The following is a 144,179-nucleotide window of genomic DNA, read 5'->3' on the forward strand; positions in this document are numbered from 1 at the left end:
AATGGCACATTTTGTATGTGGGGGATATGTGTTCTGCAGTTAGAAACACATCAGCGTGCATTTTACACACCAAGCAATTATCTCGGCACTAACAAGCACTAACTTGTAGCAACTCTTTTTCTTCTTTGTAGGATGATACTAAAAGTACCATAACAGTTTTTGTCAAGTTGAGATATTTTCCTATTCTTTCATTCATACATACACAGTATTACATATTTAAAAGTTTGGAGGAGGAGGAGATAATGACAGGAAAAAAAAATCATTAATAAAAAATTAACCATCTTACAGTTCAGAGTTTTGGCTGTCTATTTTAAGAATCTCCCCAGAGCAGGATTTCACTTGTAACAGAGATGCCTAAAATTGAGGTGCCTGCAGCTGAGCTAAGCTTCTGAGCTCCCTGTGTAATCGCTAGAGCTCAAATCAGCACAGCCTGCCCAGGTCCCAGAGTTGGTTCAGCTGAGCTGGGTGTGGGATTCAGGGTGCCCAGTGGCAACCCAGAGCTACATGCAGAGTCTTTCTTTCCCTTCAGTTCATGCCTGTCAGGCAATGTCTTCTACATATCTAAAGCCCAGGTGGCTGCCTCAGAAGTCTTTATTTTCCTCTGAATATACATAAATCCTTTCTGCATGGGGAATGCAAACCCTTTTCAGATACTGATCAGTAACCCAGCAGTGAAGAATTTGTGAATAACTGTGGTTACTAATCTGAGTTACGTTTCGGAGATAACCAGCCTTTAATTCCACAGGTTTTAGACTAACATGCACAGTTGTGGCTTGGGTGTTTTATTTGGTTGGGTTTTGTTTTTAATAGGATTATTGAGCATCAGTGAGGGAGGGATATGGCAGCCCCCTTCTATGTGAGATGGGGTGAGCTACGAGCTTCCCCACTGTATTTTGTTTTCTCTGACAAGAATTTTTCAAAAAATATCTGTAATTTCTTGCTGAACCTCTAAATAAGTGGACGCATAGCCATTGCCCATGTGTGGAGGTGATTTTCCAGCATATGTCACTAAATCTCCTGGCTCATCATTTAGGTCTTTGATCACTAGTGATGTAAAGTAATAATATCAGATTAGAACTGAAGCAGAGGTGTTTCCAAGTGCAGTTGTAGTCTGGCTGTATCTCTTTGGAGTCTTTCTGTGACAATATTTGCAAAGTACTGTGAAATCAGGTTTAGGTTTTATTGTTTTAATTTTTTTTTGTAACTGTCCTCAAGGTAGATTTTTCCTGTGTATTTTTTTTTTAAAAAAAACCTCAATATACTAATAAAATATTAACAGTTTTATAATACACCTGATCTTACTTTAAATGCTCTTATTAAGATACATGTTTTGATGCAATCATTAGCAAAAATAATCTTGCTTCATTTTATTCCTTTCTACAGGTATATAAATCTACTCAGGGCAGGGGCTATGTGATTTTCCTACGGTGGCAGCATAAATGTGGAGAAATTTGGATTTAAAAAAAAAAAACCCAAACAAAACTCTCTTTACCCCAGTCCCATATTTCAACTTCTTGAGCAGATATTGTAAATATTAAATATGTAAATAACTGGGGGGGGGAAAAACTTCATGTTTTTATAGAGCTGTCTTAGTGTGCGAGATCAGTGACTTCACATTCAAGTCAGAGTCCAAATTTACTTAGTCCTGGGCCAGAGTAAATATTCCCTGGCTGTCTCTCCCTACAGTTCTATGCGTATGCAATAGAGATTCACCTCTTAATTAACTACCTGCCTTTCATTCTTTGATTTTCCTTTTATTGGCCAAATTTCATGGTCTGGATGCTTTGTTCCTATGGAAACAGATGTCTTCAAACAAGCTGGGCATGCTGAGTTGCTGTGGCAACACAGGTAAGAAATTCTAGTGGGTGCAGAAAGGTGTCAAGCCTGTGCCAGTTCCAGCGTCTGGCATCTGCTGCGAGCCGGTGCTGGGTGCCCCAGAAGGGAGTGGAGTTCCCAAGGGTGCAGATGATGGTATTAAACCTTAAAATATCAGAATATTCCTCCCAGCTTGTATCCTTCTGCATTCAGCCATGAAGAGTGCGCTCGCCTGGTGCGTTTTGTAGCTTCCCAATGGATTTATTGATTCTGTTATTGATGATTGGGCTTGTAGAGGTCAAACAGGAATGTCTGGGGTTTGATGCCAATTTGTAAATGTTTCTAATTGACATGTATGTGCTGGCAATCCTGTCTATGTATATCTGCAGGTAGAAAACAAGGTCCTGTTGGAAGTGTCTTCTATTTGAAATAAAGAACTCATTTAAAACGCACTGAGAGAAGGTGAGGAAGATGAAGTCATTGTGAATTTAAAAGCAAGTAAACCAAGAAGTTTGAGTCACTTGCAGAAGAGACACAGCTATCTCTCTATCCACCTGGCAGAAGATGGGTGGGGAAGAGACTCTGTGGCAGAATAATAACTTCATGCTGCTCAAATTGACTACAGATTTAGTCAGGCAAGAGAAGCTTTTGCTAATGTATATTTATAGTCAGGTATGTTAGTTAAAGCACAGTACGATATGAACTTCCTCCTCACTAAGTCAGAAGAAATGCCTGGCTCATTCCCAATAAAGATGCAAAAAAGTTGCTAAAGTGATTGACCAGCTCAGGATGGGGAGAAGGAGGTTGTCTTGCTCCCCCTTCTGGCCTTGTTGATCTCCGCTTTGAACTGCGTCCCTCTCGATCAAACGGAGGTCGGTGCAGAAGAACACAAAGCACAACCTTGAGCATCAGCTCCAAAAAAGGTGAAGGGGAGACAAAGCATTTTAGAGAGGAGTCATCTGCTTCAGTTAAAGTTGTGAAAACTACACCCTGAAGAGTGATCATCGCAAGGAAAAGCGTGCGGGAGAAGCCAAGATGGGGCTGCTCCCATGCATGCTCCAAGATGGTGATAAGGGAGATGCGAGTGACAGGTCTAAACGTCAGCTGTTTGAGAGATGAAAGGAAAGGAATTATGGCCAGGAAGGTTACAAGCTAGGGAGTTCTGTGCACTATAAAATGAAAAAAAAAAGCTTTTACAGTGTTGAATGTTCCATGCAGTTGTTAATGCTCTAAATGATGAAAGGTCTCCACAGATGCTCTTAGACCACTGGCAGGAGAGAGAAAGGAGGGTACATAAAATGTAACTGCGTTAAATTTTGGGGGCAAGACTTCTAAAAATTAAGAACCTGAAGGCAGGTAGCCAAGTGCAGGACCAGAAGAGCTAACTCTGAGGCATGAAGAGCAGCTGAGCGCCTCAGTGCCCACCAGCTTGAGCAATTGCCCTGTGTGTCTTAATGAAGAGCTATCTCCTACCTCTGCAGCAGGCTGAACCACTGTTCAAAAGGGCATCCAACGCCGCTGGTAGCTCAGACTGTTTGGAGCAGCAGGGTTTGCTCCTAAATGCCCCAGTCACTGAGAGTTTTGAGTAAAGGGGTCTTCATTTACCCTCTGCCCTTAGCCATTCAACAAGATGAATGAATAAAAGCAGAGTAGATTCTATACGGCAGCATGTTTAAGTCCAAAAAAGTGTTTAAATAACCATCTTAAATCCGTCTACTGTCCCTTCAAGATTCTACACCATTCCTCCTAGGAAAAATAAGTCCATTAACAGGACTTGTCAAGTACACTTGCTAAATTAACAATGTCTTTTTTTGGTGCAGAAAATCCTGTGAAATTATATTCCTGTAAAGAATACTGAATACTAGAATCTTAAATAATAGATTTCCTGGTTAGTAGGACTTATATGCAGAGATTCCTCTGCATATTTTACAACTAGTGAAATAAGTTTAATAATTTAATATCTTCCCTGTTGTTCTTTTCACAAACTAGAAAACTTGCCAGCAAAGCTTCAGAGTTTACATGCTAAACTACTGCTACGTCCTCTTCTTGAGAAGCAGCCAGGGACATGTTTTACAAATTATACTGTTTACCTAATATGAAGTGACAAAATCTGTGGATTTTCAGTAGTAGATATTCTTGAATCCTTGCATATACAGGATGGAATTCCCTTAACTGGCTAAAGCCAACTGGGGTAGGCATGAGTTGCTGACAGCGTTTTACATGCTGCGCAGGAGAGGCAGCAAACTGGACCGGCTGGGCAGTCCACCATGGCTTCGGGGTTTTATCAATCCCCTTTCAGGGGGAAATCGTTTACTTTGTTTCTCCTCTTTTTGCAGGGCAGTAGCACTAGGTTTGAAAGCATTTAGGATCTTCTCTGAGCTTTAGCTTGGATCGAAACAGTTTGTTTATATTTGAGACATAGCCTCTCAAAAACTCCACTCAGGAGGACCTTTGATCGGGCCTTTGCAATGGTCCTGCAGAACCACAAATGGTCAGTGAACAGGGACAAGGAAGGGAATTCTGTATCAAATAACATACCAGTTTCTGCTTATACAGGCTGTTTGGGTGAATTGTTTTTCAGACTTGCTGTTTATACATCACTTTGTCCGGTGAGACTAATCTCTAGCTTAGCTTACCTCATCAGTACTGTTGTCTCAAAATGTCTCTCTGCACCTACTCCCTCCAATTTAAAGCCTCCAGCCACCTCATATACATGAATGTAGCTTATGTGCTCCACGGCACTAATGACTTGTGTGCATGTCTCTGTCCCCTGTGACTAACACGGCGCTCGCTGTTCCCCTTGACAGCGCTCTCCTCTGCCCCATGCTTTCCTTTTCCTCTTAAGCTGAGTAACTGATGAACAGAATCAGCTAAACTCAGATCAACTCTCTCAAATTTCAGCAAGAACTCTCCTCTTTCTGTTTCAGGCATAAAGCTGGTGTGCCCTCATTATTTTTTCCTATTTCCAGTTTGTCTAAGAGAAGAAATAGCATCTCCCAGCAAACCACATCTTGCTAAGATTAAAAAAACAACCCACAACCCTTTAGCACATGTTGAGGATGTACGAACATGGTGTCTTCCTTATTTAAGGGAGAGATTTGCCAATCTCTCTCTTGATACAGTGTTGTAACGAAGATGTAACTTATCTTGGTGAACACTTAAATCCATATAGTGTTTTCCCTTGCATTCTCTCAGTAAAATAAGAGTAAGTTTGTAATAAAATGTGTTAGTGTATCTATGGCCACTAAAGAGCTTTTCCCAGCCCAGAAAATTAATTGCTTTGGAAAACAATTTCTTAAACATTCATAACTAATGAAGATCTGGTAACAAAACTTGTAAGTAGAGGCCGAACTTTGATGTAGTCTCTTCGTGATTATTACTATGACTACTTCAAAGTGACTGCAAAGAAAAATGGAGTGCGGCTCCTTTCCCTTTTCATTCTTTGTCAGAAGCGAAGACAGCCCATGGTTCCTGTGCGTAATTGCTTATTTTTCAATTAGAAATTCTAATTTTGTCCATTCTTCAAGGTAGCAGAAAAATTAATAATTTTAATACTGGAAGCTAAGGATGATTAAAAGTAACTGAACTCCTTGAAATGCTCAAGTTTTCATCGGTTGTTAACCTCTTAATGACTCCTAGTTCTACAAAGACACCTGTTTGAGTTTCACCAGCTCCTCAGTTACCCCTGAGAGAACTTACAGTGAACTCTACTTTGATATCCCAATATCTTAATCTATTAAAAAGCCAAGTTATGTATCAGAGCAAGACAGTGCAGTACCCTGATCTGACAGGCAAGCTGTATGCACCAGAGCCTGGCTTTGATTCCCAATATTAGTTTCTGTAGTCCGACTCTGAAACCAGGGTTATGCCATGAACCTGGAAAATCCATGTAGCCTTGCCTCTGCATACGGCAGAGATCCCTTGGACAACATGGGACATGAGTTTCTTGCCATTCGCAGATTATTTTTTTTCCTTTTGCAGGCTTGGCTAGACAGAGGTCCAGTAATTAGTGAATATCTCTGCTCTCCAGAACATATGTAGATACAGTAGTATAAGCGAGAGTTCCTTTGGATTTGAGGAAATTAAGAAATAATTATGAAAAATGATTTGCTACCCTAATCCTGTAACAACTGGATAGTTACCATAGTAATGGAAGTGTTCAGCATAAGAGAGCAAATAGCTGGAACGTGCCACGGGTGGTTTGGAACAACACTTAGCTCAGATTCCCCTCACTGGTAATAAAGCCAACAGAAGGATGTCCTGTTTAATAAAACAGGACACTGACAAGACCAGTGTATGTCTCAGGTGGGCAAAGTCCTGCAGAAAGAGGCACAGAATACAATTTTTTTCTGTATTCTATGCACAGTTGTATCGCTAATGGCATGCAGTGGTTTTGGCAGTCCAGCCGGCTTCCTAAGTGAAAGCGTGTTTGCTTTTATTTACTCTTCCAAACTGACTGGTGTCGTGGCAGTGTTTGCAAATAAATTTTAAGTACTCAAGAGAGTACGAGTGTGAGACAAGTTCAGAATTTATATCCTTTTAAGCTATGTACAGTGAAATGCAGAGACAGTGAATTTTTACTCAATAAATAATGATTATATACATTTTTTAATGCAGTGGAATCTCCTCTTTCTAAAAGCTATTAAGAGTTAATCTAATTCTAAGCATGGCAACAATGCTTGTGAATTGTATATTGGGATGCTCACACAACTTGAACACTAGAAAAAGGAGCTGACAGACCAAGACCCAGAGAAGTGGGGTTATCTGGGAGTATTTCTTAATGTGTGCTGCTTGACGGGTGAACATGTGCCTCGTGCAAGACAAATCCATCACTCAGGCGCAGGGCTTTCTCCTTTCCTGTTATACAGTGGAGGTGGCTGATCCTGCAGCTGCAGAAAGTCTCCTCATAGGCTGAGGCTCTATGCACATTCAGCTCAATGCACATTGAGTCCAGGAAGCAAGGGTTATCCCTGCTCTGATGGGGTCTTCTGACCTTGCTGGTCTTTTGTGAAGCCACAACATCAGCAGGACGTTCCTCTTTCATCCTCAATCCTGACCTTCTGCTTATATCTCAGATTTAAAGCTAGGTTGAGAACTCGGTTTAATGAAGATGCTTCAGTCTTTTCCTACTTTCCTCATCAAATCGGCTACTTCTTCCTCACAAAATGGAAAACTGCTGGCCACCCCTTGCCCAGCAGGTACTGGGGAGCTTTGCCAGGAAGCCAAGAATGTAAGAGCCCTCTGACAGTATACAGGGTACAATTGGCTTAGCCTACTTCTGTGTCCACTAGTTACGCAGGGTGGGACCTGCATCCTGTCAATGAACTCACACAAACATCTTGGGAACCAAGACCCAGACAAAGATTTTAGTAAAAAGAAGATGGGTAGTCTCTTGAGAAGAGGGTCCTCAAAGACTGCAATTTTGTAGAGAAGGCCTTTCCCCTGGGCTTGTTAAAGACTGCTTCCATTAGCCCAAAGAACATAGTTAATGCTGTTGCTCTGCAAAGCTGCCTGGCCTGTTTCTGCTGGAAATAAACATTACTCAAGGCTTTTGTAGAGCAGCTGTTGTACTCATTGCTCTATACAATGGAAAATAAAACTGGCCCATGCTGCTTCTTTGGCACTGTTTTCAGAAAGGGATGGTCCTGACCAAGTATGGATGCAGCCTATGTGTTGTATACCTCAGCAGATGCTTTGGCTTCAGACTCTTGGAAAAGCAAACAGCTACAATTGGCTTCGCTTACTTCAATGTCCATGAGTCATCCATCCCTTTGGAACTGACCATAAGGTTTAGCAAGTGAACTCTTCTTTCCAACCCAGGTTTGTGTGTTGCAAAGTGGTGAAAACAGTTTTAGCAATGGTGGCACCAGCAACTAGAATGTGAACTCCTAGGCACTGGAAAAAACTACTTCTAGTACTTGTGAAACTGCTTAGTTTGAAAAACGTTCCTTCTCTGGGGTAAGAAACCAGTAGCCACTAGTGAGCAGGGCAGCATCCTTAAATGTGGGAGATCCTCAGTCCCTTCTGCTTGTGGAGGAACAGGATTGGCACATCCTGCTTCTCAAAGCAGTCCTGGCCACTGAGCTGTAGGGCAGCAGTGACCTTAAAATCGTCCAAGTGTGGCTTCTGTCCTGGGCCCGTGCTGGCTTAGACGTGGAGACCTCTGTTCAGGTGAGGCACCATGGCCGTGACTCCTTAGGGGACGTGGTGTTCCCTCATTTTGTGCCTTTTTGAGAGGGGTTGGCTTCATGTGCATTTATGGGATCATCAGCTGGCTCGTTTCCTGCTGAGCACACTGATTTTGATGAATCCCTTTTGGAGAAACACAATTTACTGTATAGATGTCTGTGCTGGGACTGAATGTACTACCCAGCCTAGGTGGTAGTTAAAACTAGAATGAAACAACAATGAGAGCTGCAGTGGCCTCATCTGAAGTTACTAGGGCTCTTCGGTGTCTGTCACTTATGAAAAAGTGGGCTTGAAAATAGTGCCCACTGTCTTATTACTAGCTTGGGATGATTTGCTGTGTTGGTGGAGGTGAAGAGCAGCAAACACTTCATTCCTTCTCTCTTCCTCCTCCACTTCAACCTTCACTGAAGACAAATGGCAGCATAATAGAGAAATACATGGGTTGAGGAAAACATGAACTTGGCACAACCCTCAATCTCAGAGTGCCTCAGAGTATTGCTTGACAAAATGCCAAGCTAAATAACCAGAGAAAAGAGCTGAGCTAACTGTAAATGTTTTAAACGGCGGGTGTTATTTTGCTGACATGTTCACAAGGGTGTTTAGAGATGGGAATGTGATGCTCTACAAAGTGTTTGAAAAATAAAATTAAACTGGTATGAAATTCTGTAATGTGCCTGCAGAAATCCAGGGGTGATGCCAAGGCACAAAACGCTACCTTCTTTTTTACCTTGGGTTTCAATGAGTCCAAGGTCAGGCCCTGAATGCATATTCTCCCGCAGTAAATGTATGTCTTCTCCATTGCCTCCTCCCATTGGACAAAAATATATTTGGCATGACAGAATTTAATCAAATTGCTAATTTGTTTCAGATCTCCCCTGCTTCTTTTGTAAGAATGGTGGGGGTTTTTTCAAGTCTAGATTGCCGCTGAAAACAAACCTCAAAACTGTTTTTTTAATAAAAACTACCTCATCTGTGAAAATAATCTCTTCTGTATTGCTGAGCTATAATTACTGCAGACACTGTCATAATGGCATAATTTAAGTCCTTTATCTCACAGAAGAAAAGTAACTAACCATTACAAGAATTCTCATTATTTAGGAAGTGCAGACTTCTTAAAATTGATTCAGTTCTTTAGTGGTGAGTGACTTCTCTCATCCCAAGGAGCGCTGCAAAGTGTACACATCCTCGTTTGGGGGAACCCCTGGGAGACGTGGGTGTGGGGCCTCTGTTTCAGCTTTTGTTGCAGGTAAGTGCAGGGATCTGAATGTATTTGCAGAAAACAGGCTCTGTGCACATCATCTTCTAAAGCGGAGTCTCTGCTAGTGCTCTGAGATCATCGTAAACCATGTTTTTCTGCTGGAGTGGTCTAGGGCAATAGCTGCTGGTGAGGTGTGTTTGGGCTCAGAGATGGAAGATTTGTTTCTGTAAAATGTTCCGTCTTCCCTTCAAATCTGTTCTTGGATATTTTGTTTGATTGCTGCTGTCAAGAAACTCTGATCTGTTCAAAGGGCCTAGAAGTCTGAGGTGAGCATCTTGTGTGTCCCACCTGCCCACCACTGGTTGTTGGCCTCCATGTCTCTGCAAGGGGCTAGATCCAAAACACCTTTATTCTGCCTTGCAGCTACACCTGCTGAAAAGTCATCTCATATTTATTCCAATTACTCTATGTGTCTCTTTAACACTCCTCACCCTCAGTAAGGTACTTAACATAACAGAGCAAATGTGTCAAGACCATGTTTATGCCGCTCTTTGCTTCTACAACCTACTGTTGAAGAGTTGAAGAGAAATTTCCATGTTCCCTTCCCAGCTGTAATTTTAACAACCTTCTCCAGAGTGAAAAGAGTAAGTACAGAACAGACCAGTCTGGACAAGGAGATGGGATGCAGGCAAGAAAAGGCTGAAGTAGTGACAATGTGCCAGGACACACACAACCTTTTTATCAGCTGGTTTTAACATCTTCAAGACTTTTCTTATTTATTGCCAGTTGTATCCTGTAGTTATTTCTGATAGCTAACACTGGTAAATCTGCCATTGCTATATGTTAGGCAGTACCCAGACACTGTCCATTAACTTGGTTGATAAATGATCATATTCAGCAAGCAGATGAGTGGACGACTGCTGTTTGCTGTTAAATTGGATAGAAAAGCTTTGTGTATGAATCCACCAGCTGAAAAGCCCAAACTGTAAGATTTAAATATCTGTTGGTTAAACTTGGCATTGATGGATAGACAAAAAAGATGCTTTTGCTGTAATAAAGCAATGATTTAACAAAACTGCATCTTCTTATTCTTTACATCACAATTTAAGAAAAAATTTCCCTCCCTTTGGGATGGAAAAATTCTAAGCTGTACAACATGCCTTGTTCCTTTTTAAGTGTTATGATATGCCTAATAGCAGGGGGGAAAAAAACCTCCAAGCTCGTGCAGAAGTAAATCTAATATTACTCTCACCTTCTGGGAGGGTAAGATTTGAACTTAAACACTTCATCAGTTGCATAGCAATGTAATCTGCTTGCTATCACACAGTGTGTGAGCCTGAGTTTTTCATTCAGCTTCTGATTACAAGTGCCTCAAAACTGGGACAATCCTCATTGTTAAGCATGTTGTAGGAAATGCAATTTCACCTGCTCCGTGCATCTCTTATTTTTTCAGTAACTGCCACTGTTGATCTGACTTCAAACAATATCATCAATGAACAGAAAGGTCTTCTATCTTTATATATAGCTGGGGGTGAGAGAAAGGTGAGAGGCATGATTCATCTTCCTTAACTATCCAGAAGCTCAGTCCAGGGTGTTCAGCTCACCGCTGCTTATAGTCAAGGGGAGAAGGATGGGAAAGGGCACCTACAGAGCATGTTTCACCTAATCACAGACAGACACATTTCCACTAGGCAATGAATCCCATCTTTCCTTCCCCTTTTCCTGTAGGGCAGGCACACCTAGATCAACTGCTCAACCAGTTGCCTAAATGCAGCATTTAGATTAACCCCTTCCAGAATACAGAAATATTAATGCTTCCTGAGATCATACCAGTGTTTCAAAACCTTAGATAACTCTATGCTTCAAAAAATAAGTTTTATATTTACAGTAACTTCATTTTTTTTTTGTTATTTTCTGTTCTTGTTAGGACACGATGGGGAAACAGAGGTCAGAGGTACAGAGTATGGAGCGTGGTGAACTGAATACACCTGGCATGGGAGCTCTTCTGGAAGACTAGTGTTAAACACCATCTTTCCAACACAGACCTCTCAAAGTAACATTCATCTCACATAGTGTACTGGGTCTGGCTTGGATTTGTGACCAAAACAGTGTTGATAACACACTAACATTTTAGCTATTGCTGAACAGTGTTTGCACAGCATCAAGACCTTCTTGGTTTCTCACTCTGCATATCCTCCCCAGCAGTGAATAGATTGGGGGTGGGGAGGGGACATAACCTGGCAGAAGACCTGAACTAACCAAAGAGATATTTCATGCCATATAACATCATGCTCAGCAACAAAATGGACAGGAAGGGGTTTAGGGAGATGAGCCATCTTTTTTTTCTCATGGCTGGGCATTGGTCCACCCATGGGAGGTGGCAAGTGATTGCCTTTGCATCATTTGTTTTCTTTTCTTTCTCTCTTCTTCCACTTCTCCTTCCCTTATTAAACAATTTTTATCTTGACTCACAAGTTGTCTTGCTTTTACTTTTCCTTTCCTCTTCCCCTGCCCCACCGGGGGTGGGAGGGGGAAGCGAACAAGCGTTTGTGTGGTGCTTAGCTGCCTACCAGGGTTAACCTACAATACAACATTACTGCATTGAAAACACAGCCTCCACTTCAAATCAAGCTGTAAGTTTCTGAAGCCCTGGTTGTACATGCCTTTACAAGAATTGAAATAAGTAGAAAGAAGCAGCTAACAATGTTGATCCCAAGTTGCAAGCCCTCCATCACTATGTCTTTGCTGCCCATACTGAGCATTTTTCAGCTAGCACCAGCTGAGCTGTAAGTACACAGAGCACGAGTTTATATCCCCAAAGCTGTGTCTGCCTGGCACTGAAGCTGACTCGTTAGCCACGTCTCTTACTAAGGCTCATTATTCCTAACACAGAGCCACAACAGCATGGCTGCAATGTTTTCATGTCCCAAAGGTAACTCATTCCACACCTAACATAGTGTATGTTCTCCACTGCATCAGATGGTATAGTAATCCTTCGTATGTATATAGCAAATCTTTGAAGCCATTGAAGCCAATCAATCAACCCTTATAAGATGGATCCTACCAGTGCAAACACTAAGCAGCAGTCTTTGTGAAAGTCATAGAGCTTCTGAAAATAAACAGGCATGAGCATCCAGGCACATATGCATGGGTGTGGGTCCTATCCACAGCTGTAAACATTGACTTACAAAGCCCTGGTCTTCTAGTGCTAGCTGCTTTGGGATGACCAGTCTAGTCATGTTAATATGTAGGCCAGAGTCATGCAGGAGTGAGAAAGAATGGTCTCAAGTACCAGCTGATTTCAGCTCCTGGCATAGCCATGGACTGCTTGGGCAAGACCCCTTGAATCTGTGCTTCAGCTCCACACCATTTGCTCCAGTGGTGTGGCAGTGGGAGGGTGCCACAGAAAAGCTTAGTATCAGCTCAAATAACCATACGCTTTGTGGCTACAAATAATTTTCTCCTGTGCTTTGAAGCTGAGTTGCCCAAATTGCATGCTGAATGAAGGAGGATAGAGAGCTCTTTATCTCTTTTCCCTAGTTCAATGATAAATTTCCCCCCTATGGTTTCATTTTTAAATTAAGGCAATTTTAATCCATCACTCCCTCTGCATCTTTATTTCATTTCCAGCCTCTTGGCATTTTCCTTTCACTCTTCTTCAAAATTTGTCATGATTTTTACTGTCTGATTAAATTTATTTAGGGCTCCACCTATCACTTGTTATTGTCTGACTCACTTGCTCTCTTCACTTGCCTATTATTTAATACTTAGTACACATTGTACTTCCCAGCTTTAGCAATCGTTTCTCCATGTTTCTTGGCTGTTGTCCAGTATTTTGCTTATGAATAGTTTTCATGACATATATGCTTCTCAGTGTCATCCATCAGTGCTGGAAACCTTCGAGACAGCTTCTCAGCCAAGAAACAGACTTTGTGCCACCATTCCCGCAATTTTCAGTACTAGCTAGTACTGTCATGGCTAGTTCAGACACCACGTTTGTTTCTTTTCTGATACCAAATGTAAGGTTTGAAAAGACCGTTCCCAAAGACATTTATGTATCTCAAAAGACACAAAGTAAGGAAAATAAGAATCAGGTCTCACTGCAAGAGCATTTTGGTGGATTCTGTAACTGGCTGAACCCCTGCTGAATACAGACAAAGTCTGGAGACATCTTGAGAACTGTGAAAAGTCTCTGCTCCTGCAATACAACACATGGAGCTTCACCTATATCTTCTTAGTGGTAGATACATTACCTTGTGGACTGCATGTGAACTACTCATGTAAGCTATATCTGTGTTAGTTCCTAAGAGGTACTAGCTCATCTTCACTGGTAATACTATTATAGCCAAATAACTTCTAGTTAACATAGTGAGCAGACAGAATATGGTCTTTTTGCATGCAAAAAGTATGCAGACACGTGTTTAACTGGCCTAATCTCCCCATGCATACTGGTTTTGGCTGGGACTGAGTTAATTTTCTTCATAGCAGCACGTATGATTCTATGTTTTGGATTTGTGCTAGAAACAGTGTTGATAATACAGAGATGCTTTCGTCATTGCTGAGCAGCACTTACAGAGCCAAGGCCTTTTCCGCTTCTCACACCACCCCACCAGTGAGTAGGCTGGAGGTGCACAAGGAGCCGGGAGAGGGGACAGCCAGGACAGCTGACCCCAACTGACCAGAGGGATGTTCCATCTCATATGATGTCACACTCAGCAATATAAGCTGGGGAAAGAAGGAGGAAAGGGGAAACATTCAGAGTTGTGATGTTTGTCTTCCCAAGTAACCATTACATGTGATGGAGCCCTGCTTTCCTGGAGATGACTGAACATCTGCCAGCCCATGGGAAGTGGTGAATGAATTCCTTGTTTTGCCTCACTTGTGTTTGCAGCTTTTGCTTTCCCTGTTAAATTGTCTTTATTTCAACCCACGGGTTTTCTCACTTTTACCTTTTCCATTCTCTCCCCGATCCCCCTGGGAGGGAGTGAGCGAGCAGCTGTGTGGGACTCAGCTGCCTATCAGGTCTAACCCAAAACATGTTGGCAGTGAAATTTCAAGTGAGCATTTCACAGACTAGCCAAAGTTTTCATGGTCCAAAGAAACTCTAAAGTCAGCTTGAGGCTCTTTCAGATTTGGAGTGTAAATGTCGGTCATCAGGCTCGGCTTGCAGCAAGGGCACCGTTTTGTGTTGTTGTTTAGACAAGAGAAAGTAAGTGTGGCCTCTCTGCCCCCAAAATTTGAGAGGTGTTCTTAACCATGAGGTTGTGCTGGTATCTACAGCCTTATGTTTTCCCAACACATCATGCTTTTGTGCCCTTGTTGCTTCTGTAACAATGGTAAGAAAATGAAGTTTAAATATTATATTCCCTTATTTGACTTCTTTTTTTCCTGGAAGGTCACAGAACTACTTGATACCAGCTGAAACCAATCAGTGTAGCACAGTGAGAGGATACATCCATCAACAATTCACCAGAGTTTACTTTCTCACTGCTAATGATGGAGGATTTTTTCATACTCACAAGGTAAGATGTGGGAACAGACTTTCTAGTGCATTTTTATACTTCCCCCTTGGGATTGATATCTGCGGTGTCTTTCCCTTGACATGCTTCAGGACAAGGCCTGCTCCATTATATGGACTTGTATTATACTTGATACAATGAAACTTCAAAATCTGGAGCTACTGCCAAGACCTATGGCTGGGGAAAAAAAAAAAAAAGGAAACAAAGAACTGAAGTTCTTTTTAACTTTATTTGGAGTACCTTAGCACTCTTTTCTTGTATGTTGAGCTTTTTTTCTGGATGTTATACTCCACAAGCTCAGAGGACATTGGTCACTTTTCATTTTCATAATGGCTTTATTAAAAGATGATAACTTGCTTACCAGGACCTTGAGTTATAAGAAAGATATAGGGATATTATCAGTTTTGTTTTCATTCCCTCCCATGTAATCCAATTCTTGTTGAATATATGCAAAAGTGGCAAGAAGTTAGCAATAAGCTCTTGCTGGAGAGAAGCACCTCAGCATTAATTATGTCTCTCATGAGGAGACTTCAGGCGTATTGCTTCCACCCACACTAATCATAAAACCAGTACTGTGAATTGTTTCACAATTATATCCCTGTCAAGCTGATGCCAATTTATGACTGTTATGTTCTTTTTAAATACTAAAATCTTATTTTTTGATGAATGCAGATAAAGCCTTTTACTTTTGTTACAAGATGTATACTATGATTCCATAAAGCTGCCTATTATTTATATTATTGAGCTGTTTGAACTTCACTCCCTTCACAAAGACCAGCCTAGCATGAGAACTAGAGTATCAGGCCTATTCTCACCCGAGGGCCTTTTCATATTTGACAGTTTAAATGTACCTGGTATTCAACTTTAGCGCAGCTTTCTAAACCATATGCTTGACTGTAGTGTGTTTTTGTGGCGGTGGTTTTTGTTTTACTCTTTCTTGGGAATGGTCATCATGTGTTTGTCCGGAGTACATAGGTGGCTGAATGGTGCTCAAACCTGGTGGCACGCACCTCTGTCCCTCACTTTGCTGTCCCATTCGGTTCCATCTGAGAACAAGTTGCCAATGGGGATCTCAGGAACAGTGCTGACCTGGAAACACAGTGTTGCTTGTATTAGGTTTGGCAGAGTCAATGGACTGAGTTTTTGACCTAAGTGAGCTGAAGAGAGGTGTTTTTTCTCTACCAAAGACAGACCTTGGATGGATCAAAAAACTTATTAAGTACAGATTTATAAATTCCATACGTGTATAGCCTCTGACGCAAGAGATTGGAGCAAGGCTTCATGCTACTTATTGAGGTTTTCAATGCTGCAGAGCACAACTTTTCCACACTGTGAAATAATCTTTGAACTGTTGGATGATCCAAGTGCCAGACCCTCAGTGAAGGCCTGCAGGTTAGCAAGTTCAGCCTTTTCAATTTACTAGCAAGCCTTCTATCATGGGGGCAGCCTCCTTCAAAGGAGCAGGAATGAACACTCCTCACTTAGTTGGTGGTAAAAAGTTCTAACCTCCCGTCCTTGTGCTGGTCAGCAGGATTCCTGTATCCATCATCCTTGTTCTCCATGCTATCTGCTGAGATTGGCCCCTGGAGCACTTTAGTTCTCATCATGCAGAATATAAAACAGTGTGTGGTCTTCTTTCTGACACAGTAGGCAGCTTAAACATACTCTGCTGAACTCAAGAGTCAGATTTGAAGCTGGCCAGAAGTCTGAGGCCTCCAGATGAAAGGTACTTTGCTATTCAAACAGCACTTACTTAAATATTAATAGCTATTTCTAAGCCCTATCCTAGTCCAAGCAGAAAGATTATTTCTTTGAAGAAACATGACTCACAAAGATTAGAGGCTAAAAAACCTGATTGTAGTGGGAAGTATATCTAGTTTTATCAAAGGAAACTTTCCAGAGATGAAGGTGGCTAAAAGCCAGTATGCAGGCTTCAGTGAGCTGTGGTTTTATACCAATTGAGGATTGAAAATGAATTTTTTAAAACAGCAAACCCATTAAAGAACAAAATTTTCTTTGGAGGTTAAATGAGAGATGAGTTCTATAGCTATATTTTGTATTTTATGTGCCTAACAGAAATGCAAACTGTTATAACTTTAAGAGTCTCTATTGATCACCTGGAGGGAAGGAGGCAATTCCTTCCCACCAAGGATCTTTTCTTTCACTACAGATGGTGATTCACTCTTGATTGCATATTTCTTCCATACACCCACCAGTATTGGTGCTATGTGACAACTACGCATGTATCATAAACAGGGTTTGTTTTCATAATATAGCAAGCTGTATTTAAGGGGGTCCCCAAAAATGTGATGTCTTATCCTAGAGGAACATCCTCTAAATGAATGAATGTTGTTGTTACAGTGACCGTTCAGTATCTGTACTGGTTATGTTGGACATTTGCTGTTTTTGTAGATGTGGGTGTGTTGGTCTCTGAATTTGGAAGAAACCAAATTGCCACTGTGCAATCAGCACAGAACAAACACCTCCTCACTGTCACACTGTCAGCATTTTCAGAGAAGTGCTCTCTTCACCTCTCTCATGACCCTCAAGGTATTTACCTTAGCCAGAAGTTTAGCAAGTGTAGCTCACAATCGTACTGCATACTGAAAACCATCAACTGAAAAGAAAGCTGGTTTTGTGGTATATACTGCTTCCATCTACTTCCCACCCTTGGTTTACCCCTTACAGATCTACTCTGTAAGGAGTAAACTACTTCTCTCTCTTTTTTTTGAGCTACCAACCTTACAGCCTTATGTCTTTCTAAAACCCATCTCTGCTTTACAGGTATTAGCCACCTTTTCTTTCAAACCACTTAACAGATTAACATAAATCAAGTTACAATCTCATTCAAATTGTACTTAGCTTTGAGGACGTACCTTCTCCTTCAGACCAGAAGGGCTGTGTGCATGTTAGCTTGCCTAATTAAATTGGTTTATCTACAAAAGAAACTGTCTCTTACAGCAAATGATGCCTCACAGAAAGTATTGTAATAATTTTTTTACGGTGAGTTGCGTGATGGTTCAATGACGCTATTTCTCAAGAGTTGCAGCCCTGGTTGATTAAGATCCTCGCTATGGCAGTGAACAAGTGATTGTGAATCTTTGAAGAGCAAACACATTTCTGGCAGAGAGTGATACCCACTGTAGGTTATGTGCTCTCCTGTACTAAGGAAGGAAAATACTACAAATTCTAGGCTAAACTGAAGCTTCACAACCTGCTCTAAGGGTTAAGCATAAGACAACAGCCTTTGTATAGGACCAGAGAATGAACATCTGAACATCATCTCTCTTATGTCTAAGGGAATGAGGAACTATTTTCATGTCTTGCCTTTGCAGTCTCTGCCTGTCTGAGCACATGCCTATTCATCCCCCCAGGAGAGAATGCACCACTCTCAGGTCCACTTTAGCTACAAGAGGGAGAAGATGGACTGAGCAGGGCAGTGGGTGAAGTAAAGCCTATCACAATCTAAACTTCTGTGTCAATTCCTGCAAGGCATGCCAATATTAATATGCCAAGCAGGTCTTCCCATCAAAGTGAAGAATACAGATCTGTGAAAAGAGAACAGAAGAGCTGCAGAGAGCTGCCCTTGCTAGGAAGTCTGGGGACACTTCCAGTGAAAGATTTCCTTTCCTCCGGCCTCAGAGCATCCAGTTCCTTACAGACAACTTCAGGGACACTTGAATTTCAGTGCAAGGGTCTGTAAGCACTTGTGAGCCTGGTGTCTGAAGGCAGAACTGAACTTAGGGTCCCTCCTTCCCTTTCCGTAGAGTCCCTGGAAAGACACAACTGCCTCGGCTTCCACTGCAGAACCGCTCCTCTGTGCAGCACAGCAGAACTCGTGTAGTAAAAGCTAATTAGGTTTACCTGTTCCTCAGCCTGTAAAAGAAAGTATATGTAACCTGGAAGAGCTATTGCTTAGGGCAGTTAGGCATACTGGTGATTTCCACCAGTTGCTGTGGCTTATCAAATATAAAGAATGAACACAGCATTCTGATAAGGCTTTGAACTACATGCTGTAGCTTATCAAATTTCAGTGACATGGAGCACATTTCTGTGTTGTTTCTTACTGATGCTGGGCTCGGCAGGCACTGCAGATTATTTTGCTGAAGTATGACAGAATCGTAACCTGTAAAATGAACTAGGATGTAATGTCTGTGACTCATGAGTAGTTTTCTTGGAATAAAGCTGTTTCATATCCATCATAACATTTAGAAAACAATACCTGGAATTTATTAGAATGAAGTTTGCCTAACCCTCTTCCCTTGCTTTGCATACAAGAATGAACTGGAAACCTTAGAGGGTTTCTTTTCCCCTCTACTCCTCCCAGAAACAGGAGCTGTTCCAGGAACAAGAAAAGATGCTCCATAAGTTAGGGTGAAATATGCTAGCTGAAAAGATTTTATTCTGTGATCAAAATACCAAGAAAAAGGGATGCTGTGCTAATGCATTAACAAAAGGGCTAGGCGAGAGGACTAGATAGCTTGCCACAGGTGGGCAAAAGAACATAAAGACTGTCACAGGATTAATCTAATAAATTAAAGCACAGACTACAAGGACTGTGGGGAATTTCTTCTTTCTTTTCAGAAGTTAAAATTGACTGAGTGGTAACTGCAAGTGTTAGGGGTTGGGACAATTGCCCAAGAATCTGATTACTGGTATTTGCTGGCTGACAGAGCGAGCTGCTTGTTTTAACCACTGACAGTAAAAAGAGGTGTGGGTTTATTTGAAGCCTAAGTATCACTTAGTATTTTTAAGGGAACTAGGGTATATCTAATAATTATAAATCAGTTTTTAAATTAGATTACAAGTTTGCCTCATAAAAATAACTGCAAGTTACATGTAATATCTGCACTGTGTTCAGATAAGAAGATTAATCACATTAAAATGCCAATAAGCACATATCAGATGGGGTCAGTGCTGGTTCAGATTTCAAACAGCTAACAACAGCAAGTTGGCAGAGGCATGAACTTACTTGGATTTTTTTCTCTTATTATTAAAGGTATTTCAGAACATTCAGTCTGTACAGAGAGGAACACAGACTGAAAAGAAATACATAAAGAAAAAAGAGTATATGCTACAAATTTGTGATTCTGAAGAAGTTTTAAAGGACAAAACTGTCAGTAAAGGACATAACTGCTGTTATGAAGGAGTTATGTCGGCTCTATGCCTTACTTAAAAGGGAATGCTCAGGATCAGTAGAGTGGTGATATTTACCTCTCATGTGGCTGATGCTGGAATAATGGCTAAGTTTGATCTTTATTGAAAAATTGAAATGGGTTACCAAAAGGAAAAAAAAAAAAATCAGTCTAAGGGATGGAGTGTTCAAGACTATGAACCTTATCCAAAGAATGTTAATTATAATGACACGATTACCATAAGAATAGACCAGGAAACAACTTCCTTTTTAACACAGAAAGGGTACTAAGAGCTTCAAACTCCAACTGGAAACAAGACAGCATTTTCAGTAGTTGAGTGTAAGAGCACTGAAAGATGCTCCAGTGGAGGAAGGTGAATTCTTCTACTGCTACTGCGAGTGAGGAGGGTCTCTTAGAAGCTATTCCACTTGTACAATGTGGAGTTTCCCCATAGTTCCTGCAACCCTCTATTGCCTTCCACAACACAGATTTAAACCACCACAGATCCGGAAGAACTGCAAAGCTCTTAACTCTGTAAGAATGTTCCTTTTCAAGACTGATTTTTTTGCCAATTCTAACTGAGCTACAGTGAAGAGGGTTTTGGTTTGGGTTTTGTTTTGTTTGTCTTTGTTATGGATTTCTAGATGGCTGCTAAAGACCAGGCAGCTACTGACTATACATGAATCTAAAGATTTGGCAAGTGAGGACTGGTACAATTAATTTCTGCAGAATTTGTGCTTTAATTGTAAATGCGGTCTCTTAACTGTGTGCCATTAAACCCTGGGCTGATGCTGCAGCTGCTGAGCCGTAAGAGGGCAGCTGCTGCAGATGAAGCTCCATCCTCCTTGTGGTCAGCCGCAATGTGTGTGCCTGCGCTGCCTCACCTCTTCCCTCAGCTGAATTCCTTTGCCTTTTAAAAATTCCCACTGCTGTCTCTATTAGCAGGAAGAGACACTAATGATGTGCATGAAGAGATTGAAAATGAAATGACAGGAGGAATGGAAAAAAGATCGTGCAGCACCCTTATCTACACTTGGAGTTTGTGCACCTGCAATTCCACATCTCATCAGGAAAGAACACTACATTTCTTCCACTGCAGTCTCAGCCACAATGCTATTACTGAATAGTTATTACTTCTGCATTTTCACTAATAATAATTGCTAGAAACAAAATTAAGAATCTTGAGAAAATGCTACAAATCTGTTTCTTCAGTCTAGCTGTGGTTTTGTTTTGTTTGGCCTCTTCTGCATTTGGTATAAAAGCTCTAAAATCTTTCCTTAAAGGACAAAGCACAGGAGATGTGGTGGAAGTAGGGTATTGGCTACATGAGGCTTCTTTCTTTTAGAGGGAATTTGAATGCTAATTTTTTTTTAAGGCTAAGAAAGATGAACAAAAGCCTGAGTCATTCTGCCTTTTCAACAGCAGTGCCATTAGCAGGAGATGGTAGGTTCCCGACTTGCCGTTGTGCTTATTCACTTTTCAGATCATAATAATGACGATGCATAAGCGTCAGTTCTATATTTTTGAGATAAAGATGACAGCACTGATAGATTCTATGACTGTTGCTGGAGAGAGACAGCACTGTCCAAGATCACAATCCTGCCTAGAAAGAAATAGGTGAAAAACAGTGGTTTCACAGATGCCCTTACTTGCACACAACCTGCATTCGAGTGCAAGAAGACAAATGGACGTGAACCACATAGAGAGGCTGATGCTAAAGAGTAAATACCAGAGAACTAGCAAGGATCCACTACAACAGTTGAGGGTGGGTATTGCAGCAGGCCGGTGGCTTTGTTGGATAGGTGTGTGAGACTTGTTTCCTAGTACTGGATTGCAAAATTAAGTCATCTCATTCATTACAGCACTTGATTGCCATGAAGATGATTAAAAGCCACGAAGATGGTGAAGGGACTGGAGAATGTGAGGTATGAGAAGAGACTAAGGGAGCTGTGATTGCTTAGCCTAGAGAAGGCTCAGGATGCTCTCACCAATAACCGATGGTGGGAATAAAGAAGGTGGACTGAGATTCTTGTCAGTGGTGTCCAGTGACAGGAAAAGAGGCAATGGGCACAAATTAAAGTAATGTAACTTCCATTAAATGTGAGAAAAATGGGGTTTTTTGCAGTGAGGGTGATCAAACACCAGGACAGGTTGCCCAGAGAGGTTGTGGAGTCTCCCTCCTTTGAGATATTGAAGACCCAACTCTTGTCCTGAGCAACATGCTCTAGCTGACCCCGCTTCAGGAGGTCTAAATGACCTCCAGATGTCCTACCAACCCTCCATGATTCTGTCATTTGCATTGCTTTGACAATTGCAAGCAACAGAGTGAGGTACTAATTTCACATATTCTTAAAGGTCTCTGTTTTAACAAACTGCAGTTCATATGGATGGAAATGGTGCAAGAGGCCATACAATTCCTGTGGTTTTAAAGCACTGCCCTTCACCTCCTGGCAGCAGAGACAGCACCTCACCTGGAGCAGGCCTGGCTGCCCAGGGCCCCACTTGCAATGACTCCCCACGGGGGGCCGTAGGCCTACCCATGTGCAAACACACTTGCCCCTCCACTTCCAGCAGGACCAGGCCACCCTTCTCGGCTCTCCTCACCCTCCAAAACTGACGTTCCCCCTTGAGATGCTTGTGCTCCTGCGAGGCAAGCGACACACGGCAGCTACTCCCAACTGGTGCTCTTCCCGTCAGATGCCGTGCAGCTCCCTACTCTCCTCCCCTCAGCGCCCGCGGACGGGCACACGGGCCCGGGTCGGGGACCAAGACCTGTCTCCAGCCGGGCCGCCTCACGGCGACGAGCCCTGCACGCCCCGCTGCCCGCACCTGCGGCCGCCCGCGAGAGCGCTCCCGCCCGCGCTACCCATTGGCCCGGCCGCGTCACGTGGCCGTGCCATGCCGCCCGGGCGGGCTGGGGCGCCGCGGCTGCTGCTGATTCATTGGCTGTAGCGGGTCGCGGTCCCGCTCGGCTCCGTTAGGCTCGGCTCGCGCGCGGCGCGGCCGTTGCCGCTGCCCGGTCAGTCAGTCAGGTAGGAGGGTGGGAGCGGGCGTCACCTCCCGCTGGCTTCATCCCGCCCGGCTCCTTCTCCTCAGCGCTGAATCGTCGCGGGGCGAGGGCATCCCTGAGGGCTGCGCCTTTCGTCTGGGACGAAGTGGCGCTTCGGGGGCTGGAGGCGCGCACGGAGGCGCGGGGGGACGTGCCTGGTGCGGGTAAGCGCGGTGAGGAAACGGCTCTGCGGCGGGGGGTGACCGAGCGGAGGGCGGGATGGATGGCGCTGCCCTGCCCTGCCCGCTCCGCCGTAGGGCCCGCTGCCGCGGCTGGCGGTGCGCGGGTGGGTCGGTGCTCCCGGCTGGGCGGCGCGGGGTGCCGCTGCCCCAAGTGTTTGTACTTCAGCCTGCGTTAGCAGGCGGCTGAGTGGTTTCAACTTGCTCAAGCCTTAAGGTCTGAAGTACTCCTCCAATTTTTATTTTATTTAAAATAATAAAAAAGCTTGCGGTGGTACTATTCATTTGGGTGATGTGGAAAATGCCACCTGCAGAAAGCTTGTGTCGCGTTTCTGAATTCGTAACGGAGTGATTCCATCTGATGTTAGGAAATCTGTGTATTCAAAAGCAAAACAGGTAGAAAGCCCATAGCTTGCTTGGAATACATGGAAATTCTTTTCAGTCCCCCCCACGTTGTATGTTGTGTTCTGTTCTGACTACTGAGCATTTGAATGAGCTTAAAAATTTAACATAAAATGTTTGCAAAAAAAAAAAGGCAAGGTAAGTTTGTGGTGTGTTTGTGGTGGTTTTTTCTTTCTTTTTTTTTTTCTAGATGACATCTCCCTTTGTGCTTTCAGACTGAAAAGGATGAAAGTCTCTCCTCCATGCAGCCTTAGATTACTTCTATTCTCAGTCTTGCCCTCTTCCCTTTCCCCTATGTGCTCTTCCCTAGTCTTCTGCTGATTCTCATACTCTCCCCCCCCCCCCTTCCTTCTCCCTTAACAATCTCTTTCTTAACAGTCCTCTTAGCAGTCTCTTCCTCTGGTGAGCAGCCTCTGTTGATATTGACTGGTGTGGCAGGCAGTTCAGGTCCCTCTCCTGAGCTGTCAGCCCTTGTCTTTGTCACTTCAGTGACAAGCCAGCAAAACTTCCTTCTGAGCAGTCTCTGTTCCCTGACATTTGCCTTGCTCCTTCTGATGTATCAACCTTGTTCAGCACCTAATGCTGGATGGCGATGTGAAGTGTAAGCACGCTATTAGTTTACTACTTCTCCTGTGACAGGTGTAGCTGGTAGAGGGATGGGACAGCAGTGGCAATGCTGTCTTAAACTGCCTTGGCAAGGCTGGTCGGGTTTTGTTTCTGAGAACGTTGAGGCACTTCTATTTCCAGGTGTGTTTCACAGCCTACTGTTCTGTTTTAGAGCTGCTCCCTCTGCTCCTGTCTGTTACTCTCATTTGAGCTCCCCAGAGGCTGTATACACAGGGATGCAGATTTACGTAACTGATGTGGAAATAAATAGATGTTTTGATTTCTGCTTGGAGATAATCAGGTAATAGTCTCTAATACTGCTTGTTTTTTCTTGTCCATTTGTGGTTTCCTATTCAGGTTCCTAATCAGGGAGTCACGACAATTTTTTACCACAGGAGTAAATACCTGGAAAGATGCCAGGGGAATGGCAACTCTCCATTGACTGAGGACAGCCTAGCTCCATTCTTGCTAAAAATAACGAGACATTCTGGGTGTATCAATCACAAGCAAAAATATATAAAATAAATCAAGCTATTGCGAGAGAATACTTTTTTTTTTTGAAGGAAAAAAAATCCAGAATATTAAGAGCTGGACAAAGTCATTTACTGCCTATTCTTTTGCTGGTTGCCCACGTACACTGTGGTGGAAGAGGTTTTAAGGTGAAGCACAGATGATGCTCTTGATGCTTGTTCAACAATTTAAATAAAATTTCCAGTCTTTGAACCAATAATACGATCTATTACTGGCAAAATTTTAGTACAAATAAGTGAAGGTTTTATTCTGCATACTCACTGCAATGGGCCTTGGTTGTACTGTTTTAATAATGTTTCCTTGGTCTCTAGTTGCTTGTTTACAGCCTGGTGTAGCACAGAGATGTGGCAGGGATTAAGAGTGGGAGAATTCAGATGTGCGCTTGTGAGTTGCGTACTGCCGTCTGATTTACCTGAAAAGAAAGTTGTATTTGAGGCACTACAGTAAATTGTTTGCTTCTTCAGCAGCACTGGAGGGAAGAATTAGATCTAAAGACAGAAAAAACCCGAACAACCAAACCCAGTTCTGGCTTGGAAAAATCCCAAACTGGTTTGACTTTTAATAAACAGCTCCATTTCAGTGCCTGTCTGAAATTCTCACAGAATGATTGAGGCAAAATTTCTGCATCATATTGTAGGCTAACTACAAAAGTTCAGAAAACACTTGTCATTCAAGTGTGGAAGTTTTCAAGAAAAGCTGTATTTTTTATTTTATTTTGTTTTGTTAGTTCTTGAGGAAACATAATATGTAACTGACTTTTCAAATTGAAAAGCTCAGGTGTTATTTGTGTCTGAGAGATTATGGCTTTACAGACCCCATGTGGGTGAGAGCGTAAACTGAAGATTTTTTCACCATAGCACAGTCAAACCACAGCTGTGAGACAGCCAAGTGTGGGAGTAGTTCTGAAAAAATGGTCAATCGTACCTGGGGTTTTTTTTCATCTCTGCCAGTTTATCTTCCACTGGCTTCAGCGTAGACAAAGAACAAAACTATTTCTGTGGGGAGCACAACTAAGAAGTGACGAGGTGCTATGAGAAGTGTGCTGTGGCCTCTACTTCAGACCAGATGGACATTATGTGAAGATTAGAGTCTTATTTTGTCATGGGAGAGGGGAAATGTACTCAGCTTCCACTTCAAAGCACTTTGGTGGGTTTTTTTCACTGATACAAAGTGAAAACAGAGCTATGAAATGAGGCCTGAATGCACTCAGCCATTTTCTGGGCTGTGCAACCCTATGAACAGCTGCTCTGTGTTTAAACCCAGGGGCCAGCACGTTGCCATGGGGCACTCTGCAGGTTTGGTAGGGGTGGCCTGTGCAGCAGCAGCACCTCTGCTGCATGGTGCAGGGCGTCTTCAGGCCCAGGTCACTGACACGAAGGGAGGCCAGGTAATTTTGGCTGTTTATCAGTGCTGAGTTTCCCAGAAACAATCACATAACAGTACTTCCTTCTTTCAGCCTTGCCCCTGTTACAAATAGTCAGTTTAGGTGTGGTTATCTGAAATACTCCCAGGTGCCTCTGTTCTTAGATTCAGTTATTCTTTTGACTGCACTGAGCACTATGCTTCCAGTGTTTCTTCATGACTTGCAGACTAGCCAGTTTGAGTAAATCTAGTTGAGTAACTCTATGCATAGGGTTACGTGCATTGACATAAATTCTCTTCACAGTGACATTTTTTTTTTTGTTTCAAATTTCACATCATCTTTTAGTTATTAAAAAAAAGAAAAATTAAAATGTTTGTTCTGCCCTGCTATGGAGGCTGCTTTTTTAATAGGTTCTTATGTGATAACACAAATTGAAGGTATTTTAAAAACAACTCTTATAGTTAACTTATCTTCTGATGGAGCCATTCCAGTTGACCTGCAGTGGGCTGATCAGTAAGAGTGTGGAGGGGGAGAAGCTTCCCTTTCTCTCTACTCAGAATAAAGCATTGGATTGACAGACATCAGGATTAGCAAGGAATCCAAAACATCCCCATCTCAGCACTGAGCTTTCTGTGAGAATAAAACTGATAGAGACATTTAATAAAATTAAAAAAAGGACTACTTTAAAGCAGGAAAATTCAGGAAAACAGTGCAGCCCAAAAGCAGAGACATTCAGAGCAGGCCAGTTGCAAACTTGCTTTATGGTTTACTCTTACCTCATTAGTGGATGTGCCAGAGTTCTTTCACTTCAGAGTTTTCTATAATAAATCTGCCTGGGACCTGTAACTGTGATGTTTACTGAAAGGTTAAAGGTTAAAAATTCATATTGTGAAAGGTTAAAATTGGCAGTATTATAAATAGCTGAGGGAAAGGCAGCCTTTCTTTTGTAAAGTGTTGAATACGCTTACATATACCATTGATGTCAGCATTTGTAACGTTGTAGGACTTAAAAGGTCCCAGTACTTTAGTGCTTACTGATAGGGCTTCTTCTAGTCTGGTTGGTCTTCAGGGAACTTGGCTTTTGAAGCTGCCGTATTTGCACATCTAAGAGGAGATTGACTTTTGGCGGGGAGAGGAAAATGGGCTCAGCAATACCCAGAGCTCTCTTCTGACCACAGCCTTGCTGTGTCTGCAGCTGTGTCCATGAGCCATGCTGAGAACTAGGTTCAGCAGAAGTTCAGCTGAGGCATATCAGGCCAAGTGCTGGGTCCTACATTTGGGTCACAACAACCCCCCCACAACGCTACAGGCTTGGGGAAGAGTGGTTGGAAAGTGCCCAGCGGAAAAGGACCTGGGGTTGCTGGTTGACAGCCAGCTGAACATGAGCTGGCAGTGTGCCCAGGTAGCCAAGAAGGCCAACAGCATCCTGGCTTGTATCAGGAATAGTGTGGCCAGCAGCAGTAGGGATGTGATTGTGCCCCTGTACTTGGCACTGGTGAGGCCACATCTTGAGTACTGTGTTCAGTTTTGTACCACTCAGTACAAGAAGGACACTGAGCTGCTGAAGTGTTTCCAGAGAAGGGCAACGAAGCTGGTGAAGGGTCTGGAGAACAAGTCTTATGAGGAGCGGCTGAGGGAACTGGGGTTGTTTAGTCTGGAGGAAAGGAGGCTCAACAGAGGCCTTATTGCTCTCTACAGCTACCTGAAAGGAGGTTGTATTGAGGTGGGTGTTGGTTTCTTCTCCCAAGTAACTAGCAATGGGATGAGAGGAAATGGCCTCAAATTGCTCCAGGGGAGGTTTAGATTGGATATTAAGAGAAATTTCTTCACCAGAGGAGTGGTCAAGCATTGGAACAGGCTGCCCGGAGAGGTGGTGGAGTCACCATCCCTGGAGGCGTTCAAAATATGTGTAGACGTGGCACATTGGGACATGGTTTAGAAGGCATGGTGGTGTTGGGTTGACAGTTGGACTTGATGATCTTAGAGGTCTTTTCCAACCTTAATGATTCTATGATGTCTGGGAAAAGGCTGCTGAAAGGATAATCTTCCCTTCATTAAAAATGCTCAAATTTAAGCCTGTTATTTTCTCTTTAGAAAAATAGACTTTGCTTAAAAGAAAGGTTTAGTCTTGTTTTCTACTGTGACTATAACAACTGTCAAGGGGTTTGGTTTTTATTGTTTTTGTGTAGAGATGTATTATTTGGGTGGAAGAGTGAATTCTTGTAATATATCGGGTTTTTTGCCATGCTGAATGTCAAAATGAAATGTTTTCTGAGCTCAACTGAAGCTCAGCTTTGTACATTGAAGATGGATGATGGATTGATTGTGTAATTCTGCCCTAGCTACAGGAAATAAATGGAATTATGGCTAACAATCTTTATTATTTGTAGATAATACTGTCTCTTAAGACTGTATATTCTGACTGCAGTTTTTAAAGCTTTTGATACTGGAGCTAAGCTAAGCTGTTTGCTTCAGTGTGTTTTGGGAGCAAATCCCAGTAGCTCTATACTGAGTGTTCCATGTCCCTTTGCTGTCAGTGCAGGACTGAAACTTTAAGAACTGAAGGAATACGTAGCTTCTGTGATGCAACGTTAGGTATAATTCAGCTGTCTTCTCAGACAAGGCTTACGAGTGAGCTTATATAGTATTTGCTCTGTTTTCAGATCCATACAGTTGTCTGAACTCATAGTATGGTATGATTTCATAATAGTTTCAGCCTAACTTCCAGGTGGCCCCTACTGAGTTGAACTACTAAGTGGGCATTAATGTTTGCATATATCATTATTATCTTTAGGAAAATATTTGGCAAACGGTTTTGGTCTTTTATTTGTTAATAAAAGACACAATGTCATTGTTTCTAAACTAAGTACAACCAGTACTTAAACGATTAGCATGCAAATTGTATATAGTTGTGTGGAGACCTCCTTTTACACTGCAGCGCACGCACGGCACAAGATATGAAGCATTAGTACATGGAAAATAAGACATTTTCATAAGAATGTATGTGTGTGGTGTATAAATAGTTTATTGTTGGAGTCTAGTTTACATTGCACAGTTATAAGGATAATAAAATGTGTGTTATATGATGTGTAACACAGTAGTATAAGGCACAGATGTCTGTAACTTTGTCCTTTCTTATCCTTAGTTCCCAGGATAAACAGTGACTAAACAAACACTTTTCCTTACCATTGTTATAAAGTCCTTTTGTGATGAATGCAACATCATTCTTGTTATTTTAGTGCAACAGCTCATGCAGATGATGCTGTTTGAGCATCAATCACAAACATAACCACTGTTAACATTGGTACTTTCTTTTCTCTCCCAGAAAAGTCCCAGGTATCATGCACTCAAATTTGACATGTATGATTGATTTTTTTTTTTAATTGTACAGTCAGTTTTCAGGTATCTTTATATTTTTATTGCTAAATTTCACTTGTTTTGTATAGCTTTCTTCTCTCTTATTGTAGGTGGGAAGATTGAGTATTCCCCTGAAAAGACCACAAGTTTAATCTGAAATCCTTCCCATCCAGGATCTCGAGAATTAGCAAGAAGCAAGGACCATTTGGTTAAGTATTTCCTGCAGACTTCTTTCTCATCAGTGCTTGGGAGTGGCACGGCTTTTTCAAAGCAATAGCCATGTAGCAGGGTTGTAGAGAGACGGGGTTTGTATTACCTTTCAGCTAATGCAGTGCAGGGTAAATAAGTTTGTGCTTGGTTTTTTCACTGACTTCTTTTCTTCTGACTTCCTCTCTTAGCCCTTGGGATGGGGTAAGAAAAGGAATATGGTGGTGGCTGGTTCCCTAGCCCCCTGCCTCCCCTGCAGAATATTGTTGCTGATATGGGGACTTCGAGGATATGGGAACAGCTTGAGTTGTTAACTTCTCATAGCCAACAACTTCTGGGTTAATTGTACTGCCTAGCTGATTCATCAGGGTGTAGTGCTAAGCTTTCTTAGGCTAGGACTTCTCACAGTTTGAAATTCTGCTACTTTTTTTTACTGCCTGGCTTTTGGAATCTCCACAGTTTGTAAGGGGCCAACAGTTTGTTCATTTAGTCTATGAAGACTATAAAGTGCTTAGACTCTATGATAGTAAGCAGAATGGAAGTATGTAGAAAATAAATGTAGGTTTTGATTGAAAATTTATCAAGTTGCTTGTATCTACCATATTGGTAGGATTTTTTGCTCCAGAAATGAACAGTACGTTGACCAGTCCATGTGGTTTTATTCTTGTGCATGCAGGTCAAGTTTGGAGGTAGTTGTTGCTGGTTATATACAAGGCTGGTTCCAGATGTGCACAAACCTAGATTTGCATTTGTGGCCCCAGTGGTGGTGTAAGCCATGAAGTTGTACTTCATATATGGCGTGTGTCCAATTTTACCTTTACAGTGACTCGGTTTGAAAGGTAAGTGGCTGTGAGCATTGTGCACTGTACCGATGATGTCCAGGTTGAAGCAAATAGTCCAACTGCAGCACAGTTTGATGCCCTGCTGCTGCAGTTCAAAGATGCAGATTTTGTGCAAATGTAGCCCAATGGTCAAACTGGCTTGTACCAGTGGCAGGCAAACTATGACCTTACAAACTTTCACACAGTTTACACACGAGTTCTTATGAAGGTATAATTCAACTCCAGGAGTTGTAGTTGTATCTGTGTATCTGTTGACATCCTTTATCTGCAGAGACCAACCCAATGCTCCAGAAGAAGGCCATGAGCACTTGCCCCTTTTTAGTTTCCAGGACACTGACCTGCCTGAATCTCCTGGCTGGCAGCACTGAACACAGCCCTGCTTTGGGATTTCTTGAGTGATCAAAGTAAAGCTTTTTGTTGTTCACTTACTCCTGAAAGAAATGAGCCAGAGTGAGGAATGGCTGGCTGCATCCATACACATCAAAGTCAACAGAGGGGCTTTCATGTTTGCCTTAAGCAACTCCTGTGCCCCTTCCCCACCCCCCCAAAAAGACCCCCTCCGCAAGGTCAATTAGAGGACCTCCCTGTCATGCCTCAGAGCTGTGGGATGAATCACTGCTGTCCACTCATGGCAGGAAGAGCGCTTGAGTGCATCTCCTAGGGGAATTCCTTCCCAGAAGCCCTTATCCGGCACCTGCAGTCCCTCCACAACCTGCTGCAGCCTGGAGGGTGCACGTGACAGGCTGCTAGCAGGCCAGCTCACCCTACTTTGCTCTTCCTCGGGAGATGCAAGGTCTTAATGCTCAGTATTTTCCCTGTGCTGGTCCTTGTTTCACCATAGTAGGCTGACCTTTTAAGTAGAAAAGGTTTGCTAGATCATTTAGAGGCATATTTTATATTTCCCACAAATCCTGAGGAAAAGGTTTAGCCTGGGAGCTGGTGACCCATGTTTCAGTTAGCACCTCTCTCTCTGACAGTGGCTTGTCTACAATAGAAGTAGGCCTAGAAATGCTTGTAGACGGTAGTGAAACACTGCAGCTTCTAGTCCTAACCTAAGACTGAAACAGGACAGATTCTTTTTTGTCCTAGAAGTAGCTATTCTCCACATAAATCATAAATGGACTCTAGTGAGTAGATCGGGAGAGAGATCTGCATGTGGCCCAATTAACCTAATCTGCCTGCACTTGAGGTGGAAGAAGAAACATTGGTGATGCTATATGAGAAATATTTAAATTAAAGACTCCTTGATAAGGCTATAAAAGAGAAAAGCATTTCTTAAACAGAAATGTGCTAATAACAGTTGGCAAGAGATTAATCATCAATAAAACATTGAGGAGAAGGAAAAGATGGTGGGAACCTTGTGCAGCACCATGTAGTCTCTTAGGGCTCATTCACAAAATGAAACACAAAGTCTTGTAAGGGACAACTGACAGAGCTGAGATGGGAGCAAACTAGGACAGGAATCTTAGGTTTCTCTCTGTACTGTTTGCTTCATCCAGAGGCAGCAGTTAATTTAGTTGATTAAAAGCAAGAAAAAATTTCTAAAGCTTAATTAGATATTCTCTCTGATTCCAGGAAGTAAGAAGATTTTCTAGTCATTGGGAAAGCAAAGGAGGAACTTCACTGTTAACACGGTCACTTGAAGTTAGACTTACATCTTTCAGTCATGTTCTTTAAGGGTTGGAAGTAGAGAATGGGAAACATTCTCAGCCATGAGCTGGATTGTCTACTGTCTTTCTTCCTCCTCTTCTGTGCTTCAGGCTATTTAATCTCCCTTCTGAGTGGCTAAAGGAAGGTGAGGGCAATGTGAAGCTCCTTATTCTGATTCAAGCAAACTGGGTTTGGTCGTTTCTCCCTCCCCATTGGCAAATTGCTCATTGTGAAAACTAAGTTGGTTTAAGTTGAGAAATAGATCCATTTCTTGTTTAAAGGATTTATCATTTGTTAGTCAAGTTTTGGTATGTGTTTAAGGTTCTGAACATTGTAACTGGGTATGAAGTTTACTTTTTCAAGCATACTTCGCTATTCATTTAAAATTGTTTTGAGGCATTCCTGCTGGCACTTGCTAATGGTTGCAGAAAGAACTTTTTTATAAATTTGAAAAGCTGTCCATATTCCCTGGGTGAATTTGTGTTCCTCATTTTGTGCCTGATTCTTGTTCTTTATGTATGGCCCTCCTAGCACTTGAACCACGTGCTTTACTTGCACAGCCTTGTTCAATCCTTAGGAAGGACTGAAGGCTCAGTTATTTTGCGTGACATGGCTATTTAAGGCCCTTCAAGAAACTTTATCTGGATTTGACTTTGTGCCCACAGAACAACTAATTGCCATAGTTTTATGAACTGCATGAAGTCTCCGCCCTGCTGGGTTTTAATTGAATGCAAAATTACCCAAAGCTCAATTTGCTTTTACAATAAGTATTTTGTAATGTGTTTCAAGTTGGATGTCCTGACTCCAGCTGCTGCAGCAGATGTTTTACGCAGAGATGCGCTCTCTTTTGGTGTGCATAAAACTGTCTAATACTCTGAAAAAATTACTCTGCAAAATGTAAATCCCTAGTGCATTGTTGTGGTAATGACAGAAATATCTGTCAGGACAATTTTAGTGATGCTTAATGTTGCATTGCAGTTTTTTTGTTAATCTGTGGGAAAAATCACTCCTGTTTTATTTTTCCTTCCATAGTGGCATATTGAAGCTGTTTATTAGCACAGAGAAGTTTAGGTTGGAAGGGACCTCTGGTGGTCATCTGGTCCAACCTCCTGCTCAAAGCATGTTCAACTAGATCAGGTAAATTTTTACTTGTATCTACTTTAAATTTCCTGTTTCCCAATTTGTGTCTCTTATCTCTTGTCCTCTTACTCTGTACCTCTGAGAAGAGTCTGGTTCCGTCATCTCTGCACCCTCTGACTGTAACTGTAGACAGCACTGAGGTCTCCCCAGGGCCTTTTCTTCTCCAGGCTGAACAAACCCAGTTGCCTTAGGCTCTCATGCTTCAGCTCCCTGACAGTCTTGGTGGCCTTCCACTGGACTTGCCTCAGCATGTCTGTGGTGGGTTGACTTTGGCTGGACACCAGGTGCCCACCAAAGCTTCTCTATCACTTCCCTCCTCAGCAGGACAGGGGGGGAGAAAATAAGATGGGGGAAAGAAACCTTGTGGGTCAAGATAAAGGGAGTTTAATAAAGCAAAAGCAAAGGTTGTGCGTGGAAGCAAAGAAAACCAAAAGACTTATTCTCTACTTCCCATCAGCAGATGATGTCTGGCCACTTCCACTGAAGCAGGGCTTCAGTATGTGTAGCAGTTGCTCTGGAAGACAAATGTAAATAACGACCCCACTTCCCTTCCTCCTTTCTCTTAGCTTTTATTGCTGTGGTGTGGAATATCGCTTTGGTCAGTTCAGGTCAGCTGTCCTGTCTGTGTCCCCTCCCAAGATCTTGCCCACCTCCAGCCTGCTGGTGGTGGGGGAGAAATGTGGGAGAGACAGCCTTGATGCTGTGCCAGCACTACTCAGCAGTAGCCAAAACACTGGTAGCCAGCAAGGTGTCGATAACACACCAATGCATGGCACTATGAGGGCTGCAGTGGGGAAAATTAACTCCATCTCAGCCAGACCCAATAGACTGTCCTTGTCTTTCTGGTATTTGGGATACCAAAACTGGATACAGTACCCCAGATAGGATCTTAGCAGTGATAGGTATAGAAGAGTAAACATTTCTCTTGATCTGCTGGCTACACTGTTGTTAATTCACTCCAGTACATGCTTGGCCGCCCTTGCCACAGGGCATGTTGCCAACTCATGTTCAGCTTGTTGTCCATCGCAGGTCCTTCTCCACACAGCTGCTTCCCAGCAGTCATCCCCCAGCCTGTACTACTGCATGGCGTTACTCCCTCTCAGATGCAGGACTTAGCATTTGCAGTGGTGATCCTCATGAGTTTCCTGTTAGTCCGTTTCTCCAGCTTGTCCCAGTCCCTCTGAGTAGCGATCTGCCCTCCAGCCTCTTGAGTGTCCCCTGCACAATCCGTGAACTTCCTACAAGCTCACTCCATTTCATCGTAGTATCAGTCCCTGACGGGTACTGCTGATAACCAGCTGCCAGCTGGACTTCGTATGGATAATGTAACCCTTTGAGCCTGGTAGTCTGACCAGTTCTCCACCCAGATTTTCATGGCAGCATTCATCCTAAGCTGCTGAGGCTGGTGGTCTTTGTTACTTGCTATTTTGAGCTATAAAAACTATATTCAGTTTGAGGAGCCTGGTTTTGATGCTTTGTACGCTTACAGGCATCTCTGTGGAGGTGAGCATAGGTTCTCCTCTTTCCACTGAAGAGAAGCGCTATGTTAACTGGTGGTGGGCAAGCCAAGACTGGGGAAGGAATGGGAGGGGATGTGATATCCTTGTCTGATGAGGCAGTGATACTGGATTTTAAAGGAACAGGTGAGAGAGAGCCTTTGTAAGCATAAGTGGCTGCTCTTGGGAACAGTGATGTGGAAGAGATCCCATAAATAAGAAAGGATCCTCTATAAAGCAAAAGATGTGCTAGAAGTACGTAGTCTCTATTAACGCATTTTGTATCCACAGGTATATATTGAGGTGCAAGATGTCTGCCCTGAGGCTGATTTCTAACAGAACCTCCCAGCAGGCCTTGTCTAACTCTGATTACACCTGGGAGTACGAGTACTATGAGTATGGACCAGTGTCGTTTGAAGGCCTGAAGGCTCATAAGTGTAAGTTCAGCAGAGTCATACTTTATTGCAGCTGAGCTTCCCCATCTTAATGTTCCTGCTCTTCATTTGTAACTGATTACTGTACAAAAATATCTCTCTCCTAATCTTTTGAATGCTCAGCAATTAGAGGCATTACTCTATTTATTAGAGTATAATAATTGTTTATTATTCTGTGTCTTTTTGTTGACTTTTTTTTTGTGCTTGAGAGAACCGTGGATTTCTTGGCTGTGGTAGAAATTTGTCAATACTGAGGAATATCAGGCTATCAGGAACAGTTTATAACGACAAATACAGCCACTGCTGCTTCTGGTGATTACTTGGTATCATCTGTGTTGCTTTGTTCTTGTTCCTGTTAATGCTAAAAAGGCAGTGGTGGGCAGCCTTACTGCTTTTGTTTTTCTTCATAGAAAATAATTTTAAAGCTTTTAAAAGATTTAAAACAAAAAAAGAAATTTCTACTTCTTAAGAAACTTTTATCATTGGGACTCTTCATAGGAGGAGTGTGCTAAATTTGGCATTCTGCTAATACTGGAACTGTTTTACAGTAGAAGTAACAAGTGGAGGACAAGGACCAGAAAGATGAAGAATATGGGTAGGAATTCAGAGGAAATTTATTTAGGACAAGCCAGTACAGCTGGACTAACATTTATCTGAAATCTAGACAATGGCTTTGGCTTTTATGAATTTTTATTTTTTTTCTTAGGGGGAGATGGTTGTGGGGGGGAACAAAAAAAAAAAAGGGAAAAAAATTAACAAGCACTTTGCCTAAGAGAAGCAAACCATCTTGTTTCTTTGTTTCTGAGCTGGATACACTTGAGAGGGTTTGAGCACCAGTCTTCAAAGTATTGGGGAAGGGTCTCCATCCAGTGCTAGAGCACTGGTCCAGGGTGGGATACATACTTTCTGCCTTGTTTGTCATGATGACGGTTCAGACTGGGAAATTGGAGTGCCTGCAGTGGCCGAGAGCAACCCAGAAAGGCTGATCTCCCTTGGCTCTGCACAGTCAGGAGGTTTGGGGAGGCTCTGTAAAGGACAGAAGAAACTTGTTGAAGTTGTTATTAACACATTTAAAAAAAACAGAGCAGAACTTGCTTTTTAGCCTGAATTGTACTTTACCTTTTTTTCCCCCCCAAAAAAAAGTCTGCTGATTACTGTCTGTATTTTTACAAATGTTAGGTACTTGAAAAATGTAGGTTAGCTTTTGTCATGTTTCTAATTTATATTCTATTCTTCCACTTAATCAGAGGCCAAACCTGATTACAAAGACTACTGATTACAAAGATTAGCTGCAGTGTTATGTACATGCCTCCTATTTAGCTCAGTGTGTCAAAGAGTGTAACAGGAGGAAAAAAATATGATAGTTACCTCTGGATTGCAGAAGGTATAGCAGCATAACAGATCTTGGATTGCTATCGAAGTGATTGCTGTGCTAAGTGTGGCAGCTTCACTGTCTGGCTGTGCTGTTCATAGAGTAGGAGTGTTCTGGACAACTCTTACTAGAGAATGGGACAGAAGTAACAACTGCTTTTGAGGTGGAGCTTGATGTACTTATGAAAGAGGTCAATAGTAGTATTGAATCAGTGACCTAGGAAGTCCCTTCTGGGATTTTTTCATTGTTTTGTTTTTTGGGTTTTTTAACCTGATAGATTGGAGTTGGGTCTGTTTATTTTGGTGTTACTGCATGCGTTCTCAGAGGGCTGAGTTTAATCTAATAAAGGAACAATCTATGTCTGTGTGTATGACATGGTATGTTGTTGGTATATTTCTTGTTCTAGCTATTTCCAGCTGAGTTGAAACTGTTGAGGAATGTGGAGGCAATGAGGTCAGACATTTAACTTCACTGAAATCCTAAATTGGGTAGGAAGGAGGAAAGGAGATTACACTGGCGTTGGATTAGGAGGGAGACCTCGAGTATTGACAAAGAAGGGGTGTTGATGAATACCTGTAACTTACGTTGGAGAGCTTAAAGGGGTGTGGACTCCAGTTCACGTGTTGCAGGGTGGCAGTGACACTTGGCTAGCTGTAAAACATCACAGGCCCTTCTTAAAACTAGAGGTGTGTGATTTTTTTTTTTAGTTGTTTGATACATAAGGTATTTCACCCAAAATGAGGACACTTTTTTTGAACCATAATGTTAGATGAATTCAACAAGAGAAAGTTGGAGGCCACTTTCAGATTGATGTTGATTTAATTCATTGTAGGCAAGGGGAGGGTCATAATAATTTAATGTACATACAAAGGAATTCAGAAGCCTGTTTTCTGAAAGCAGAGAGAAATCTATGCAAAGTGACCTGTGAAAAAACATATTGACAAAGCAATCTCATACACAATAATACATTTCTTAAAAAAAAAAAAAAAAAGTGGGGAGAAGATGAGCTGTTCAAATGCCACAGTGACTTCTCAAATATATGACTGCAAAAAAAAGCTGTAAAAAAAGTATGTTCTGCCTGAGGAGAAGTGAAGGCAGGAACTAGAAATCAGAAAATCCAGAAAAGTAGGCACCAGATGTTTTGTAAATTAAAGCTTTAGAAAGTAAATAGACGAAGATAGCCAGCAGATATCTGTGACTGGCAGAGAAAAGAACAAAATCCTTTTTTGTGCATTTGTGTCCTGGTTTTCAGCTGGGATAGAGTTAACTTTCACAAGAAGCTGGGAGGGGACACAGCCAGGACAGCAGACCCAAACTAGCCAAAGGGATATTCCCTACCATATGACATCATGCTCAGTATATAAGGGCTGGAGTTGTCCAGGGAGGAGTTGCTGCTTGGGGACAGGCTAGGCATTGCGTTCCAGGTGGTGAGCAGATTGCATTGTGTATCATCCACTTTGTGTATTCTTTTATAAATACTGTTGTTTTTCTCTCCCTTTGCTGTCTCAGTAAACTGTTCTTATCCCAAACCAGGAGGTTTACCTTTGTCTTCTGGTTCTTCTCCCCAAGTGGCCACGTGGTGCTTGGCTGCTGGCTGGGGCTAAACTGTAACACTTTGGAACAGAAGAAAGCTCAGTAATATTAGAGAGGTAAAATAAGTAGAAATGATCAGGGGAGTCAGGACTGCTGCCAGGATGTTATGAGTCTGTGTTAGGAAGGAAAGGAAGGCTGATACTGTGTGGTGGGTTGACCCTGGCTGGGGGCCAGGTGCCCACCAGAGCCGCTCTCTCACTCCCCTCGTTCACCAAACAGGGGAGAAAAGGTATAATGAAAAGCTTATGGGTTGAGATAAGGATAGGGAGAGATCATTCACTAATTACCATCATGAGCAAAACAGACCAAACTTAGAGAGGGAATTAATCTAATTTATTACTAAGCAAAACAGAGTAGAGGAATGAGAAATAAAATCAACTCTTAAAACACCTCCCCCCACCCCTCCCATCTTCCCGGGCTCAGCGTCACTCCCGGCTTCAACCTCCGCCCCCCTCAGTGGCACAGGGGGACGGGGAAATGGGGGTTACGGTCAGTTCATCTCACGGTGTTTCTGCCGCTTCTTCATCCTCAGGGGGAGGACTCCTCTCATTGTTCCCCTGCTCCAGCATGGAGTCCATCTCACGGGAGACAGTCCTTCACAAACTTCTCCAACATGAGTCTCTCCCATGGGCTGCAGTTCTTCACGAACTGCTCCAGCGTGGGTCTCTTCCACGGGGTGCAGACCTTCAGGAGCAGACTGCTCCAGCATGGGTCCCCCACGGGGTCACAAGTCCTGCCAGCAAACCTGCTCTGGCGTGGGCTCCTCTCTCCATGGTCCACAGGTCTGGCCAGGAGCTTGCTCCAGCGTGGGCTTCCCACGGGGTCACAGCCTCCTTCGGGTGCCTCCACCTGCTCTGGTGTGGGGTCCTCCACAGGCTGCAGGTGGAATCTCTACACCCCCTCATCCTTCCTCCATGGACTGCAGGGGGACAGCCTGCTTCACCATGGCCTTCACCACGGGCTGCAGGGGGATCTCTGCTCTGGTGCCTGGAGCACCTCCTGCCCCTCCTTCTGCACTTACCTTGGTGTTTGCAGAGTTTCTTACATCTTCTCACTCCTCTCTCCGGCTGCAAAAGCTCTAACTGTTTTTTTTCCTTCTTAAATATGTTATCACAGAGGTGCTGATTGGCTTGGCCTTGGCCAGCGGCAGGTCTGTCTTGGAGCCGGCTGGCATTGGCTCTGTCAGACACAGGGGAAGCTTCTAGCAGCTTCTCACAGAAGCCACCCCTGTAGCCCCCCTGCTACCAAAACCTTGCCACGCAAACCCAACACATACTGCAACTTGAGAAACTCATGGGATACTTTCCCAATCTATTTGTAACTTGAGACAGTATTATAAATGTAGTCCTATGTACCGTATTTTTTGAATAAATGTTGTGTACTGTTTATTTTGAATAAATGTTTAGAGGTTAGTAGGTTTGAATGATTTGCAGTTAAATGAGTGAGACCTAAAAGAAATACTGAAGAGAACCCAGGCCACCTGCTTTAATTTTAAACAAATCCAAAGAGTGTAATTGATACAGCAGAAGGTTGGAAGTGCATCAGGAGCCACAATAAAACAAGGAAAATGTACCTTTAGGTGCAGTACACTTAGGAATTCTGTTGGGGGGGGGAACATCAAACAAACAACAAGACAGGCTTGTTATTCAGCACACAAAAAATGCTGATATTTTTTTTTTTTTGGTGGGGAGTAGTAGCTTATCAGAATCTTTATTTTTTAATTTTTTTTATTTTTTCCTTTTTTTCCCTTAGTTGGTGAGTTATATTTTGCAGCTGGATCAATATAATCTATGTGCATGTGTTTTAGACATCTTACTTGATCAGACTTTACATTCTGGTTATCAATGCTGTTGCATATCATTGAAGCATGTCTGACTAATTGGTAGGTACTAGTAGCTGTAAATGGTTAATTGGTATTTTTTTTAATAGGAGTATTTCTTTCTAGATGAAATTCTAAGGTACTATAAAGTCCGGCAGGATGATAGATAATTATGAGCTATTGTGTATTAGACAGGCCAAACACAAAATGCATCTTGAACCACTGAATACAGGCTATAATTATAGAATGATTCTGAAAATAATTTAGGGCTCATAATGCATGGAATTACACAAACTCATACCAGTATGCTTTAAGAAAAAAGGAGTATTACAAACTCCTCCTCCCTCCCCCCATCATGGACACCTATACTTGAACCACCCTCTAGTTATTTTACAAAGGGTGTTGAGAGGGGGAAATGTGGCAGAGATGGAATAAACATTGCAGTGGGAGACTTGAAACTTAACCTCCTTGGCTTAACAGAAAAAGCAATAAAGGAGTGACTTAATTGTGATAAAGTATTTTCACAGGGAGAAGACCTCAAGCTGCAGCAGGCACTTTGACTTCGCAGAGAAAGAGCAAATGTTTTGAATTTATTTCCAGTTTCCAGATCTTCCTTTTAGCATGGAAGATATTTCACAGTGGGAGTGTGATTAACTGTTGGGGTCAAGCACCAGGCAGGATAGCTGATTCCTTGTTTTCTGGTGTCTTTAGTTAGTCCTGTAGGAGATTGAACAGGTGGGCTAAAGTTCTGTGCTGTGCCTGCTGCACTAGGTCAGACAGATCATCCTTGTTGGCTGTAAAGCTACATGATCTCTGAGGTTCAGTAGTAGCTGTGTAATGAGAGGTTAAGGGTAGATGGGATACCTGTCCTGACCAAGACTTCCCTCTTGCATGTTTGTATGTTAATTTTTTTTGAACTTTTACAGTGAAAGTTTTGAATATTTGCATAAGCAAAAAAATAACTAACTGAAATGACAGGTGAAAAAGTACCTGTATACTGTGGGTCCTGGACCAGGTCATGCTTATCAATTGATTGTTGTCTGGAAATATGTTTGTCCCACTTGGACCTCTCTTAATCAAGTTCCTGGAAGCTTTGAGCACTGAGAGAAAGCTAGATCTTTCTAAACCTATTGTGTCAAAGAAATCCATCAAACCCCAGAAACTGAATGGTCTGGGGCAGAAATCATTTAAAATAGCAGGAGTTCAGTTCTACAGGTACAGAGGTTTTTGCTGAAAATCAAATAATCCTCTCTTCTGAGTTCTAGCACTGAAGTTGTTTTTAAAGCAATGCTTTAAATGGGACAGGCATCACAAAGGGAGCTGCTCTTGCTTTACTGACCAAGAGAATTCAGTGTTTTCCCTCTTTCAGCTTGTTTCTGGTTTGTCCAGACATCAGTAAAATTTGGGCTAGAAGTAAGAGCTTCAATGACATCTTTCTGTTTAAAAATAGATAACGATAAATCTGATCATCCTTCTTCTTTGCCACCCAGGAATAAGATGCAAAGTCTTTTGGGATTTGCAGTCATGCTGCATGTGGAAGGAAACTTTCTGCAAGTGCAGGTGAAATACTGATGTTGTTTTCTTTTTTTTTTTTTTTACTAGATTCCATTGTGATTGGATTTTGGGTTGGTCTTGCAGTTTTTGTCATCTTCATGTTTTTTGTCCTGACCCTGCTGACGAAGACAGGAGCACCACATCAAGAGTGAGTCTGAAAACTGGAATAACAAATCCAACCTGCTAAGTGGCATGTCTATTCTTTTGCAGCCCCCAAACAAGCAGCAACAGTGCTGACATTGCACTGGCTCAGTACCATCTTGTTCTAGTCTGTTCTTATGAAAGGGTGCAGTCTATCTTTGTTTCAAATAATCTTCGTTCCAAGCACTTCTAGGAGACCAATTCTGTAGAATTGTTATGAATGTGTTCCCTATTTAGCTAATAATCAGTAGGCATGCAGTAAGAGAAGGGAATAGCTGTATGTATGCATTTTCATGCTAAAAGGAAGTTGGTGGGTAGGCTGCCAAACAGGTGGCTTTAGATTACTGTTCTGCAAATAAATGGGGTCATTCTAGGTAGGATCACGTTATGATGGAGTGGAACAGAGAAATGTGAATACTGACAGAATATATACAAATAAAACGTAGCACAGATGTTAAACTAATGAAGTTGAATTCTGGTGGGTTTCCACATGTTTGTGTGTTCAATCCAAAAGGTAGCTATCGGTAGTACTTACAAAATCTTCCCTTAACCCTGTAGGTCCCCTAGTCTGACTGTCTCAGTTTCTGCTGAGAAATTTCAGTAGATGCTGAAGTACAGATCAACTCCACATTTGTTTAGCACCAAGGACCCCTGAAAGTCACAAACTAACCTTTTTTTCTTCTTTCTGGCTGATAAGTATGTGCAGACCATGCCTTGCCTCAGTCGTTTATCTGCATTTGCACAGCACGTAGGCTGTCAGTGTCCCTTCCTCTGAGAAAGTTTAAACCCACATCTCCTCTCAGGCTTGCATGCCACAAAGTAGATATAAAAAGCCTCTCTGGAGAGTGAGATCATTTGCAGGTAGGTAGCAATGATGAGAAGCTGATTGTGAAAGGCAATTGTTAGTGCTTATCACTTCCTAAAGCAGCCTGCCTATCTCTGCCTGCTGAAGGCCCTTTGCTATTTAGTCATATGTAGACTGGCTCTGAAACTTCATGTAATAGCACATCTCTAGAGACATGGACATATTAGAGAGGATCTATGTATATCGTGGGCCTCTTCTGTGCTCCTAAATTTTTGCTTCTGTGAGAAGGAAGTAGAGGCAGAAGAATTCACCTTCCCAGAACTGACTTGCTGGTATTTTTGCCTCCCTTACAAACTGTCATAAAGTAGCCAGACCTTACTCCCAAATATATTTAAAGTCCTTGTAAGTGTTTGCATGCTGCTTCTTTTCCCTGGAAATCTTGTTTCTTAGCTGAGCATCTCAGTCTGTATCCCACGTGAATAGTTTGAGAGGGGAAGAAGTGATGAAGTCAAATATACAACAAAGGATTTAATACGGATATTTGTCTAAAGTTTGTACACTTGTAAAAATGTACTTCAAGTAGCAGAGCTTGATATCTCCCACTGTTTTTCTGCTTTCTTAATCACTTCTCTTGGAACAGGTTGCCTAGAGAGTTTGTGAAACCTCCGTCTTAGGTTATCTGGATGTAGAATTTGACCAGATCTGAATTCAGAGTTGGCCCTGCCTTCATCAGGGCATCAGGCTAGAGACCTCCAGAAGTCTCTTCTAATCTAAATCTTAATATAATTTTTCTTCAGTTGCTGAGGAGAGCCCAGTTATTCCTTTCAGTATTTGTTTTAAACTTCCTTTGCAGCTTTGGGAGCTGTGTGCTTGAATGCTTGCCCACTTACTATGTGTGCTGAGTTGGCACCTTTATCAAATCTCAGAGAAATAGTGCTCAAATTTGTTAACCAAATGTGTATGGTACTGCAAATAGATCATCCAGGAATAAGTTAAGGCCAGTGAATATTGTTGTTTCCTCTTATTTTTGACACATGTATATAAAAACCTGGAGAACAGAAATACCTACCTGTAAAACCAGTGCAGACTGTGGTTTTAGTTTGCCTGCATCTTCTGTCTTTATACCGAACTGGATTCTTCATGACTTACCACTTCATTAGTGGACTGTCTTGCAGCCCTCCTTTAGAAATAGATGTTAATGGGGTTCCTAGGTCTTGGGAGAAAGCCAGCCTGATTGATGAACGTGTCTCTGACTTCAGTAAGTCCATTTGACTGTTCTTTAAAGTACCATTAACGTGAGAGATAAGTGTAACTGGGTTCAGATGGATGGATCCAAAGTAGAATACTCTGATTTTTCTAGTAGTATGCTTTTCTTGGCTCAATATAAAGGGGTATGATAGCATGTACTTTTGAAATTGTACAAGATGTTCAGAATTGAGTACGTTCTCAGACCAGAAGGGTCAGCATGTGGACGGGGAGAGGTAGAGATATAATTAGTTATGGAAATGATGCCTGTTGCACTTTCCTTTTGATTGCTTGCATATCAGTATGTGTAGAACATTAGCTTGTGTGAAAAAAAAAAAAAAAAAATATTGTTGACAATCTTTCAGAATTTCTGCCTGAAAAGTACTCTCTCTTGTTCATCACTCAGGAGAAAATAATATGCTGTGTTTGTTTCTGCATTTAAAAACATCCTTAAAAATGCATTTTTGCAACTAATGCATGTGTTCACGTAACCTATCTGTACAAAATGTTGGCTGATATAATCTCAAAGCTTCACCAGCAAGGGCTCTAGCCACACTGCCCAAGTCGCAGAAGGCAAAGGGAGGGACTGGGAGAATGCAGAACCGCCCACTGTAGGAGAAGATCAGTTTCAAGACCATCTAAGGAACCTGAAGGTGCAAAAGTCCATGGGACTTGATGAGATGCATCCACAGGTCCTGAGGGAACTGGCAGATGAAGTTGCTAAGTCACTGTACATCGTATTTGAGAAGTCGTGGCAGTCCAGTGAAGTTTCCACTGACTGGAAAAGGGGAAACATGCCTCCCTGCCCCCCATTTTTAAAAAGGGGAAGAAGGAGGACCTGGGGAACTACAGACTGGTCAGTCTCACATCTGTGTCTGGCAAGACTATGGAGTAGATCCTCCTGGAGACTATGCTCAGGCACATGGAAAATAAGGAGGTGATTGGTGACAGCCAACACAGCTTCACTAAGGGCAAATTGTACTGAATAAATTTGGTGGCCTTCTATGACGGGGTTACAGTGTTGGTGGATAAGGGAAGAGTGACTGATGTCATTTACCTGTGCAAAGCATTTGACACTGTCCCGCACGACATCCTTGTCTCTAAATTGGAGAAACATGGATTTGATGGATGGACCACTCAGTGGATAAGGAATTGGCTGGATGGTCGCACTCAGAGTTGTGGTCAACGGCTCAATGTCCAAGTGGAGAACAGTGATGAGTGGTGTTCCTTGGGTCAGTATTGGGACCGGTACTGTTTAACATCTTTGCTGGCGACATGGACAGTGGTATCGAGTGCACCCTCAGCAAGTTTGCTGATGACACCAAACTGTGTGGTGCGGTTTACACGCTGGAGGGAAGGGATGCCATCCAGAGGGACCTTGACTGGCTGGAGAGGTGGGCCTGTGCGAACCGCATGAAGTTCAACAAGGCCAAGTGCAAGGTCCTGCAGGTGGGTCGGTGCAATCCCAAGCACAACTACAGGCTGGGCGGACAATGGATTGAGAGCAGCCCTGAGGAGAAGGACTTGGGGGTATTGATTGATGAGAAGCTCAACATGAGCCGGCAGTGTGCGCTTGCAGCCCAGAAAGCCAACTGTGTCCTGGGCTGCATGAAAAGACGTGTGACCAGCAGGTCAAGCGACCTGATTCTGCCCCTCTCCTCTGCTCTCGTGAGACCCCACCTGGAGTACTGTGTCTGGCTCTGGGGGCCCCAACATAAGAAGGACATGGAGCTGTTAGAGCGAGTCCAGAGGAGGGCCACGAAGCTGATTGGAGTGCTGGAGCACCTCTCCTATGAGGACAGGCTGAGAGAGTTGGGGTTGTTCAGCCTGAAGAAGAGAAGGCTCAAGGGAGACCTTATAGCAGCCTTCCAGTACCTGAAGGGGACCTACAGGAAGGGACTGTTTACAAGGGCATGTCAGGATAGGACAAGGGGTAATGGCCTTAGGCTGAAGGAGGGTCGATTTAGATTAGACGTTAGGAAGAAATTCTTCACTGTGAGGGTGATGAGGCACTGGAACAGGTTGCCCAGAGAGGTTGTGGATGCCCCTGCCTGGAAGTGTTCAAGGCCAGGTTGTATGGGGCTTTGGGCGACCTGGTCTAGTGGAGGGTGTCCCTGCCCACAGCAGGGGGGTTGGAACTAGATGATCTTTGAGGTCCCTTCCAACCCAAACCATTCTATGATTCTGTTTAGGCAAGTTGTTCAGCTAGTTGCAATAAAGGTGAAATGACTGATTTTTTTTCTTTCTTTTTTTTTTTTAATCTTTAAGCAATCACTTGGTTTTGGTTAAGGATTCTGGGATGAAATACATTCAGTGAAATGCAGATCCACCGAGACAAAAACTTATTCTACAGATATATGTATGTGTTTGCTGAAGACTTATTCAGGAAGGTTTCTCAGGTTCAGGGTAGCACTTCTGGATTGGTACTAAGGATCTGTGTAGATCCCCCCAAGTTCCTTTTGGGATGCCAAACCCTGCTATTTTGGAGGACTGGCTACTTATTCTTTTCCAGGGTTTGCCACATACCCCAGGTCACTTCAGGGAGTGTCAAGAGACAGGGTGTTTAAGCTATAGAGCATTCTCAAGTGTCAGTCCCTGTTAGAAGGGTGTACTAGGCAAAATGGTTTGTATCCTGACAGTGCACTCAAGTCCAGTGGGCAGAGTCTAGAGCTCAGTACTGAATCCACCAGACCAGAACCCAGCTTCGTAGGCTGGAAGATTCCCAGAAAAGGAAGCTTGGGTTACTTCATTGGCAACTGCTTGTTTGAGTGGTTTTCAGTATGTGTGATGCTCAAGGTGTCTGGCATTCACCTTCTGCTCTCTTACTGGCAGCTTCTGGGACTCAGAGGGTCCTGTTGGCTCAAATATTGCAAAAGGGATTTGATTGTCCAGGTGGCTTCCACAGTATCTCAGAAACTGGAATTTCTGATGCTGCTTTTCTTGAGTGTTCTGAAAAGATATACACTGAGGTATACTTGCATACTGTAATGAGCAAGACCATGTGATTTTCTAGTCTATTTTTTAAAAAAAAATCTTTCTCAAAATACAGAAGGATAGTGTTTGTGAATTTTAGAATCCAAAAATATGACTCTGTATTAGATCATGTGTTCCCTGCTCGTGAGCACATTCTATTGTATGTCCTCAACATCCTGGGTCATTATAGAATTTCTTTGCATCTTCCAGTCTTCCATTTAGATTAGGCTGCTGTTGTCAGTCTTGTGTGCCCCTCTGTACATTCAGTGGCTTATTTGCCACTTCTGCTGTCTGTGCCACAATACTACATAGAAACTCTTGGTGACAGATTTGCAAAACCATGTATGCAACTTAAATTCGGAGTGGTGCTTTCTATTGCACTGTAAATACATAGAGGTCAGTTGTCAGTTCTGGAGGCTACCACAGTATTATTCCAGTCTGTTTGCCTCCTGGTGTGTACAGAGAAGATTATTACTTATTACTGGTCTGTCTTGTATCAGTTTAAACATCATGCTTCTACACGTTTCACATCAAAATGCAGAATGAGCCAATACAGTTTTGACAAACTAGACAACTGATTTGAAGGCTAGTGTAACTGGTTTTGTTAGGACAGAATTCTCATATCATGTAATGGAAATAAATTAGCATTTAAGAAGCAGAGATCTTTAAGATTAACTATGACTGAAAGACTAATGGTAGGTATCCTCTGAACTTGAAGGTTTTAGGGGTAAATTTCTGAAGGTGCCATCTGAGGCTTTCAAAAGCATGTAGGCATCTACCTCTTACTACAGGCTCGAGGGAATTAAATTGTTTCTCTGAAAATCTCTAAGTGCTGTGTGCACCTTTAGGAGTCCAACTGTCTGGCTCCAGTGTAATTTGCTGCATGTTCACATGTAAATAGTATGATTTATTCATTCTTACTTAACAAAATTTATATTCAGAGAATGTTTAGATATTTCACTACTCATCCTCTAAATACCTCTACTGCTTTTCAGATGCAAATAACTTGCATGTTGTGACGAGAGCATATAAATTCAGCCTGACAAAGAATGTGTTACTACCAGCAAAAATTCTATCCAGCTTGAGCTTTTCTCACCCCTAGCTGTTCATGGCTCCTGCACAAATCCATGCAGATCGGAGCTGGTTTGAGCTAACACTTCTAGAAAACTCCAAGAAAGATGTTAAGATATCCTTCCTGGGCTATGTGTCTGAATTGTTAAGACCACCAGTCTTTATAGCAGTCTTTAGTTCCAGCTCTCCCGATTTGGAAATGTGAATATCGTTGACTGAAGTCAGTGGAAAAGATGGTTTGATGTCCGTACAAGCAAGAGCTCAAATTATGCCTTTAGTGACAGCAGTGCTGTCTATATCTTGGTAAGATTTTTGTCTATCAAAAATTTTTCTCAGTATTCTATAAGCCATTTTTAAAAACTTGTTACTGCTTGATATCAAGAGGAAATACTGAAGTATTCCTAAGCTCATTCAGTGAGCTGATTATTAAAGTATATTGATTATTAGAAATGCCATTTAAGAGTGCTGGCATTGCTAACTTGTTCCCATGGAAAATTATCATGAAAAATCAAGCCTTAAAATAGCTTCAGCAGAAAAATAATTAGTAGTGCTGGCTTTTAAACTCTGTTGTAGTTAAACTGTAGGGTTTCCTTTCTTCCTGATCATAATGGTTGCTGAAACCAAATGTACTGTTAAGAACTCAAATAGTTCTACTTTTGTGTTTATTGCATTTTTCTTTTTCTTCCTTAGCAATGCAGAACCCTCTGAAAAAAGATTTCGCATGAATAGCTTTGTGGCAGATTTTGGAAGACCTCTAGAGTCGGAGAGGGTCTTTTCTCGTCAAATGGCTGAAGAATCCCGGTCACTTTTTCATTTCTGTATTAATGAAGTGGAACATTTGGACAAAGCAAAACAAAGTCAGAAGGGTCCAGGTCTGGAGAGTAATATCCACTTCCAGGAAGTTCCTGGGAGTGGTGGAATGTTTGAGGAGGACCTGAATTGTCTTACAAAATTTAACATTCCGAACTTTGTGAACACTGAGCAGAACTCTTCACTAGGTGAGGATGATCTCCTCATCTCAGAGCCACCAATCATTTTAGAAAGCAAATTGGTCATGCAATCTTCCCATCGGATCCTTGACTGAAAAGTCTTACTTTAAGGTAAACATTCCCGTTGTTGTCCAGTTTGAAGCCTTTCTTGGCCTTCTGGTATCTTGATAGAAGGTATTTCAGACCTGTGCTTTTTATTGTATGTAAGACTGGCTGTGCTGACAGAACTCAAGTTTAGACAAGAAGTAAAATACTGGATGCTTTATTCTGATGCCTTCTGTGGTCTAAACCTTTTGCTCAGCATTATTTTTGCTTCCTGTTTTTTTGTTTTGATTTGTTCTTTGTTTTTTAAATGTCCAGCTTCTGAAGGATACCATAATAATTTGTGGGGACTGTGAAGGCTGGCACTGGGAGGTCTATGAAAACTCCTCAGCCAAGAAAAGTGTAAACCTCAAATTAAGACTGAAGCAAAGAATAAACAGGCAGCCCTGTGGATGTTCTGCAGCTCCTGCCACTCCCAAAAAGGACACCTGAAACTAAGCAGCACAATGGATATCTGCTTGGCATGAACTTTAGCTTCTGATTCCTAACTGCTATTTGGTGCAGGTTAAACCAAACTTACAAAACTTCTAGAGGGAATATCTTGCATGTTAAATTGATTGGTTACAGTGTTTACAAAATACTACCACCACCTGCTGCTGACTAAAAGCAAATTGGTGCCTGTAATTACCGTACTTCAGAGTGATACTCTGACAGCTGCCCAGTGATCAGCTGGAATTAGTATTCTACACACAAACAGTAATTTGATTTTATTTTTTTTTAATTGCTGATGTAAACTTCCAGTCTGGTAAGTGCAGGATTCAGTAAGTCAATCACAGGATATCAGATAAAAACTATTCTTCTTTTGCCAACAGAGTTACTATATGCAAGTGGTGGTGGTATGCTAAGCTGGTGTTATGCTTTGCTTATAGGCTGAACCTTCTTATGCTTTTTGGCTCTGTTAACGGCCCTTTTTTGACCAGCGGGCCAGTGAAGGACTAGCAGGCTCTGAGTTGAGAGGATCAGCTCCAAAAGCATAGCTGAGCTGCACTTGCTCTGTCTTCTTTTTGTACTCGGGATGGTGTTGCAACCACAGCTGTTCTCCCAGGAAAAGGTTTGTTAAGGAATTGAATAGGTGTAATTTTAACCTTTAATTTTTTTAAGAGAAGGAATAAGCTTCTGAACCTTAGCCAATACTTAAATTATGTTTCAGCTTTCTTCAAGAGATGGGTAACTAATGACCAAATTTTAGAGCAAGCACACAGGATGCAGAGGAACCAGGTTCAAATCCTTTGCTGGATTTGGAGTAAGAGTGCTCTGCAGGAAGTTCTTAACTGAAATGAAACTAATGGATTCCAGATCCTGTGCCTAACTGGGTTTTCTTGAAACTAACCTGCTTTGTATGCAGGTTTGTGTCACAGTAAAAATGTAGCAATGGCCTGCTGATAACATTCTTCAGACACCTAAATGCAGATGAATTCATTCTTCCTTCACCTGGCAACTAGAAAAAAAAGCGAATGGGTTGTGTGTTTAAAGAACACAAGGAGTGGGGGAAACCTCGTTTTCATCTCCTGTACCCTTATTATAAACCACTTATACCTCCATTTCCTGTTTTCAAATGTAATTCCTGCACTACTTCCTGGTGTTTAAACTAATGGGATTATACTTAAAGCAAAGCAGACTGTTTAAAACTAGCAGATTATTGTTGAAAATAGTTCCCAAGAGAAGACAGGAGTGAACCCTGTTATAAATGAGCATAGCTGTATGGGTTGCAACGTAGGTCTCCAGTATTCTTCTTCAGGTGCAGAAAAGGTTGCCTTTTACAGTAAGTACTTAACCACAACTATGAATGCTGTAGCTGTGGACTTTCCTTTTCTCTTCGCAAATCAAGAAATTTGGGAAATCTGCCTTCTGAATGTGGCAACTGCTTCCTGCTGAGGCACCTCAAACAACTGTTAGCTATCTGATGGCTAAGTGTTTTCTGAACTGAAGCTCAATACTGCTCTTGCTAACAAGCTCTGGGACTTACACTAAATGTGGCTTTTATAGCCTATTTCTGGATGAGAAAGTTGCCTTCAGTGATGTTTGATCCATTCTTTTTCAATTTTTTTCCTCTGCTATGCTTGAAAATAGAAATGCTGCTTAAATGAGGGGAATATTTATGTAGAATCCATCTCCTGCAATTGAGAAATGAAGCTTAAAGCAGTTAAAACTAGGTTTCAAAATAATGCAGGTCTGGTTTTAGAAGAAGAAAAGCTTGATCTTCCCAGTGGGTTAACCTAAGCTTTTCTTCTGCCACCTTAAATCTTTGCGGCTGTTGTTTGAGTCTGCTTTTGGGAGAAAGTATTCACGTGTATGGATGCTGGTGACACTTAACGCCTAGATGAAAGGTATTTAATCAAATGATCAAGGGATAGTACCAAATTCACTTACAATACATTTTAATTGTATTGTTAGTGTCCTCCTGAAGCATGTATTAATCCTGTAAAGGTATTTAAGCATTTGGTTCCTGCTTCTGTTCTTTCCTGATAGTTCTACTTTTTCCATCTTATCTCCCTTCTATCTCTAAAGCCCTTCATGCTGGTTTTTACAGCAAAGTAGCCTTGCAGTCAGTCCCCACGGCACAGCTCCCACATGACTTCAGAAGCACTGTGGCAACAATACAGTCTGATCCAGATTTGCAAAGGCAAACACAGAAACTTTCTGTGGTCTTCAAAAGCAGTTATTTTAAAGCTGTTCGTTCTTTTTCCTTTTTAAGAACTAATAGACGCAATGTTTTGCCTGAGGGGAAAAAAGGGATTGGTATAATAACCAGCTTTGTGTAACATGTTTAGAAAAATTCAGCTTTTCCCAGAAAACCAGTATGACTTGGTTTGCTATGAAGTGAATAGAAAGTGTTTTGACCAGGGTAATCCTTCAAAATGAATACTCGCAATTTAATGGTGTTTGAAAATGGAATTCACAGAATCACAGAACAGTAGGGGTTGGAAGGGACCTCTAGAGATCATCTAGTCCAACCCCCCTGCTAAAGCAGGATCACCTACAGCAGGTTACACAGGATCGTGTCCAGGTGGGTTTTGAATATCTCCAGAGAAGGAGACAGATCTCTTCTCAGTCTTCTCTTTTCTAGACTAAACAGACTCAGCTCTCTCTGCTTTTCCTCTTAAGAGAGATGTTCCAGTCCCCTCATCATCCTCATAGCCATCTGCTGGACTCTCTCCAGTAGTTCCCTGTCTTGAACTGGAGAGCCCAGAACCAGGCACAATATTTCAGATGTGGCCTTACCACGGCAGAGCAGAGGGGGAGGATAACAACCTCCCTTGACCTGCTGGCCACGCTCTTCTTAATGCACCCCAGGATACCATTGGCTTTCTTGGCCACGAAGGCACACTGCTGGCTCATGGAGAGCTTGCTGTCCCCCAGGCCTCCCAGGTCCTTCTCTGCAGTGCTGCTTCCCAGCAGGTCAACCCCTAACCTGTACTGGTGCTTGGGGTTATTCCTCCCTAGGTGCAGGACCCTACACTTGCATTTGTTGAATTCCACTTGGTTCCTTTCCACTCAACTCCCCAGCCTGTCCAGATCTCACTGAATGACAGTGCAGCCTTCTCATGTGTCAGCCACTCCTCCCAATCTAGCATCATCAGCAAATTTGCTGAGGGTACGCTCTGTCCCCTCATCCAGGTTACTGATGAACATGTTGAACAAGATCGGACCTAGTAATGATCCCTGGGACCCACTGCTAGCTACAGGCCTCCAACTAGACTCCGTGACGCCTATCACAGCTCTCTAGGCCCTGTCAGTTACTGCAAGTTTTCTTACTGCTTGGGCTGTTTCAGAGCCTGTTCTCAAAACTCATTATAAATGCAGCACTTGTGGTAGTTTTAACTTCATGGAGAGTTCCCCTATGATAACTACATATGTTTCTTTGCATAAACATGGTATTGTATTCTGTAAGAACTTACTAGGTCAAGGTATGCATTCCAGTTTTCAAAGGTGAATATTTGTGAAATGTTCTTCTGTGTAAACAAGTTTTAGCTATGTACTTTTTTAAAAAAAAAAACAAAACCAAAAAACCTACAATGTAAAATCAGAAAATGCCTGCTCATAGAGAAAAGGGAAAATCACAAGCTTCTTCACTAAAATGCAGTGATGTACAGTCTCTGAGGCTAAAAGATGAAGTGATGTGTATCTGTTGTACAATTTAGTATTTATGTACCTGAGTTGTAGATCTTGAATACTTTAATATGTTTTTTGCCACTCTGTGATTAAAAGAACCCTGCAAAACCCTTCACAAAGGAGGAATTCAAGCGTGCTTTTCCCCTTCTACCCTGCCCTATCCTCCTGGCAGTGAAAGATAACAAAGTACATCAACTGGAGATACTACAAAGCTGGACTGAACTTACTTAGTAGCCTCAGGTATTGTCAGGCAGCAAGGACAGCAGAGCCAGAGCCTTTCACCATATGTTCACCAACAAGAGCAAGAGTTGGAGGCCTGTGCTTTCTTAATTTTGGACATGAGGTTTGTAGTTAGCTGGATGAAAGGCTAAACATTACCATTCAAAGTTAGCAGAGGACTTTCTGTTCAAGAGTCAGGGCAGCACTTGATGCATGGGCCCCCCTTCCCTGTGGAACTGGATTTGCACAGGTAGTGCCAGTATACAGATCTGGTTTCCTTCTTTTTTCCCAGAATAGGTTAAATACTGGATAGAGTGGCAGACTTCAAAATGTATTATGTACTAGCAAATAAAGTCTTCATCCATGATAACCTATTTAATTTGTTACACGAACAATTTTGACAAGTATTTCAGAAAACTTGAAGTACACCACACTGCTTATGTCTCTGCCACAAATGCCACGTGAGATCTGATATTCTTCTGCACACCCTGTTTTTCTCCCTTGAAGCAAATGTCTTCTCTAATCTAGGTCACTGAGTCACTCAGCCAGCTGCTCACTTGAGTTCCTGAAAGCTTCAAATGTGACAATTCAAATTATTATACTCCAGCTGCTTTGCTGTAAACAAATGAATTCCAGATAAACATAAGGCAATGATTGAAAGAAATTATGTTTAAGATTCTTTTATTCCATTCATTATAATGCCCCCTGGAAATGCATGATAAAATAGCATAGCATAAGAAAAGGAAAAACATATGAAAAAACCTATTACTCTGACAGATCCCACTGAAATCTGCAGTGGAATACAGTAAAAGTTAATGACTTGTTTTGTCAGCCTTTGCTCCCTTTCAGGGTATTTCCCCTTTTCTGTACTGTTAAGACTGCTGGCGAGGCAAGGGAAAAACCTTTAGCACAGAAGTTAAACCTTGGACATCTGATCTCCAAAAAAGAACACCATTACTACAGCCCTTTGCGAGCAGAGATGGTCTGTTACCTTGTGGAGTGCCCACTTCATGGTAAATACCTAAACACTGAAGACAATGCTTCTGTGAGCGTACCACTACATCAATACCTGTGAGAACAGAGTAGAAACCGTATTATAGCTTAGAGTAACAGTAAATAATACTGTCCCTGCTCAGTAAAATAGACTCAGAGAGAGAGAGACTTTAATTTGAAACATAAATTCAAGCTATGTGAGATACCAGCATTTGCTGAGAACTCAAATATAAGAATTTTAAAAGGTGTTTGAATGAACTGCATGAACAGTAAGGCAAGCCTCCTCTTGATGACCTAAGGATTCTATGTTTGAGAGCGAGTTTCCAGCCAGCAGAAACACTTCCCCTAGGCCTCCCTGTCCTAGGCAGTGCCCTAGTGTACCTAGGACATCCAGGTCCTGGCCTCTCTGGGAGCACAAGGGCTGCTGTAATTTTTTTTTTTTAAAAAAATCTCACTTCAGGTCACACACTTTAATACAGTGTTACACATATAGCAAATTGTACAGGAAATAAATGGTAAGTTGAAATTATTCACTTTTATCCTTTTCATTTGCAAGACAGTCCAAAATCAAGAAAATGCAGCATATTTATACATATCTGATATACAAAGCATTATTGTATTTACATGTTTTATGACTACAGAGTAATACTTCATTATTAGGGCACAAAACATCCATACTAAAAATACTGAAAATATCTGAATATGAAACAATGAAGCTTACTATATTAATTCCCAACTGACCATCTTTTTTTACATCTCTCTATATAAACGTATACACTTTCACTTTGTGTGTACACTTCAAAAAAAGAAAAAAAAAGAAAAAAACAGGATAATCCTTGCACTGTTGGTTACTGTCTGTGCCTATATGGTATAGTTTGTTATACCACTTTGTCTTTAGGTGTGCTCAATCACATGCTTGTGTAAGCCAAAATGTGTGTTTACCGCTAGTCCCTGAAGAAGCACGATACGTAAATCATATACACAGATCTGAAGAATTTCCCATTTGACTGAAATGCTAGCTTCAACCAGACTACAGGGACCTGAAGAATACATTCTAGCTTTTATCTTTGCCCTAAATAAGTATAGTTGATTGATCTGTAACCTCCGTGTATGTGCTGTGGAATTCTCAAGGAGTTGCAATGCTGAGCCTTCAAACTAATGATTTACTGATTTTATTGTTTGAAAAACCTGTCATTACAGCTGCCAAATAGCTATGTACCTTGAATTTTCTTTACTATAACTTGACTGACTTCTTTTTCTCTCCTCTTAGCAGCAGGTTTTTCATAGGATGAGTGTAATGGCCATCTGCATCTTCCCTCCCCTATCTCCTCAGGAGCAGGGCACCCCTCTGGGTTCAGTGGTTCCTGGGGCTACATTTTCTAGATTGCTGGTTCTTTTCTCTCCACCTGGTCCATCTTGTTTGAAAGAAGGGACCAAAAGCTCAGCACACTAAGTTACACATTAGCAGTGCAGTAGGAATTGCTCCTGTGCTGTCTAGTATGTTACAGGCTCTACACTTAGGTGTATAACTCCACCAGGGCATAAGAGGAGAGGGAAAAGGCAACGGTCTCTCCAACATTCATCTTGTTTGTTACCTGCTGTGATGCCTGTCACTTCAGCAGAAAGTTCTATCCACATTCTGTACTTGGGTGGTAGATTATTCCTGCTTAAGCATACTAGTTTCCTTTGTCACCCCTGAAGACTATAGGGTTTTTTGTTTATTTCCTGGCTCCTTTTCCAATTTACTCATTATTTTAACTCTAAATTTGCCCACCAACATATCCCTGCAGTTGAGCTTTAGTACATCATCTTCATATTTGATTGGCCTCTTTATTCTGTAAAGACCACCTGTGAAGATGGTTCTCTGGCAGATCCAGAACAGCCCCTTGTAAACATCTTATTCAGTACAGCCTTCCCTTTTAAAAGGGATGCCAAGAACTACTCTCGCACTGTCTTTTACAGGCTTTTCTTCATATCTGCCCCATAACAATTCAGCTAGGCCACTCTGCCATCGTTCTTACCAGCACAGTTCGAAATATTTGCAAAGTAAACAGAGGGTAGTTTGAATTTGAGCCTCGCCAGAGAATGTCTGCTCTGCTCCAGCCCTCCAACCATGCACAAGGTTGAAAGGGGTCTTAAAGGTAAGGGAAGGTACATTTTATGAATTGGAGGGAGAGAAGCAAAATGTTGGAAAATAGAGGATTTTCATACCCTACCGAATGAAAAAGAATAACGCTGTGTACTAAAAATGCAAGTTCAAACAGCATATTACTCAAATCGTTCACAAAGGAATCACTGTAAGACAAGTCATAAAGAAAAATTAAAAATATTCAGGCATGTTCTACAGTGTCTGAAAAAGCATCACGTGGAATCTCTCAATGCTAGTTGAGTTTATGGAATAACCTCAATATTCCTAAAATTTTTAAAAAATTGCATGTAACTTTTTCCTAATGAAATATAAGACATACAATATGATTGAGGTGTTGCTCAGTGCAAATCTACCTTTGGACAAGTACGACTCCATGTAAGATCAGAATATAATATATACGAGTGTTACATTAATGATTTTCAATAATATTTTCCATATATAACTTTGAATATTAAAATTCTGCTTCTCTAATCAACTCCTACCTAATCCTGTCTTCCAACAGCTGTCTGTCATGCTGAATCCACTGCCATTAGGTGCAGGAATAACAACCCCTTGTTTCTGCAGTTCACGTAAAACATCTAATATTGAATCCAATTCCACTCGAAATTTCTCCAGTTCTTGATTTTTCCGTTGTGCCAGTCTTCGCCACTTCTCAACCTCTTGGGTTTGCCGCACTTCAGTAACATGTTGTGTTAATTGGGTTGCCTGCAAATTAGAAGGCCAGCATTGTGACTTCCTAGTCAAATACTCGGCCGACGCTGCCCCTTTGCAAAAATATGCCACTACGTTAGATTTGATGCTCAGTCTCAAAGCACAATGCTCACGTTAAGTGGAAACAATTTGTTCTGAACATCACAAAAATCATTCTGATAGCAATAAATTCCTTTAAATATTTGCACTGATGACAGAAGGGTAGGATCCATTACTGACTAATTAGCCTCAAGAGAATTTAACTTACCCTCTCCAAAGCAGCAATTAAAAGTTTGAATATTTAAGATAAAGCTGAGCATATAACATAAACCCCTCTGTAATCAAAATGAACCTTTTGAATTGCCATTTAAATGTGTTAATTAAAAGAATGCTCTGCAAGAGAAACAAACCAAATCTGAATGACATGTTCTGGGCTACTACTGTACTTTTAAAAACTGCAAGTTCTATGAATGACCAGAAAACATCCTGTAGTCACAAAGGCCTGAAGCTGCTGCAGATAAAAGTTTGAATTAATTTTGACATGAATCCATGGCATAATCCTATTAAATTACCCAAAATAAAAAGTGTCACAAGATATCAAAATCTCCACACCACTATTAATTGTAATAGATTCTTTAAGGAAAGCTCTACCACCTAAAGGCCGTAGTTATTGTAGTCTGATACTAAGGATAACCTGTGATTTCCTTGTTCAGCAATTAGTCTTTCTACATTGTTCAGTTCGTTATTGTTCATTTGGAGGACTGTTCAGTGCCCCACTGCATATGATTAAAGGTGCAAAACTAGTACAAACAAAACCCAAAGCTTAATACATAACAAGGCTAGTAGCACCAGGAAAGATTAAATTACTTAGTAGTAATTGTTGCACATAGTATTATTTCTTTCTTTTTTTAAATAGGTGACAAAATATCTTAGTAAATGCTATAGGTCAGGTAATGAATTCAGTGGAGACAGATCACAGAGCGGGCAGCAGCAGACACTTTACAGAAATGGTAAAGAAATTCTCAGATTATACAAAAGCAAATGAATAGCATAAAAAAGTAACTGTACTAACAGTTGCCTTTAGCAGGACAGAATGTGAAGAAAAATAATAAAATCATCAGTGGCAGCATGGTTCAGTCTTAATAGAGTGACTTGTCTTCAGCACAGTTCTTTTTGGGAAGAAGATTAAATATCTGATGTAGAAATGAGAATAAAACCTTCTGCCACCAACAGTTCTGTAATAAAAGTGTATTGAGATCTGGTTTCAAAACTGTAGAACACAAACTAAGAAATACTACAGGTTTGATGATCTTCCAGTCCAACTACCCTTCTTTGACTTCATATATTTAAGTAAAACCTAAGTTAAAAAACTAACGAAAGAGACAGTGAAATATTTAAGTGATGAAAGCATTGAGGAAAAAAAAATCTTTATGAACCAGAAAACTGTTTCCAGATGACAGAAGCTCCCTAGACAGATGAAAAATCAGGATGGAGGCCATGACATAAAATAAAATGAAAAAAAGCAATGCAAAATTGTTTTCCTCATTCGAATGATACAAATGTCAGATACAAGAAGCTGCATCACCAAGATCCAACTGTCAAAATACAAAATGTTTAGTTTGTGGAGGATAAAGGCTTTTTTTTGTTATTGTTTTGGGTATTAAAACCAGTACGTGGGAAACTGCTGCAAGATGTTTCCATACTTTTAATGCAGCTTTTCTGAATCGGACTTCTAGGACTAGAAAATAAAATTACAGTTCAGTTGATGAATATATCATAGCTCAAACTCTGCATTACAAACTCTTGCCAATTTTTCAATAGCTAGCTTACATAATGTAATTGAAATATGAAATAACCTAATGATAGAGGGGACTTCTGGAGGTCACGGGGTCCAACCTTCTGCAGAAGTTGCGAGGAAGTTACGCACCTGATAGGCGAGTCATGCATAAGTAATCCTAATTCCGACAGCAAGGCAGCGCTGACTAGCACGGCAGCTGCACTCCCTTGCATCAGCAGGCACCAAAGATAAAACCACGGTTGTATCCAAAAGTACTTGCCCCCCTCCCGTGTGGGCTAAACAAGCCCAGGCAAATACCATAAAATAACAGTTAAACCGATAAATTGCTCTTGAGAAGCAAATGCAGACAGGCTCTGGTGTACCTTTTGGATTTCTTGCTCTCTTACTGCGTGTCTGGTCTCTATATGCTTGATTTTCTTTTCCAGGCACAAGAAATGTTTCATTTCAGGACTCTGGCTCTCCTTAGCCTCTCTCAGTTCTTCCAACAATTTTGTCACCTACAGTTTGAGAGAATTGATGAAAATTGTTATCATTGTGTTAAGTAGTGTGTAAAACAGATTCCTTTCAAAGCGTATTTGCGTTGTTAAATCATTCCATTCAAAAGCTGCAGAAAGGAAGACCTAAAAGAGTAATCCCCTTTATTCAAAAGCTTAAACAGGGGCTTAGATTAGGATCTTTCATTTATAAGAAGTAGCAAGAGGATATGAAAATACAGGCCTTTTTGTTAAATCCAATCCTGTTTGTAGTATGTTATGAAGTGAATTCACAGAAAATTTTTATGCTTCTAAACGTACTAAAAATTAATAGAAAATATTACGATTAGATGTTCTAACACAATCCCTTCTAACACCCTGGATAAAGATCAGATATAAAATGTACCGTTGTATTTCCAAGGAATAAATTAAGAAGAGACATGCTGCTAACAGACATGATTACAAACCCCCTTTGGTCTAATAACTGCCAGGTGAAATCAACTCTACCAAAGACTTACAACTGATATCCTCATCCTCCAGAAATTCAGGTAAGTTTTCTTATAAAGCTCTACTGGTTTCTTCTCATTCTTTGCCTATTTTCAGTAACTTTATATTTCTTCATTGAACATCCTGAGCTTTTTTCGTTCACTTTCTTCATGTGTATAAGTAAACTGAAGTAAAAGCTTTGAAGTCTTCATCCTTTATTAGAACCCTTAGCTTCCCTTACCCAATAAATCTGCAAACTGCTGACCCTCTTCAAGCACTCAGCCATCCTTGGCTCTCTGCTGCTGAATTCAAGTAGCCAGAAGCATTGAGTACTTCGTAAGAGATGTTGTCCCTCTCACTGAGAAGCGACTCCAAGATGCCTTACTATTATTTCCATTTTTTCTAAAATAACAAGGCCTATGTTATTGCATTTTTGCCTGTCCATTACTCCAGCAGCTTTGAAGCTGTGGACCAATTTCAGCCACGTTTGGCAGAGGAGCAGATGTCTTTGTTTCGGAAGATCTGTGAAAATGAGTGCCTGCTGCTCATCTGCTGAGTTGCCTCGCTGAAGGGAAGGGCTGATGCGTCATCTCAAGTACATAATTCAATACAAGAAAAAATCACGTAGGAATGATGTCACGAAGGGAAAAAAGCCCCAGGAGAAAATGGGCTCCATATATTTTGCCAGCAACAGAACTATGTTAAATACAATGCTGTCCTACACGGAAGCTGCTATACAAGAGAAGTATAGAGTTAATGAAAAACACCCATGAAGAGCATTTCTGAGATTATTAATCAAAGAAGAATGTTCCAGTGACACTCAGAAAAAAAGGTTGCCTTTTTTGAGGTACCACCGTTTTAGACAGAGGACTCTCAAGCCTGTTACAAACGGTAGTGGTTTTCCCTATCAAGACTAATTCCATTTGCAGGTTTGTTGCCTTCATTTTTCAGCTCAACTTATTTAACCATTTAATACTTAAAATGTATTTAATAAGCAGTGCAGCAATCATGCTAGAGGGTAAAAGCAAGGCTTTACTTTGATACTGCCCTCTGTATAGTCTTGCAATGATTTTTGTAACAAAGGCATTCAATTACATTTTCTTAAATACCAGCACCTCGAATTCAGCCTGTACCACATAAGATGATCATTCTCTTCACCATCACTATCATTAATAATCTGTAAAGCAAACAGGCAGAGAAGAAACAAAACTGTTGAATAACATTTGTCTCCTTGTACTCTCGCCCTATTTTCCCAGGAGGAAGTATTATATGTACACTGAGATTTGCTGAGTGAAACAAGCTTTGCAGGGAAAGGTGACATCTACCATTAGATTTGTAATATGAACCCAAAATCTCAGCCTTTATCCTGCAAATACAGAGCTTGTTTAATAGGAGATCTTTTATCTCTCCCTACAAACCCTCGCTTTTTCTATAAATACCTCACAGCAGAGGTGGAATGTTGCATGGATAAGATAAATACCAAATGAGTTTAGTAAGATCAAGATTAATTATATTAAGTATGTACTAAACACACACTGATACTTCTCTCATTTCTTCTAAATAAGGGCAGCAAACATGATTAAATGTCTGGAGTTCTCAGTCCCTTACAGAATAGGAGAATTCTTTTTAATAACTCCTGCAGGTTACTGTATTATCAAAATGAAGTGAAAATTAGCAATGGAGATCAACAGGAAGGTGAATGAAGCATAGGCACAATGCTAAGAGAGGCTATAGCCTCCCCCTGAACAGGAGATGATTAAAGAAAAGAAAAAAGGAAAAAAAAAAAAAAGATTGGCAGCTCTTCGAGAAGGACAAAAGCACAGCCAATGGTTCAAAAAAGCATGAGCTAAATGATAGACACCAATTCTACACAATATTAACCCAAAAATAAAAACATGAACAAGTGTAATTTTTAGATTATATGCTATTAATACAAGTAGATTAGGAAAACCCTAGAATACCCCTCTCAAAACCCAGTGAATTTCAGAAGAACTATTACAACTAACCTCTTCTTAAAAGACCTCAAGTTTCATAGATATCAAAGGAGAAAACCAAGAATGTAATTGCCTAAGTCAGTTTTATGGCAATGAAGGATGCAAGAACGAAGGCTTTATCTGAACAAAGAAATTGAAAACAATAATAAAATATCCTCTTAATAAAGAGCAAGTCCTGCAGTCTATTTACTACCCATCACAACTCTCAAAGAAGAGGCTATGAATGCTTGGATTAACCTGCTGATCAATTTTCATACAGGTGTCAGACATTTCTAACATTAAAAATAGTTAAAAAAAATTAAAAATCAAAGGATGTCAAAGTTCCACCTTCTGTGCTGTGTTGTTCTCTTGTTCAGATTAGAAAAACATTGCATTCTCGGACATAACTGATGTAGAAGCAATTGAGAAAGAACCTGTTTCTAAGATTTATTTTACTATACATTATTTGAGGCTTTACAAGGATGAAAGTGAAAACTCTTACTAGAATAAGCTACCCCCAATTGAAATTTAAATATACCTCTTTTTGTAGGAGTTTCTCTCGCGTCTGTGAAACTAGAAGGGCTTCCTGATGTCTCTGTTGTTCACCGATTTGTTCTTGGAGATGTCTTATTAATATCTAGAAAAAGATTAAAAATATTCATCATTAACATGTGAACATATTAACATGACATGTGAAAACCTGTAGAGAAGAAATAGGACAAAAACATAATCAGCATTATAGTACTGCAGGGATAAGTGATGCATCTATTAACAATACTACCTCGAACACGTGTGCATATCTGCTGTTTAACAATCCACGTAGAGGGTTGTTCAATAACATGTGTAACATATAAAGTATATGAAAACAAGTCTCAATCTTCAAATTACTTTCCTCAGTTATAAAGTTCTGAGATAATCTGAATGCCACAGCTCTTTCTACCTTCATACCATGTGTAAAACTTCTCCCAAAATTTTAATGCACAAATATAATTACAGGCCCAGGTCCTTGTGGGGGACTTCAACAACCCTGATACTTGCTGGAGGAACAACACAGCACAGTTCCTGGAGAGCACTGTTGACAATTTCCTGACCCAAGTGATAGAGGAGCCAGTGAGGAGAGGTGCTCTGCTGGGCCTTAAACTGACAAACAAGGAAGGGTTTGTTAGAGATGCAAATGTCAAAGGCAACCTTGGCTGCAGTGACCATGAGATGGTGGAGTTCAGGATCCTGAGAAGAGGGAGCAGGCCAAAAAGCACGATCACGACCCTGGACTTCAGGAGAGCAGACTTTGGCCTCTTCAGAGATCTGCTTGAAAGATGGGATGGGGTCCTGGGGAGGAAGAGGAGCCCAAGAAAGCTGGTTGACATTCAAGGATCACCTCCTCCAAGCTCAAGAGCAGTCCATCCCAACAAGCAGAAAGTCAGACAAAAACGCTAGGAGGCCTGCATGGATGAACAAAGAACTCCTATCAAAAACTCAGACATGAAAAGGAAGCCTACAGACAGTGGGAACAAGGACAGGTAACCTGGGAAGAACATAGAGACACTGTCTGAGCATGCAGAGATGTGGTTAGGAAAGTCCAAGCCCAGCTGGAACTGAAACAGGCAAGACTGGCAAAGACAACAAGAAGGGCTTCTATAAATACCTTAAAGTGGCAAACAGAAGACTAGAGAAAATGTGGGCCTGCTGGTGAATGGGCAGAGGCCCTAGTAACCCAGGACATGGAAAATGCTAAGGAGAATGCCTTCTTCACCTCAGTCTTTACTAGCAAGACCGGCCTTCAGGAATCCAAGGCTCCAGAGATGAGGAGGCAGGTCTAGAACAAGGAATATACACCCTTGGTGGAAGAGGATCTCATCAGGGAATACTTACGCAAACTGGACATAGATAAGTCCATGGCCCTGATGGGATGCAACCATGTGTGCTGAGGGCAAATGTCACTCCTGCCTTCAAAAAGGGCAAGAAGGAGGATGCAGGGAACCACGGGCTAGTCAGCCTCACCTCCATCCCTGGGAAGGTGATAGAGAAACTAATCCTGGAAACCTGGCAGGCACATGAAGGACAAGAAACTGGTCAGAAGTAGTAAGCATACATTCACAAAGGGGAAGCTTGACCAACGTGATAACCCTCTATGATGAAATGATCAGCTTGGCAGATGAAGGGAGAGCAGTGGATATTGCCTACCTGGATTTCAGTAGTAAGGCTTTCACCACTGTCTCCTCTAAGATCCTCACAGAGGAGCTGATGAAGTACAGGTTGGACAAGCAGCAAAGTGGATTGCAAACTGACTTAAATGGCTGTGGCAGAGGGTGGCGATGAGTGTAACAAAGTCTAGTTGGAGGCCAGTAACTTGGGGGGTGTGGTGTGTAGAATTGTCAATTCTGGGTCCAATCCTGTTCAACATCTTCATTAATGATCTGGATGATGGGGCAGAATGTACCTTCAGCAAGTCTGCTGATCGTATAAAACTGGGAGGAGCAGCTGATACACCAGTGGGTTGTACTGTTATCCAGAGGGACCCCGACAGGCTGGAGAAATGGGCTGACAGGGACCTCATGAACTTCAACACAGGGAAGTGCAAAGTCCTGCTCCTGGGAGGAACAACCCCAGGCACCAGGACAGGCTGGGGGCTGCCCAGCTGGAAAGGAGGTTGGCACAAAAGGACCTGGGGGTTCTGCTGCAGACACCAAGCTGAACAAAAAGCTAACAGTATCCTGGGCTGCATTAGTATGAACGTTGCCAGCTGGTTGAGGAAGGTGGTCCTTCCCCTCTACTCAGCTCTAGTGAGGCCACATCTGGAGTGCCATGTCCAGTTCTGGGCTCCCCAGTGCAAGAGACATGGAGCTACTGGAGAGAGTCTGCAAAGGGCCACTAAGATGGTGATGAGGGTACTGGACCACCTCTCATATGAGGAAAGGCTGAGAGAATTGGGACTGTAGCCTGGAGGAGACAAGGCTTAGTGAATCTCATCAATGTTTACAAATATCTGAGGAGAGGGTGCAAAGGCTCTTTCTGGTGGTATCCAGTGACAGGAGAAGCAGCAAAGGGCACAAGCTGATATATAGGAGGTTCTGTCTGACCATAAGGAAAATGTCTTTACTGTGAGGGTGACGAAGCACGTGTTTGGGTCTGTAAGCCCAGAGAGGTTGGGAATCTCCCTCCATGGAGATATTCAAAAGCAATCTAGAATGGTCCTGAGCAACTGGCTCTAGATGACCCTGCTTGAGCAGGGGGGGAACACGATGAGCTCCAGAGGTCCCTTCCAACCTCAGCCATTCTGTGATTCTGCAAATACAGTGGCACAAGCCCATTTTTAAAACAATAGACCCTACTTCAAAGAAAGATAAAGTTTATAGTAGTCTAGAAAGAAATAACTTTAACAGACATCTATATGTAATGAATGTTACCTACTGTATCTTACCTCTTGTGTTGAAATTCTGCTGTTTAGTTCAGCTACTTTAGAAGTAGAATGCTCCTTTGCATGCTGGCAAAGAATCTTCTCCACTTCCCTCTGATGGGAAGCTTTCAGAGATGCAATGTATTCTGCTGTGTCTTCCTGTATCCTGAACAGAGTGAGAGGAAAAGAAGATGTAGTAAAGCAGCTACAGACAGTTCTTCAAAAACGTGGCAAAGTTTCTCACTTGAATATATAAAATATCGAAAACATCAAAGGTGGCATGTCTGAAATTTCATAACAAAACCTCACAAGATAGCACCACCCCTACTCCTACTGCTCTGGAGGGATGACCAGGTGTGAAGCCTACAATGTTGGATGTGTGCTTCATTTAACTAGAGGCAACTATAATACAGAAAACTCAGCCAGTCATCTGGTTTTTTGCTCCTCTTATTAAAAAATGGATAGAAAATAGGTGCTTTTAAATCATAATTCAGCCGTCCTACTTCAGGTATCTACTTCAGAACAGAATGTGTTGCAATCTGAATATGCCAATTTCCTCTACTTTGACTATGAAGGGATCTAAGGGAGACCAGGTGAAGTGTAAAGTTTCTACAGTTGGCCAAGTAAATCCCACTGAAAGCATACCCCAGTTTGAAGGAAAGTATGTGTACCAAATATTAATGCTATACAACACAAATACAAGGCATCAAAGATGCAGCAATTTATACTGAGATCTTTTTACTCAAAACCATGATGATTTGTATTATTAATAAGAAGGACTAATATAGGTTTGCCTGTAGAAAGAAGCATGACAGTGCACTGCTCTAAAAAACCCAAACAACACGCCCCCACAACTAAAACCCCAAACCAAAAACAAACAGTAAAAGTGAAATTTACAGAGAACACTGGCCAAGTATAAGTAGCTTCACCTATGGCTGAGGTGTTAATGTGTCGCTTCAATCCTGTATCAGTCAACACTTTAACAAGGTTTTTAAAGAAACATGTCTGAGCATTTACCTTCGTATGTTATTTTCAGAATAAGCCAGTGTTGCTTGAGACTTCACCCTCTGCTGGTTCATTTCTAGAGACAATCTTTCAAGCTCCTCTTTCAGCTGTGCATTTTCTTGCAGAACTTCCGAGAGATTAGAATCCGAAAAGGTATGTGGCTGGTATATTTTGTCAGTGTTGAAAACACTTGGAAAGGGTTCACTGTTGCTGGCGTTCCTTTTATCTGTTGCTGAGGTATTCTTTTTCAAGATCTCTGTAGAGTTTTCCTTATTATCGGTTTTATTTCTCAAATTATTATCAGACAACATCATCATCCTTTCTTTTTGAAGTTTCTCTACAGTTTTTGTAAGGTCTTGTATTTCTCTGTTTTTGGTGACCAGTTCTTCATTTAGTTTTAACAGTCTGTCTTTTGTGTTACCTTGTTTCATTTGAGAGTCTGGGGACTCTAAGTCTTTATTATTCTTTTTACTTCTGAGTTTTAATTGGGAATTTTGGCTTTTAAGGTTTTCAATTTCTGTCTGGAGGTTTTTAACAGTGATCTGATGGGTCGTCTTTAGATTCTGAAGCTGCTGTTCAAGTTCTGTATAACTGGCTTTATCACTGTTCAGTTTTGGTGATTCACTCATAAATTTGTAGGCAAGTAGCTGCTCAAGCTCTATAAGTCTTTGCTCATACTGTATCTATGGGAGGGGAGTGGGAGGAGGGGAAGAAAAAGCAGGTTCCTTCAGTGTACTTTTATTATTAGCTCTTCCTATTTTTCTTTAAAGTTAGTGCACATCTGAAGCAAGATTTCACAAGACAGGATACACATGAGTATTACTAACAACGCTACTCAATCAGTTCAGAGTGAAAAAAAAAATGTGAAGGAAACTTAAGTCTGCTGTAAAACAGATTTACTCAAAACATTCACTACAAAGTAATCCTCTACTCACAATGAATGCAGTAGCTATGGGAAAGAAAATGAAATTGACAAGAAACTATTTCATTTTTATATAATTAAGTTGTCTTTGGATGTTACCAACTCTGACAGGCAGAGTAACATCTTATTTTAATACAGCAAGAAGTCTTTTTTTTTTTTTAATCTGCCGTTATGTAATTGCCATGTGTCAGTTTGCAAACATTACTGTCACATGCCTCAAAATTGTACTTTAAAAAAATATCTTAAAGTTTAAACAGGACAGATTTTTATTTTATTTATTTATTAAATATAGAAGTATGAATTCAGAGACACACAGAATCTTTCTTCCTAAGGAGCTGAGGAGAACCTAACCCATCTTAATACCTTAGATAGCCTCCAAGGAAAGCAGGATGAGTTACTCCTGTGGAGAAAACGAGGAACAAGCGGCCACTGCTTTCCTTTCCTGTTCACCTTTTCCTTGAAGTAAGATGCCAGACTTCCACACTTCCTAACCCAAGTCTTAAGACTCGGTATCATGTAAGTTTTGGACAGAACATTTAGTGTTCCCAGTCGTTCTCTGCAGAAATGCCCAGTCAGCGGCCATTTGGAACCACAGCCTTTGGTACTGGAAGGAATTAGGTAAGCAGCTCCTCTGACCCACAGGATGAAATCCACTTATCCTAATTCTAAGAATTAAATTATTATGCCTCAAGAACTTGTCCTCTCAGTTTCAATACTACTCTACCAATTTCAATGCTCTTTTCATCTTAGGTGCCGAAGCTACTGAAATTCTGGTTATAAATTCTTTGAATATTTTTTCCCTTGCATGTGGTCTTTGCCTTCAGTTTTCACCACTACTCTGTGTTACATGCCAGTAACCTTGTGACTCTTAATTGCAGAGCAGACTACTCAACAAGCCTCCAACTTTTACCTTTATTTTCTGAAATTGTTGTTCCATGGCACGGAGACTGTTTTTAGCTTCATCATCTTTACCTTCAAGTTCTGTTTCTAACTTTTTTATTCTTCTCTCCAAAAAATCAACTGTGCTTGTTTTAGCTGAAAGATCATTAGTTTTCTCAGCAGTAGCAGCAGCATAAATCAAAGCAGGCAAAGAATTTGGATACCTTCTTTTTAGAATTCCTTCCATTTCTCTGATCTATCAAAAAGAAAATTAAGTTAGAAGTCAAAACAAATAAAATTCTGTTGAAAAGTGAACTGAAGTAAGTGACAGAAGGTTAACAAATGTCATCCACTCACTTAAGCTGGGTGAAGAATGAAAACTAGAGATGCATATGTTGAGAATTTTTTACATTGTTTACATTTATGTTATTGTTTACAGAAAAGCAAGACTTGTCATCTCTTACTGATTGACTGAGAAATCATCTTAAACAAAACATTGCTCTGGTCTTCAGATTGTCGTATGTCAAATGGACCTTTTATTTACTTTCTTCGCACTTAAGTTGTATATGGCTCTTAATGCTGTTGAAGTATTTGCTTTTTTCTGGAATTACATTCACATTCTACTTTTCCAACTGTTACAGAGATATTTTATAACAGTATTGAAATTCTTCTCCCAATAACAGATTATATGCTTTTTATTTTAGAGTCTGCAATAAAATAAAACTAACACCTTGCATGCAAGGCTTATTACAAGCTCTTCTTTTATCTATGGATAAGATATTCTTCACATTAGAATATTGCAGAGGCTCTTTCCCATTTGTCCCACATCCCTACCAAATGCAGCTGCCATCTCCTAAGATTCAGAAAGGTCCACTTCCTCAGTAGAAAAGTAGACTTTTCCTTACTAGAAAAATGGATTTTAAGGTCTCTACTCCCCCAGTTTTCATGAATCTTGTAGGAATCCAATAAAATCTAAACCCCTACTCCTGAATCACCTTGGTTGAAATTGGTCACAATGTTAAGGGGTTACTGAATATGGGCAAAAGGAGTCTTAGAAGATAAACAGCAATCTTGGTGTGCTTTTGCCCTCTTGTCCCTTTCCAAGAAACAGTATGTTAACGTTAAAAGGATTTTAAAAGGGGTGTCTGTAGCTTATTAGAACATAGTAGCAGAAGAGCCCTTTGTACATAAATAACTGCAGCTTTTTGTGTTGTGTTCCATAGCACAAGTTACTTTATCACAGGGCTTCATTCAATGCTTTATCCTTATGAAAGGGCTGTGTTATAAGAGACCTTATCTGAAATAAAGGTTAAACGAAACACAGTTCTATTATTGTATACTTGTCGCTCAAGATCCTGAATTCTTTTAGCATCCGCTGCTCTGTCTCGCAAACGTTTCTTCTGTTGCACACTCTGATCTCCAGCTTCAGCTCTGAGCTTCTCAACCTATCCAATTTATGAGAAAATAAACTGAAATATATGTTCAGAGACATTGTCCTGTAGTACAAAAGCAAGCACCTCAAACACACACATTATACTGGAAGTATTCTGCAACTTAAAGCCTGGTAACAGTAATTTCTGTACTAACTGATTCTTCAGGTTCTTAAACTAAGTTACAGCTTCTTCAAGCCAGTTAAGATCAAAGGAGCTGAAACTAGCTATGGAAATCTAGAAGAGAACTTCAATTCTGGGACATATTTGTCTTCAGACCAGTAAATCTGCTTCTTCCTCCCATACTTCCAGTATGCAGGCTTAGTTAAGAAGCTATAATATAAAGTACTACAGTACATTACATGAATTCAGCGTGAATTAAGAAAATAGTTTGTGATTTGCAAGGCTATGAGATATAGAAACAGCCAAAAAGCAACGTTATGTTGTGCCTAAATAAACGCTAGCTCTCAGGATCAGGGTTGGGAACTGAATGGCTAAAGTTCCTGCACTCCCATAAAGTCTGGCCACAAAGACTCAAAGCTTTACACCAGTCCATCCTGGAGAAAATGCAAATCTTTCACAGCAATGATATGTTGATCACCATTTGATATGGTGGTGTTTAAGGGAGCTCCTTCAGAAGCACCTCCTTTCATCTGTCACCTCTCTAATAAAACACTACGAAAAAATTCCAAGATCGATTATATTTTATCACTGGTAAAATTCTTTATTTCTGTGAATCCTAAGTCAAATATACTGACAAGCAGGCAATGCAAATCTCAGAGCTATTCAAGATTCATTTATTACTTTTGCTTGCTTTATATTTCAAATGTTTTGGCTTTTTCCTCCCTACTACAGCAAACAGAGAATTTTCCTATGAAAGAATTTAGAACTGGTACTTAGGAAAAACAAAAAAAAGTGTTGCCTATGCTACCATGGAGTAAAAAGAGGGAAAAGAGAATGACAGGGATGTTTTGAGTTGTTAATGTAACAATGTACTTCCCTTCCTTAGTCAAGAAATTTGCAGGCTTTAAGAAAACACATTATTTTTGTTTCCAGAAGCATCATCAAGACGTCCAATAGAAGCAAAATCAGGTTTTAAGAATTCTGCACTCGCAACTGTCACTGCGCATGCAGTAATACCAATTTTACATATAAAGACTCCACATTTGATTTAAAGGTTATAAAGAGTTTACGTGTTTTTTTCTTGAAAAAAATGTGATTGTTATGAAGGACAGAATTACGTTATACTCATCACCAGACAAGAAATAATTTTAAGTTCCAACTTCTTAGATAAAGCTAGATATTATCACCTCCAGTTTTAGTTTCTCAATTTCTTCTCTTGCATCTTTAAGACGGGCTGCATCTTTATCCAGAAGATCTTGATTTTCTGCATACCACTGAAGCCTTCTTTTTAAATGAGCAATTTCCTGTTTGTATGATTCTTCCATAACTTTAAATTCATAGGACTTTTCACCTACAAGAATAAAACATCCTTAGTATTGTTTTATTAGTAATTATGTGTTGAATAAGTAATTAGTCAATACTAACCTTCTCAGCACATTTCATACATTTACTCTTTTGACAAGCCCGTCACTGCAGCAAAGTTTTAAAACCAGACCCTAATTAGGATTTTAAATGCAACAGTATTTAAAAAAAAAAAACCACAAACGCCCCACCTTTTTTCTCTCATACATAGTAGTACACAAAGTTTACCATGGAGCACATTTAAAACAGAATCCCAGGGAGGATCTATTCTTGATCACACTCTAGTAAACAAATTTGCAGTAACAACATGGATGACAATACAGAATATATTCTTAGATATGTATTGACCGTACTCTTCCCATTTAGGGATCAAGCATTTTGAGAAGAGACATAGAGGTAAATATTACAGCTCTTAGCATTTGTGATGCCTGATATTGCAAGTGAAAGAGTCTGATTTCTGGCCTTCTCTCATTAAGAAAGCTAAGGTCAAACTGGAAAGAATTCTCATAAGAATGTTGGAAAAAAGTCACAGAGCATAAGTTACAGGTGAATAATGGGCAAGATCTAAATAGGAGACTAAGATGCAACATCGTCAACCTTTTCAAATGAATAGAATTGTCATATAAATGGCATCTGTTTTGCATGCCCAGTGGAAGATGGGCAAGAAATTAGACTTAATAGGCAACAACAAAGAGTATGGCTGGATACAAGGAAAGGCTTTCTAGTAGAGTGCCAATGGTACTGTACCGTGTCCTTCACCGTCTGCTTTTATTGGAAGTTTAGACAATATTTGGAAATGGTCTAGATGCATTTGACTAATTAAAATTTTAATAGGAAACAAGTTTTAGTTCCATATTTATTTAGTGAAGCACAGAGTAGGCAAAATTATTCAAAAAAATGAAGGTGCTTTACTTGATGTGGATGCAATCTGGACTTTTGCTACATCTCTCTCCTTCTTTGCTTGTCCCAAGTCTACCTCAAGAGCTTGCTTATCTTGTTTGAGACGTCTTATCTCTTCTTGTAATTTAGTTTCTTCCTTCTGAGTTTTAGAGAAAACAGTAAGACAAGAAAAATTAAACACAACTTGTCATACAAAAAACTTGAACGTGCTTTTTCACCATACAATGATTAAATTACAACGGTTGTGTCAGATCACAGCAGCAATGAGGTTTTCTAGTTTTGGTATTATTCTCAGGCCTTGCTATAGCAGAACTTGGGAAAACTTAAGCTAAACATAAAAAAAACATATATTTTTTTAAATAAGTCTTACATAACTCTTAGAAGTAGAAAACACCTGCCTTTTGAGAGGGTCAGTAAAGAAAATGGCTTTACTTATTTCTAAGACTTAAGACTGTAGCTTAAATGGACAAATATATTGTCCAACAGTTCATCTTACTACATTCCCTTTCTCGCCATTTCCTGCACGCACTCTGTGTTCTGATTGTTTATGTGTGCTCACTAGCAAACCTCACAATTAAGAAGGACGAAAGGTCTCAGTGCCAGTGCCACTCTGGAGACGGAGGCCCCTGGTCCTGGGGTTCTACAGGTACAGGAAGCAGCAACTGGGGGACTGAGATTTTGGAGCCAGCCAGTAAATACACCGAGCGTCTAAGGCCAGCAAGGGCCAGCAGGTGCATGTATGTGTGTTACCGCTAACGAACTCCTATCCTGATCTGCTGAACAGGATCAGGCCATACGTACTCCTTGTGCTTCCAACAGTATTGTTTGTATTTCTGTGGTGCGAGCAAAGGCACTGCTCTCTGCGTTACCTGTATGCCTGACCATATTAGTGTTGTCTGTGTGTCTCTCTCCACCTTTGGATCTTGTATTCAGTCTCATAGGCTGGACCTAAGGACATGGAAATATAGCCGCAGCACCTATGAGGCTGGAACCAAGGGAGCCCCTGGAGTCTTAAGAGCTCAAAGTCAGTTCTGTCAGACCAAGATGGCCTCTGCTGGTCCTGAAGCTCACTGGATCCAGATCCTCTTATCACTTACCTAAACAATTGTTGTTTGTTTGTTTGTTTAAAAAAAAGCAACCAAAACCAGAAGCAGCAGCTTGTAATTTATGGTCTAACTATCAGAGAGAGAAAGTATGTACCAAAACAGTCCTCCCACTTGCAGTAATCAGAGCAACAGAAGTTCCTGAAAACCTTTAATTTTAAGATGAAGTTTACTAAACATCCTCCCGCAAAAACACAAGCATCTGTAGGACTACAAAAAAAGTTACATGAGTGAGTAACAAAAGATTCTTTTCACTCTGATGTTCTTTCCTAGAATTAACTTGGTACTGAGCAGAGATAAACGCTCTTCTGGATTTGTCTTATGCTGGAAAGCTATAGAGGTATCACTACTTTCTCTAAGCTCTCAAGATATTTCAGAATTGCCAGTAAACATGGCAACACTGCATTTCTTTCAGTGAATCTATGTCTTAGGGGATTACTTCTGAGAAGTTCATTTGATAAGACATTTGTGATATACAAGTGTGGCAAATAATTAACACTGTAGAAGGGTAGCATGCTCTACTACTTAATTTACATTATTAATATACAATATGGACAGTTATGAGGTTTTTGTAAGAACGCATGAAAACCAGGCTTGATATATACCTACCTGTGCTGCTCGAAGCTCTGAAATCAATTCTGTGAAACTCTGATTTCTGGCTGGTTCAGAATCCTGCACAATTCGTGACTGGATATTAGTCTTCTCTATCTTTTCTCTAAACGGCAACAGCAGAAACAGTTATGCAAGGTGGTAACTTGGCATACGAACAGTGGCGTACTAAAAACCAAACACACACCCCCCGAAATGGTACCACAAAGTCAATCCATGCAGACTCAAAACAAAGAAAGAAGCAACTATGCAGTACATCTTTATACCAAAAAATTTCACCTGCAAGGTGAAATCTTCTCACCTCGCACAAACTTGTTTGTTGGGACTACACAAGGGAGGGAAACAAAACCTACTCTGCATCAGTGGAGCTCATCTACGGGCCTCTTCCAAGCAAAGATTTATAAATTAGGAGTACACGCAATTGCTAGGTTTTTTCATCATCACTAGCACAGGATACAAATCTTGCAGGACCTACAGTGCAGTGAATCTAAAGGTTCCTCCACTACCAGGATCTCTTGTGGCCCCTGATCTACTGTGCATCTTACAACAGTATCAAGACATTTTGACACGTGAGTAGAGCCATAATACCAGAACAAGTGTAGTATACTTACTACACATTCTGAAATGAATATTTGAATTTTAGCATTGAAATATTCCCCAAATGGAAGGCTCTAGTCTTCCCACAGGTCTGTAACATCAGCAAGAAGACTAAGTGCCCATAATCAACATAAATCAATTCTCAAAAGAAAAAACAAACCCACAAACCCAAGAAACACTGGAAAACATGCACCTGACAGACTCTGCAGTGATTCTTCATAAATAAAATAATAAACACAGCTGAAAACTCCAGAGATTTTAGGTCAGATGTTTAAATGAGCCTACCTTAGGGCTATTAATTCAGACATTAAACACTGATTCTCCTTAAACATTTGTTCCTCATTTTTTTTGTTTTGGATTTGTAGCTCCTTCATTTGCTTGTATAACCTCTCATTTTCCTAAGACAAAGTTAAAGAGTGTTCATAAATTACCATTTTATCCAGTTCAAAAACAATTGCCTATGACTTGCATAGTTTGCCTACTGAAACAGTGGAAGCAAACACTACATGTTTTATTACTGAGTTTCTAAAATGGATATCTACTTTCATTATCTTTATGCTAAAGTACTATACAGTGACCTCTACAATCTTGTCCAAGTGTCTGCTCACTCTGTAGAACCTAGGCCAGTTCCTCTGCAAAGCTTTCCCAACGATATCGTAAAAGCACGTACATGGATGGGTGCCGACAGATCAGAGCTCGGCCTGCCCATGCTCCAACCCTCTGGACACAAACCATCACCCATTCGGGATGCTCAGAGCCATACTGGCAAGACATTGTGCCTGTACCAAGAAATGCTGCTGAGCACCAGCTGGAAGCTGGTTAAACTAATCTATTTAATTTTACAGCTGCCAGTATGCAAAAGGATTATGAAGCTTGCCTTATCTATTTCTACACTTGACTAAGTAATAAAAATCAGGCACACTAATGAGGTTTCCTTGAAATCAGATCCTGTGAAAAATATCTTAAAAATAAATCCCTCCAGATTTCTAACACTGCTTAAAAATACTAGTTTTCTACTACATTTGAAGCAAAAAGTTTGTGGTTCTTTATTGGCCATAAAGTATTTTCCCAGTTCTCAACTGACAAGTCAGTGTATTTTTTACAATTTAGAACAGTTCATGGAATTGTGGAAAAGGTTAGCCCAAACTAGACATTTGTGCAATACATGTTTGCCCTGCACACCTAGATTTCATCTACTTTTTATATAGCAAGATAACTGTTTTCAACAGAAAAGTAGCAACCATTAAACAATTTTGTTTCTGAATCTGGCTAGAACACAGCTCAATATGCTGTGTGGTATACCTGTTGATAACCTTGAATAATGATCTCTTGATCTTTAATTTCTTTTTGTATTTGTGCCAGTTTTTCTTCAGTGACAGGAACTGTTGCTGTATGATGGGTCCATCTCTTTTCTTGAGTCAGCTCTTCCATACTTCTTAACTTTCAGAACGAAAAAGACACACAATTAATAAGAAAGTTTTGTTAGCAATATGGAACTCTCTACAGGACTACACTTCTATAATATAAATAGGTCAGTCTTTTCATTAACATATGAAAGCAGACCAGTGAGCCAATCTTATTATTGGAGTTTTACAGAAGCATTACAAAACAGGTACAAAGTATAAAAAGTTTGGGAAAGGTTAAGAAAGTTTTACCCTCCCTCTTCTGTTCTTATGTATCTAGAGAGGAGGGTAGAGTGGAATAACCCTGGGAATATGCCATATAAACAAAACACAACATTGAAAAATGCATACAAAAAATAAACAATATCTCGATATATAGTACTTATCTGTAACAAGTGGTATTTGTTAATTTTTTTTTAACAGTGAGTTTAAACTTTGCAAATAAACTGCTGCAGAACTCTTAATATAACAAACTAAAGGAACTCAGGATAACAGTTTATCTCTGTAGTTAAAAAAAAGATCATGTCTTATGGGCAATAAACGTAACAGCAGGTATGCATTTACAAACTAGCAGTGCGTGTGTGTAAATGTGGATTTTCTGCTCATTAACAACTGTAAAATAACATTAATTTAATTTTCAGAAGCAGTGTTTCTCCTTTTCTATAGTAATGGGATACAAGACGATAAAGTACCTTACTCTGAAGAACATAGTTTTCCTGACCCAACCGAGAAAGCTCTTTTTCATGCTGTGTTTTCAATTCTGTTATCTTTGTCTCCATTTCTTTCTCTTTTTGCAAAATCGTACTGGTTAGCTGTTGAACCAAATCACGCGCTGTGTTCAGGTCTTCCTCTGCAACTTGTACTCGTTTTAGCAAATACAGTTCTCTATCACAACTTTTGATAGGAGAAAATGATAAATCCTAGTGAATAAAAAAATTCAGGGAAACATTACATTGAGCTGCTTGTTTACCAAAAATTCCGCTCATCAATTTCATTTAATTGGCTTGTTTGGCTCTCAGCAACCACATCAGGCAGTTGAAAACAAAAAAACCCCAACATTCTAATAGCAAAACATCCTGCATTTACTTTAATGAATTACCTTCTCATTTCTGAAATATGTATGAGGAAAACAAGCCACAAAACAACAAGAAACAAACACCTCTCATATAACAGCCACTACATGGCTACTAGAATTATTCTATTATGCATCTAACTTTTTGAAAAGCAGTAATGATTTAGGTACTCAATGAATAATTTCTTTATAAAGTTTACAAGGAAGAAAGAAAATCCATCACGATACTGCAAATTCAGTCATCTTGGAGAAGTCAGAAAATGCTGTTAAATATGCAATGCAATGCAAATAGAAAAAAAACCCAAACAGTAGTACTACTTAACATTCATAACAGATTTTTTTTTTAAAGTAAAAATTTTATTTTAAAATTTCCCCTTTTCTACCACAAAATAGTAGTTTTTATATACTTAAAGCTGGAATGCTTATTAATTTCTAGAACCACCCAAGTAATAGAATTATCTGAGCAACAGGAAAGCTGTATAATACTTGCATATTTTAAAAGCAAAAACTAGTATTTGACTAAAGGGAAGTCTTTATTCAATATTTCAGCATTTGCCAATCTTGTGATAATTACTAAAAGTCTTGACAAAATAGGCTGCAAACCAAGTTGTACATACTTTAATTAGCAACATCACTGATTATTACTTACATGCTGATATTGCCTGCAATAATCCATAGCCTGGTGTCCAAGATTATTAACAACTGATTGGCCAGATATAACTTTGTCGATACTTCTCTTCAAAGTTGGCTCATTTGTTGCAGATCTTATTATCCTAGTAGCAAATAAGGCTTCTTCATTTAGGCAGAAAGTAAAATAGAACAAAATTAAATTCAGAATTTAATGTCCTTTCAAAAATATCTATTCATGTGATCAACCCCTTGGGCATATAAATTAAGTATTCTACAACTTGAATTCTGAATTAAATACAGCAACTTGAGAGCAATGAGACATTATGGAAAATATTGTAGTTTTTTTTTAAGTAAGGACCTGATAACAAGATAAAACAAAACCCAAAGGAACAACTGAAACAAGTAACTGTAAAATAAATCCTTCATGAAACAAGGTTAACTTCAGTTCTCTGCTTGAGAAGTGCCCAGTTATCTAAGTGTACAGAAATACAGCATATTTCAAGCTATAGTGAAGACACAGCAATTTTCAAAATGGACTTTGGAGTGCAGACAGCATACAAAGCCGTGCAACATTTATTTGTTGCATCAAATCGCAACTTGACAGGAAATTAAAACTCAGGGAAGTTCCCCATAGAGAGTAACTAACATGGAACTATTCACATCTTAGTCCTCTGAAATACAGACAGTAACTACAACTGCCACTTCATTTCTGCCAATAGCAATTTAAACTAAGAGCTCCTGCTAAGGAATGTTATACCTGAAAACAAACAGGCAATGATAATTTTCCAAATTTAACACTTTTTACATTTTCCACACTACCCCCTCACAAAGGTGCTCCCTCAGCACTGATGATTAGGAGATTGTTAGATTCAATGCCATTCTCATCCTCGCTTTAGAGGTCCCTGCAGAATGCATTCTGGTGAGATTAACTTCTGAAGTCACCTGAAATTACTATGGAGAATGGTTACAGCTAGAGAGGGAAGAACATGTTTGAACGAGGCTAGTGGCCTCATCACTCACTTCACCACCTCCATCTGGCTGTACACCCTCCTCTTCTTCAGGGAACGCCACAGCAACGCACTAAGGAACTAAGGTCCCTTAGTTTGACAGCTGCCACTGAAGCATCTCCCCAAGATGGGCAACATAATCCTAAATGGCTTTTCCCAACACTACTTGCAGGGTTTTTAAAAGCATAACGTGCTACAAGTGTGCTAAAACCTGCGCATCTGTAGAGTTATTTTCCCATGCCTCGGAGATAGGAAACATCATCTGCAAAGATGCTAAACTGAATTATATGATGAAATTTTTTCACCCAAAAATAAGAAAAGTTCAGTCCTTTACTTGCAGCTCAGCTTTCACAGGACTACATTGGTATTCTTTCCTTAGTGTTACAAAAGACATGAACAGAAAATAGGACTTTCTTTTTAGTGCTTTCTTTGTACTCCAGGAAAGCAAAGATAAAAAGAAGCTGAGAATAGAAATTCGACATCACACACAGAAGTTAGTATGTCAGCAAATCTTTGCATTTATCATAATGAAAAGTGTAACTTGCAGACACTTATTTTTGAACATCAGCTCTTCTTATGATAGAATTACCTTTAGATCTTGCTCTATCTGCAGGATTTTTGGCTTTCACACTGATCTTTTTGAAAGTTTCTTTTGGTGTTTTCTTTTCATTAACTGGAAAAGACTGTTTTGAGAGTGAAGTGGATTTCCCATACCCAGAACTTCTAACCACCCCATGGGGACCATATGGAGATTTCTTTTTATGTAAAGATGCTGGACTTCTGATATTCTTGTATAACATTGGTTTAGTTGTCATTGATTCCGATCTTTCATTCTTCAGGGAACAAGACCGAAGAGCCTGTGATAGAGCACATTTGTTTAAAACAAGTTTTAGGCTCTAGTGTAATCTGAAGGTAGCTTTCACTACTAGAGGAACATAGAACCAGTTACCAGAATTACACAGCTGTAAGACTCAGGGTGGTAGAAAGCATTATTTTTAACCAAATTAATAGTATGTAATTTTGCAGAATTTTACTACTTCAGAAGTATAAATGGAGCCAGTACAAAATACTTGGACTACGTAATTCTTCTAGGAAGTTGTATTACATTACAGAATCTTTAGTGGGTAGCTCGTGACTAAATGCTAATCACAGTGAACACAGAAACCCAGCGATGAAGAGAGGAACAGTGGCAGGCAGAGGAACCCAACTAAACTTGATCACCAAAACCAGAGCACACAACTCCTAAGACCAGCAAATGAGAAAGCTTAGCCTGTTGGCCCTGGTGGGAAACCAGCCAAACCATCTCTCTCCCTGCAACACTTTGCAGACAGGAGAAGGAATGCTTAAAGGAATGGGGGCTAATTTAGGGGATGCAAGGAGAAGGGAATTTGGGGATGCAGGAAGATTTGAGATTGTGTAAATCTTGTTATGGAATGTTTGAGAGGATCATGACAATGTGCAAAAAACTTACAGAATGTTTAGGAAAAGGACAAAAACTAGGTAGAGGGAGAGATTAAGGTGGATCAAGTAGAAACAAGTGTAAGAAATAGAGGGGAAATGAAATTAAAGGCTGGTGACATGACCAGGTTGCTGTCGGTACACTTGTCTGACTAAGCCCTGCATTGGCCATTGCAGTCTCTCCTATATTCTTATTGAACTGTATTTCTAACTGTCCTCTATGTAGGTATGGTCTCTATTCTGAGCCTGTGTGTGTTTACACGTTACCCCAATGGGAACATGTGCTCAGACTCGCTACTACCTTGAGCTGGGGACACGGAACCGCAGCAGCCCTGCACATACTGGGCTGGGACAGGAGGAATCTCGCTGGTCCCAAAGTCCACTCGACTCGGCTACCTCTAACAACAGCAATGGTAACACAAGAGTTTCAAGAAAAACAGCAAGTCTCTCAATTTCTAAACATCAAAGCATAATCAAATGACAGGCAGTCTAAAAATATATACAGTTTAAATGTATTTCCCTATAATAAAAATCTGGTTGATACTACTTACTTGTTCAGTTTTGCTGCCTTGTGAAAGCAGAGAGTCTTGTACTATTTCTTCTCTTTGTACATCAGGCTGTACTTCACTGGTCTGAATGTCTTTCTCAGTCAACCTCTGAAAGTCATCGTCATTCACAGCTGTCTGCAGAAAGACGCTTTCTTCTCTGTTAAACTTATTTGAAAAGTTTGTCTCCCAAACCGTATTATTCTGGTGCTCTTTAAAGGGCAAATGGCTGATGACGTCATTTGCTGTGCTGCCTACCAGTTTCACAGGACTACAAGAGAAAGGAATAAAGTCATATATAGTAAGACTTTTGCCCTTTGCTTTTCTGTCGCTCTGGAAAAAGTGGATCATTTTTCCTTTAGGTATCACCTGTAAAGACTGCTTGAATTTGAAAGAGCTACTTTTAAGAACAGTCTTGCAGATTTAGTTATACAGATTCACTCCCACGCTGTGGGACAAGAGCCATTTCCCAGCAGTGACTGTTTTTATGGAGGCACCGAACTCAGCTACAAGATGAACACCTGCAAGCATGCAACTAATGCTAATAAACCAATGAATGGTAATTCCTGCTGGGTGCAGCTACGTGATAAGCTCCCAAAACTCATTTGCTAAGCATAACCTTAGAACTTGGAACCTCCGACAGTTCCAGAGCCTGTGCTTTCTGCTCCAGACACAACAGTTGGAGCAAAGCAGAAGGAGGTATAGAGCACAGGTTAGTAAGAATCATGAGAGTAAGCAGAATAAGAGGATTTGATCTTAGACCTCTTATGGAGGTTGGAGAGGTAGGATAGGATGTGGGCTGACATCCACGTATGGGGGAAGGGAAAGAGCGGGAAGACTGGGAAAGCAGAGACCCTAAGTGTGGTAGCTGTGAGAGTGAAGAACACTCCTCCAAATGATTCGGCAAACATTGCTGCTTATCACTCAAATAAAATTTGGGAATCCCTGGTCTAAGCCAATTAACCCTTTATATTCATTTTACAATTCACTGCAAATGCCATAATGCCAGTGCAAGACATAATGAAATTTCGGTATTTAATTAGGGAAAAAGACAGATGAGTTTAGTAAGCTGTTTTTCACAAATAGTTAACGGACTTACGTTATTACAATTCTTAAAATGCATTCTGAAATAAATACCTTTCAGGCTCCACATCAAAACTTCTGATATTACATGAATGTCCTTTAATTGGTTTCATCAATTCTTCCACAGTAGGTAAATCTAATTAGTGCAAAATAAAAAATAATGAAAAACCCCAACAACAAAACACTTAGAAAAAATATTTGTAAAAAGGACAACATTTAAAAATGTTTCATAAATGGAGTGTTAAAGATATTACTAGCTCACTCATTTTACATGCTTGTACAATACCCGCCTGCCTTTGAGGTATTTACCTGAGTCAATAGTTGACATGTTTTTTGAATAGAAGTCATTATTTTGTGAAACACCTTCCACTAAGCATTCCGAGGCTGCCATTGCAGAATCATGCAGTTTTTGCTCGTCGGTATCTCCCAAAGACTGATCAATATGATGGTATGCTTGGTGTAATGCTTCGATGTCACTGGCGGTTTGTCCATAGGAAGTGCCTGTGAAAAATGCAGGCTCATAAGAGACACCACAGGATGTTCTGGTTTGGGAAACACCCCACTGGAGCCTGTGTTTCAGTTACTAGCTTGGTCTGTTATGTGGTGAGAATAGTGATTTCAGTTATGAAAAAAAAAATATTAAAAATCTAATTTTTACTACAAAAATAAACAGTTTCCAAGTTAATCAGTACATACTAAATAGTCTCATCTACAGTTTGCATGCCTCTCCACCCCCCTCCCTCACCTCAGTATTTTATCAGTACTAAAACTAAGAGTGTATGTAATATAACTATTTTAACAGATGCCACCAGAGCCATACTCTGGATATCAGTGGCATACACTGCTGTACAAAGTTTGATAAAAGAATGTACTTTATAATTGTGTTCAATGCTGTCAAAGAAGAATTTTAGCTATGATGAATAACCAAAGGAGATGGTATTTAAAAATCAAACTGCAATGTCAAAAGCAACTTTACAATAACCAAGCATAAAAAGGTTTCCTTTTAGCAGACACATGACTTTTTCCTGACGTATTTCCTCCTCCTTTTAAGATTTGTTACTAAAAGCCAAGAGATTCATGTTCACTGATAACCTAAGAACAAATGAAGACACCAGAGCCTCCTATTCTACTCAAGTAAGATTTGGGGGTTTGGGTTTTGTTGTGTGGTTGGTTTGCTTGTTTTAAAGCAACCCTTACCTGCTTCATTCATTTCAATTCCACTGACTTCTTGAGGCAGATAATGTTCACCTAGAGCTACATCTGATGTTTCAGCAGCCTTTTGAAGTTCTGTAGTTGAATCTTGTGAATCAAGTAATACAACTAAAACCAAGAAGATAAATGTTAAAGAAAACATGATTCTCTTATTTATACTCTGTCTACATTGGCATTAGAAGTATACCAAAGCTTATCTTGATGTACTAAACATGAAAAAAATTGCTATATAGATTATGCTAACGCCATTTACAGTAAACTGATTAACTCTGATTGCAAGCATCAAAATCAGAGTACTGACTAGGTGTAGTGAAATAAAAAATTACATTGATGATCACTTTGAAGTGCTAACATGTAGAATAATTTTTAACCATGTCACTCCAACAGACTTTCAGTAGAACACCATAAAATCAGGTGAAAAATATCAAAATAGTAAAAATCAGGTAATAAAATTTCAGAAAGTTACATTTGTTATTCTCCTACTGATCAAAGTTTATATTTTACCTTTAGCCAGCATGCCAGTGTTTGCTTCTTCCTAACAAAAATAAAGAAAAAAAAAATTACTTTTTAAATTTCAGGGGTAAAAAAAATCTGGACAAACTTTAAAAGTTGGTCTAAAACCTAAGAACAGTTCTTAGAACTAAGCAGCTCTTGGTGCACCAAGAATACGCACTTCTCTAAAACTGTCCTTAGGATGCCAAAAGGTCTCAACACCCTGTACTCTATAAACCCTCTCACAAGTGACCGGGAACTAAATGCTACTCCGCATAAATGGAATAATATTTTTGCACCTTCCTGGTTCTCTTATATTGTAATTTGAGATAAGAAACTAATGTAGCAGTAAGTACATTACACTTCTGTTCTATTTGTGCTTTTCAAACATTTATTAGAAATATTACTCTAATAAACTTGAATTCTAAAAAACCCCATTTATCTATTATAGATGAACACGTGGTGCTCTATAGACTCCTTTTGTAAAAAAAAAAAAAAAAAAAAAAAAAAAGAATCAGAACGTGTTCTCCAGGAATGCACCTGATGTGCTCCACCCACATGTGCTCCACATCCAAAGACCTAAGCTAGATGACAATGATACCCCCAAAACTCATACAGTGTAGACTTTGGTTCCTCTGTCCAAACTGCTGCTCTGTACAGAACTACTCTCAGTCTGTGTCACTTGCTAGCTAGACACCACCTTAATAGCTCCTAGAGAGAGATTAATCACTACTCATTCTGAGGCTCCAGCCTGAGGTCATAATTTGTGCACTCCCATCTACAGTTCTTAATTCACAGGAGGAGTAAGCAGGAAACCCTGTGAAGAACTTAATCCCTTCAGTGATTCATCACGGGAAAATGTATCTTCTTAACAGAACAATATAATCCCAGGACCACTATATTCTTTTTCTTTCAGATAGTACATATATAAAGGTTTTCTATGTTTACAGTTATACATTGCAGAGCTTTTACAATTCATGCAAGTAATACAAACATTTGGTAAGTTATACCTGTTCTTGAGGATTTAAATCAACTCCTGACAGGATGTTTTGATTTACCTGATTTCCCTCAGTTTTAAAGGCGGGATTAGCATCTGTTTCTTCTTCAAAATCTTCACTGTAGCTGCCTGAAGAGTAAAATAAACATCCAACAGAATGAATACTCAAGGAAGATAAAGCAGTAAAGGAAATCTATTTCCTCTTCCCCAATCTCTCATCTAAGAACAGCTACTGCCACTACTACTCCTTTCACAAAGGCAACAGAAAGGTTTTGAGACTGGGTGTGGTACTAAAACTGCAGTAAAAGCCACACATATATCTCTACAAATGAAGTTGGTTTTATGATCAGATCTACTTTAATTCTATCTCCTCAAGGCGTACTTGAATTGATCTCTTATTTGATCACTTTCACTTAGGGGTGAAATGATGCAATTCCGCCCTAGCAGACAAAGTACTCTGTACATCCACCTTGACAACTCCAGAAGTTTTTATGCTCAGAATCTGTAATTCTGCTTCCTCTGACCTGCTTTGGTGGCCCAACAGCCACTCTCAAGAGTAAGCATTATCTGAAAACACAAGTGTGTCAGAGAATGACTTTTACAAGCAAGCCAAACACTTTTACTTCAGTCACCTAGATCCTTCCACAGGTTCTGATTCCCTGTTACTGTATCTCCCCCACTCAGCTCCTGCGGTTACAGCCTTCAGTGTCTGCACTGTCTGTAACACTTAAATCTACAAGTATTGCAAGACATTGGTTTATAATGTGTTCTTTCTGTATTTTGTCACCAATACAACTGACACACAGTCTAACTCATATGTAAAATCTACTCTATGAAAAGTCACTATTTCAGCATTCTCTTTTGGTTTTGGACCATGAGAAGTCAGATCAGCTGAAAATACCTTTCTCATACTGACTTGAAACCTACACAGTGCTTATGCTATTCCTGCACACGTACTATCCACTATTTCGACTGCTATTTCATGAAATAGCAGTTTGACAAAGACTAAACCAAACTACGCACACCACACAGACTGGTCATTCCAGGTATTCCAGAGAAACTGTTTTCCTAAAAGTCAGAAGTGTCGATTTTATAAAACTGACCATAACAATCAGGTAATTTCAACAGTTTTGTTAGGAAAAAGGCTACAAAATTGTAGCATTTCTGCTACAACTATCATGATCTGTTGCAGTCTACAGAGTAATCAAGCTTTCAAGGACAAAAGATTTCCTGTCATTAAGGTTTACAAACACAGCCTCTCTATGTTTGGGAAATTTCAGCCTGACAACAAAAGTTCAACTAAATAAATACATTTGAAAATACAATCTGTTGATTAAATTACAGGAATACACTCTTTATCATATGCTAGTAATGAAGAATGAAATAAAGAGAGATGACAAATGAAAGACAAATAAGATGGAAGGAGCGTAGCATGGAAATTTGGGGAAAAATCAGGTAAGAGTAATACTGCAGATTACAGAGATTAAACTCAGGCATGAAAAGATGGTACAAAAATATAGATGACAGTTAAGACACTGGAGTAACTCAAACATTAAGACATATTTCAACATCAGGGTCATTTTTTCTTCATTTTTTGATTGATGGTTGGGTTTGGTTGTTTATTTTTTCTTTTTTGTTTGTCTTTTAGGTCACAATAAATTAAAAATCCACTTAAAAACCCCACAAAACAGCACAAAACCAAAAGCAAACCCCTAAAACCCTCCGTCTGAATAACAGCTGCACAGTCATAATGCAAAGGCAGCCTAAAAGGGTGATGGAAGAACTAAAGATAAATGAAAATTGTTAATATGAAAATTACACTAGCTTTCAGATAAATAAAAGCTTTACCCACAACGGTCAGGGTGATATGGGAACAAAAGTCAACTGGTTTATATATTACTTGGAATAAAAAAGTTCAGTGAGGATGCTGGACTGTCTTGTGAATCTGAAACCTGGAAAGAGTCAAGTTTTCTGACTAGGTCCACAAAACAATAGATTATAGAACAAGCTACAAGATCGTAGGACAATTTCCTCTTTCCAGATCTTTCAATTACATCCCACCACAAACACGAAGATACTATGCTATCCTCTGACACCCTACTGTGATGTTTTCTGAAGACTTTGCATTTGAACTGGAATACTAATCCACAGCTTTCATTTCCGTTTTTCTGTTCAATGAGGTTCACACAATTCTTAGTGTACACACAACAATTAAAAACCCCCAAAAAAGTAAGAATTTTCAAATGAATAATTTAGAAAGATGGTATTACCAGATTTCTCTTCATGTGCAGATTCTTCTTCTCCTTTTTCAGTTTCTTCATTCCTGAGAAACAAAATGGAAATTTTACTTTGTTCTTGGACAGCAAATAAATATATTTTTTTTCTAACTCCAAACTTTGGTACTTTTTACAATTAGCAATAAATTAAAAACCTGAATTTGTCCATCATATCAAATCATAGGTAAGAATCATAGGCGGATAAATGTCAGCAATTATTAAAATGAATATTTAAGTTTTTACAACTGTCCACAGTTAAAATTTTCAGTCCAACTCTTAAAATCTCTCCCTTTCTGCATTCCCTCCAATATCTACACATTAGCTTCTCAAAGAAATTTTTATCATCAGGTTTGCTTCCTGTTCTGTCCTTCTCACTCTTCATTAACAAAAAAATATAAATCTCCCATTTTTTTCCCCTTTTCCTGTAAAGTTAAAGTTTTGTCCTTACCTCAAACTCTCCAGAATTCTGACCTTGCAACTGTTTTCATATTGGAAGTTTCCTTTGCACTCAGCATTTTTAGCAACAGCAGCCCGAGCTGCCCCTTCATCCATTTCTCTCACATATGTTTGAACTTATTTTCACATAACTGATTGTAAGTGGATCGCCCTAGTCTATGAAGATGTTGTATCTTTCCTCTATATTCATTTGTAACATCATGTCTAAGAATTTTTTCTGATCTACTTCCTTGTTATTATCAGTTGTTAACTCTTCATTTAGTTACACCTTACAATTAAGAATGTTAAATCGACTTGTTACTATTGAGTTATGCACAACACTGTGTAGCTATGTCCACTCACCACCAAGTCATGCTCTCACCTTACTCCTTTCTTTTATTTATTAAGCTCATTTCTGCCCTTGTCTTAAAAAAAACAACTAAAAACATCAAAACAAACAAAACCCAAGCCAAACCCCAACAAACAAACAAAAAACTAATTAAAAACTGATTGAAATCATGCAGGATGTTGTCCCACAAAATCTCAAGCCATACCCAAGTCACATGTGCCCACTAATACAGTGCACAACTTTTCTTCCCTCTAAATTACCGTACAAATGGCGCTAATATGACAGAATCATTAGAATCCAGCTCTTTATTTAATCTTGAATAATCGATAGTAGAGGAAGCTTCTCGTTCAAGTTTGGCAAAGAAGATCTCTTTCTCTTCTTGTTCTTCCAAGGTATCCAATCCAACTCCCACAATACTTTGATTAGGCCCAGAAGCTAAAACTGAATCTAAATTTCAAAACAAAGAATAAACTAACTGTGGCTGTGCTGTATGTCCACATAGAATAGTCATAACAATTAACAACTACAGACAGACTCATAAAATATTAACAGTATCAAATCATCACAAACTAGCACTAGAAGCCTTCAGTTCATGAGATGCAGCTGACAGAAGCAAAGAATCTCAACTTGCAATGTAAATTGCTTGTAACAGTAATTTATTTAGATCTAGCTAACTTCATGAAATGGTTGTGCTCTCAGTTCTCACCGTTTGTCTCCAGGCTGTCTTTACTTAAGGAGACAGCAACTCCATTACTTTTCCGAAGCTGCATCTTTTCCACATGCATATTCTCAGAACTTTCTCCCATAGGCTGTGAAGCGTTCTGTATCTTGACAAAGCTTCCATTGGCTCCAAGCATTCCTAGGAAAAACGTTGCAATATTCTTGACTATCATCTAAAAGCTATTTGTATAACACTTCAGTCATCTTCCACAACCACCAATTTTAATCTCATGTTGCAACTGCAAAGATAGAGTCTCGCAAATCACATTCATTTAACTTCCATTTCTATTATGAGACATGTTAATCTTGTTTAATTAATTAGGCTATTCTGTACTTTGTCTTCCTGTCCTTCATGTTTGCACACAAACCTAAAGTTCAGCATGGGGCAAATATAACAACTGTAAAAATTGACTTACTGTAATGTTACTCATGGAAGACAATCACAGACACAAACCCTATACAAAAATTAACATTTCTTTTTTAAAAAGCCTGTTCATTTTGTTTGTTCTACTACCCCAAAGAAAGCACCCCAGATTTTTTGAAAATTGTAGCCACTGGCTTAGCAGCTATATTTCATTTGTAGCAAATTAAATGCTTTAAGGAAAAATAATAGTAACCAAAGTTACTTAAAAGTCACTGATGAACACCCAGTTCTTCCATTCTGTATGTTTATGCAACTACAACATGCAGTTGCTCTCCTTACTGTAATTTCATCATTGTGAGGGTTCAATATCACCGTACCAACTTTATGTGTGGATTCTGCTCTCAGAACACTGCCTTATCTACCTCCTTATGGAAAACTAAAAGCTAATTATTGCAGTACATTAACAGTTAAAAAGCAGTACCAAGTCCCTTCTGCTTGCCCCTAAAAGACACACATTTACACTTAGATTCTTTAGAGGTTGTCTTAGGGGAAGTGCTAGGAGAAAAGCTGCTTATGCATTTTATCTAATGACATATGAAATGATTTAACAGTTCTCACAGAAGGGAACAGAAACCATGTCTGTCTTTTCCAACATGAATCTCCAGTTGGTAAAATAAACTCAGATTTTTTTGCTCTGTCTGGGCAAATGATGTTTAGACTGTAACTGCGTCCTTGTACTGAACATACCAGGAGAAGTGAAGACCCTGACAACAGCTCACTTCCTGCAGGCAGGAGGCTGCAGGAGATGTGTTCATCACTAAGCCTTCAGATCAAGAGGACTAAACCAGTCTTCCACGTGCTGATCAAGTGCTTCAACTTTGGGCTGTTACTCTGTCCTCTACACAGGTCCAACCAAGTCCCTTGGCCAGACTTATACCCATATCGTGACAAGGGAGAATCCTCTCCCTTCAGTACTGAAAATGTACCCAGGGTGAGGTGGGGAAAGGAGGAGCCTGAACACCTTTTCCTTCCCTGCCAGGCAGCCCTTAGCATGTGCATTCTGGCTATAAGAGCCTCCCTGGTAAGAAGTAGAATAGGTTTTTTTTCTTGATTTCAAAGACAAAGTCCCCTTGCACATTTTATTGGGAGGCTAAATGCATAAGATTATACATCTTAGAAATGACTTCCACATTCCTGTATCCAGCTCTGTCCTTGATACAGAACTCTGACTGACTTGCCTTGCATGCAACAAGTAAGCGTTAGAGCCATTGGCTAAAGGTCAAGCTCCGCATGCATACAAAGTTAATGTCTAAATAAATACATTTTGCTACTACATTGAGAAGTATAAAATGGAAAGCTCAAAATGCTGAACAGGAATGAAAAGTATGAATAGCCCGTTTCGCTGGTAGCTAAATGCAGTAATTTAAAGTAATTTACCCAGATGGCGCTCTATTCTAGTTATCAAGACAGCAAACAGGAGTCTGTCTGCAGCTGGGTCACAAGATTTTTTGCTGAGCTTTATATTAGCCACAATCTCACCAGACCTCCAACATCCTATTTTTTCAATGAGAATATGTGAGCAGAATGGAAGGTAAACTGTCACTGTCCCCCAATGTAAGGTTTACAAGAAAGGAGATGGGAATATACTTCAGTAAAAAGACAATTAGAATGTTTAACAGAATAAAATTTTAGAGAAAAAACATTTTCCTGAGTTGTTTCATTTAAATTATCTCACACTCAATGAACTTTCTGAACAGACTTATATTGATCCTGAAGGCTTCATGGGATTTATGTAAGCTAGCTAAAATTTTTTAAGTATTTTTTGCCAGTTCAAACCAGATCAGAGGATTTTTTTTAAAAAAGCACCTCCCATAATAATCTGAAAATCAAATACTCTTTGGCTGAATTGCAAAACTCAATGGCTGCAAATCTCAATTCCCAGATACACACGCCAGATTACAGGGGATGCTACTGTTGCTAATGAAGGCAAGAAGGTCTTTTTTACTTGCCCTCACAGTCTGAACTCTGAGAAACTTATCAAACTTCAAAAAAATATCAACTTGGATGGATTTCAAAGTCTCTTTTCACTGTGTTTTTTGGCTGTTTGAACAGCCCTACTGATTTCTGTGGGGCTTGTAAGAGTGATTTTGGTGGGGGGGGTATTTGTTACTTTTCATAAAAACTTCTTGAAGCAGCAGTCGTCTTGAACTCCAAAGATTTCACTACCCGTATCTTCACAAGCAATATTTTGTAAGGCTAATAATATACAGTATACTTTTTTTAAAGTCCTGCCACTTGAAATTAATTAAAACAAGAACCTGAGTTTCACTTAGAAAAACATTTCTAACCACCGCACTTGCAGAGAAAAGTTTAAAAATATAAATACAAAGGACTCAAACCTACAAACATCTATTTAAAAAGTAACAACTTTTCTCTTTAATCTGACCAGGACTGTCAGAATTAAGGCATTTTACCTTTTTAATATTATATAAAATACAGTAAATTTGTTACCCTCAGAATTGTCTGGACTGTCAGAAGTGAGGCTTCCTTCTTCTTTGTTTAAGTATGAATCTTTCTTGTCCTTATGAATTTTTTCCAGCATTTTGAATTTAGATAAAGCCTTGCTGCGAGATGCGCTGGAAGAAGGTTTAGGGGGAGCTACTTTTAAGTGTACACAAACATTTATAAGTTTTTATACATAATGGGCAGGGAATAAAGAGAAAAATTATATGTGAGAATTCAAATTGACACTTCCGAAAAAGTAATGCAGTTCAGTTTCTTGTACATTGAATTATCTGTAATTTTCTAGGTAAAACTAAATATTAAAGTTAATACTTAGAACTTCTGAGAATAAAACTCTTTCTTCTCCCTTTTTTATTTTTAAAAAAGACGAATTCTTTCTTGCTCCACATATACCTTGCATTCAAATAACACTGTTCTAGGAGCTCAATATATTACCTGAAAATAAAGAAAACTAGTAAAACTATTTCAACAACAAAAGGAGTTTTATACTGCAAGATTTGGAAAAAAGCATCTAGATCGGTTCAAAGAAAAGTGGAAAAACATAGGGGGCTTCTAAATCGGCTAATTTAGAGAAAACTCTTTGTTACAGGTCTTTTGAATTTACCTTGACACAAGAGAGAGTAAGAATAGTCTAGGGAATCAGACCAAAACTTCTGCTATCTAGAAAGAGGACTATCGGGGTATGTGACGAGAAGCTAAAACAACTCAGAAACATCCAAGATGACTGAAGGAAGCTGGTAAGCATATGGCAGGTGCAATGTGAAAACAGAAACAGTATGAAATCCATTCTGATACAGTACATGGGTCCTTTATTCCCTCAACTGATGTCCAAGTCCACTAGTGAGACATCACTTCTACAGATTTATATTCTCACACATTTACTGCGAAATGAAAAGTGTTGACAGCGTGCCATCCGTTGTAAACAATGCAAACACTTGATGCCTTTTAAAACAGTAATTTGAAATAAGTACTAAATTCCTCCTATAGCTCATAGTTCAAATACTAAGCCTAATTAGAGAAACAGATTAAATTTTAGTGTTTATCTCCCAGACCGAGATGCTTTATAGCTATTCTATGGAAATCAGGCTTATGAAAACAGGGCAGCGTATACTCTCTAGAAAGCTAACATAGGCAAATGTTCTATAGGCTACATAGTACATCACCAACATAATCTAAAGACCAAGTGCCAAATATTTCTTTGTCATGGCTCTCCAAAATACTATTGATCTGCTTGAATTTAACACTACAGCCACATTTAAACTAGTACATACAAGTTAATTGCAACTGTCATTTACACAAAATTATTTCATGGATCAACACTTGTAACAATTATTCTTTGGAGTTTCTCTTCAGATAGTATAAAAAGTGACTTCAAGTAAAAGGTTGAAACTGAAGTTACATTGATAAAATAATCCTGCAGATTATACAACTTAGTTTGTCGTTATTACACCACCTGTACTGTTTCCATTCCAGAGAGAGGATGCACAGAACAGTCTACTGGTCAGCAGAGGGAAAAGAATCACATCCATAGAAAATAAGTGGAGTATTTATCTGACTGCAGCCTTTGAAATTAAACAAATAGTACAGTGAATATTAGTATTCCTGGCTTACATTCAATAGTATCTGTCCTTCATCACTATAGGTAGTGATGTATAATGTAATGACAATTGAGCAAAAGTTCACACAGTTATTAGTTTCTTCTGGAAATGACAAATGAAGTAAGTGGCAGCTTGCTTTCAATGAGAACACTATGGTCAAATGGACTATTTGGATTTTCTATAGGAAACGCACTAGATATACAAGACTGATATTGAATGAATTTAACAAAACACATTTAATCAAATACCAGACTGGGAATCTGAATGAGGACTCTTTTGTTCACTATTTTCCACTATTTCAGTATGGCTTTCCATCATTTTCTTCTCTTTTCTCAGTTTAACAAATCTTGTTTGAAAATCTTGAAAAGTAAGACAAACAGCAAGAACAGACAAGCAAGCAAGACAGGACAGGAATTCTTATTATCCAATTTCTTTTTATCATTTAAACGACAAAAGCAAGTAGAAAGGACATTAGTTAGAGGTAGGTCTCTAACCTGTCAAATATGGAAGAGAGTATCTTGAATCATAATTTGCACATTTCAGTTTAAAGCTGAAGAACAAAGAGTTCAAACGTGCCTAGAATAACAAGTCAAGTTATTTTAAAATGTACTTTATACTTCTCAGCCAAATGAACAGAAATAGTCTATGCTGTTTACCATTAATCTACAAAACTGAGTGAAAACAGACTATTAGTTTAAATCTCTACCTATTTCCTGGCACTTCTGCAACAAGATGCCTTGGGAAAAACAATCAGACAACAAATAAATGTATAACACATATTTTGTTTTCCAGTCATCTGTCTTCATATCTTTCAAGAAAGCATGATATAGATACTAAAATAATGCAAAATAAAAACCTCAAATTGGAAACAACTTATATTACTCAAGCTAATTAGCCAGACTTTGTATTTTGTTAATATAACAATATCTCTGTACAGTGCCACCCAAACACATCAGGTCATACATATGAATCATGTATTTGTAATGCAGCGCCGCACTGTGGGTGGAGGTAAGATTTAAAAATAATAACTCTGTTAGCTGATACCCTGTTAATAAAATCCTATCTGCAACTAACATGTAAGTTCAAGCCTAGAATACACAAGGATCTCCACAAAATTTCAAAGAATGCCAACATTACGCTTTTCAGAAATTAAATTCAGCTTATTTCCACATTTGTTACAACTGGAGCAAAATTATTATTATTTTTTTCTGCAAGACAATTATTTTGCTGTTTAGAGCACATTCAATAACCTTACAAAAAGCTACAAATCTAAACTGTTGTCTTCTCAGTCATCCCATGCAGTAACCTACATTGCAATGCTGCAATATCCATTATTAATACATCTGAAGAACATTAGACCTAGAAAAATTGTACTTGACAAAGTACTTGGAAGCATGCAAGACACAGAGGAAAAAAGGAGCAGTTCTAGAAGCCTATCCAACACTGTAAGTATATCTACATGAACTAAGATCATAGTATAGTTTGTAGTGTGTACACACATTGATGAATCCCACATATAAAGAGGGATTTATACTTCTCAGTTATAGCCACATAAAAGTTACCTACTTCTGCAACTGCAGAGGAATACTCAGTTTATAATGAAAGTGGCCAAGTTGGCCTCTGCAAACAGCTGTCTTTTAAGTTAATTGCCCTACAACTAGACTCCAGTTAGCAGAATGGCAATTGCTTCTGCGCTATGCAGTTCCTAATCTGTCACAGTATATGTTAATATAACTGCTACCATTTGCGAGCGTCCGGTGTGACAAATACAGCCCTTTCCTCATGCGATGATACAATCAGGAGCTCTGTTTCATGCCACAAGGCTATCCTCTTCTTGCTAAGATAGAGCCCGGAAAGCCTTCTAGTAAAACTTAAAGGCCTCTCTGCTTGGCAATATTAAAGTATTAGAAGGAATATGGCTTACTGCATATGTCCCACAAGTGCAGAATTCTATGCAGAGTGGTGACAGAGGTGTAGATGAAATAACAGTAATAATCTGGCTGGCAAAAATGGTGCTCAGGGAAGAATTCAGTGCACAGATCTAGCACATTTGCCCCATGTTCTTGTATTCTCAGTTTTATTATGTCCAACTGCCAAGACATGTTGGATCTTTGATTCGAAAAACATTACACACAGATTACTTTCAACTCCCTCCAGAAAAATCCAGCTCTTCATCAAGAGTATGAATACGAACAAGCTAGCTTCTTTTGCAAGTAAATGGATTCCATAGTGGCAAAACTGGGTAGGCTCACCTTCTGAATGTTTTCCTGTTAAAGGAGAAGCTTTTTAAAAGAGAGACCTTAAAAAGTTTACCAGAACTCTCTTTTTATTTTATAGGTCAATAAACTGCAGATCAAGCATGTTTCAGTTCTAATAGCTTTACCTCTAGTTAAACTACACAGCTGATAAGATATTCTTAATTTAAAAAAAATAAAAGTGGTGGAACTGGTTTGGATGGGAACAACTTGATATAATCACATTATTTCTTCTGATTCTGCTTTGCGCTGGAGTTAACCCACACAAGCACTGTTTCTAAAACTTGTAATCACCCTGCCTTTTAAGCATCTATTCCAGTGGTTTTTTGGTCTAAGTAGCATCAAAGCACTTTATGGGTTGCCTCAAGCATGTCAGAAAAAACATGGAAGAATGCTGAACTTCTAAAGACAACTCAAAATTTTATTTGATAGTACGTAGAAAAATGAGGTCACACTAACTGCTTAATTCTCACACTTTGCCCAGCAAGAATACTCTGTACTTCTATTTTTTGAAAAAGGGAAATCACAGTATCTCAGAACTACCTAACAGGAACTCTCTCACATCCATCTGAGTTTTCCAGCAACATCTTAAAAGGCCAGAGACAGATAAGCAGTCCAGACAACACCTATTGGGTTATGCCTAAATGGCACAAATGCTGACTAAGATTTAGCTCCTAACTATGACAACACTGACAGGACAGAGGTATGCTTAAAATCAGAGGCTACCAGCACTATCTTAACTCTGTCACATGAAAAACTGATTTCTGGAACTTTCTGTTAAACTCCAGTTGTAATTTATACAAACCATGAAAATAAGAAGACACCAATTACTACAAGAACAAGAGGCAATCATCCTGTGGAAACTTACTCATAGGCTTTACTATCTAATAAAAATACAATGAAGAAATGGAAACCTAGAGGTGGAAAGCTTGAAAACAATAATATATTTTCTTCCAGAACTATGTGACAAAGTAAATACTGAACTAGTAATCATGTCATCACAGCCCTTCTCCCCTTGAGCCATGGTTCTTGGCAAGGAAAATGTTGAGAATACTGACAGACATACATCTTTGAATCCAGCTGCTGTTGAAAAGTTTTTCTGTGCTTCCCCAACCTATTACAAATGTTGCAATTAGCGTACGATTATACAAATTGGTCTTTTTCCTCTCCAGTTTTGAAAACAGAAATCTATAAAAAGTCAGTATAAGGGCCAGGTTGGTTACAAAACATACCTACAAGTATTTCAACAAAATTCGTAAGTTACATTTTCTAATTATCTTACTACTTATAATGTATTTATTCTTTACAAGTTTTAATAACTTGAAAGCTACAGAAAAGAAAGCAGAAAGCTTGCTTGCAGCTTGAATACAATCCCCTTAAAAACAATACCATTACATTTGAGTTTTACACTTTACAAACTTGCATTGTAATATTCTAAAGCACTTGAGTGTCTTCAACTTAATCTGAAAGCAGGCCTATATGAAGTATGAGAAAGAACTAGCCTGACCCCCTGTGGCCAAAAAAATTGCAAAACTACATTATTTACCACCATCATCTGAATCTTCCTCAGATATCCACCACGGCACTGAATCCTTTTTTTTCATTTCTTTTTTCCTGGGCTGGCCCAATGTCTCAAGAATGCTGGATTTTTTCTTTGAATTTCCAAGTGAATCATCTGAAAGAGACTAAGTCAATTGCATACAAGATTAAAGACAGCTTTTACATTTTCACATTGTTTAACTGTCTTTCAGGCACCCAATTCTGGACTTCTCAGTTCAGATGACTCTCTTTACTCCCCACTGTCTGCCTTTTTTGTATATGCATGACAAAATTGAGTAAGAGACAATAACTATTCATGTGGCATAATACTGCATATTGTAATAACCCCACTGCCAGAATTTAGATATGTTAAAAGTTAACTGCTTACTAGAGTGTCTATTCAAAAAGACAGCATAATCAGCTCTTTTTCAATTAGTTACAACATATAAGAATCAAAATCCTGACTACATCCTTGAAGATAATGAAGTAGAGCAGAAACAGTTTTGCCTTGCCCTTGCTTTGTACATGAACACCATTATTAATATTCTAAAAATAAATCTTCACAAGCAACATCCTAGCTCCCAGCAAATCAGATTTCAGAAATTAATTTTATACTTTCTGTTCATGGAAATTAATAGTAATGCCAGAGCCATTCCTAACCAACTCTGAGTATTAAGCTTTCATATGTGTTAGTCATCCATGCTGATTTTGACTGATGGCATCAATCAATGGATAAAAAAAGTCTATGAGTGTGAACATCCTACGAATTTAAGTTACTGAAGAGTAACAGGAAGGAAAAGACCTACAGACACTTCATAAGACAACAGCACTTCTTTGAAGTAATGCAGCTTTAAAAAAAAAAAGAAATCTCTGCTCTTTTCCTTTAATAAAGCTCTTTGTGGCTTACAGCAGGCTCAGAGCCACAATTAGCTGTCCAGACACTGAACACGGAAATATATTCATTAAGCTAGTGCACTGCAACCTTATATGCTATGTATTCTTTGTGCTTAAACTCAGTAAACACAGGGTTAAGGGGAATGGCGTATTTTTTATTTTTATCTGATTTTTTAGCCATAATTGTTGAAACCAATTGGCCTAAAGTGTTTTGAAGAACACAGTGAATAGAGTTAGCAACAGCCATAAAGCATAAGACACAAAGAATTGACATATGAAATGCATCATATGGGAAAATTTCAAAAGCTTCACTTTTGTAATAGTCACAAATAAGAAAATGTGATAGTATAAACAGAATACTAGAGGCAACAGGATTGTGGGTACTTAATATGTAAAACACAAGAGGATGTTTTATTAAAACAAGCCTCTGCAGTCCACTGCCCGATTCCTACTGCATAAAAAGTATTATCATAAAAGCCTACCATACGATATATTTAACACTTCAATTTATAGGGGCCTAACACCATCCATAAATCAAATGCCAATTATCCAAAACTACCATTTAAGAAAAAAATAATTATAAGAAAATAATATTCTTACAAATATCTCTGACCAATAACATCTTTAGAGCTTACAGTTTCACTTGAGAAAACTAAATGTCTGTCATACAGCCTCAGAAAGAAAATTTAAGTGCTCTGAGCACTTTAATAAAACACAATTTTAATGAATTATGAAACTGCTAGACAACAGGATGTATTGCAAATTCTTTAAGTTGGCTCAGTGACAGAGAACAAAACAGCTTTACATTCTTAATAAACATCCTATAAATAACAACTTCCTTACACTAGTCACAACACAAGTACTAGTGCCATTGTCCCCGAAGGCCAGACTGCCTCCTGCTAGCTAGGAGTACTGACAGGTGTTTGATGCAAGCTCTGTTACCGCTTGCTGTTTCTTTTACAACTAACAGTATCCTCTACTCTGCAAGCAGAACTTCAATGATGCTCGTACTCCTTAGAGTATCGTAACTAAAGAAACTGAAACTCCCACAGGTTGTTCTCAAGTTCTGGAAACTTTCTATGTCCAGCCATCTTGTCAACTGCAGACAGTAAAGTTGCAGCAGCTGGGAAAGAAATGCTGACACAAAAATACTAGTGCATCTTTCCCAACATGTCAGTTGTCTCAACAGTGAAAATTACAGATTTTTTTTTCCTTTAAAAAAAAAAGTAAATAAATCAATCAATGTTTTGGACCAGAAATGGCTTTTCAGTGCTAGGAAGTGGCACTGATTTCTTCCTTCCCCTCATCTATAAAACAGTCTGTCAGCCTTTCAGGAAAACACACATGCACATAAACAAACACACAAACACACGCACACCACACAGAGAATGTCAGTTGTTTAATCTCAACTTAAATAAAAGCCAAGAGTCAGTTTTAAGAACTGGGACAACTACATGGCACATAATTAGCTTACCACTTCCTATACACATGAAGGAACTTAAAAAATTAGGTAGGTAATACAGGATTGGATCTAAACCACTCAGACTTTCATGACAAGTTGTCCTAATTATTTCATGAAATAAGTCTTTTTCAATAAAACAAGCCAACTCCTGATTATATTTTTAGTATAAAATAATATTTTAACATATTTGATCTTTTAATAAAAATTAAAAATGTTTTTCAAACATGGTTTAATGTGTAGTGTTACTCTTCCAGGTACCATTCTACAGATTTTCTAATCAACATTGTATAGTCTTTCCTTTTGAAAGCATTCCTTCTCAGCTGTCCGTGAATATCAAATAGAATAAAAGTCAGCCTAGAAGACCAGAAGCAGACAATGGCTTTTACCTAACTTTGCTTTTCTTGAAGCGCCATTAAAAAAAAAAAAAAAAGACGGCAATTAATTGACGCACTGTGTATTAGGAAGATCTCCTCACATTGCATGTCCCAAGGGAACTTCACCACCAACGCTCAGAAAACTCTGGAGCTATACCAACATAACAGATATGTAAATTAAAGTGACATTAGGGGAAGTACACTAAAGCAAGATACCAGTGGTGGGGAGTGGAAGGATCACAGGCACACAAACAATGGAGGAGGAAGAGAAGGATTATGAATGACAACAGGCCGTTCTGGCAAGGGGTTGGGAATAAGTGTGACTGGGCAGAGGAATCATTGAAAGACCTATACTACGTACAGTAAATTGTTATTACACATTTGTGTTTCCTTCTGTATAATGATAAAAGCCTAGAAAATCCTCTTCACTGATAGCTTTTAAAGTTTAGTGCTTATGCCAAACGCCTTCAGTTTAATCCTCATATTAGACCTGCATCATCCAACTATATCTACAGACTTTCTTTTAACTTTATATGTTTTAATCACAAACATACATACAACCCTCCCCCCAAAGAAAGGCATTCCACTAACTATAAGTTATTTAAAAGGGAAAAACTATCCTGCTCCATTTCTTCTCTGAAAGATTTCCTTAAACAGTATTAAATCTTTCTCAAACTACGAAGAAACAGTTTTTGCTATTCCCCCCCACCCCGCCGTTACACTCTTAACACAAACATCACTTACACAGCAATTTCAAACAATGGAGCACATCAGTTTTTCATCTTTCTAACATTAAAAGGCTGCACACTTTTTATAAAAAACACATAAGACATAAGAGAAGATGCATGCATATAAAGTAACAGAATAGATAATGTCATTGTTATTTGGGTGTGTATCTAGTTGGCAAAACATTAAATAATGCATATTTTTAATGACTGGATTGGCAGTGTATGTGTTCAAGCAAGTTTAAACACTTCACAAACAGTCTTAGTTTGAAACGATAAATTAAGACATGAGTTGTTAAAAGTAACATTCTCTGGAACATGCCAAATACCACTTAGAATAATTCAATACAGCTATTTTGATTTTTTTTTCTAACTCGAACATTCTCAATGTGGGCAATAGCTGAGGAGGAAGAAGAGCATGTCAAATGAAGAACAAAATACTAGAAGCAGTCATCTGCAGAGTTTTGTCAGATGTGCAAAATAAAAGAATAAACCTCCTTTCTCTTTCCCAGAGCAACTTCCTTCATAACAATAGTAAGTAAAAAACTTTTGACAAAAATGCAGAGCCTCCTTTTCTATTTTTACTAACATTAGTAATTTCAGTGAATTCAAGAATGTTAACTCAACTACATCATCAAATTAAAGGTCAAAATCTACCTTTAAGTTATTTGTGAATCTTAATTTTGGATAGCTTTTTGGTTTTCTATTCTCTCGTATTGCTCAGTGGAGTTACACTTACTCTGCATCTGTAAAAACACCTCACAAGCTGCATGGTCAAGGCAGAGTTACAGACCTACCTGGTAAAGGTACAATCTTGCTGAAAAAGAAGCCTCTGGCTACTACAGATCTTTACTACACTGTACAAAGTGCAATTTTCATAGAAGCTAGAACCTACATTTTTCACAAGTAATTAAGCTGTAGCACAGCCTCTACATCTTTAAGCATACATTACCTATAATAGAGACCTCAAGAATATTCTCTGCCATCATTAGCTGCGCTTATATACAGCAATAGAATCTTGTAAAGGCCTTATGTATGCAGAATTTATATCTTAGGGTTACCGCACTGTGTGTTCGATAGACCAGAGGGCCAATTTTGAAATTACACAGTGAAAAAATTGTATCAAGTTAGGGCATTTTGACCACATCCGATAATTGTTAGCTTAAGTCATAACCCACAGACTTGCATGATTTTGCCTGTACTCAAAATGGTCAAGCACCAGGAGGAATAAAGGAATCAAATTAAAATTTTCTAATCTCTACAACATACTTACTTTTGCGAGGATTAATACAAGAATTTTTAAATAGAATTCAGTGAAATTAGGTATTGCACAGAAAAATAAGGAAATTCTTAAAATGCAGCTTGCACTTACATACAGGAGAAGTTTTTAATCTCATTTTCCATTGTATCAATTTGAAGCCTTTGCTACTAAGTAACATACACAATTAAATTGAGAAAAAAATCAAGAAGCAAGGGCTCTTTCTGAAGATATAATCTAGCAGTAACAAAATATTTATTTAATCACAAAACCATTCTCTTGATTTAAATACAGCAAAATAGTAGGAATTAACTAAGGAAGTTAAGAACTTGCAAAGACCCACATATAAGATAGCCAAATGAATTATGTGATCAAAGCACAGCTGCATTTTCCATTTCATACTCTTCCATGCTCAATTTTTCCCCCTGTATTTTAACAGAGAAAAGGGATGTGACCTTGCTCTGAAACATACCTCTTTCAGAAACTCTTCAAACTGCTCATCTAATTCTTCTTTTGAAAATCGATGAGCCATAATCTGCAACTGGATGTTACCTTCCAAACAAGTGAGTTTAAAAATTAAGATGTAAAATAAAAATAAAGTTAATGAAAAGCATTCTGAAATCAGAGGTAGCATAGTGATTTGCTGCTGTCATAGACAGCTATAAGGAAAAAAAAAAATCTCGAGAGATGCCAAATTTCATTCCTGCCACTCCTAATCTAAATTATTTACTGAACAAAGCAATCAATGCAAGCATACCTGGATTACTGAAATTCCTTACAATGAAAATAGTCATTTCCAAAACAACAGCTTCAGCATTGGAACTTTGAGAGATAATTAAAACATGATTCTCTTCACCATCTTTACATTTTTCTTCAAAAGACAGCTCTCTCAGCTACCCACAATTAAGCATTTTGTCAATGATCAAACAATCCACTGCAATAATACTTCCCAAACATTTTAAGGGCTTTTAATTCCTTTCTATGTTTCTTCTCCAAAATTGGAGACATCTGGCATTATAAGTTTTGTTTCATCGTCTCTGCTGTGATTAGGACTCAGTAAACAATAAATGCATAAAAGTCTTTAAGATTAGAGGACAACATTTGGTTTGGTCTGCCCTAACATAGAAAGCCAATGGCACTTGCCCCCCTCCCATTCCCAAAAGTCTATGTTGACTTCTCGGGTATAAAATATGCCCCACACTCAAAATGCTACAAAGCTTTTGTACATCACACTGCTCAACAGATACGGCTACCTTCAAAACTGCCTATGTACAGCAGCATTAAACTACCCCAGCATCTTCCAGGCTGAGAAGTGCTATGTAAACATAAAAGGGCTAAACATTTGCAGAAATGTTTTTACCATCAAATAAAACTTCTCCCAATATGGAGCCCACTCAGTACACAGGACTGTTACTTACCTAGTAAATTGATTCTGACAGTCGAGTTGTGACAACTGCTTCCTGCTTTCACTCCTTATTCATCCGTAGACCACCCGACACTTTGGCTTTGGCAGTTAAAACAACCACCAAAAACAGTTATAGCAGACTGCCCAGACTTTGAATTGAGTAAGATATCCTTATGTAAGCACTTGGACAATATCTCTGAAAACATGGTAAGAAGATTAAGAATGTTACCTCTCATGACACACATAATCCAGTATCCTTTTATACTTTTACATCAAAGAACACTAGATGCTAAACACTAGATGCTTTAACAGTTTACTAGCTGTGCCAACTGCTTGAGCAAGTGGAGAATACGTAATTCCAGCCTTGCCAGAAAAACCGATTCTTCTGACATTATCTGTGCTTCTGTCTACTTTATAATTACAGCTTTTCCAAAAACTAACAATATAAAACTTTATTTTTTAAAAGGACAGCAGATATGTCAGACAATTTCCCTAACAGATTACAGACAAACATTACCCTTAGCAAACCTACTCTACAGCCATACCTCTGGAACTGGAGGCTGACAAACGACTTTGTAAATAAAACAAAGTCCCTTGTTGGGATATGTGCTATAACACAGTGCAGAAAGCCGAAGTTTTGGGAAGGTATGGCTAAACCACAGGGCTGAAGGAAAGCTTATACAAGCTAATGCATTTCATGTAACCTAATCACCCCAGGGCTAGGACCAGCCGTGACCTGATCCTCCTCCTCCTCCGGCTTCCCCTAAAGCACACGCAGGGCTGGCACACGGCTGCGGCCGGGCAGCAGCCCCGGGGCTGGCGGGCCGTCCTCCTCCCAACCCCAGCCGCGGCTCCGCGGCTCCCTTCCAGCCCCGGCCTCTGCCGGCCTGGGCCTAGCGAGCGCTAGGTGCGACGGCCCCCGAGAAAAGCAACCCCGATGGGGCACCGCCAGGCCGAGCCGCCGGGCAAAGCTCGGCTCCGCGGTCCGTGGGGACATTCCAGAGGGGGAACGGAGGGGGGGGGGATGGGGGGAAGAAGCAGCTCAAAGCCGAGCGCTGCCCGGAGGACGCCGGCCCGCCCGCTGCCTTGCCTCAGAGCGCCGGGAGCGTACCTAGGCCGCCGCGCTCCTTCGCCGGCGGCGCGGCGCGGTTGCCTAGGAAACCCTCCCGGCCACCGTACCGCCCGCCAAAACTGACCGCGGGGTGGCGTGTCACGTGATCCCGCCAAATCCGCCGGCTTTCCTCTCCCCCCGCCCCTCCGCACGCCGGCGCGCGTGGGAGGCACGTGACGGGAGAGAACGGTCCCCAGCGGCCATTACTACCGTGGCAAAAGTCACCTCGCCTCCACCCGGCCCGGCCCGCGCGGCTAGAGGCGGAAGTAGCCGTGCGGTCACGTGAGGCGGCGGCGCGCGCCGGGCGTGCGGTGCGGCGCCCCCTGCTGGGCGGCGGGTGGGCAGCGCTCGGCGGGGCCCGGCGCCGAAGAGGGGGAAGAGGGGGAAGAGGGGCCCGGCAGCGCCGCCGCCGCTCGCCGCTTCCACCATGAGAGGTCACGCCAGGATAACGCAGCAGCCCCCGGCCGCCGAGCCAGCGAGCTCTGCCCGCGCACCTGCCTCCGGCGAGCCCAGGCTGTGAGCGAGAGGAGGTTTGGCGGGGGGAGGCCGGTGCCGCACCCCCCCTCCCCGCCCCGCAGGGACGGGCTCGGGGCCCTCTGGCCATCTGCCCCCGGGCTGCCGGCAGCGGGGTGCTGCAGCTGGGCGGCGGGAGCAGATACGGGGCGCGGCTTTGGGGGGGTGGGGGTATGCGTCCCCTCCGCTGCCCGTTCTCCGGAGCTCGCTGCTCGCCTGCTCCTGGCCTCTGCCTGCGGCGCTGGGCCTGCGGGTACGGCCGGGAGTGAAAACCGGATCCCACCGATTGTTCCGTTCGGTGGCGATGCCAGGCCCGCGCGGAGACCCCCCGTGTGCCTGTTCACGAAGCCCGTGGGGCTGACGCTGTTGCCACCTGCAGCCAAGATCTGTTCCTCGAATTTCTGAGGGACGCGCTTCTCGTGACGTCCTTCGCCTGATCTTTTGCAAAAGCAAGATGGAAGGAGTTAAAAGCGTGTTGCTTTCCCCGACGCAAACCCGAACCGTCCCTTCTCGCTCTTACACAGAAACCCCCTTTTAAAGCTTTTCTAGTGTTTCGGCCTTAGATGTCGGCTGCTGTGCTTTTAATGCATTTTAGCACATCTCTGGAAATGTTTAAAATATGCAGAGAAATTAATGACCCCTGTTTCCCTGACCACTGTCTCTCAAATAACCACAGAACAATTGCAGTCTGTGCTTGCATGTGCTCTCCAGCTAGGGTCTGTCAGTTGTGTTTGTTGTGAGAGTCACGTTGCTTTAGGAATTTTTACACCAGCATTTAGTAAATGGCAAAATAAAACAAGCTCACTTAAGAATACAAATTAACATTGTTCGCGCGCACGCACACACGCACAGACACACATTTTGATTCTCTGTCGAGCAGACTTGGAATGAAAAGATTTTGAAAGGAAGTTTTCTTCGCAAGTGAGAAACTAGTTAAAATCCTATTACTGTCTCTCATTTCCTGTTAGCTTGCGAGATAAAGACCGTGCTTCCAATATGGCCTTTATGTATCCCAGATTTTTTTTTTTTAATGCAAGTATAAATTATAGTTTAAATTCAAAGAAGCAAAGAAATATGGGCTCTGTATTTTCCACCCAAGTCTTTAGGAATTACTTTGCTGAAGGTGCTGCAGCACTTCTTTCAATCAGGCCTTTTGTCTGCAGATGGAGTATTATATTTCCATTTGCAAAGTATGGGTCATTTATTTTGTCTTTGTGTGCAACTTCTGCTGCTGTCTATGGGAAATGTGGGAGCTGATCAAGGACAGGATGCCCACATAAACTAATATACTAGAACAATTTGTTAAGCGTGACAGCCTACTGCTGGTGAAAACATCAGTTTCCAGCGTTTGCTCTTCTCTCTCGTCTCATGAAAAAGCATAGAGCGAGGCATGAGCATTTAAAGAGAAATATGGAAATTAATTAAAGGATGTCAGTCTGATGCTGCATGCCTTGATCCTGCTTAGATTTAAGCCAATGCAAATTTTGCTGTTAACTTCAAAGTGATCGTCGTGACATCATTCATTGATCATGAGAGTTACTTCATATATAATCAAATAATCACATCAAGGGCTCAGTCCTGCAAGCTGCTAAAAAACTGTTGCACATTGAAGCCTTTCTGTTTGCAGAAATATGTTCAAAGAAAGAGGCTTGTACAAAGTATAGAAAAATGTGCAGAGGGATCAATGCTGTTGGAAACCTCAGTGTCCATATGGGAAGAAAAAAAAAACCCAAACCACTCTTGATGACTGTGGTGGAGAGGAGGCATTGCCTGGTGTTGAAATGTCATCCAGTGTATTCAAATGACATGCACAATAGCCACTTAAAAGATTTTCATTTCCTTCTAATGCCAACCAGTTGGAGCAGTTTTCTCAAGAGCTCTTTAACAGTGGAGCTTAAAAAATGGAGAGCGGGGCTAGCCATGAATTTCAGCCAGGAACGTGGCAGTTTGGGTGGCGATGCTAATAAAGCAGAAGGGTGGCCACAGATTCTGAAATAGAATCCTGCTGGACAGAGCCCCAAATTATAAGGTAAAATACTGGCCCTGCTGACATGAGGGGGAAGCCTTTGTTGACTTCTCTGAAACCAGATTTTGCTGCTGCAGTCATTGGCTTCTCATTCAAATGTGTGGCATGTCTACACTTAACACTTTTTTTTTTCCTTCAGATTGCTAAAATACAAGGCTTCCCGTATTAGTATAATAATGTCAAGCAATTAATGGTAAAATTAAAAGGGATAAAATATCCATACTTTTGGTTTTGCACATCTAATTTCAGATTCGTATCATCCATAAATGTCAATGGGGAAAAAGACATCAAATAAAAAAGAAACAAAACGTCTGCCACATCCACTTTGGCTGAGGCATTGCATTAGATAGTATTTCAGTACTGAACTTGCAAATATGTGAAATACGAGATTATGATAATAAATATTTAGCCATATTCTTGGTTATGTTTTTTTAAAGGTTAACAGTTTCATACTGAATGAAAAGCAAACAAACAGTGGTGAATTAAGAAGTTAAAACTGCATTTTCTGTGCATGCCCACTGTGCTAATACTTCCTTACATGACTATGCAATAAAAATCCTTTCCAGTGTGCACATCAGAAAAAGGAAAAGCCTTCCATAAAAGTACAAGTTGCACAAAACCTGGAAAAATTATGTGGAACTGTATTTCATGTGAGGGAAAACAGTAGTCTGGCATTGTTAAATTAGCATTGGTTATGAAATAGTTCACCTAACTACAATTTCAACTGAAAGGTTATTTTTAATACTTTTGCTTTTGTTTCACTGCAGGTCTTACTTTGTTCTGCCACTGATTAACCATAGTCCTCAGATCCTGAGGGCCAGATTTATGGTCAACTGCGTTACGGTAGCTAGCCTGAACTCAGCTTAGCATCTCACCCGCCGGGTCTTTTCCATCATGCCTTTTCTCAGTGAGCTAAGAACTAAATTCTGTGTTGTATTTCACATTGTTCCAGAGGCTTAGACTGGTCACGAATCTTATTTCTGCTTCAAGCTTGCGTCCTTTGAACAGAGCTGCAAGTTTGGAAGCTGGGCTGTCATGTTGCTGGCCATTTCCCGGTTTGTGGAAGTTAGCAGACATGCAGTGTTTCTCAGACTTTTTGAAAACGGATCTTCCCTTTGGCTCATGCGTGTAAATGTGTAATTGCCTTAATGCCGTGCCCTGTGCTGCCAACTTTTCAGTTCCTCTGGAAGAGCGGGAGCACGAAGTTACTGTAATTACTGGCTGCAGGAGTTTCCCATCATAGAGAAAACTGTGCTACCGCCAGCAAATGTAAGCAGTTAAAAGTTCCTTCAAGAGGATGAATGTTTGCAGTCAGTAATTATAGCTGGTTCTCACTCTCTCAACTTAAAAGTGCATTTGCCAACATCTAACACTGCTTTTTCTTCCGTTCCCTGATTCTCTATAAACTTGTTGGGAAACATTGCTCTACTGCGTCATCCAGCCAGTGGAATGGGATCCCTCGTATTAAGACCTTTCACTTGCAACAAATCCTGGGAAAATTATTGTGCAAACTAGATAGATAGAAACACGGTTGGTTTGACCAACCGTAGGACATTTGAACTAGCCTAATGATCCTGCCCTGTGCCTACCGCAGGTCCGTCTTTGCCAGTGAAAATTCTCAGTACTTGGCATCAAGCGACACACCTATGACTCCTACTCTCCACAGGGACTGGAGGAACAACTTGGATCACTTTCACCGCAAAGTCATTTAAACTGCAAACCCTCATCTGCCATGAATATTCTCCTTTGTATACAGAAAGTTTTATAATAAATTTTTCTCTTTGCGTGAAGACAGACCGCATATCTTCGGTTCAGAAAAAAAAAGGTAAATATTTTTATAAAAAATTCTTGGTGGCTTAGGGAAGATTAAACTCAGAAAACTCAGCAAAGAAAAATTAAGTGTTCTGATTTACTCAAATTTTTCAGATCTGTAAAATCTCTCGTTAATCCTGACAACATATCTGCTTAACACTGGCAAGAATATTAGCTTTGCATTTCAGATTTTCACTTGGTTATTTTTAGTTCTTCTGAAGCCTGGGAAATAAGAAATATAACCGCTTTGAACAGTCTGAAAGAGCCAACTCTAGCAGGGCCTCTGAATCTGATTAGATAAAACAACAAAGAGGTTCTGTTAGGGCAGAGGCAGGAAGAGCTAAGGTGGGTGGCAATATCTGTCATAACTCAAGGGAAATGTAGCCTCAAAGCACTCAAAAGTGGGTGAAAAAATAACATAAGCAATAGACAACTTTCCCACATCTTAGGTCACTCTCCAAATGCAGTTTGAAGAGTTTTCTCTGCGCTCAACCTTTTTTTTTTTTTTTGTATTTTTAAAGTACAATAAACAGCACGTGCATGTGTGTTTATCTTAAAAAAGCTTATTTAGGAGAACATCAGTTCTCTGCAATTAAGTATCCAAAAAGGCACAGTATGGCAAGTGCGATTACATTTGTCAGTACAGAAACAGCATAAGATCTTGATAGGTTTGCAATTTTCAGCATTTTCCTCTGAAAGTAAGGTAGCTTAAGGGTTGCCACAGGAGCTTTCTCCACAAAATACAGCTAGTCATAACATCATATTTTATCCTACTGGCCAAAAAGGGATCAAACTGTTGTGTTTAGTGCAACTGGGAGGTCTTCAGGGGTTTTTTGGGTTGATTTAAAAATGATCTGTTACTGGAGTGGCGGGAACCTAGAACACCCACTTGGCCAAGGAGCATGCTTCCCTACTTTCAGTGCAGGATGGATATTTTGGGTCTGATTCTCTGCTGAAGTGAAGAGGTAGATAGAAAAATTTGTGCATCTTCTCAGGAAACTCAGTCAAAATGTTTTCAAGATCACCGTGCATCCACAATGTTGAGATTTGTCTCAGAGTTCAGGAGCATTCCCTTTTGAAGCCTGCTGCTAAGTGTGCCCCAAACCAGTGATGGCTGCAGCCGAGGAACATGGTGCTTGTTCCTCGTATGGAGGTGTATGAGAACAATCTCTCCAACCTGTTCTTTACCTGTGTGTAACTGCTGGCATTTCTCTGGTAGCTCTAGGTCTGTCTTCCCTGGGACAGACATGGGGTATAGCGGCAGGTGCGTACTTGCACCGTAACTTGTGCTGATCCAATACCAGTTTGCATTGGTGGTGAAACACTGGAACAGGTTGCCCAGAGAGGTGGTAGATGCCCCATCCCTGGAAACATTCAAGGTCAGGTTGGACAAGGCTCTGAGGAACCTGATCTAGTTGAAGATGTCCCTGCTCATTGCAGGGGGGTTGGACTAGATGACCTTTAAAGGTTCTTTCCAACCCAAACCATTCTGTGATTCTACAATTGCTCCAGCGGTTCGGCCCCCATGCCGGGCTGAGGGCGTTGGGCACACGTACACTTTGCACTCTTTGCACCGAAATGGATCGGTGGAGCTGTGAGTACCTGAATTCCAACTTGATGGCAGGGTCTGCTGGACTCTTTGCGGCTTCTGGCAAAAGGCTTGTTGTAATTATGCTGCTGAGGTAATAATTTCATTAAGCAGTTAGTTACTGGACGAGATTGTCTTCTGGCTTGAAAGGTCATTACTTTGTTAATGGATCACTTGCTTTACAGTATACTAGCTTACATTTTTAGAAGGAAAAATTTGGAATGGCCATTAATTTATTTGCCAGGAGTTTGATTTAACTTTTTAACCAATAATGTATTCAACAGTTTTCCTGACTTCATGTCTGCTATAAACAGTACTCCTGTGAAGCAAACAGCTTGTTAGTGGTATTTCTATAGTATTTTCAGCAGACTAAAGGTAGTTATAGTGTACCTTTGGACAGGAGAGCTGGAGTGTGAAATGTATCCCAATTGCCTTTTTCCTCAAGCTTTTTTTCTCATTATAATTTCATCCTAAGTTAATCTGCTCCACATTTTTTATTTTCTTTGAGATTGTGCTGCGAGGTTCAGTCTTACATTCCTGCACAGGGAAGTGAGCATCAGGTCTTAAAAGCTAAGGGGACAAAATCAGATCCTTGCCAGGAATCGTTGCCTGTACAAGTTCTGCTCCACCAGCTGATCCACGGAGTGCCCATGTGAACGCACAGGAAGCCTTTTTCCCCCAGTGAATGGAAAAAAGGTAGATGAGCTCGTAGGGATACCCTTTTTCATCTTTGGCCAGTGAAGGAATAAACCACCCACGAACTCAAGTTCACACGGAATGACAAAAGCCCTGGGATGAGTTAACCAGTATCGATGAGGGGGACGGGGTGACTATTACAAGTCTGTTTGCTGTGCGAAGCGAGTTCACGTGTTTGTCGACTTAATGCTGCTGTCTCACTTGTCATCCTTTGGCTCATGTAGATGCAGGGCCTGGTCCCATGCTGTTTGTACAGATGCTGTTAGTGCAGAGCCGGGGGATGGGGACGGCAGAGAAATCTGAGGTCTCCTTCTCTACTGCCGCATCCCCAGCACTGCCTGGGGCCGTTTTGGCTAGGTGCAGATCCCTCGCCTACAACACATTTATAGCACGCCTCCTTTGTTGCCCTGCGCTGATCGTGCTTGACAGGCGAAGCAACCTTTCTGGCGTCAGCACGTGTCCTCCTTTTTGGTTTATTTTTTCATACCTGGAAATAAAGATAATCTAAAATGATCCTCTGTGCACAGAAAATGAAAGCAAGCCAGATAGATAGGTGCTACAGAAAGGAAACCCTCACCACTCTGAAATTCTCAAATGCAGACAGGCAGAAGATCTTTTTTTTTCTTCGTAAACAGTGCTTTATGTAGGGATACGACCTGTCATTACTTAGAGATTTCCAGCAGCTGAACATTTGGTGTCTGCCACCCACCTAGTACCAAAAATGCCACCAAGAGATTGGCTTGTCAAAAGACTAAAATGGTCCTCAAAGGACTATGACACCTGCTTTCCCGTGTCTTCTCTTTCTCTCCATATCTACCCCACTAATCGCCTATTAGCTCCTAAGGTACCAGAAATAAACACCAGCAGCCCCAAGGTTCAGACAGTGTATATTAAGAAGACCTGTAAAAACTGCCTTTTGCAAGCATTTGTCTGGAAAATAATACCTAGCTTAAGGATTTTAAACCTAGTGAGGTTCTTTGTTGTTTCAGGCTTCTGGGAAGTGGTCATTTTCTTAACGTGATAAGAAACTGAAATGTTTTCAAAGAAAAAACACTTAGATGTGTGGCCTGCACGGATTAGTAAGACTGGAAGCTGCTATTCCATGAATCCCTTAATTACGACAAACCTTCCCTGGCGAGCTGCTATATTTACTTAATAGAATATTAAGCTACGATTTTTACATGTATACTAAAGGTATTTAGGTGTCACTGTTTTCTTGCAGTGTAATAATATTTGATTTGATTTAAGTTTGAATAAGCTTGGGCTTTTTGTTAATTTCCTCCACTCTGAAGGATAAAATAGCCCGGTGCGAAAGCCTTTTAAGATACAACAATATTGTTTAAGCATGGCATCTGCAACTAATAATAAAGACTATGCAACTTTGAATGAAAAAAAAAAAGTCTAATTATCATGGCAATGGGAAGATGGTTGACTCATCTTCGGCAGTTTGGATTACATGTGTGGGATTGTGTTTTGGATGGAGCACTCCAGAATAGCAACACTCCATCAAAAACACACTCATGCACCTGTACTCCAAATGGCTGAATAAGGCAAAACACATGTCATCTGAACGCTGTGAATCAAATTAAAAAAAGAAAAGAAAAGAAAAGCTGGAAGAGAAATAAAGACAAGTACCATAACATTGGTGTGTGTGAAGACTTGTTTCTCTAAAGCTCCCTCAGTGATTTATTTATTGCTAAACCTCTGTTCGCAAGCCATGTTTGATTTTGCTTGATGCTGATATAGACACTGCAACCGGATCTTATGGAAAGGGCTGCCAGCAACTGTTTGATCCTGATAAATTACAATAACAGGCCCAATTTACAATGAGAAGCTATTGCTGCTTCTGGCCCTAATGCATGATGAGGTTTAAAACATGGTGGGCCAAAATTCTCCTTACCCGGTGGCCCCCTTGGACCACTTAGGAGTGTAAGAGAGCCGTTGAGCAGAAGAAAATTACATTCACAGCGAGAGCCAGGCCCAGTTTTATATCAAAGGTGAGCATATGTGTGTATGTGTATCTGCCTGCGTTTGGAGTGAAAGAGATGTTGTGGGGAAAAGAGGTACAAGAAGAGTGTATAATCCACATGTTTGGAAACTTGTGTGTTAACCAAGCAGCCTGTTCCTCCGGTTCCTTCTAGATGTGCACACACGCACCAACACACACACACAGGCACACACCCCCCCTCCACATTTATGCCTGCAACGCATATGTATTGTGAATATTGAAGTATTTGCTTTGGAAAGTTAATTGACGACTGGCTGCTTATTTGATCTTCACAGTGTAGAGTTCAAAATGTAATAAGCTATAAAAAACACCCTATAGTTGGACATGGAAAGAGGTGCAAATTCAGAAGGGGATGTGAAGTGATATGAGTTAGACCCCCCTATGTATTTTCTTTGCAGTAGCATTCCCGGACACCTGCCCCTGATTTTAGAAGTGTATACAAGCCACAGTCCACATCGAGGAGAGTAAAGCCAGATTTCTGAAGATATTTCATTGCCTAGAAGCTTTTGATGATCCCCCTCATATGATTTTTTTTGGCCTTTTTAGTGGACTTCCAGTCTAATCAGATTAACGTACACATTCTTACTGATGTGCCAAAAGTTACCTGTCCTGGAGGTCAGTTGTTAATAATCCAAAAAAGATATAGATTAAAGAATGAAGTGGAGTGAAAGGGATACTGCAGGGAAATGAGGTACAAGGAAAAGGTAACAACTACATGTCTAGAAAGGTGTGTGTTCTCTGAGCAGCTCACATTGCTGGTGCCTCCTATAAGACGGCACTTACAAGGGCAGACGTGACAATGTCACGCACTTTTGTTAGTGAAACATTGAGAGGGGCTGCAGAAAGCCTCTAGGAGTAGTGGTGAGATTCAGTGGCTCTGACGGATTGTTTATTGGACTTCTGAAAGTCTGTAATGCACCTCTCCTGACACTGGATCCCTGCCTTCAGGAAGCGTTCAACGAACCAAGGCTGTACCACAGCCCTTGCCCGACCTCCATCTTCTGTTGGCTATCTCATCCAGCTGCTGTCAGGCTCGCACGGGATGTGTCCAGAGAGGATCAGGAGGAGATTTCCTCTATTCACCTATATCCACAAACCCAATTTGTCTGTGTCCTCTGCTTTCTGTAGCCTTTGACAAATAAGCTCTGCTATTCCTTTGCTTCTCCCCACTTGTTTCCCATTTAAACACTTACATGTATTCCACTAACCATTCCTTTTCTCCTACGAAGAAATGTATGTACACATGCACATACCACTCCCTCTCCTTGCTTCTGCTCCCCAGCTTTTATATAGTATCACTATCAGTATTTGCATGTCATCTGCTGGAAAGAGGCAGTCAGAGCTGCTGAATGTATTTAAAAAGTGAGTGCATGTGCGTGAACACACGTATGTGCATGCGCATGCTCTCGTGTATAGGTGCACACTTATCTCAACGACTGAATGGTTGCCTGGCTCATGGAGAGCAAACGGAGGTGAGCATGGAGTTGTACCTCTGTAGCATGGAGCACAGGCTGGGTGCAAAGCCTTAGAGAAGGACTGAGTATGAAATGTAGGTCTTGAATGCAAAGGGGACAGGTTTTGAGGACAAAAGAGATGTATGTTTCTGTAATTCTAAATACAGGCAAATGTTTAACGTTAGTAGCTATAGTCTTTGTGTGAAGGGGCAAACTACCTGAGAAAAAGAAGCTAAGAGGTGTACATTTGTATTAACTATTCTGCAGGAAACTTGGGTGCCAAAAATTAGGTTGGATAACTCCAGGCCGGATGCCAAGATTATATGCCTACCAAGGCATATATTAGTGTGCTGGTTTGGGCTGGGATAGAGTTAATTTTCTTCATAGGAGCTGTTATGGGGCTGTGTGTTGGGTTTGTGCTGGAAACAGTGTTGACAACACAGGGATGTTTTTGTTACTGCTTAGCAGTGCTTACACAGAGCCAAGGTCTTTTCTGCTTCTCACCCCACCCCACCAGTGAGGAGGCTGGGGGTGCACCAGGAGTTGGGAGGGGACACAGCTGGGACAGCTGACCCCAGCTGACCAGTTCCATAGGTCATGCTCAGCATATAAAGCTGGGGAAGGAGGAGGAAGAGGGCGACGTTTGGACTGATGGTGTTTGTCTTCCCAAGTCACCGTTATGTGTGATGGAGCCCTGCTTTCCTGGAGATGGCTGAACACCTGCCTGCCCATGGGAAGTGGGGAATGAATTCCTTGTTTTGCTTTGCTTGCGCGTGTGGCTTTTGCTTTACCTATTAAACTGTCTTTATCTCAACCCACGAGTTTTCTCACTTTCAGTCTTTTGATTGTCTCCCCCATCCTGCCAGGGGTGAGTGAGCGAGCGGCTGCATGGGGCTGAGCTGCCGGCTGGGGTTAAACCTCGACAATCAGAAATTAGACATGACAAATTGATCATAGGAGAAAAAAGAGTTGAAGTCAAAATATTCTGAAAAAAGGATTGGCCTGAAATTAGATTAATGGTTGCAAAAAGCAGCCTGAATATTCAAAATGAGGGTACTCTTTGGGAAATGCCTTAAATGGATCTGTTTTCTCTTAGCATGGCTACTTGAATTGCCAAAAAATAGCAGAATTTAAGGATTTGGATTTTTTTTTCACTTGGTCTCATAGTGGAAAAAGAAGCATGACTGTCATTTCCCTACACTTCTGAGGAGTGTAAGTGATGCATCCACAGCTTGATGGGTTCCCAGAGTATACATGGTGAAGGTAAGTACACATCATGTCGTCTGACCTCCTCTCTGGTGGAAGTGTTGTGGTACTGGGACTGGTAACTCGTTTGACTGTGGCCTGTCTTCTAGGAAAGCAGCCATAAAAACATCGCTTCCCCTAGTAACTGGTTCTGGTCAGTAATAATGCTTACTCCTTTTGTTAAAAACCCATCTAATTCATCACTTAAATGTGTTTGGCTTGAGCCTTCCACTTGTGAGACCATCCTCTGCTAGATTAAGAGCCCTGGAGTGCACTCTATTTTGTCTCTGTGAAAGTACTAATACATTGAAGCCAAACCGCTTCTTAATCTTCTTCTCGACCAGTTGTGGCTTGAGGCAAGTAGACTCGCTTCGTACAACCACGGGGAAGCTACTCCTTTCGTTTTAAACCAGCCTCTGTGATAATGTAACAGCGGGATGTGCAAATCACTGGAGTTTACCCTTCCACCTGCTTGCGCGGACTCCAGCCGGCAAACACGAGCGATGAGAAAGCTAACGGCCAGAGACAGCAGAGCTGGCCACGTGCAGTCCCCCCGTACGCCAGCTTTGCTTCGGCCGAGCCGACGTTGCTACAGGGGATGCCGGGGCTTTTAAGAGAGAGGTTTCCGCGTGTCCCTTCTTGCCTTCGCTAGGCAGCAAAGTACCTCGCATAGTTGAAATTTCATTGCGAGCCGTGTTTACCGAGTTGTCAGAGATAAGCCTGGCTCTGGAGGCAAATGTTAGCGTGGGGAACAGAAATGCCAGCAGTGAGCACATATGGCACTGTTTGTACTCTTAAGTTTGAAAGAACTAAACAAGTTAACAAATACAGATGTTTAAAATCAGTAAGAGTGTTTAATGAAAACAAACAAAATACTGTAGTCTATAAAGCAAAACCTGTTTTTCTTTTGCTCCTTTTGACCAGCTGGGATTAGTGTTTTTCTGAGCCTATACCCTCTTTTGACATATGGGATGTTTTTGAGGGACATTAGTCCCAGCAGATGCTGGGTGGCGCTTGGGTGGATGCCTCTGATTTTTAGTTAGTTAATAAATCAGCTTTTACAGCCATGTGTATCCTATGATTTAACACATGCGTAACAATAATACTGGATTAGGAAGAACAAACTGTTTCACTGCAGAGGATATTTTATTTCTTAGTAATATTGCATACAATATGAGCTTTTCTGTTACATAAACAAAGGATTCATGCTATTTTTTCATTTAGCTGGTGCCCTTCATCCCCATGGGTCAAATTGTACTCGGAATTGCATTAGTACAAATGCCGAGTACCTCTGCTGAGCTCAGTAAAACTCTTTCCATTCACTTCAAAGGGCACTGCTTCAAACCTCATGCAGCCTGCTTTCCACAGGCATCAGCAGCCACTTCCTGCCTAGCAAACTGCTGAAGTGATGTTCCCTCAATTAAAAAGACTCATGTAACGCTTTACCTAATCAGAAGGTTAAATAGTGTCACGTAGCTTTCCTACAAAAATCTTCTTCCTATGTGTCCTGCTCTTGTTTTTGCATGGAGAAATTTCTTTTTAATCTTCAAGCTCCTACTTCAGATATGCGCTAAGCTACTAGCACACATGACATCATCTTTGGCTTCAGCCTTTGAAAGTGAAATGGTGTTTAAAAATATGAAATTCTGGTAGCAATGTCACACCCGAAGTTGAAGTTTAAAACAAAACTGACAATAAAATCAACTGCCAGGAAATGGACTATTTTTTAAATTAGACATCTATCATGTCAGCTTTGGGTTAATCTCTGGAGCCAGCTCAAGGATGGATGAGGTAATATTTGCACATGTTATGGATAAGATAGAATGAAAATGGATTTTATTTTTTTTTTTTTTGGCTAATGTGCTACAAAGATTATGAGCCTGATGGTTGGAATCAGTACGAGCTGTGATTGAGGGGTTATGTGTGAAGCAGCAGATTAGAATGGTTTTAATATGTTGCATGTTGGTCTCTGAAAGTCCCAGGCTGTGCACAAAGTGTTGTGAATAGGGGCACTTGCAGGAGGTAGGAAGATAAGTGATAAGTGGAGGGTTGACATAATTCTGGAAAAAGCTCTCAGAGCCAACACATTCAGTGGATAAGTTTAAGGACTTGGTCTCGTTGCTTTAGTTATGAGTGCCAGAGATTGAGGCTTAACAGGGAGTCAGGACTTGGTGACAGAGCCAGCTAAAAGATGGCTGGACGTAAGCTATAACGCATAAAAGAAAATGAAACATTGAATCATAACCTGTTATAATAGCAACCACTTTTGCTATTACAGAAACTATCTGAGAATTTGTTTTTGTCTGTGTTAATAGTATTTAAAACGCACACGAATTACAGCTGGGGAAGGGATTCCATTAATGCCTGTTTTCTGTGCTGTTTGTAAAAGCTTTTCTTAGCCTTTGTCCACGCTGTTCTCTAAAGCGTATTCCTGGCAAAGGCCAACATTTGCTCAGCGTTTGCACCAAACTGCCTGTGAAAGGTTGACACGTGCAGAAACTCTCAGAGGCATGGCTTAGAAAGCGTGGGTCTCAGGTGGCTTCAATCTGTCTTGTTCTCCTTTTTTGGTGGCCTCAGCGGTCTTCCGCATAATGTTGGCAGTTCTGGAGACCCAATTAAGTTAAATTAATCCTTTCCAAGAACCTGCCCAGGGGCCCATGCCGCAGCCCTGTCCGTAGTGAACAGCTATGTACTGCTGGTGCTTTGATCTGTTTCTCCACACCACTGGAGCTGCTTTGCACCTCCCCAAAGTGTGCAAAGCAGAGGCAGGACAGGACTCCAGGGTGAGGCTTCACCAACCCACGGGCAGTGAAATGAGTTTTGTTGTACCTTTTGTGCCTGTTTCCCTCTTGTCCTTCACTGGAAGAGGACAGAAGGACGTACAAGGGGCAGGGAGAAAAAGTGCGTGTTTCCTCAGGAACGCGAGGGACAGGAAAATAAGTGAGCTGTTGCCTTGGTCTTTGAATCAGAGAAGAGAAAGTCTGTCCCACAGCCATCCTCATTCCTCTTGAGAGACATGCAGACAAGAGGCAGGTTTCAGTCAGTAATATCAGGTTTATAAGTGTAAAAGCTGAACTTTTCTTCCATGTATTTTTGCCGTGGGCAGCTGTGAGTTTGTTGCAGTCTTCTGGAAACTCCACAGTCAAGGAAGCTGCAATCTTTGTACACAAGTGGCCATTACATATCCAAACATAGTATTTATATGGGTAGCGTTGTGTGCTTGTCCATGAAAGACATACCTGATACTGCAATATACTGCTCAAAACACATCAGAACAATAGAAATATTGACCTTCTTGTACATCTCACCCTATTACCTTTATTTCCACCTGACAACTGTGAAGAAATTTTCTGGAAGAGTCTGCTTTCAGAGCTATACTTGTAAGGTTACCGTCATCATCACAAGAGATTGCCAAGAATCCCCAAACAAAACCCCAAGGAAAAGCAAGAGTTAGCCCAGACAACAGCATGACCGAAGCTCACATTTTAATGTCAAGAATATGAATTTACAAATGTATATGTCTGCTGTCCAGCTGAGCAATGGGTCTGAAAACTGATTAGCTGTGTTTAGGGCAAGGACATTGTGCTGCCTAAAAATGCCAGAGGATGCTCAGGTGAGAACGAGCAAAAGGTGAAAGGACTTAATGCCAGCCTTGGCTGTGGACGTCACTCAGCCGAGGAGCTCAGCTTTCCCCAAAGAAGAGCACACTGAAACTTCTTACAGGACCACACAGAACAGGACACAACATAGAACATTTTCACAGTCAGCTGCTACTCTGCAAATGGGTATAGAAGTAAAATCATAAATAAAAAGAATCAGTGGTTGTGAAGGTTTTGGATTTTTCAGTAGAGTATAAACCAAGTACACAACATTCACTACTTCCAAAGGAGAGTCACTGGAGAAAATGTGAAGTAACCATGACTGGGATTGGGAAGGAGTGGAAGTGAAAAGGTTTAACAGAAGTTGCACTTCTCTATTTTTTTATTTCCCTAAGAGTCTCAGGGTTTTTTTCTGCAATCATTTTGACTAGTGGAAAGCTGTTTACATGATATTTACACTGTATACTTCTCAATGAAGAAAGTTATACAACATATATGTTAGTCTATGCAGGTGTTTATAACTGTAAATGTTACTTTTGTAGTTTGCCAAATGGAAAATACACCCAACGGCATCTTCTTGAACCTGTAAATAAACTGTTTTCCAGAGCAGCCATCAAGCACATCATGAAAGGAAATGGCAGAGCAATTCCACTGACAATAGCATGAGAATTATTATGAACCAGATGTGAAACAATAAAAATATTAGTGAATAGAATACTTTCTGTCTACCCGAGCATGACAAAGCTTCAGGAAACACGTTGATCCTGATTGGATGTGCAATGAAAATAAGTGTGCGATTCTCTGACTGGAACTGCAGGCTGAAATTCTTCTGGATGAGCTCGTGAGTGACATGTCATCAGTACGAACACCAACCAAATGCTGCTCATCCCTTCGACCGGGGCCGAGATTTTCTTACAACTCTGGTGTGCTCCCCGTGGGGAAGGAGCCACGGCATCCCTCCTGGGCATCCAGCCCACAGCTCCTTTCTGCTCCCCAGGCACAGCTCTGTTATGGGTCCCTGTAGAGCATGATCCTGAGGTGGCTGAGCAGGTTTGTGTCGCAGGCACAGGGAACTCCATTCAGTTCTTCAGCCTTTGGTGTCCAGCGCTGTTTTCGATGCCGCAGGGTGTCCCCCCGAGGCAGCTGGCTGCCACTCTGGAAGGGGACGTAGGGATGTGGGGTGCGATGGGTTGTGCACCACATCTACCGGCCCATCGGGGATGTCTCAGAAATGTCAGGGCATTTTGAAGAGCACCAAGACCTGGTTTTGGGCAGCTGAATCATGCCCTGTGTGTTTCACGCAGCAGTAAGATGCAGCCGGCTTGGATGTGGATGTGAATAGCAACACTGCAGTGGGGGTTACGGCTGAAGGTTGAAAAGAGTGTAACCCTGGCATTTCAGAAACAGAAGATAAGGTTTCACTCTGGAATTTACCAGGATACTGGTGCTAACATGTAAATTATGCAGAATAATCACGTTTTATCTTTTTAACTAGGGTTAGAGCTCTTCCTTATCAGCAAATGAAGTATTTACCAACTGACCAGGTTTTTGTTGAGACTGGGAGAGGGCAAACCGATATGATTATAATCTGACACTTTTTTTCACCACTGATGCTTCATGTGAGAACTTCAACAGCCCATCTGGCCTCAGTCGGTGGTTTTCTAACTTGCCAGCTTTACTTCAGCATATTGTGATAATATTATTTCAAAATAGACACATCATCAAGTACCTTTCAAAATGTGAAATGTTTATAAAAGTATATATCCTTGTTTCAGCTTATACAATCCCTGCCATCCTTTACCTACCTGAACTGTGTCATGCGAGCTTTTATTCTGTTATTAAAAGGGAGATGTAAAGTCATGTGGCCATCCTATCACAAGCTTCTGCCAGCTGTAAACCTCATCACAGTTCCTGTAAAGTACATTTCCACAGATCAAGTTACTGCCAGGGAAGACTTTAACAATCTTCTACCCTACTTTCAACCAGCAACAATTAGTATTAGCAAATGGTCCAGGCCACTGCCTGGAATCACATATGATTTCTATTCAAGAAAGACAAACTTTTATTTAAACCAGACCCATAAGCTAAACACATGAGTTTCCCTGCTTAAAATAATGAATCTGAAGTAGTTTCTATCATTCATTTTAAAAATCACTCTCACATTTGAAATCAAGTTGGCTATTTTCCCTTGTCTGTATTAGCCATCTGGTAAGGGTGACTTTTCTAACACTGGTGTCTAGGGCTAGGATTTATTCTTTTTAAAAAAAACCACAACAAAACCCTTCCCCTTCCCACCTTATTTTTTTCATTTTTGGAGCTTGTCCTTGTAATAGGGGCAAAACTCATCCTATCTTTGAAAACAGAGAAAAAAACCCCACACATGGTATAACTTCTATAAGATTCTTAATATATTTTACAGTCAAAATGTAGTTTTGTATGTGATGATTTAAGAAGGCACACACATGCTTTCAGGTCATTAAAGTGCATTGTAAAAATAATAGAGACACAAAGGGCTTATTCTCAAGAAACGATGCACACCCTCTACTCCATGGAATATTGAAGATCTGTTTCATTTTTCAGTATAAGGCAAGTTCAAGATGCTATTTCCTTACCGCATACCTCAGCGGTGCATGACCCCAGAAATAAAAAGTGAGGGGATTTATATGCAAAAGAAAAATCTTGGCACTTCTTAACATTTTGCTCCTCTTCCTAAATAAAAGACCTTCGGAACAATTCCTCTTACTGCTGTTGCAAGGGGGTTGCTCTGTTGGACAGCATGTGCCTTATTCTCTGTGGATGCTGGGCTGAGTGAGCCAGGGAGTTTGTTAGATGCTGCTTTGTAACTAGCACTAGTGGAACAATGCGTAGTTAAAACTGCACTTTACCCATACCTGATGACTGACTGTCCGCAATGAGGATGAATATCAATCACACATGTAAAAGCAAACTGTTGCTGATCCAAAAACTGGTAAAAATACAGAGGGTGAGCCTCTGAGGTAGGAGGCACCTAGAAGACAAAACTGAACCCTATATGGAGTTGAAAGACATGGCATCTCCCAGGAAGAAACACCTGGTATCCAGTGAAAAGAACTTCCACTGATTTTACTCAAGGGCTGTCTTGGCCCAAAGCTGTGTTAAAAGCAGCCAAGTAAAACAACAGACTCCAAGTCACCGGTGCAGACATCTGCAGCTGGGTGATGTTCAAGATGCCTGACATTGCTACTGACAATCTTTTTTCTGTTGTTGTCACATGGAAGTGAGGGTCTGACTAAAACCCCAAAGGCTCAGCCTTTTCATAGGAACATGGTCTACCCTGTGACATTGCAGCCACCAGTGTAGGTCTGGTACTTTGCAGAGTCAAGCTTTGCTCCACATCATGAATGACTATCTGGAGGAAACTCCTCCTCCCTATTGAATGGAAGATTAAAATACAGCTATGAAAAGGAGAAGAGACAAAAGGTGGTCACTGAGAGGAAAGTGAGATGCTTACATAGCTGTGGAAGAGAGATGGTACATGTGTTATTGATACACTAGCTCTACCAGAATTGGAAGTAAAATCCAAAAGCCAGTTGAGTCAGAATATTGTTCCAGTTAAATATAGCTGAGGCGGGTGGAAGGATGTGATGGCCACCTCCATCCAGCCGTGAAGGGTGTCCAGTGCAGAGCCTCCAACATCCATCTGTTTCCTGGTGGTGCCACAGACTGGAGATAAACAACCACACGATTCAGGCGGGTGAGTGTCAGTTTGGTTTCTAGCTAAATGAGGACATCCTCTACCGTAGGTTTTTAAACCTGTCCTCCTAATCTGAATAATAAAGCACTGCTGCAAATAACTTTTACAACATTTTGATCAGTCAACGAGGCAAGGTTTGTAGGGGGAGGCAATATCTTTTATTACACCAGTCTGAAAAAACAGACAAACTTTCAGCAGACCAACTCTTCCTCAGGTCAGTAAAGGTATGCCTAGAGAGCCATGAACGTTTTGGTTTTGTAATAACTTTTCCGGTAAAAAAATGGCCTAAGACATAAGCAAAATTGAAAGCAAGCTGAAATTACACAGTGTTCTGGAAAGCTTTTCTGTAACATTTATACCACCTACTGCATTTTGGGAATCTGAAATTAATCATAATTTTAAAATCTCTCAAGGTTCTCAGATGATGTGGAGAACCATTAGCTCACCAATTAGCAAATACTTAAAAAGTGGTTAGAAACATTTAAAAATATTTCCAAAAGTGAGCTAGTAAATAGACTAGAGATAGATGTGGTAAAAGTAGGAAGGACAAGCACTTGCCTCCAGTGCTCTTGAGCTACACAACAGTTCTTTATTGAGCAGCCATTGCGAGCTATGCCAGATTGTTTATTTATGATGATCTAGTGCACGTGTCACTGCAGGAAGAGGCTGTTTGACTGTTCTCACCATTGTTACTGGCATTTCCAGCTCCAGAGCTGTCACAGACAGGAAGGGAGTTGAAGAAGATCCACCCAGCGTACACTCCTAGGGAGGACCCTTCTTCTCAGGCTGTGACTGCTGGTCCAGAGCATCAGTCCCACCTGCAGAGAATTATCTCTAATGGCTCTAAACTGAAGGAGGGTCGATTTAGATTAGATGTAAGGAAAAAATTCTTTGCTGTGAGGGTGGTGAGGCACTGGAACAAGTTGCCCAGAGAAGCTGTGGAGGCCCCCTCCCTGGAAGTGTTCAACGCCAGGTTGGATGGGGCTTTGGGCAACGTGGTCTAGTGGAGGGTGTCCCTGCCCATGGCAGGGGGGTTGGAACTAGATGGTCTTTGAGGTCCCTTTCAACCCAAACCATTCTAGGATTCCGTGATTCTATGATCTTTGACACGGCAAATATATCTGCCCACATCCTCTCCAGTGCTCCATTCAGACCTGGGGTGAATTAGGAGCATGGGACAAACACCATCACACACAACGGCCTATTTTCAGGTGTAGCTGTCTAGACCATTTCCTTGTGGCTTTGGCTCAAGAGGAGACATTTCAGTGTGATTGCTGGAGCATGCACGCAGAAACGTTGGGATTTCTGCAAGCAACGCTTTGCAAGTCGGGGGTGCATTGCATAGGATTCCTGAGAATTATGCATCAGGGTATTTCCACTTAGAGTCCCAATCATTTGTGCTTTGCTGGAACATTAAGCCTTGCTATTCGCTGTGGAGTGAGGGGTTTAACAGTCACCAACACCCTGGAAAAGCTGAGATGAAGCATCCCTGCAGCCGGCAGCTGGCCCCCAGCATGCCTCCATGGCGGCCATCACCCTGCCTCTGGGCTGCCGCCCCATGCTGGAGTCAGCAGAGGGTGCTCCTGCAGCAAGGCAGCTCCCTCCCTCTGCCATACACCCCTACGTTAAACAATATGCCCAATAGGAAGTATTGGTTTATAAATTATTAACCGCAGTCCTCCGACACACTAGCAGACTCACATCTGTGGACATTTTATGTAAAAGACAAGTAATGGGAGAAGGTGAGATCTTCAAAGTGTCTTGTAACCCAAGAAGGTCTGTACTGTATAAGCACAGGAGGCAGCAAGGGATTACAATAAGTTGTGTTTGGGCTACAGCGAGAGCCCCTGCTCTTCGGGACGGTGTTTGATTCCTGGGGCCGGCACGGTGCCTTTGTCAGCAGCGAGTTTCCTGACGGCGATGCTGAAGGGAAACCCTGGAGGGAATATTTCAATCGCTGCCTCTCCTTTTGGGTGGGCAGGCCACGGCCAGCTGGCACTGCTGATCGCCGCAGGACGTGTGGGGATGTATGGCGACGGATGGGGATGTACAGGGGACGGGAGCAGCAGAGCAGCAGAGGGCTAGCACGGCTAAGGGTTGAGCGCAGAAAGGGCTGCCTCCAGGAGGAGTGGGAGGATAAAAGCAGAAGGAAAAAGCAAAAGAATAAAGGGAGGAAATACTCTAGTTGTCCCCAAACACCTGCTGTCTTTGCCACATTTTTTGTTTCATACTGTGATTGCTTTTCTGGGCATTTTAATAACTACGTGCGTGCCTTGCGTGTATGTGCAAAGAGGAGGTTGTAGGGACGCTTAGTGATAGGGATCTCAGAGCCTGCCTTATGGATACTAGACTACTTTGATAACTTGGAAGTACCCCCACCTTGATGACCTGGAAGACTTGCTGTAGACAGCTAGATTCAAGGTACTTTGTAATCTCATTAAAGCCATTTAATGCGTCAGCTGGGTCACAAATACTCCTTTGTAGGTGACATTTTTATATTCAGTTATTTGCTGGTGTCCAAGAGGTAGAAAGTTGAGGGAAACAAGATTTTTTTGTTTCTTAAATAATTTTTGCTATTAAAATTCTCACTCAGCATGTCCTCTTGTCATGTTGAGAAAACGTAGTACAATTACCAAGCATTTGGGTGTAGGAAATAAAATAAAATAAAATGAAATGAAATAAAACAAAATAAAGGCATTTTTGTACTATCTCACACTGTTAGCTCCCGAGGGATACTCTCATAACAATGAAGAGGGAAACGAACGTAAATTAGGCTGTAGCTACAGCTGACTAAATAATAGCCAGAGTTTTTTGTCAAGTAAGTTGTTCAGTTAATATTTTTGCCATCTTCAGCAGGAAGAAATTACTTGACCAACATAGTTATATTTTTTCCTGCTCTTAAAACAACTTTGATAAATACGGTCTCCTTTGCCTGGAGTGACTGGCTGGCTCTGCCTTCATATTCTTTTCTTTTTAACCACTTCCTTAAAATACACTTTTTCTAAATGGCTTATATGTCTTCTTTTTAAAGAGGCATTTACAAGTCAGATGAAAAAAATTACCCAAACCAGCTTCCAGACCCTTATAATGAGCAAGGCTTATTCCAGGGCACTTCTATTTCCTCTTCTCTTGACCCATCTCTCCTATCAGGTGTGTATCTGCATTTTTTCTTTATTTCTCCCTACAGGTAGACCCGTCTGCTCCTCCTGGAGCCCCCTGACTTGAGGGGGATGCGGGGTGTGTGTGAGAAGATGCATCTGCCTCTGCAGACAGGGCCTGTAGTTGGGAAGCTATTTCAGTGGTGACCTTTTCTTCTGCTCCACGGCAGAGCCTCCAGCTGGCTATCAGTGCTCTGGGAACAGCAATAGCCACATGCGCTGAGATTGAGGTAGGTCAGCGCTGACGTGCAGCAGCGTATATCAGAAAAGTAGCTGCAAGTCAAAGAATATGTGATAGTTGGGTAAGAACAGGATTGTCTGTTGGATATGAGGAGGCTCCAGTCCGCTATATCCGTTGCTGTTGACAGTCTTTATAAGTGCAGGCTTTTTAAAAAAAATAACCAGGTGTAACATCAGCTATCCGTTAAACCAGGGACATTTCAGCCCCTGTTTATCTCTGAAATTCCTTGGATTATCTTCACCAGTGACACTATTAACTTGTTCTGCCTTCAAACAACTGCAAATCAGAGCATTTCCCCAGACCTAATTCCTCTGGATATTTCATTATCCAAATGAGCCAGACTGTGTGAAGTGGCTTTTTGTTCTCTGGATTCACAGGATTAGCCAGGAGGATGTGCGTTGCGCAGAGTTAGGAGAAAAAGGCATTTTAAGCCTTTGCAAACATGCAATACCTTTAACTCGAGCCATTTCAGTTTTACCCCCACTTTCATAGCGGATCCAAGCAAACGCTTACAAACCTGTAATTGTAACATTACAAAGTGAAAATGCAGATTTTGCATGTGGAAAACTTTTCTGTAGCAGAACAACACCACCAGGTTAACCACACATGACACCTAAAAGTGTTTTTTCCTCCATGTTGTTACAGAGTCAACCTGATCCTGGAGCATCCCACACACACCAGTGGAATTCAATGGCAAAATCCCCATGTACTGGCCAGGATGGGACCCCTGAAACCAAAACCTCTCAATCACTACAGCACTCCCCCTGAATCTGAGGACTGCTCACATGCATCAAGGTTTGTTTAATGGCCTATATTAAAGGACTTATGTACGATACAGTTGCCATCACGGAAACATGAGGAAATGGCCTCAAGTTGCACCAGGGGAGGTTTAGATTGGGTATTAGGAAAAATTTCTTCACTGAAAGGGTTATCAAGCATTGGAACAGGCTGCCCAGGGAAGTGGTTGAGTCACCATCCCTGGAGGTATTTAAAAGACGTGTAGATGTGGTGCTTAGGGACGTGGTGGACTTGGCAGTGCTAGGTTAATGGTTGGACTTGATGATCTTACAGGTCTTTTCCAACCAAAACGATTCTATGATTCTGTTCTATGATTCTATGACTACTATGTGTGCTCAACAAATTGCAGGATCAACCTGCCTGCCAAATGACTAATGTAGGATTGCAGCTGCTTGACTTGGCCAAATTAAGAGTGTACCGAGAAAGGTTGTTATGAAATGGCGATTCTGCCCTTGGGGAGCCTTTGAGCTCTGATTCACACGCGGCAGAGGATTAATATTGGGTGGCTCAAGGGGTTCCTGCCCCCGGCCGTGCTCTCCAGCCAGCCGAGGGGGCCGTATCCCCACGGGAAAGTACCACCACCAGCCCCCGGGCAGCTTCCACCCTGCCACAGCTTTAGGTTGTACTGGGGGGGGGACTGAAATTCGGGCTAATTTCAGACTGAAGTTTGTGACTGTTGTGTCTTTCTGTTAAGCTCTTCCTGGATGGCTGATTTGTTTGCAGTTTGGAGTGGGGGGAATCAAGTTAACCCAAGCCTAAAACATTTTTGGTGGGTAGCACAGGTAAAATCCTAAAACATTAGGGACACCTATAAATCTGAGGAATTTTTTTACTTTAAAAAAAAAAAACAACAAAACACCAGAATGGAAGAATATTTTGGAATGAAATCTCTTATTTTAATTAGGAAAAATAAAAATATTCTTTATAAAAATGTCACTGTGAACAGTTAGGGTTTGGGGTTTATTTTAACATTTCTCAATCTATAAGCAATTTGTTAAAAGCAAAATGCGTTCATGAACTATGCATTCATAAACCTGATGTTGTCAGGTCCACATTTATGCAAAAAATAAGAATCAACCAGCTAAATGGAATACCCCTCTCCTTTTTATTCTTTATTCTAAAGTAAAAACAATGCCAAAGAACATTTTGTTGTTTCTCCTATGACAAGTCCCTGATCCAGCTGCAAGCTTAACTACCTAACTTCTAGCATAAGGTATATGTGTAAACATAATGACATCATGTAGTTAAATTTCAGCATAGAAACACACAAAGTTAGGTCTTTGTCTGCTGCTTTGTCAGTGATGACCTGAAATCTTAGCTCAACTCTTAGATCGATTTTGTTTGATATTTGCACTGAATACTGTGTGTCCAGTCTGAGAATAAAATTGCATGAAATTAAAGAAATAAGCAGTGAAATTCCAGCCTGTTCATAGAATATTTGCAAATAGAAAAAAACAACTAAAATCAGTAACTATTAGCTATGGCTACACCAAGGACTTTTAGTTTGCATGTTTCTCTGCAGGGTTGCGAGAGGCAGGGTAACTTGAAAAGCATAGAAACCTGCATATGATGTTCATGAAAAATGCAAAACCTTGAGTTTTATGGATTTTGGGTTGAATTCATATCCAAATGGCAAAATATTATGTTGGTGTCACAACCTTTTTTTTTTTAGAATTTTGTTTAGTACTTATCTAGTATAGAAGACAGTAACTGAAATGTTTTTGAGTTTAATTCCATTTGGCTGTTGGTGAATTTTGTCTCCTGACAATTGCAGTTCTGAGTGTTTGCATGTTCTACATCAAATTGGCCGTTTTACAAAAGACATACAAATCCTAGAATTCCTGGCTTGCAAATGGACTGGAATGAATTATGACCTTTTCCATAATAGCGTGTCATCCTAGTTGTTGTGTACAAAATTAACTAAAACCCTGAGTCCAGGAAAATGCCTCCAGCCAACCCTTTTTGGCTACTAGGTTCTTTCTAAGACATCATGTTGAATCAACTGTTTCGACTTCTTGAACTTCCAAGAAATGTAGTGGTTGGCAAAGATCAACAAATTCTCTGATTAATACAAAAGCCTTGGCTTTATGAAATCAGGATCTTTTGCTTAGGAATCTTTTTGTTTGTTTGTTTAGGATCTTTTTGTTAGGAAAACAACAGGAAGGCTTCTTTTTTTTTTTTTTAATTTTTAATGGAAAGATTCTCCTGGGATAACAGCTGATGCCTGTGAACTTACATCATGGTCAGCAGAGCCCAAAAAAGTGAAAGGAGTTGGGTCTATTCCAAGAATATTTGCTCCTGGGGTGGTTTTATGGAGTCTCCATACGTAGAAGTGAGGGATCACTATGGAGCCTCTGTGATACGAATGAAGATTTGGATTCTTGAATCAAATCACAGAAGAAAATCCCATATTTGGGGACAGATCAGAACTAAACAGGATGTCTAATGTGAAAACTGTTCTAGATGAACCTGCTTTAGCAGGGGGGTTGAACTAGATGATCTCCAGAGGTCCCTTCCAACCCCTACTGTTCTGTGATTCTGTGAACAGCATTAGATGCACCGAATAGATGAAATCTGTATTCTGGGGAATAGTTCTTATCACAACAAGAGATTCTGTCTTTGTTCCTTAGAGACTGAGGGGAAGAACTGGAGATTATGTATCACTTAAATGTGCCACACACGTTGTCTCTGAACACTCTGGTAAAGAGAAAAGCACTTTCTAAGGTCATGGCTTCTCCTCGCTTAGTTGGATAGCTTTCAAATAAATAAAAAAGAATGAAAAATTAATAAAGAAGGGGAATTTTTACATGTTTCACATTACCTTTGTTTGTTAAGCTGGAGTATGATGTGTGGAAAAATTTTAAATCTTTAAGGCATCTTTTAATATTTTAGTTACCTGAAATATTAACTGATTTATTAGGTTCTATGATATTGGATCCAGGTCAGTACAGGAAATACTCAGCTGCAGTGAGTCTCTACAAAAAAACAGGTCAGACTATCCATATATCTTCTTATATTATTGGGAAATTGCTTCCCAGATAGCACTGTAAGTAGAAATGTGAGTTTTTTGCATCTCACCGTATCCCCAGTGGTTGCACTGTGACTTCCCGCACATGCTGTTCCAATGCCCCTCTGTCCTAGTCCATAAAAGAGTTCACTTCATATTCCCCAGAATATCATGAAATATGGAGACAGTGATATTTTCCAATTTGGGAGCAGAGCATGTTGTGACATTCTAGGAAAAAAAAATGGCCAAACCTCTTGGTTACACATTTGCGAGGCCTCATCATTTATGTCAAAGGTAAAGGAGCTTCAATAGCTAGGGATAGACTGTAATCTTTTCATGGGAAAATACAAATATTTTTGAAAACACTGTGTATTTATTGTACTAACAAAATGCAACTTCAATTCTACTACAGCTTTATGATTTGCATTAATTAATACATGAAACCAAACTGTACTATTTGCTCCAGAACCTTCTTCCATTTCGTAATATAAATGCATACACATAAAAAATGAAGAGGATAAGTGAAAAATCTGCAAGGTCAGAGGTAAAATTCTGTAAAGGTGCAGGCAAGAGTTGCTATTTCAGGTACTTGATTTTGTTACTCTCTTTATTTACCTTAGCCCTTCTCACAACATCTGACAAAAATATCTTTGAATGTTCCTCTCATTGTACTCAACGGAGGCTGAAGCTTTCTGCTCCTGTGTGGCAGCCAAAATTGAAGACCAGCATCTGGATGCAGAGTGCTAGAGTTGAAAGCCATATTGATAGTCAGGTGTTTTAGCTGAGGCTATTTGCAGCAGGTTGTCATGTAATTTGCTCTCAACCAAGACACTTCCTGCCTGTTTTGGTCATGTTGTAGAATAAAGCATGAGAAAAAAGCCACTTCTAGGAGTGAAAACCTACAAGCCTAGGTTCAGCCAGTTCTCTTCCCTCCAAAATCCCTTTTTTAATGCTTTCTGTTGCTTAGGCATGCCTGAAGGTCTAGAGCCAGCCACAAGAAACCCTAAGCATGGGGATTTACGTGGAATTAGGCTGCCCAAAGTCTGAACCATGATGCTCTAGGCAGCTCTTCCCTCCTAAGGGTGTGCAAGAAAACTGACTTTTCCCCTGAATTATGAAACAAGTTCAAGGTGTTGATGCTTATTTGCAAAACAAGCCAGGACCTGAGCTCAAGTTTTCCAAAGGATTGGCTCAGCGGTCTGGTAGGGAAGACTGTAGATGCCTGCCTAGCTTCACTTTGGAGGCCCTGGCAGCAACAGGGACCATCTGTGTCCATGGAATAACCTCTTACAAGAAAGGAGGACCGTCCACACCTGACTGAGAAGCAGGGTGTGCATCCCTGACCTGTCCTCTCCAACACATCCGTCCTCTCTGTGTACCTGAAAAGCAAAACACAAAAGGAAAAGCCCAAGCAAACAAACTGCTGCCATATACATGACTCTTGTGCAGACAACTAGCCATATATAACAGATACCATGCTAAGGAAAGAGATTTACATACTTGCATACTCTTGTGATGACCAAAGTTATGTGAAATACAACAGGTAAAGCAATTTTTCTGGCCTTTTTCTGGGGAGTTACTTTGCTCACACCCTCACTGTGGCCCAGGAAATTTTGTGTTCCTCTTATATTTGAACATTGGGATGACCTGGCGCGTTGTTTACAAATTGCTATCTGAAACGCTTGTTTATACAGTTTTAGTCACCATATCACAGGAAGAGGATATAATTTGTCTATTTCTGAAAGCACAGCATGCAGTAATCTGAAGAACAGTAGGCCTCAAGGAGACCTGGTGATAAGAAAAGGTTATAGAAGCTACATTTTTTTTTCTCAAAGGCAAAGGAAATCTTTGAAGTGGCCTTGTCTAATAACTCAAAATGATAAAAAAAGAAATTAAACCACAGGTGACCTGGTCTGCTACATTAAGCCCAAGTATACCTTTATATAAAGAAGGAGGCATTGTAATGCCCGAGTTTTAGGCATTATCTAATAAAGATATTAGGATTGGTGCTTACATAGTGCAGTTCATGGGTCAAGTGCCCAAGAATGGAAATCACCATTGGATTCATATAAACTAAGAAATGGTGAAGAGAGAGGTGTATCTTAAAGTCCCATCCTACTGTGGGGCTTAGATTATTAACTTTGGACTCACTGAGACTTGCAGCCTTGAATGTCCTTTTGGAGTTAGGTACTCTGTCACTCTTTTTTATGCAACATCTCCAGTTCAGTTATCCACACCTGTGTGGATTGGCCAAAGTAGTTTTTGATAACTTTGGAAACATTTCTATTTGCCCCATTATAATTAATGTCTTCTAGGTGAGAAGGTGTTTCAGTGGTGTGGTAGATTGGTGAGGTTTGGAGGGTGCAGGGATGATTGCTTGTGTAACGCGCTCTTTTTATCCCATAATTTACTGGATTAACTCAGCATGTGAAACCACCTTGTCAAGCTGTTCAGTCCTTTGTCTTTCCACCTTTCCTATTTAAAGATATGCTCTTGCAGTGGAAAAAGGCCTACAGAGTTGTTTATCTTGGTGCTCTATTAGATGCTTTTTATCATGAAAAGCTCGAACGACACAACCAACATCTGTCCTTGAAGATCTTGCCTGACTCATTTCAGCGGAACCTTTGTTATTATACCTCAACCCAATGAGCAGTGGTTACCTCGTTTGGACAGGACAGAGCGCTGCGGCTACGTACTGCAGCTAAGGAGAAATGCAAGCAGAAAGAGTTTGCCCACTTTTATTTAGGGCAGTGGAAAGTTTGCCATTTTGGCAAATGCAGTTAGTCACCGGTTGAGTTGCCATTACTCAGCAGTGCTCTGCACAGCACCACTGGAACCTCTCCAGCGACGGGACGTGTCTTCTGCACAGCGTCCAAGTCTCACAACTGCAAAGTAGCAAGGGCCTTGCTCACCTTTTGTCTGGTGGAGAACTGGATTCCAGGGTGGCTCCACGCCCTCTGGGTGAGCCTGCCAGAGGCCATGCAGGCCTTTGGGATGCAGGAGGCTACCTCTCTGTCAATGCTGGCACGACCGTTTGCAACATTTCCAAGCTAAGTGAGAACCTATGGCTGTTAATAAGGAGCCTGTCCCTACAGACTAGTTCTCCAGCATCAGACAGCTTTCTTTTCCAACCCATATATCTCCTTTAAAAAAGTTGCCTCTGAATCAGTCACCGAGAACATAAAAAGGTTATTTCTATCTCTGAATGGACACGTAATGAATTTTTATAGAAGAAAAGCCTCTGTTTTCTCTCTTTCACATTGCCAGTCTTCCTGCCGTTTTATTCCTTGTGGAACAGAGCAGCTGTCAGGAACGTGCATGTGTTTCGCCACAGTTGCATCCACAGTGACAACCAAAAATAATACAGGAGGGAGATAATTAACATATTGCTACTTTTCTCTTTGTACTGTGCTGCTTACACATGTATTTACTAACATGCTGCTCTATCATGGCTCCCATTAGAGTTATAAAGTTTTCCTACATATGGGCTTTAAGCTTTTCTAAGCACAAATTTGACTTTTATTAGAGAAACTTGATATAAGACAGTAATTTCAAAACTGACTTATTGCACACTTATTGGCTCAATTTGTGAAGTTTTATAAGATGCCATTATTTAATTCCCAGAGCCTGCTTACAGCTGCTGCTGCTCTTCTTGGAACACCTTTTTGCCTTGGCAAAATTGCGCGCTACAACCCCCTCCAGTTGGTAAACACACAAACAGACCATTGAGCGCTGAAACAAAGTATTCTGTATGCTTCTGTAAGTGATCCTAATGCCTGCTGGAAGGGTCGAGTCAACACTTTTGAAAACCAGAGTTTTCTCTGCATGACCATGCAGGCAATGGGTTATCTCCGGAGCCAAGATTGCTTGCGGTGTGGTTGGGATGGTGAGTGCGGCTGGAAGCGCGGTGTGGCGCAGACATACTTAAGCTAGTTTTAAACAAGGTGACTGAGGTACTGGGATGAGGCCTGTGGCCGGGGCTGTGAAACCCAGCTGAGAGGCCGGCCAAGCCCGCGGGCAGTCAGCCACCTTGCTCTCTGCACCGCCACGGCTGCTTGTGCATGTCGCACCGCCTCCAAGCTTCTCAGTAGTACGACTCAGCACCGCTGCTGCACAGAGGAAGAGGAGGAGGAGGAGGAAGATCAGGGGCGTGCTGCAGAAATGGTCTGGCCACCTGTCTCAGCGAGAGGCATTGCCCCACGCATCTGCACCTCAAGGATGGCAGCAGGGCAGATGTCAGAGCTGTGAGTGTTTTCTGCACCCCTTGCAGCTGTCTGCAGCCATTACTGTCCCTGTGCTGGTCCCTAGCCACAGGTCTGCAGGCTGGTCAGGTTAAAGCTAGTTCAAGCGTGTCCATGTTCTCTCCACTGAGGCTCCCAGGCAGACAGGGGTGTGGAACTGACGACATTTAGTAAGGCCGGGGGGGAGTGGAGGGCATTGTGCTAGGCTGTAAACCAGGAGTGAGCAGATCGTCTCTAGTCTTTCCATCCTATGTCCATGTTTTCCCTTACTATGGAGAGATTTTGAAACTTCATCTTGCGATGTTTGTCCTGTGTAACATCTCTCAGTCTGGACCGTTCCTAAAAGGTCAATTTAACATCCCTAAGTGTTTGGTGAAGAGACTCAAACCGGGCTGTGAAGAGGCTTAAAGTTCTTTTAATTGCTATAATCTTGCAACATTCATAACAGGATCTTTAATTACTGTCATCATAGGATTTTTTCTGGAATTGCTTCTTTTGAAGAGTGGAGCACACATGGCCCGGCATTACACTGTTTTGGGCTGAAGGAGTTGATAAGGAAGGAGGAAACACTAGTGGTTCTCTAAATCATTCTGGCAGTCGGTTGACATCATTGTCTTTAATCTTATTCACCTATCTCCAAGGAACCTGCAACAACGACTGGTAGCTCACTCTTGCTGTAGCTGATTTTCTTTTCCATATGTCTCAGCATTCCTACATCTGGTGCAAGAAACCATAACAAAGCAAGCAAAACCATTACATTGCAAAAACCAAATGTGAAATGTTCTCGTGTGTGCTGTGTATGTGTGTATTTTAAAATGTGGCCATTTAGAGAGGTGTAAGAAGGCGGAAAACAGCCAGATTCATTTCAGCAGACATGTGGAAGGGTGCCTTAGTTGGGAGGCTGGTCCAAGGCACTCCCTCAATCTCTAACCACCGAGAGCTCTGTAGAGCAGGAGCCTGGAGCCCGAAGTCAGGAGCTCTGAGTATAGCTGCACCCTTTGGAGCTGCCTCCCTAGGATCATCCTCAGCACAGATTTTTTTTTTTTTTACTTGATGAAACTTGTGTCCAAAATACACTTTTGAAACTGATCCACTGAGATGCAATTTCAGAACAAAGATGCTGATATAACTTTAATTATGCTTATATTAATGCTAGTGATTCAGCTTTGTTGAAACATTCAGACTTATTTCATTAAATATACCCATTTATAGAGTGTACAGTCAGGGTAACCTGAATCTGTTGCTGCCCTAAGGGGAACGTACCTTATTTTCTGAAGCTCAGGGTAATTTCCTCTATAGACCTGCCACCCTTCCACCAGCTAATAAGTAAAGTATGCTGGAGATTAAAAACACTTTTCAAGACACCAGGTGATAATTTGGCAATCCTGCAACGGGAACATGAGTTTTCACTGCTTATTCATTTGTTTGCTTTGTAGTGTTTCAGTTTGTAACTTTAATGTTTGAATTCAATACCTGGCAAGATGTCCTATGAGTTGTTAAGCTCTCTGGAGAAAGTAAACATGTTCTTGTCATTATGAAAAGCTGAAGATCACTCACACCCAGTATCTTGTTTCCAACAGTGGTTGGCAGCAGACATGAAGCGACAGAATACTAATGCAAGGCATGTAGAGCTTCACCCATCTTCCCAGCCTCTAGAAATCAGTGGCTTAGTGATGCCCTACACTGACATCCACTATGATTAATAACCTGAGATAGACCTGCCTCCCATAAATCTGTCTGATTATTTTTGGCTTTCATAACTTAACTGCATGCAGTGTTAAAAACTACTTCTGTACAGGCATTTTAAGCATGTAAAAAATTTGCACAAGGCAAAGGGTAGGTCCAAAGACAGTGCATCTACCTCCAAACAGTAAATGGTGATTTCTTATTTATCTTTGCCATGCCACTTACAATACTGTTGGTTGCTCTGTAACGTCACGTTTCTGCTGTCACTTTTCCAAACTGAGGACATCTAACCTAAAAATTCTTCTCTTGAATGGCAGGTGCTGTGTAAGCTGAGTGGTGCTCAGCTTACACCTGAGGGATGGGATGCCATCCAGAGGGACTTGGACAAGCTCCTGAAGTGGACCCAATGTGAACCTCACGAGGTTCAACAAGGCCAAGTGCAAGGCCCTGCACATGTGTTGTGGCAATCCCCAGTATCAATATAGGCTGGGGGATGAAGGGATTGCGAGCAGCCCTGTGGAGAAGGACTTGGGGGTACTGGTGGATGAAAGCTGGACATGACCCGGCAATATGTGCTCACAGCCCAGAAAGCCAACTGTATCCTGGGCTGCATCAAAAGAAGCATGGCCAGCAGGTCAAGGGAGGTGATTCTCCCCCTCTACTCCACTCTGGTGAGACCCCACCTGGAGTACTGCATTCAGCTCTGGAGCCCTCAGTACAGGAAAGACATGGACCTGTTGGACTGCGTCCAGAGGAGGACCACAAAAATGATCAGAAAGATGGAGCACGTCTCCAATGAAGACAGAGAGAGTTGGGTTTGTTCAGCCTGGAGAAGAGAAGGCTCCGGGAATACATTATAGCAGCCTTCCAGTACCTAAAGGGGGTTTATAAAAAGATAAACTTTTTAGTAGGGTCTGTAGCAATAGGACAAGGGGTAATGGTTTTAAACTTAAAGAGAGTAGACTTAGACTAGATGTAAGGAAGAAATTTTTTAAGATGAGGGTGGTGAAACACTGGAACAGGTTGCCCAGAGAGGTGGTAGATGCCCCATCCCTGGAAACATTCAAGGTCAGGTTGGACAAGGCTCTGAGGAACCTGATCTAGTTGAAGGTGTCCCTGCTCATTGCAGGGGGGTTGGACTAGATGACCTTTAAAGGTTCTTTCCAACCCAAACCATTCTATGATTCTATGACTTTATGTGTGATTATCTGTCTTTGTATTTTCTCTAAACGTATAATGCAGATTCACACCACTTGCGGATCTGGTCCAAAGATGTGCACTTACCCATACATTTAAAATGAATATGCAGGACCAATGCCTCAGTTTTTTACTTGACTTTATTTCATCAATGTGTTGGCCTCTAGGTGTACTTAACGCTTGATTTAACACTCTAGTGGATAGTATATGTACAAAGCAGATAGTATATGTACACTTAGGAACACAGCCAAAACCCCCAAGCTTCTTCTAAGACAATGGAAGCTAAAGTGCCTTGGTATGCATTAGGCTTGCCTGATTACCTATTGCCAATTGTTTTTTTGGCCTAACTCGGTAGTTCCAATTGCATCTCTGAATTTCGTATGCTCTTCTCCAGCAGAGGTAAAACATCATTTCATTTGCTTTATTATGAATGCTCTTGCTGCTTTCAAGAGTAAGCACCGTGACTTTTCTGAACCTCTTTGCACAAGAGCCTCTCCTGGTCAGACATCAAGAGCTTCCCCTGCCGTTGCCTTCATTCTCTTCCTCCAGCCATTGCTCTGTGGGAAGGCAAGCATGTTATGAAAGGGGAGTTCATTTCCTAAGCAAAATCAAACCCTCTCCAGGTCTTGTACTGTAGTCCTCTGTGTACTTACCCTATTAGACCGCTGTCAAGGGTTGCACTCATTTTTCCCTCCTAACGATAGTATATTTTGGCACTCAAATGCCTACAATGCAAACCCACCATCCTCAGACCTACCCCCAGTGTGTCGGTCACGCAGCGACTTTTTCTGCGCTGATCGCGTTTCCACTTCAAAGCTATCGGAAAACTCAGGAAAGGATAAACCTGGTCTGAGGACCGCGTGGACCACAATTTCATCTGGGAAAGGCTGGTTCCCCTAGAGCTTTTTGGGACCTGCACCACTGCCCTTCTCTGTGCTTAATGAGGCCTGTGGGCATAGAGCTGATTTAGTGGAAACTAACAGTCAGAGTTTAAATATGCTCTGATGACAGCTGACTTTACTTGCTAGAGCTGTTGCACAAGGCTTTTGCTAATGATTAAAGCAGATGGACAGGAGGAAGAAAGCAGAAAGCTCGAATGTGTGAGAGGTGAAAGGGCAGGAGAATTAGCCCAGAGATTTCCTGTGGTCTGTGGGTGTTTTGTGTTGTGCGCTAAATCAAAGAATTGTTTTTAATGAATGAAAGCGCTATACTTCAGCAGCTTAATTACAGCTAGCCTTTTTCTCCCGCCACAGTGGGAGTGGGTATTATTTTAGACGTGCTTGTGGTGGGGTATAAAATTGCCTTGCTTTACCTTTCTGTTGTGTTTTTCTGCAAACAATTTGGGTCAACCCTGCAAAAGGCCAGGCTGTGAAACGTTGCTCAGGCTGAGCAGCATGGCATCGCACGAGGCAACAGGGAGGGCGAGGGGGAGATGCCCAGCTGGGCGAGGTGTTAGCCAGCAGTTATTTGCAGAGCAGACGCAGTTGTTGCATCTGCTGTGCTGAAACTTTGCAGGATTTTTCCTTACGTTGGCCTTCGTGTGGCCCTGCTACCATACCGTTGCCTTTAATTTGTTGGTACTGAGCAGCTGCTTATCGCCCCTGCCCCAGTGGTGTGCCTTGCCGGTGTCCCCCGTCCCTCCACGGGCAGCACAGCCAGCTTGTAGGCAAGGGTCCGACCCCACGAAGGGCATGCCTTGGTTCTGGGGTGTTAGAGGGATAAACCATCCCGGGATGAAGCTCCAAGGTGCATGTTTCTCACCACCTCTTTCCTAAGCATTACCCATTACATTTCTAGAAAGTCTTATTATCTATATAAAAACGCTATTTATTTTTAAACCTTATTTTCTCACCTTTGTTCATGTCCTGTGCTAAAGTACTCTGTGCCCTCCTTTTGCATTTTGCTCAGGTTTAAACGTCACCTTTGGATTTTCTGGGATGACACCCAAAAGGCCCTGATTCTATCTTCAGTTGCCAGAGTATCTGTGTAAATGAACTCATAACTACACCATATTCTGTTTTACGTGGCCATGGTGATACCAAAATGTTCTTCTTTAGCTTCTAGTGATGAAAATATTAAATATATTTTAATTCTATCTTTAGAGAAATTGCAGTACAACTGCTGCTATATTTACTCCAGCATCAACTGCATTGCAAATTAAATGCATTCTTCTGTCAAGGAAAACATCTGCAATTCAAAAGAAAAATTGTGTTTGCTTTGGTGAATTTTATGATTCAAACATGAAAGGAAATTATTTTGTATAGCCATATGAGGAAAAAATGTAGTGGTACCTGCCCAAGTTCTTTAAATTTTGTTGTTTAAGATCTGTTTTTGTGAGAAGTTGGCTATGTATCTGCATTAGCTTCAAGATCAGAATATATTTTACTTTCAAATTAATGATTTCACTAGGTAAAAATTAAGTCTCTAAAAATATCAATGTAACAGTGAGAAAACTGTTTGCAACTTACATTCTTCAAAACTTCTGCCTGGAAAACAATACTCCACTTGATGATCGAAAATAATGATGATGATGATGATATAAGGAAGTGCTATAAATTTTGCAATGCACAGGAATTCCAGAATAGCAAAATTAGCCTCTTTTTTGCATCTTTCTAGTGGTATTTTATTGTTGCTTTCACGTGCCTATTCCCTGTAATATAACATTTGGAATAGTAATTTGTTTTAACCTCTCCAATAAAACCATGAGAGTTTCTTTCTCTTTTTGGTTGAGAATCTCTGCATATTTTAGGCAAAAAGAGTTCTCTGTTCTGGAAGAATCTATTTGTTGTGAAGAAATCAATCTCGAGAAAACTGTGAGGACTTCTTACATTCTGGTGAAGATAGGTAAATAATGATCAGGAGAAAACTTGTACTGAAAATCAGCATGATTTTCCATTTGTATATGTGCAGGCGGACTAAAGGCGCAGATAAAATATTTTATGGAGTTTGGCTCAAGATGAAGAAAGAACCAAACCAAAATAACTTTTGTTCCTGTAGAAAAAAAAAAGGGAAAGAAAAGACAAAAACCCCAACAACTTTTGTTCCAGTAATGTCTCTCCAGCTTTGATTTAAGCTTTAGTTTCATTTGAATGAAACCACTCAGCTTTGTCTGGTTTGAGAGTCATAATCATATGAAACAACCATGTTTTGCCAAACACAATAAATCAGCCCAAGTTCAGTCTAAATTTGTCTCACATTTTTTCCAAATTCAATAAATATTTAGCAGGTTGGACCAAGGTTTGAGGTTTCTAATGGATTCCCTGACTGTGTTTGGCCTCCTTTGATGGTTTGATGCAGAAAGAAAACACAGTTCTGCTGAAATCTAGAAGGTGGTGACCAAGAGAGGCAGATGGAGATCTGGGTAGACGTGTTTGTCTGGTCCCCCAGAATTGTTTAACACATGAAAATCTCTGTCTAATGGAGCACTCTAGCTATAATTAGCCATGCACATGGTCGTAGGCATTATTTTTTGATGTCACCCCAAGTCCCCAATGCCCCAGCTGAATGAACTGTTTTTCTCCAACTGATGCTATCTAATTTCAAGTCCTTTCATTTCAGACAATGATTTTCTTTTTTTGGGGTGATACTGTGTAAAATTATGAAACAATGTAGGATACTTTTATCTCTATTTATGCACTGGATCTTCTTGATATTACTGCATTTCTGTAACTGGATACGTATTTACTGAGCCTGGAGACAATCCCCCCTATCAATGGAAAGATTTGTAGTTTGATGGATATTCTTAATTTGTTGAGGAAATAGGGAACTATGGTCATCATGTGACTTAGAGAATGAAAAATCCTGATTTATAATGGTGCTGCAAAGTTTGCAACACTATTTTTCATTTTATAACTTAGTCCTGCCATTCATTCATAATTGTTTCATTTTAGCTTCCAAACAGAAATGTCTTTGGTGAAGTACATTGTCAAATTTCCTTGAGTACACAGAATTGTGAAATTTTCCACATGGCAATTTACGATTAGGGAGTGTTACAAATGAAATGAACAAACGTGAAATAAACCAAAGCAATATTGGCAGTAAAGTGTGAAACAATCTGAGACAAATTATGTACATAGATTGAATTTCAATGTCAAAGTTTTTAAGAATTAAATAATGTATTATTTTTTCTGCCATATTAATATTATTGCTATATTTGAGGAAAAAATAAATGTTATTTTAAAATGTGATATAATCTACTTTTGCTTTAATCAAACTACAGTTAAAGGAAGAGACACAATTACAGCAGGGACAATACGATCTGCATTTAATATCAGTAGAACTGGAGAGTTGATTTTAGCTACTTCCCATCACAAAACACACAACTAAAATATAATTGCTAGTGAAAATTAGTCCAGGCTACTGATTGTGCTTGTTTATGGACACTTTGGTCCTGACTTTTGTACAGCTGTGAGAGACTCCTGCTGTATAGACCGTGATGCAGCATAAGCAAACAGTGGAATGGATATAAAGCCATCTTTCAGTCACATTGCACGTAGTAACATATGATGGCAATTATGAAGGACAATGAGCTTGGACAGGGCAATATGAACAGGTCCTCGAAATATCCAGAGCTGGCTCCAACCCTCCTGGGTTTGTTTAAACCGCATGCGTTGCCTGTGTTGGGGATGCCAAGGGACCTTGAGATGGGGGAGAACTGGTGTTGGGACTGTTGGGCACAGTCTGATTTATGTTCAGACTCTGCCTGTGTTCAGAGCTGTGCTTGCGTTACCGGTTTATCTCTGGATATAACAGTAAGGGACAACTGAATGTATCTAAAGCCAAGATGAACTTTTTTTTTTTCCCCCCCAAGTTACCACATGAATCAACCATTTGAGCCAGGAAAACAAAACAAAACAAAAAACCCCAACCACTCTCTTTGCAGCTGTCCTTTGCAGCTGTCTTTGGAAGGAAGAGCTATGTAAAAAGCAAAACATTTTTTCCCAAATGTTCTTAGAAGTATGTGGTATTATTTTTCTCAAATGATCATTTTTCTTACTTGATCACGGTTGCTCAGGTATTCATTCATCTCGGTTTTTTGTTCTGTATTTGTGCTAATGCTTTATGTTCAGAGGGGCGAGCAGTGTCTGTGAAGTACATCACATAGGCAAAGAGGAGACAACACGCCCAAAAATTTTAAAGCCAAAAGGGGAATCAAGAAGAATGAGATTCAGACATTAAAAGAGAGCACTGGCACTTCAAATTCTGAGAGCAAGGAAGCTGGCAAAAGCAGGAAGCAAAGGAAAGATGCATTATATGCTGCATATTTTATTTCACTTCTAAAATGGTATAAGGAGGAGCTATGGATAAGATTAAAGGAGAATGGAAGGTGCCAGGACCAAAGAGGAATCCATGTGTAAACCCCCAAGTCAAGAAAATGATTTGTTACTTTGTTTTTCATCCTTTGCTCTGGAAAGGAGGAGAGTTGGGACGTGAGACAGCAAAAGAGCTGGTGTGGAGGAATCGGCGCTGCTCAGGGATTGCCTCCCGTGGCCCTGAACAGGGCACCGCAAAGGCGAGAGGAGCCCCCCAGCCAAAGACAAGGGGGTGGCAGAGCATAACAAGTGCAGAAAGGCCAAGGTGGAAGTGAAGGCTGAAGGGAAAGTCGAGACCTGTCAGTTCAGCGGGGAAAGCCAATTTAGGGAGGGGAGAAAGGAAGTGAACACAAAAGGGAGTAAAACATGTTGAAGACTAGAAAGCTCTTGCAGAAAGGGGACAGCATTTCCTACGTGTAGCCTGAGAGAACTAAGCCTGGATGTGTGGGAGCCAGTCCAAGACTTTCAAGTTAAAAAAGGGTAAGAAAACATACCAGCAGGAGTGCTGAATTGAGATCAAGAGCGAGCATCCTTACAGGTCACTGGAAAATCAGCATCTGCCAGTCATTACCTCACTGTGACCACAGATATCTTCTAGCCAAAGTGTAAAGAAAAAACATATTAATCTCAGATATCCTTGTGTGTGAATTCTAGATCCGTGATGATAATGCCAACGATACCAAGTGAGGTCCTTGGGTCTGATTGTCTTCAGTAGAGAGGTAGCACTTGAGCCCTGATTTTGGCTTGCAACTGTCTGCTCTGCCATTTCGTAACATGGGTGTTTGCCCCAGCCCTGTGGGTTGAGCTCCTGTGGGAAAAAACCCAGGATTTGTCCTGCATAACTAAGGGAAGGAGAATGCCATTAGCTCCACAAAAGAGAACGCAATGTGGGGTTTGAGAAGAGATAGTTCATTTCAGTGTGGCAGTTGCTGTGTAGCGAAGTCCTGGTAGAGCCCTCTGGAAGATGCTGGTGGTGGAACCAGCCACTGGTTTCTCACATCTTGACAAAATTGCAACAACAAATCACAAGCTTGGGACAAGCTGAAAATGAAGCAGAGGCCTGGACTCCAAATGTTCTTTGTTTCATGGAGTGCAGTGAAAACAATGGTAGAAGCAGTTGGCAGGTCATATTTTAACAACTGAACTTTTCCATTGTTTCATATTAATTTTCATAAATATTCATTAATGTGACACACAGAGTTGACTTGTATAACAGTTCGCAGTATCTCAGGCCATTCTGTTCATCTGATTATTTTATCACTTGCACATCTAATAGTGACAAGCTGGGCAAGCTGAATGTCAGTCTGCTTCATTCCTCCAGCTAATTCAGTTACTCCTCTCTTTTACTCGCTTTATTACCCCCATATTTCCTCCCTATTAGTCTGTCTGGTAGAAGACTAGTTGAAGGAAACTCGCACTGCACCCTGACTTCTGCCTTTGTAATCATCATAAACTTCTCATGTGCAATGTCTTCTTTCCATATTATACACACTACGCTTCATTCACCAAGGAATCAGAAAGCCTAATGTATGATGCAACACTTGCAGAAGAAAATGTATAGATACATTTACTAAGCAAGTCAAATCCAGCTTCCTTTTCCCAGCATTTCCTGCAAGCACGGGGCTCCCAATTCATGTTTCCCTGAGGTATAAAGCCTTAAGGGTTTATTATTCTTATCATCACTATTATTATTATTATTATTATTATTATTATTATTATTATTAAAAGAATAGTAGTGGTTCAGAGCAATGTTGTCTCAGCCACTTTACAAATGATCAACAGATTAACATAAAGTGCCTCTATCCTAGACAAATTAAAATCTTGGTAAATGAGAAGAGGAAATTTTCTGATTAATTAAACGAAAAGGTAAGGAAAGTGAAGAAGAAACATATACTTTCTCTGAAAAGTTGTGACAAAACTTTGCTAGCAAGAAGAGAAGGCAGAAGGGCCTTTGAGAGCTGAGAGCAAGAGCTGCAGAGATGTGGCTGGCATCCCAGCTGCTGGAGACAAGCCCTTGCAGACCCAGGTCACTGTGAGCTGTGAGGGCAGCTGAGACCTCATCTCTCAGCATCATTCTGTGTGCAAAGCTGAGAAGAGACTGATGTCCATTGTGGACTGAAAGACACAGGTACTAAGATAGGCTCTTGCTTAGCTCTTTCGTTGGGATTTATTGCCTTATACAATGATCAAAAAACAAGAAGGGCAGTAGCTGTTTCTCACATATATATATGTGTGCTACTTCAGGTCAGCTGAAAAGATCTCCCACTGAGTCCTTAAAGCAACTGGGTGTTATCCTGTAGGTAGCTTACACCAGGTGGTCAACAACCTCCACCCCAGTGCCAGTGTGTTGTGGCTGACATGCAGCAGGACTGGTGCAAGGCTTGAAGATGGGAGCCACAGTATCATAAAAGGGATGTCTGTGAGGGGCACCAGCTCCTGCATCCTGTCTTCACTAATCTCAGCCCGTGAGGAGTCCAGAGACAGATGCTGCTCAGTGGCATTATGCTCCTCTAATGAGCAGCATCTCATGTAATTCTATGTGCACACATAATCTCCAGCAAAGAAAAATGAAGTCTGTCTCATCTCCCTCAGAAATTTGCCCACGGCAGGCCTAAGCAGTCTATGCCCACTCAATCAAGTCTTCCATTATGTAGGCTTCATATTTTCTCTGAAGGCTTCAT

At 40.8% G+C, this 144,179-nt stretch overlaps 2 protein-coding genes and 1 long non-coding RNA gene across 16 annotated transcripts; 2 read left to right on the plus strand and 1 right to left on the minus strand.

The window, feature by feature from the left end:
• Window positions 1-22,805: 22,805 nt before the first annotated feature.
• On the plus strand, window positions 22,806-51,967 carry MRAP2 (melanocortin 2 receptor accessory protein 2). Of its 4 annotated transcripts, XM_054821245.1 has the most exons (8): window positions 22,806-23,069; window positions 29,454-29,551; window positions 30,227-30,389; window positions 33,075-33,179; window positions 34,970-35,115; window positions 41,499-41,598; window positions 48,376-48,785; window positions 49,035-51,967. In XM_054821245.1, exons 5-7 carry the CDS (start codon window positions 34,989-34,991, stop codon window positions 48,767-48,769), a joined length of 621 nt encoding a protein of 206 aa, XP_054677220.1. In that variant the 5' UTR covers window positions 22,806-23,069; window positions 29,454-29,551; window positions 30,227-30,389; window positions 33,075-33,179; window positions 34,970-34,988; the 3' UTR covers window positions 48,770-48,785; window positions 49,035-51,967. The 4 variants fall into 4 exon arrangements, with proteins under 4 accessions (XP_054677220.1, XP_054677222.1, XP_054677219.1 ...); XM_054821247.1 differs by having other exon boundaries at window positions 22,806-23,078; window positions 48,376-51,967; XM_054821244.1 differs by having other exon boundaries at window positions 48,376-51,967.
• A 1,821-nt stretch (window positions 51,968-53,788) lies between these two features.
• CEP162 (centrosomal protein 162) lies at window positions 53,789-102,220 on the minus strand. Of its 11 annotated transcripts, none has more exons than XM_054821079.1 (27): window positions 102,087-102,220; window positions 101,141-101,220; window positions 95,963-96,101; window positions 87,663-87,815; window positions 87,217-87,403; window positions 86,167-86,219; window positions 83,958-84,025; window positions 82,912-82,942; window positions 82,393-82,515; window positions 81,505-81,696; window positions 81,250-81,331; window positions 80,119-80,383; window positions 78,699-78,966; window positions 77,122-77,264; window positions 76,093-76,320; window positions 75,300-75,437; window positions 74,283-74,395; window positions 73,401-73,506; window positions 71,701-71,827; window positions 70,614-70,777; window positions 69,214-69,318; window positions 67,905-68,129; window positions 66,085-66,755; window positions 65,092-65,233; window positions 62,209-62,307; window positions 59,101-59,235; window positions 53,789-56,955 (listed from the first exon to the last, which is right to left on the minus strand). In XM_054821079.1, exons 2-27 carry the CDS (start codon window positions 101,198-101,200, stop codon window positions 56,722-56,724), a joined length of 4,251 nt encoding a protein of 1,416 aa, XP_054677054.1. In that variant the 5' UTR covers window positions 101,201-101,220; window positions 102,087-102,220; the 3' UTR covers window positions 53,789-56,721. The 11 variants fall into 11 exon arrangements, with proteins under 11 accessions (XP_054677054.1, XP_054677063.1, XP_054677055.1 ...); XM_054821088.1 differs by lacking the exons at window positions 101,141-101,220; window positions 102,087-102,220 and adding exons at window positions 90,552-90,676; window positions 92,017-92,125 and having other exon boundaries at window positions 95,963-96,081; XM_054821080.1 differs by lacking the exon at window positions 69,214-69,318.
• Window positions 102,221-106,330: 4,110 nt separating this feature from the next.
• On the plus strand, window positions 106,331-111,218 carry LOC129204688 (uncharacterized). The gene is made up of 2 exons (XR_008576477.1): window positions 106,331-107,548; window positions 110,809-111,218. It is a non-coding gene; the product is annotated as an uncharacterized LOC129204688 (long non-coding RNA).
• Window positions 111,219-144,179: the final 32,961 nt, after the last annotated feature.

The sequence above is a fragment of the Grus americana genome, chromosome 3, assembly GCF_028858705.1.
Source record: "Grus americana isolate bGruAme1 chromosome 3, bGruAme1.mat, whole genome shotgun sequence".
Lineage (NCBI taxonomy): Eukaryota > Metazoa > Chordata > Aves > Gruiformes > Gruidae > Grus > Grus americana.

Coding starts and splice junctions, on each gene's coding strand:
- MRAP2 (XM_054821247.1), top strand. CDS start 34,989: ATGTCTGCCCTGAGGCTGATTTCTAACAGAACCTCCCAGCAGGCCTTG. Junction 35,116..41,498: donor AGGCCTGAAGGCTCATAAGT/GTAAGTTCAGCA, acceptor TTTTTTTACTAG/ATTCCATTGTGATTGGATTT. Junction 41,599..48,375: donor ACAGGAGCACCACATCAAGA/GTGAGTCTGAAA, acceptor TTTCTTCCTTAG/CAATGCAGAACCCTCTGAAA.
- CEP162 (XM_054821079.1), bottom strand. CDS start 101,200: ATGGCTCATCGATTTTCAAAAGAAGAATTAGATGAGCAGTTTGAAGAG. Junction 87,404..87,662: donor AGACAGCCTGGAGACAAACG/GTGAGAACTGAG, acceptor TTTGAAATTTAG/ATTCAGTTTTAGCTTCTGGG. Junction 75,438..76,092: donor ACTATGTTCTTCAGAGTAAG/GTACTTTATCGT, acceptor TCGTTCTGAAAG/TTAAGAAGTATGGAAGAGCT.